This window comes from Eleginops maclovinus, chromosome 9 (genome assembly GCF_036324505.1).
Source record: "Eleginops maclovinus isolate JMC-PN-2008 ecotype Puerto Natales chromosome 9, JC_Emac_rtc_rv5, whole genome shotgun sequence".
Classification (NCBI taxonomy): domain Eukaryota; kingdom Metazoa; phylum Chordata; class Actinopteri; order Perciformes; family Eleginopidae; genus Eleginops; species Eleginops maclovinus.
The window spans coordinates 6162809-6306987 of NC_086357.1; the positions used below are offsets into that span (position 1 = coordinate 6162809).

Below are 144179 nucleotides of genomic sequence, written 5' to 3' on the forward strand. Positions count from 1 at the left end.
ATGGCAAAAAATGTAACGCAAAATGTTTCCTCTGTTCGAAGACGATTGAGGAGACAGCGGGGACTACCTCGAATTTCAACCTGCTGTCTTTCTCTCTTACACTTACTGTCTCTCTCTCTTACACCTGCTGTCTCTCTCTCTCTTCCACTTACTGTCTTTCTCTTACACTTACTGTCTCACTCTGTCACCTGCTGTCTCTCTCTCTTACACTTACTGTCTCTCTCTCTTACACCTGCTGTCTCTCTCTCTTACACTTACTGTCTCTCTCTCTTACACCTGCTGTCTCTCTCTCTCTTACACTTACTGTCTTTCTCTTACACTTACTGTCTCACTCTGTCACCTGCTGTCTCTCTCTTACACTTACTGTCTCTTTCTCTTACACTTACTGTCTCACTCTGTCACCTGCTGTCTCTCTCTCTTACACTTACTGTCTCTCTCTCTTACACCTGCTGTCTCTCTCTCTTACACTTACTGTCTCTCTCTTACACCTGCTGTCTCTCTCTCTTACACTTACTGTCTCTCTCTCTTACACTTACTGTCTCTCTCTGTCACTTACTGTCTCTCTCTCTTACACTTACTGTCTCTCTCTGTCACTTACTGTCTCTCCGTCACTTACTGTCTCTCTGTCACTTACTGTCTCTCTTACACTTACTGTCTCTCTCTGTCACTTGCTGTCTCTCTCTTACACTTACTGTCTCTCTCTCTTACACTTACTGTCTCTCTCTCTTACACTTACTGTCTCTCTCTCTTACACTTACTGTCTCTCTCTGTCACTTGCTGTCTCTCTCTTACACTTACTGTCTCTCTTACACTTACTGTCTCTCTCTGTCACTTGCTGTCTCTCTCTTACACTTACTGTCTCTCTCTCTTACACTTACTGTCTCTCTCTCTTACACTTACTGTCTCTCTCTGTCACTTGCTGTCTCTCTCTTACACTTACTGTCTCTCTTACACTTACTGTCTCTCTCTGGCACTTGCTGTCTCTCTCTTACACTTACTGTCTCTCTCTCTTACACTTACTGTCTCTCTCTCTTACACTTACTGTCTCTCTCTCTTACACTTGCTGTCTCTCTCTTACACTTACTGTCTCTCTCTGTCACTTACTGTCTCACTCTGTCACCTGCTGTCTCTCTCTCTTACACTAACTGTCTCTCTCTTACACTAACTGTCTCTCTCTCTTACACTTACTGTCTCTCTCTCTTACACTTACTCTCTCAATCTGTCACCTGCTGTCTCTCTCTCTTACACTTACTGTCTCTCTCTTACACTAACTGTCTCTCTCTCTTACACTAACTGTCTCTCTCTCTTACACTTACTGTCTCTCTCTGTTACTTGCTGTCTCTCTCTGTCACTTGCTGTCTCTCTCTCTTACATGGATAAACTAGTTGCATGTTAAATTGGCGCGTTCAATACTTGTTTTCCTGCTGTATTTGTGTTAAAAGCACATTAAATAAAGCACATTAGAGTTTTGCATTTCTTTGAGTGTTATGTTTTTCAAGTTTAACAACATCTGGACTTGATCAATAGGGACTCCACTCGGACTCGACTTGGACATTCTTTTAATGACTCAGACTTGATCACTGGAGACTTGAACCTGGACTTGGACACGACTTGACTTGACTACAACACTGCCTCCCACTGAGCACATACGTCAGCAGCTTGCTCTGCAGCCGATTACACAGCTACAAATTATTATTCATAAATATGTCATTCACAAATCAAAATTGTCGACTCAAAACCCTACTTTAATCGTTTTGTAATTGAACTTGAACAATATGGCACTTTAAAGGGGTCATATCATGCTACTTTTTAGGTTCATGTATGTATTTTGTTGCTAAAAGTGGTACTTTATTCACAGGCAGTAGCTCCACTAAAGCATGTAAATAAAGTACCACTTTTCTCTCTCTGAAGAGCTCATGCCCCACCTTTGCAAAAGCGCAGTCTGCTCTGATTGGTTAGCTGGCGACTATGCTGTGATTGGTCAACCTATTAGAGATTTGTCGGAAAAGGTCCCGCCCCTGATAAAAACTGTCGCTTGTGCCGTACCAGTTTATTACAAATAAATAATAATGGATTATCAGTCATCATTTCAAAGTGAACCATAGACATCGGATCAACCTTCAGCAGCGTTTTGATGCCCTTTGAACACAACTTTTTCATCACAAACAGCAAAGACTGTTTATAGCTATGGCTCTGTAAAGTGAAGGGGTTTCTTGCTCTTTCTTGGCTGCTAGTTCAGTGAGTTTTGGTCATACAGTGATGAGACTTATATCAATGAAATCTGTTTAATCTCAGGTTTCATATATGTGGTGTTGTGCAGATAGCATGAAGTAGAAAAATCGCTGTTGCTCACTCAGTTGCTATTTAGCGTTAGCTTGTTTTCGTTAAGTGCTGATTTAGATGCTTGGTTTTGGAGTTTTGTTTTGTTTAGGCAAAAATGGTTAATATGGTCTGGTAGCTGAGTTTCTTCCCGTTAAGTGGGTGTGCCACATTAATAGGTTGTTAAATGTTAACATGCCCTGAGACGCTGCTTCTTACAGGTTGCTGCGGCTGCCCCCGATCGGTGTTCATTGTGAATGAAAAACCATCGCCGTATGCGAAATGACGAGAACACAACCATAATTTGGGTTTTTGCTCCGGGGGAATAATGGTGAAAATAAATGCAAGCCACTTGTTCTTCACATCTTCTTCCTTATGGCAAACAAAGAACATTTTGGTTCGCAGTGAAAGTGGCAGCTTCTCCTCGCCATGGTTCCTCCACTGGGGTCGGCTTTACCTTAGTGGTGTTGGAGCGGCTCGCACTGCTGTTGGCTAGAATTCAGTTCCGTATAACGGTGAGGTCAGTGTGATACCGAACTGAACCAGGAAGTAAAGAAAGGAATCCCATCAAGGCGTTTCAGGGAGGGGTATGGGACAGAGAATCTCCCTCTAGCCTGCACTTTTGGATTTTAGCTTTTTGCAGACCTAATACATCCACACAAACACAAATAACACACTACAGGAAAGGGAAAACCCCAAAAAGCATAACATGGCCCCTTTAATAGACATCATGAAAAGCAGAAACAATGGCACAAAGCTTTAACATTTGATTTGATTTCTTAAAGGATGAATTTGGGACTCCATGGTGCGTAAAACATGTACGTGCTTGTTTTCTATGGCAATTGTGTTAAAGCGGTTTGTTGTAAACAAAGGAGTAAGCTGGTACTGTTCTGAAGAGTTCTCTACAAGGTAGAAGTTGGGCTATAAAGTATTTATTTATTGAAACACCTCATAGTATATAGCCAAACTTATGTGAACAGCCCTGTTTTTTGTTTAATAGCGTGACTACACTGAAAAGCTAGAGGGCTTTTAATTTAAAACGGATACAGGAAGTGAAAAAAACCTTATCAGGTCAGACAGGAGCAGATCAGACAACAAGGAGGCTTCAAAGTACTGAAAACTGATCAAATGTACTTGTCAAACACAGAACCATAACATGTAGTTTAAACCTTCATGCTGCTTTAACCGGTAAAAATGAAATATTCTGAGCATATTACAGTGGTTACGGCGGTATGTATTCCCTGTATCTTTTCCCTCTAGTTTCTGTGCCCAGGGGTGCGGCGTTGCTGCAACGAGGTTCAGACGAGGTGCACCTGGAGGAGGAAGAGGTTAAAAGCTCCAGTTTATAGAAGGGAGAGGCCTCTGTGCGTGGGGACTGCTGTTGCTCGGTCTCTCATCCTAGGATGCATCTTTGAACATTTCACGTTCATGTTGATTGTAATAATTCCTAAGGATTTGATGACTTTAAAGGTGTCTGATGTGTTGTATTTTGGGTCAGTGGTGGAATTGTGTTAGCCCCATAGGGCCACATTTAGGGTGGGGCGTAACACATTACATTACATGTCACTTGTGAGACGCTTTTATCCAACGCGACTTGCATACATTCTATACTGTGGACAATCCCCACAGGAGGAACTTTGGGGTGAGGTGTCTCGCCCAGGGACACAACAACAGGCTGACTAAGTGGGGCTTGAACCAGCCTCCAATATTGAAAGGCTAAAATGAACATTAAAAGTAATGTTGTCTAAACATAGAGTAAATGAATATACCTGTCATGATCCTTACTTTGTTGTTTCCTGTTTTTATTTGGAATGTTTTCCCCTCTTGTGCCTCTTGTGTCATGTTTAGTTTCACTTCCTGTCTTAGTTTCCCTCCTGTGGCTGATTGTGTCATGGTGTTCACCTGTTGCCCCTGTGTTTCTCCTCCCTTCTCCAGCTGTGTCTTGTCTTGTGATTCCCCTTGTGTATTTAGTCTTGGTTCCCCTTTTGTCTCTTGACCGGTCGTCGTCTGTCCCGAGAGTCTGTTCCCTGTGGCATGTCCTGTTCTCCCTCCCTTGTCCTTCTGCGTCTCTTGGTTTGTCACAGTTTATTTGTTACTTTTCTGTTTTTCGTACCCTGCCTTTTTTGTTTGGTTAACTGCTTTTGTTTAATTAAATATACTGAGCATATTAAAAGCATAAAATGAACACTAAAAATAGGGTAAATGAATATACCTAACACTAAAGGATACAAAATAAAATAAAATACTTGTGTGTATTTCACATAATGGAATAGTTTTAAATAGACATGATTTTAGTATGTGCAACCGATGTACATATTAGAATCATGTGAATCCAACAGCTTTTTTTTCCAGTGCACTGCTTTTGAAAAATGTGTCATCTGTTATTTAATTAATCAATTTATGTTTTGTTATTTAAATTGACATACTGTATTTGGTTTATGCACATTTTGGGTTGACGCTTTTTGGTAACGGGACTGTGTTGTGATGTGTTTGTTTTGTGATGTATGGATTACAATTTTGACTCAAAAACAGTCATTAATAAGTAGATTGATGTGCCTTCATTAGCTAGGGCACCGGGCTATCCCTTCGTCTGTTTAAATGAACCTTTTTATTTTTGACTGAGAAATAACAGAAGAAAAGTATCAGTATTCATGGTGGTCATATTCTGTCTTTATTCAAACTAGTCCTGGGAGGCAGGCCTTTTATCTGCTGCTGGTGTCATCTCAAACTAAGAGCGTGGATATGTTTTCCGTACAGGGCCCTGAATGCTGGCTGCCGCCCTGTATCGCCTCAGCCCAGCCTGCTGGAACAGCTTTGCGTGGCAGCCGGTCCTGACTGATTGGGCTGCTTGTTAGTCTGTCTTTGATCATTATGCAGAGCAATGTCACCGCCTTAAGTGTCATCAATTATAATTTGGCTAGTTTCACTTTGATCTTAACAAATATTATGCCAGTTTTTAAGCCGTTGTCTGGCCGTACACTGCAGACTTCCTGCTTCCTCTTTTAAATACAAGCTCTGTAATGAATAATTTACCTGAGTGGATTTTCTCCTGCATGTTCTCTCTTCCAAAGCCCAGACCACACAACTCACAGCCAGACAGTTTAGCATGAAAGACAGCGTGAGCAGGTAACATATAAATAGCTCTTCATGTCCCTTGATGGTGGCATCTACATCTGTCCGGTCCATATGGCACTGTTAGACAGCCCAAAGTCCAATTTCCAGAGTCAATACTCAGTATGAATATTCTGATTAGCTACAGAGAGACGCATCCGCTTATACTTATACGTGCTCCGTACACTCAAAGCCCCAGGAAGTCAGCAGGTGAAGAAAAGGTTTGTCATGGCTAAACAGGGGAACTGCAACTTCCGTCAGTCCATGACATCATTGGGCTGAAAAATACTTTTCTCATTGATTTACATTGGGGAGGGACATATGTTAATCAGCGGATATATCTTCTTGATCTAAAAGCCAGTACAGACACTTAAATAGCCTTTTAAATCATTAGGTCATAAAAGTTTATAAATGTGACGTAGCAGATTGGAGACAGATCTAAGGAAATTGAAATTTTGCCTGCTCTATGAGCCCAGATTCATGGATGTATAAAGAGAGCTGGATACAGCATTAGAGGCAGGCTCCCGTTCATTCCTTTAAAAGCATATCGGTGGGGCATGAAGCCAAAATGGCCTGAATGTCGAGGTACTAAAGTACCCGTACCTGGGCCCTTCGTACTTCAATTACCCCTAAACCCCGCCTCCAATCCGCAGAGTAACGATCAATCTCGCCTCAGTCAAATGAATGGGGAAGGAAATATTTATTTATTTATTTACAGTCTTGTTCCCAATGTAGGTCAATGGGGAAATGTGTTTTTGGGCTCAATGACTTCCCGGACAGAATCAAAGGTGTAGTAACAACGTTTGGCTACTACGAAAAATAGCTTGAATGTCCAACGTATTTCCAGAGGGCTTGCCCAGAGCCCCTTATGTTCTCGAAATTGTTGATCTTCAGAGTCAGGCCATTTTGGCTTCCTGCGTATGGGCGGTTCTAGAGGTCGGCCAACAGGGGCCAGTGCACCTGTAACACAGAGCGTGGACCCCCCTGTGGCCCCCCTTCAAAAGAATAATTCTATGATAATGCAAAATATGAAGTTACTGTGCTGTAACCTGGGCCAAAGTTAACATGTTTTTTTTTATTTTCACTAATGTAATTTGATAAATTGAAACAATTGTGACTAAAACAAATATTAAGAAATACGATAAAACAGAGTTTGGCTGCATAAATAATGTATTTATTACCCAAAATGTATTTTAATGATCTGTATCTTGGGCCAAAGTAACTAAATAAATCAGTCATTGACACAACTCTGTTACTAAATCAAACACCAACAATGTCATTTTATGATTTTTATGCGCTCTGACTTTATACTAAACAAAATATATTAAAATCTCCTTCCTGCATTAAATGTGCCCCTCCCATTAAACTATTTGCCCAATCAAGGCCCCCCCCAGTAATAATAGTCTAGAACCGCCACTATTCCTGCGCCACTGAGCTACTTTCAGGAATGAACAGATGTCCAATGCTGTATCCAGTTCTCTTTATACATCTGAGGTTACACTACTGTCTTTCAACTGCAAGCTGTTTGCAAAATATCACTTAAGTTGATTTTAAAAAGATATATGTGCACAGCATGGATTGATGTCTGCAAACAAGTCATGCAGTCACACTGAATAATGGAACGCTGGTTAGAAGAAATTGTAGCTTTTCAGTTTTGTTTTTCAGCCACTGGCATTGATTTCCGCATCAGGTGCAGAGGAAAAATAAATACATTACAATAGTTAAATTTTTTCCATTTAGTTTCCTAACCAGGCAGATGTTTCCATTCTCCGTGCTGTTCCCATGTTGTGTATGGGTAGGACATGCAGAGGCTCCAGGCTCGGAGAATACTGCTCAGTACCTGAGATATATCTGCTTCACTGGTTGTGGGAGGTTCTGACTCTCAACTGTGGTGCTCTCCCTTTATCAGCTTAACATCATCCTGCTTGTAGTTGTTTATTTTCTGGTAGTTTGAATTTGCCTTCCTGGTTAGTTTGTTTGATGTTTAAGTTTATAGCTCAAGCTAAAGTAGTTGCTCTGCTCTAATCACATACATGTGTGTCTCTCACCCTGTTTCTTTTCTTGGTTTACTTCTTAACCCTAAAGCTTTGTTAATTTGTGTTCCTGTGCTGCTTTTGCTTATCTACACATCTTCTCTGAATCAGCCTCGTTTGACTTCACACCATTCAGCTCCCCTCCTGATCACAGTGTTTTCCTGCTGTTTTTGATTGTCTGATCTGGCCTTATTAGTTTCACCTGTCCCCATTTAGCCCTGCAGCCACCTAAGGGGGCATAGTATGAAGCAAGATTAGTGGATGAGCAATGTATCATTAGTTAGTGTCACTGATTTAGCAACACTTTATTTACATTTTAAATTATTCGCCAATTGTTCTAGCGAGGTCTCAAGGTGCTGCAGATGAGGAATTAAGTGTTTGTCTCCAATGCACCTCGTGTATCCCGCCTTCCTTATTTTTTCTGAAATAAGGTATACAAAGAAACAATGGTAGGGTTTTATTTGTTTCCATAACTCTAAGTTAGTTAATGTATGGATAACAGATATTGCAATGGAGATACATTTTAATTTATTTAGGTGTTCAACATTAATCATTCATGCTGTTTCTCAATATGGATGAGTCATAGCTCTACCCAGGCTACCGAGCTTTTGTAAGCAACGTGTTCACATCACAGATGATTTGGACATTAATGAAAATGAATTTGCTTTCAACCAATGAAAGAAAATTCATTTCCTTTTGGTGCCCTTACAGAACATGAGTGCAGTCAATGGCAGCAATTACATTTGTCAAACCGGACATTGCTGCAAATTTTACTTTCCGGTTAACCCACCTTGGAAGGAAAGTTTGCGATCTTATTACGCCCATGGTCACCTATACTAAATCAGTGAAGCATCCATTACTAACTGCATAAAAAAAAGCATGGCAAACTGGAAAAAACTCAAAGAAATGTTTCACAGTGTGAAATGGAAGTTCTTCTCAGGGAAGTGGATACGAGGAAAACAACATTGTTATGTGGAAACAGTATGGGCTTAACAAAGGTCAGAAAGGCTTTAGAGCGGCAGTATGTGATAGATGCCATTAACACTGCAGCCTCAAAACATCAGGCTGAAATTAAAACGAAATTGGCTGAGTGTTGTTGCCGCAGGGGGGGGGCACCAGAGATTATCCCCCCCCCCCGAGAGGAAAAAGCAAAAACAGATGTTCAGAATACACTTTATGAAACCAGGTTACCCAATTTCTATTCCCATGTTGGAAATTACTGTAAACCGAATACATTTAAGTTGTTCTTACAGATTTGCTTGATGTACAAATTGGTCTGTATTCAGAAAAACATATCATTACTTTACAAAACCATTTACGTTTAGTTGTCGGTGGTTGGGGAATGGGTTATAGATATTGCAGAGAAGATACATTGCAATTTATGTAGGTGTTTTTATAGGTTCTCCCTTAAACCTACTAGATTTACATGGAACTTATTCTGCAGGTCGTGGTCCGACCCTGGGGCCTAATTTATAAAACTGCATAATATTCATGTGAAAGTGTTCGGTCTTTCGCGTTTCCCTTTAAAAATCCCAATCTACTTGAAATGTGGCGCACCTTTGCAAGCTTCCTGTTACACCCATGGTTGCTTATAGGCAGTGAATTGTCCATTTAAACTGTCTGCATGTAAAACACTTTTAAAGTTGTATGAAATTGAAGTAAAATAAAACAGTTGGGTGGACACAGGAGAGGCATAACAAATGCCTCAAAAGCATTAGTGGCTGCATGTGCTCAACGATGAAGTTACTCAAAATAAAAGGAAGTGGTCTGAAAAAAATGTGAAGGCCAAAACCGCCAGTTTGTGCCAGGGAGAAAAGGGGACACCGCAGTTCAACTCCCAGACGAGAAACTGACCTATGTTATTGGTGAATCCCTCCTGAGTTGGGTAGCGATGGAGGCAGAGGGTAGACAGATGTTCAAAATGCTTTCAAATGTCTATTACTATGTTCGAAATTAAAGTAAACCAAATGCATTCAATTTGTGCTTGTGCATATTCAATCATTAAAATGACTAAAACTATTTTCATTTAAAAGGCAAATTGTTCCAGCTTGGTCTCGAGGTCCTGCAGCACCTAAAACAACGTGTGTCCAGCCCTGGAGTCTCCAGTGCACCATCTGCATCCTGCCTTCAAGCAGCGGCCATGTCCTGACAGACGCAAAGTAAAACAAACGACTCGATTACCGAGGTTGCAAATGAGTTGAAATGAGCTGGGAAAGTACAGTTGTCAAGTTAGACATAACAAGTTGTCCAAGATTGCATCCAGTGATAGATGTATAACTTTTTCTACATTACACGATGAGTACATTTCTGCCAGCATTTCTTTTTTACTTAAAGCAAACATGTTGCCTGAAACACTAAGGTTGATTGTCAAATGACTCACCAAACGCCCCCTTTTATGATAACACACACAGATATTAAGGAAGAAAGTCTTTGTTAACAAAGTTTGTGTAGTTTTTCATTAACGTGACACCAAAAAGTATCACATTTCCTATGCATGTTCATTTATATTTATATATTCATGTTCTTTTAATATGAAGTATAAGCTTTTATCACCTTTGAGGTAAAAGATGTTAGAGAGGTGGAAGTCCTTCAGGGAGAATTCACTACCTTTTTAAATGGGTTGTTTTCCTGCAGCACTACATTATCTTTTTAATTTGCTCTGGGTGATAATGTTTGGTTTAAAGGTAAAATGGGAAGAAGGTAAAAATAAACCATGCCAAAGGGTAAAAAATGTGTTTCGTGCAGGGACTTACTCTACCGCAAATCATTTGCAGGAACACTTACATGATTTTTATACTCATGTTTGTGTTTGCAGACTTTTGACTGATCCTAAAGGTCAAGCCTTCATTGATCATATCGATTTATGAACACTTACCTGTGGGCTCTTAGTACTGATCGTAAGAATGGAACATGGAAGCAGTTCACTTTTTTGCCTTTAATCGGATAGGACAGTGGAGAGTGACCGGAAAATGGGAGAGAGAGTCGGGGTGGGATCCGGAAAAGACCACGGGTTGGGAATCGAACCCTGGTCGCCGGCGTATGGTGCAGGTGCCCCAGCAAGTTGCGCCACGGCCGGGGGAAGCAGTTCACCTTTACATGGTGATAGGCTTACCCTTAGAGACGATAGGAAGCTTAAAGTAAAACCACAACTCCTTTATGTCCAAAGCAGGACACGCCACCATGCCGTCTGAGACATGGAACTCAGTTTCCTAAGATCCACGGTTTCCAAAAACCTACTTCACTTCATGAACCTGCAACTGCTGATACTCTCAAACCTTCCCTTGGGCATGATGGAAAGTAACTGCTTGTTAATGTAGCCAATGACCCATGATTTCAACTGTTCAATAAAACCCACAAAGTAGCTGCAGGTTCCTTATTCGTCCTCATCTCTGGAGGAACAACTCTATTTCTGGTTGCCACAGCTCCAGAAAGAGAGTTGTATGTTATTTATGTTTCATTTAAATTTTATTATCTTTGCTTTTTGAGGATGAATGCAATTTAATTACACACACACTATTTCTTAATAAACGTCTTTCATTTAAGAGGCCTTGTGTTGAAAGGTGCTTTATAAATAAACTTGCATTGTTATGCGCATCATTTGTATAATATCTCAAAGCCTTAATATGTTTACTTAGCCATGTATATGCTGCTACTCATTTTAAGCCATGGTTAAGTTCTTATTTGTCTTTATTTTCATTTTATTACCAATGTGCACCTTTTCTCTATACAGTATTTAACATGTTAGCTTGCTCTTTATTATTGTTTGCCTTTTTTTTTACCTACTATGTTCCTTGCGGTAACGCTGTAAATGTCCCTGCTGCGGGACAAATAAAGGAATTCTGATTCTGATCTGCAGCAGCTCTTAAAATGGTTTGGCTTATTGAAAGCTAATTCACTTGCAGGATTCTTTGTATCTAAGGGGGTTGATTGCACTTATTGGAAGTTGCTTAGGATAGAAGCCTCAGATAAAGGAAATGTAATGTCTTCTAACTTGCATATCTTACTCACAGAAAGACTGAATAAGCAGAAGTGTTATACTCACTTATTTATTTAAATAATATCAAGGTCTGATTCTTACTTGGTAATGTTTCTCTCTATTTACTGGCTTTCACAGCTTTGCTAAGCCTGGGAAATGTTGTTATTAAGAACATTTTTGTCAATGTTGTTAGACACACCAACAGTATGACTTTCAACTTCTGTTGAACTGAGAACATCCTGATACTGCCTCCCTAAATTCCAGAATGCTCCTTTCATTATCGCCAAGCTTGACTCCCCCCTTTCTCCTCTCTGTGTTTAAATATGCAAAGATTGACCTTTCGTGCTAAAAAATAAAATATGTCAATGACAGCTGAAGGATGTAATTCTTATCTGTTAAATGGTGCCACATTTGTGAGGAACATGCATTTGTGGGATGATTAGCAGAGCTGAGTATGTGGGTTGCGCCCATGTAATTCGCTAAATCTTCTCTGCCAATGCGAAACAGCTTTTTTTTTGCTGTTGCTATTGACTCTGGCTTCTGGTGCCCTGAATGTTGACACCTGTGAGCATGGGCCCTGCCACGCAGCAAATCTCTGGTCTCATAGGGCTGCCAGGAGGCCTGCCATGACTGACCTTCACCGCCAGGCTTGATGCGACAGTTTCAGCAACATGTGCACTGAAAACTCAACATGTTGAGGAAAATGTTCAGCAATGAGTCCTGATTCTGCTTATGGCACTTGGATCATAGGGTCAACGTGCAGAGAAGACAAGGAAAACAATTCACTGATTGCTGCACTTATAGAGTAACATCTTTTGTTGGAGGCAGTGTGATGGTGCGGGATGGCATCTCCCTCACTGGAAGAACAAGGCTGGTCATCATTGGAGGCAATCTCAATGCAAAGAGATATCAAGATGAAATTCTGCAACCAGTGGCTTTCCCACATCTCTACAGAGTTGGACCAAACTCTATCCTACAAGATGATAACGCTCGCCCCCTCAAAACAAGGTTTATCAGAGACTACCTCCAAAATGTGGGAGTGAAGAGATAATGGCCTGCTTGCAGTCCTGACCTCAACCCCAATGAACACTTGTAGGATCAGCTTGTTCGTGCAGACGTTGGCTGACTTGCAACAAGTGCTGGTTGAAAAATGGGAGGCCTTTCCACAGCAGTTTGTGACGAGGCTGGGGACCAGCATGAGGAGGAGGTACCAGGCTGTGGTGGCTGTGAATGGATCTTTCACACGCTACTGAGGCTGCTGTTTGTTAATGAGTAAATTGTTAAATTGCCAATATGTCTTATTTCATTAGACTTCAATGATCCAAATCCCGAAACAACACCAAAATAGTCAACAGCAAAAAAAGCAGTTTGGCCTTAGCAGAGGAGATTTGACAAATTCTTCATGGGCGCAACCCACATACATGCTCGTCCCTCAAATGCATGTTCCTCACAATTGTTGCACCATTTAAAAAGAAAACGAACAGGCTTTACAACGGTATAAGATGTATTGCCAAGAAGCAATGTTACAACAATGAAATAATCTGCCAAAAACAAATGCCCTTACTTTGTGTGCTTAGGTACAGTATGTCAGTGTAGTGTTAGTTATGTTTTGTAAGGGAGTATTTCCAAAACATCTATGAATATATGTGTGAATGATCGTTGATAAGTGAGCAGCGAAGTTTGCTTGTACAGAACATACATAACCACCCTGCCAGGAGATATAATCCACTATAGCTAGTCAGATACTTCACATTCAGATACTGTCACACAGTGCTGAGAAACGTGCCCTGCAGCACACAATCTGCATCAGAAGCTCTTGAGAAACAAGACAGTGTTGGCAGCAGTGCACTTTCGAACTTTGTTCCATGGCACAGGCTGTGAGTTACTGCTTTACACTTCATAAATATGGAGAACAGTTAGCAAAATGGGCCCCTAGGTAAAACTGCAGTTAACCTATTAAAGTGCGAGTTGTTTTGTTGTGAAGGACAACCGGAAGTGCCCTAAAAAATGGCAAAACGTGCACTTGTTGGTAGGGTGCGTTGTTATGCATTCACCTTCTGCTTGCAAAAAATGTTGAAAGAGATGGTCTGTTTCAAAGAAGTTTCTCCTTGACAATGCTTTTCATTATTAACTGAGTTTCCCCAGCCAGCCTTTTGTTTACTCATTGGCAGTCAGTCCATAAAGACATGTCTGATGATTATGAAGAAAATGGGTCATTTTAAGCCAGTTAGAGAACAGGAGAGGTTTACATGCTTTAACGTGGCAAACCATGGCATCCAGTATAAATGTTAACAGCCAGATTTAGAACATGTGCTGACTTGGCTCAAAAAATCAATGCACATTTAACATCTATGGTTCAGAGCATAAATATAGCAGAAAACAACTATTTCCTTTGTAAGGATATAGTTAGTGGACATGTCTACCTGAACAGAGTATGAAATCTATCTGCCTTTTTGTGGTGTAATCTTAAATCTATAAATGGATGCAGTGTCCGTGGCGTCACCAAGGGGCAGACTGGCCATCATGTAACAGCCGGTAGTCCGAGGCGCCTGATGGCCAGCACGCATACAATTATAAGAATGTTTTTTACTTCAAACATCATCATTTAAGTTGCAGACTGAGAGGCGACTGCATTAAGCAAACATTTGGTTTATACTCCCCATGTAAAGATATCTTTGATAATATTATGAGTTCAGATTAAGGCGTTAATGGTCCTGCTGACCAAACATCTCCTTTGTCATAAAATATGAAGTAATCATCCTACATCTGATGTGTGTAGAATTTGGACTGTAGCAGCAGCTGTGGCTTTTAGCAGATCTGGGTAAGGTAAACAGTGGCTAGATGTGCGTAAGCGGCACTGCGCTCTGCTAGCTGGAGACACTTCTTATAGGCTTCCGGTCTATCATTGTTTATTCACATGCTGCAGAGAGGTCATGACCTGAAAAAGCTTTTAGGACTATAAATTAGTTGTAGGCAGCTAATGTTTAAAAACACATTGGCAAAGAATTGTCTGTTAATTGACATTGGTTACATTACAATTAAATCAGCCCCAACCGTGCGTCATCATTGTTGTGGGCTTGGCTGGGCTGTGTCAGAATCCAAGGCCGTTGTTCACTCCCAGTCAATCCCTGACGTCACCCATAGGTTTCAGTAGAGCTGCTGTGTCCAAAAGTGGACTCCACTAGCCGTCGCCCTCTTGGCAGTGACGTTAAGTAGTAGCAAAAAAAAAGTTCAGGCATGCCTAGTTGCTGAAACAACACCACCTAGCTTGAAGCTACTGAGCTAGTTAGGGCTAACAAGCTAGGATAAGATGCCAAGCAGTGCTGCTCTGCCAGCCTGCTTTATGCAAACCCTGCGCTACTGTTGCTCCCGGATGTTAATAAGACATGTAACATGTGATGGTATGCATTGATCATTTGCCACTACAGGTGTCTTCATAAAAGTGATTTCTCAGCCCTTTGTGTGCTAAGGTCTAACATTGAGCTCTGTATACCAACTCCCTGAAGTAAAACTCTTTATGTTTTGTAATTTATGTACATTTCCACATGCAGAAAACCACCAAATTCACGGATGTTGGCTGAAGAAGGCAGCTAGGGGGGAGTCAACCCCCTACAAGCAAGAGCTTTTTATCACATTCACTTAATGCCAGAGGCTGGAAGTAAGTGGGTGTCTGCTGAGCAATACCACACATTGTTAATGCTTCTATCACAATCACACTCATCTAATAAGACAAAGCACACTCGGCTGCAGCCTTTTTTCCACAGATCTATATTAGAAGTATGTGTAATGTGTTTGAGGCCCAATTACAGTATTCAACACCAATTTCTTCTTTTCTTTCCTTAAGCAGGTGAAGGAAAAGGGTGGGGGTGGGGGCCTAACAATATATTAGCGCCTGCATGATTCCATTTCCACCTTGGTGTGGATGAGGAAGACTGAGATAATTAAAGAGGTTTTGCTTTACTGTTAAGGGCTAACCCATCAAGACAACCACTTTCCTGTCTACCTTTAGCTGTTCTATCCAATGAAGGCAACACTGTATTAAAGACAAAAAATATCTTTAAAGAACAGTGTAACTGAACTCACTATATTTCCACAATCTAGCCTCACAGGAAATCGGTCCGACGTGCTACCAAGAACCCGGACACAGCTCTCACTTTGGGAGTACAGAGATTGGATGGCCCTGAGTAGAGACCCCCCTCACCCCATACACCCACAGCACTTCCCACAATATATCTCTGGGAAAGGCGCACTCTGCTCTTTTCCCAGCGCACTCTGCTCTGATTGGTTAGCTGGTGACTCTGCTGTGATTGGTCAACCGCTTAGAAATGTGTTGAACATGTCATGTCATGTAAAATGGTTAATATGGTCTGGTAGCTGAGTTTCTTCCCGTTAAGTGGGTATGCCAAATTAATAGGTAGTTAAATGTTAACATGCCCTGAGACGCTGTTTCTTACAGGTTGCTGCGTCTGGGTTTAAGAGGTTAGCGTGTTGTGAATGAAAAACCATCGCCGTATTTCTGCACAATTTAAGTAAAGTCAGTGGGCATACAGCCTGAAAGCTTGGTAGCGTAGCATTGGTAGCGTTAGCTTGCAACTTTGCTGAGGTTAGCAGTGTGCTTGCGGCTCAACTACCACAACAGCTCCACAATTCAGTGAAATGTCGAGAACACAGCCATAATTTGGGTTGTTGCTCCGGGGGGACTAATGGTAAAAATAAATGCGAGCCAATTGTTCTTCACATCTTCTTCCTTCTGGCAAACAAAGAAATGTTTTGGTTCGCAGCGAAAGTGGCAGCGTCTCCTCGCCATCGCTCCTCCGCTCGGGTCGGCTTTCCCTTAGTGTTGTTGAAGCTCTAGCGACTCGCACTGCTATTGGCTAGAATTCAGTTCCGTATCACGGTGACATCAGTGTGATACGGAACTGAACCAGGAAGTAAAGAAAGGAATCCAATCGAGGCATTTCAGGCTCATGGAGGGATATGGGAGAGAATCTCTCTCAAGCCTAGACTTTGGGATTTTAGCTTTTGCAGACCTATTACATGCACACAAACATAAATAACACACTACAGGAAAGGGAAAATCACAAAAAGCATAATATGGCCCCTTTAATAAGCACCGTAACTTAAAACGCATTTCTCCGTCATGATCGGTTGTTTCCGTGAATGGACGATTGCTGTGGCAAATGTTGTGGGACAGCATTTTCTCCTTTCCTTTCGTAAAGGAAGGTCCAGTGTTTCCCAAGCTAAAAGAGGTTATAAAGGAAGTTTCAAAGCTCCTTTCCTATCATCTAGACTTCTAGAGAATTTGAAGAGCTCTTATCATGGTGGCCACTGAGGTACTTCCCGGGTCATTTCGCTCCGTTAGGAACCTTCCTAAGCTTAACAGACTATTCGACCATACCCATAGTCTTCCCAAGAAACTGACAATTTCCTGTGTGACTAAATAAACCTGTTCTACCATCACACACCACCAGGGCTCCCACAAACATACAAGCTATACACAGACCAGAACAAACAGCTTAAAACAATCCAGGGACATAAAACAAGAGTGAATTGTTTTATAAACCAGCAAAAATGAAATTGAAATAACCCATTATAACCACAGACACAAGGTGTTCATGTCAAGAAGCTGTCCTTCCAGTAACAAATGTTACCCCCAACCACACACCCCTTCAAAACAAAAGCCCTATAGGCCTACTGTATCCTTACCAGAAGTGCAGGAAGAAGGATGTTTTTTTCCCAAATTAAAAGCCCTAGAATTTCATTGTATCAAAACGAGAAGCTCAGGATAAACTTTTTTCTAAATAAAATCCTCTCCCACGGACACAAACATACACACGACTACTAACTACTTCTACTGCTATTTGTACTTACATACAGTATACTACTACGTACATTTAATATCTAACTCCTTCAAACTACTTTCAGCTAGAGAAACCAATCAACTTAAATCATTCAGTTATTTAAGGACATTGAGGCTATACATTTTGTTTATACCTTTTTATACTTTTCTTTCAAATATTAATCGCTATTTTTCCTACTCTGTCAGTTTTATATACTATCTAGGTTTTTTTTTTTTTAGCTAAAAGCAGCTACAAACACCATTCAGCTATCCTAATATTCAGCTTTTTCTGCATTTTCAGCAAAGTTCAGCAACAAATTTGCGCGGCTACAGCATTCACACGCATTTTCAGCAGGAAATGCATTTTCAAGTTAATGGTAAACTTGCACTTTCAAAAATGTTTGTCATTTTGACTTGATTATTTTGTTGAACCCAAGAAAAAAGTGAAACTTAAAGGGTTTGGCTCATTTGAAACTAGTGATTTCACTGGGTGTAGGAGTGATGTGTGAGAATGGGATGGATGGATTGATGGGATTTTGAATGATAAGAAGGCTGCGACCTTATCCCACAATCTTGCCAAGTATGGCTTTAAACTATGTTGTGATGTGAGTGAAAGTGTGTGTGTGTGTGTGTGTGTGTGTGTGTGTGTGTGTGTGTGTGTGTGTGTGTGTGTGTGTGTGTGTGTGTGTGTGTGTGTGTGACTGTATTGAAGTAAGCATCAGTCACAGTGTGTGTTTAGTATCAGGCGTGCAGCCAGCACGCTGAAGTGGAAAGCTTTCAGGCTGGTCACTAAGTGGGGTTGCAGCCCAGCACTGATCACTGCACTCCTCCATCCTCCACTCCACTCTGCTCGTCTCATCTCTCTCTTCCTCTACGCTGCCTCGCTCCTTTCTCTCTGTGACCTAGCACCCCCTTTTTCTTTCTGCTGCTGTTCCCTATTGCCTATCTGAACATCTCTCCCTTTACTGTGTTTTCTCTTTATCTCTAACATCCTCTCCCCCATCTCTCAAGTCCTTTCCATTACTTCAGCCTTCACTCTCTTAAAGCCTTTTTCTTTCCCTCAGGCGTCCCTTTCTCTTCACATCTATTTTTTCTTGATTGCTCCACATCTGTTTCCCCCCTGTTTCTACAGTCTCTAATGTCTCTCTTGTCACCCTGTATGCATCCTTTCAGCTGCTAAAAGCTAATTTTTCCATACAATGCAAGTAACAGTTGTATACTGTATGTGCTTTGTACGTGATATGGTAGTGTGCATACAAGAAAAAGGCAGGTATTCTCCTATATTACATTTAATACACGGCTTAGTTGTATATTTGTCTCAAATTGCTCTATTCGGACAATCCAGAGTGCTGTTAATTTTTGCTAACAGATCGCTGCTGAGGAGAATAACCTGCTGTTAAGGAGGATCAAGGGACTATCATATCAATTCGCTTAAAGAAGTCCGGTCAATTTGTCATCAGCTGTGGACAAGAAACATTCATTTCCTCCACCTGATGGAATACTTTTTAAATGTTCACTTTTGTGGGGAGCACGAAACTTTGGATTTGTGATTGCTAAACTACAGAAAAGGGAAATTGCACAAGAGATGGAAAGATGTTAAAAGACGGATGCTGGAGGTTCGAGAAATAAACAGAAAAAGACGGACCAGAAGTACAATAACTGTAAAAGCATTTGAGTTCTAGTAGTGTTTTATGACCGGTTAATGGAAACTAAAATGTCAACAGTCATGGACAGTTGCAGAAAACCTCGATCAGTGATTTTACGTTGCTGTTGTCGAAGTTTCAGATTTTGGTAGCCTAAGCAGTTATGACCCACAACTCTCATGTGCAGAGCCAAATGAACAAAGAATACTGACCAAAAAACGATAATAGTTGGCAGGTGGTTAAGGAAAAGGGTCACTACCTAGGAGTACAGTGATAAAGGTAGAAGTGGAGAGGTATTATGGGAGGCAGAAATACGATCTGTGACACAAAACTGTGTAGATATTTCTTCCTTAGTGTTCCCTTAAAGGTCCCCTATTATGCAAAATGCACTTTTTTATGACTTTTATACATAAATATGTGTAAGTAGACTCACAAAGTGTCAGAAAATACAACCCTCGCTCTTTCACAGAGGAGAGAGAGCTGCCAGACACTGCAGAGGGACGTGGCCAGCTTCAGATCAGATCAAATTTAAAGCGACAGTCACACAATCAGCACTTCAGGAACAGGGCTGAAATAGAGGGGGATGAGGCATGGTACAATGGGAGATCTGTTTGGTATTTTGAGCAAAAAACTTCACAGACAAGTTTTGTATAGATATTGCCCTACAATATATTGTTCAAATATAGCATAATAGGAGACCTTTAACACTTTCTTTACTGTTTCAAATGATTAGCAGAGTAGAAATGAACCTCAGTTTGAAATTGCTTCTAATAATGGATACTGTGAATTAATGTCAAGGTAATACCTGACACCTGAGGGTATTCGAGGTGTTACTTGAATCAGTACATCGGTATGTGCTCGAAGTTAGTTGCTGCTTCTGTGAACCTGTGTCACAACTTTCTCAAACTGCAGCACGCGTTTTAGTTTTAAAACAGCCTCTTATTTGGTTCCAATCTTGTTTTTGAGTCTACAGGTACTGTCGAATAAGATATGTTCTTTTCTCGGACTTCAGGTTTCATAGTTGTCCTCTCTCTTTTCTCTCTCGTGTGTCTCCTTGATAACTCGTCGCTCTCATGCGGACTCTTAGCTGCCATCTTGAGTTACTGTAGACCCCAATCTCAGCTGATGGGTTGTGTGTGTGTGTGTGTGTGTGTGTGTGTGTGTGTGTGTGTGTGTGTGTATGTGTGAGTTCCAAGCCAAAGACTCTACCGCTACAGGCAGACCGTAATGAATTGCCCTCAAGCAAGGAAATGAACTCCCATGCATCTAAGTCATTGTTTTACGATCACCCATTGTGATAATGACATAAACATTGGCTGCCTACTTATCAGCAACAGTTTTATTTCAAAAAGCTGACAATTAAGCATGTTTGATGTTTTGTGCTGTATATTTTGGGTTATATATTTTTTTCTAACCCCAGTCTCCAATGATTTATCTTTTATATAGGTTTTTGGGGCAGGATTCCTCTAACATTGTCCAGAAGTGCCAAATATAAATGAATGTAACATTGGTGCAGGTGTGACGGTTGCCCCATCATTTGAATTCGCTTTGCACCAAATGTATCACAATTCACCAATGAATATGTTTAACCAACTTCTTCTACAAGAGGGTTAGGGTTAGAACCCGAGAATTCCAACTAAGCTCACATCCTAAACCGATCACTGTGAGCAGCTGGTCTCAAGCTGGCCAATCAGTTCCATTCAATTCACAAAATGGGAAATGGGAACCACAGTGCATGTCACGGCAATCTTCGGAATTAAAGGTCTCCTATCATGCTATATTTGAACAATATATTGTAGGGAATATCTATACAAAACATGTCTGTGAAGTTTTTTGCTCAAAATACCAAACAGATCTCCCATTGTAGCATGCCTCATCCCCCTCTATTTCAGCCCTGTTCCTGAAGTGCTGATTCTGTGACTGTTGCTTTAAATCTGAGCTGAGCTGAAGCTGGCCACGCCCCTTTGCAGCATCATGCAGCTCTCTGTCTGAAGAGAGAAGTTTCTAAAGGAGAAACTGAGCTAAACGCTGCCATGAGTAAACCCCATATTATGATCCAAACCACATCAAGCATTATTTCTGAAACACTTCTCAGTGTTTAGCACTAGAACAGAGACATTATATATATTATATACACAACAACTCTAAGTCCCTCCTGCAGACACCCTGCTGAACACACAGACGCACAGAGGTGCTGCGGAGGGGATTCAGCTCGCGACTGTATATGGGGGACGATAGGTTGAGACGTGTCATGTGGGCGGGACGTTGCCAGGAGTTCATGTAAAGCCAGCCCACATTTCCGATATGATGTCATAACCGAAGCAATTCTGGATCAGCTCGTTTGTAACCCCGTTTTTAAAGATGTGGGTTAGGAGGAAAAGAGAGAAAGGGTTGTATTTTCTGACACTTTGTGAGTCTACTTACACACCGGGGACATATAGTTATGTATAAAAGACAGCAAAAAGTGCGTTTTGCATTTCGGACTGTTCTGGTCATCTTTCAGAGGTTTGGCATCCGATATGAATACCGGACAGAAGCGCTCGACCGGAAGCAGAGGAGTGTTGATTTTCTAAATTAAAGTTAATAAATGACATTGGTCCTTGAACAACTGAGTTGACGCTTATACCTGTCGGCAACGTAATATAATGCACCATCGAGAGTATCCTGACTGGCTGCATCACCGCCTGGTATGGCAGTTGCACCGCCCTCAACCGTAAGACTCTACAGAGGGTGGTGAAAACTGCTCAGCACATCACCAGGACGGAGCTGCCATCCATGGAGGACCTTTACACCCAGCGCTGTAGGAAGAAAGCCGGTAGGATATTAAAGGACCCCAATCACCCCAGCAACAGTCTGTTCTGTCTGCTGCCGTCTGGCAGACGGTACCGCAGCATCCGGACCAAGACCACCAGACTCAGAGACAGTTTTATACCACAGGCTATAAGACTACTGAACTCCTGAGCTGTGTGAATGTCTACTCACATCTGTTTATAGTACACCTATCTATATATATATATATATTATACACATCTGCCATACATATCTGTTATACGTAATATATGTATCTGTCCATACCTCCTCATTCAACAGTGTAAAGTATGTAAATACTCTCAATGTATTCCACATATGTATATATTTCACATCCTTAAATCTTTATTGTTGTTATTGTAAATATTCTTCTCTCTTTTTGCACTGTTTTATTTATCTTATTCGCACCATGTATGTTGAGTTGTTGGAGGAGCATGGGATATAAGATTTTCATTGCCAACATATACGTTGTATATGCTGTGTATATGACCAATAAATCCTTGAAACCTAATGAATATTTGGAAGCTCATGTCAAACATGTGATGCAGGATCTTTCAGATCTACAGACCCAATGACAAATATACAATCATCCGGACATAGGTACAAAAGTTAATGTTGTGCTATTTGAATGCTAACAAAATGTGGGCTCAATGGACCTATCCACCATAATATGTACACACAAACATTTGATATTTCAAAACGTATTCCCTGTGGTCAGTGTTACTGTAGTTCAGTATTATCAGTAGAGCTTCAATCCAACACTTTCTTGCTAAAAATGTTAGCTACCTCTCTGTCGTTTCCATGTTGTAAAGGTATAACATGTAATCCTATGTTTTATTTAGGGCTGTCAGTCGATTACAATATTTAATCGCGATTAATCTCAAATTAATCGCACATTATTTATCCGTTCTAAATGTACCTTAAAAAGGATATTTTTCTAGTTTTTGTAGGTGGATAAATATAATTGCTTTATAATTAATCTTAAATTATGTTTATAATAAATAAACAATGTATCTTTATTATAAACATAATGTTTAATTATAAATAATGTAATTATATTTATTCAAGACAGTAAACATCAATGTTATTGCAACAATCTGCGACGAAGTGATGAATCTTTTTTACAGTGGCGTCTCTCCAAGGCTCCTAAGATGGTCGTTTTGACTCTAGCAGAGCCTCATCCTCCACAATGTTTACTGACCTACAGTCTGTAGGTCAGTAAACTGTTAGCTATTATGTTGTCCTCTGTGGGGTCTCTGAATCAGCGCTATGCTTGGTCGTTAAATGTGCAAATGTTGCTCTGCTTCGTTAGCTGTATAAGTTAGTCAACGGGTTGCAGTTGCATGTATCCTCCAAAAATGGACAAATTGCTATTGATGACCTATCTGGATTTGCAAATCTCACAAGGCCTGCTTTATTTAAACTCCCCTATAGACTGCCTACTCTTGCTGCTTCACAATTTTCCTCCACCCTAGCGCTTCCTCTACATGCTGTGTCTGACCAAATCCATGTCATTTCTATTGTCACTGATGCCAGCTGCAATTTATACCCACAAGCATTTTCGGCTGCTTTCCCTACCTCATGCTTTCCACAAACTTACATATTTTTTAAAATGATATATTGTTGGATGGTATTAATGTGAAAGGTTAAGTCAGTAATTAGCTACTAACAACAATGCATTTTTGTAATAACACATTTACTTTTAAGTATACATGAGTGATAAGAGTATTGAAAATAGCAGGCCAACAGCTTTATGGTTTGAAAAGTTCTTCACTTTATGAAATGGCTGAAGTATGTAAAGGTAGCTGGACTGAAAAAACCCGCAGTGCCGTTTATGCATGGCTGTCCACTGTTGAACTTCATTTAAATTGGCGAAAATTGCCGCAGGCTGCTACAGTATACCACACAGACCTCTACACACATCAGACTGCTCGATTGTTAATCCATATTCTGAGTTTCCATGGTGACGTAGTGTCACTAGGGCGCATCATAGCCTGTCTCCCACTTATTTTCCACTACAATTGCTGTTGTCTAACTGTGTCATATAAGAGAGAAGATATACAATTATTTTCATAAAATACTGCCAGTTTGATGTATAGAAACCTTTCTCACCAACGTTTTTTTTCTTTCTTTTTTCTCGATATTATGTCTTTGTGGAGTTGTTTGTTCCGTCTCTGCTTTGCACGGAAAATAGTAGTTTGCTCTGCGCAAATAGTGCTGACAACAGTGGAATTGAGCACATGAAAAACACGGCCCTATACTAACTGCAAATATTCCCGGAATGTTGTTCCTGCAACGGAATCTCATTCTGTTACAAGATCCGGACCTCCTCCTCAACACTTTTAGAACAACACATTCTAACAGATTCAGAAGAGGTGGCCGGAGGCAGACAGAGTTTGATGCAAAATAACTTTACTTCTGCACATGTCTCCCGGCCGCATTCTGCTACATTGCCCGACACTTTACCTTTTCAAGTGAGAGGGGAGTTTTGCTTTTGTTAATCCCTGTCTTAACTTCATACCCCTTTAGACACTGAGAAGAACAGTTTGTGAGGCCTTGTTTTTAACCCAATTCACACACATTTTGATCTTAACATGAATTACCATAATCATCTCATTCTGATGATTAACTCTTCACTAGAGATTAATCTGAGCTTGACTTTAAGTAGCACGATAACTCACTTGACTGGAATAGAAACACACTTGACTTGAATATTACTTCCTCTAACCTGAGGCCTGACACGACTGGACGAGGAAACGAACAAGACGAACTGACAGTGGACAGGGGGAGACAGGACTATTTATACATGAGGTGAGTGGGAACAGGTGGAAACAATCAGGGGCGGGGCAGACGCTGAAGATGGGCCTGAAATGAGAAACAAGGTAAATACAAAATATAACAGGAAATGGAAAACGAGACTCAACATGAAACACGGGGGCTTGACTAGACATGACAAACATCCTTTGTATTGGTTGTTACACGTTATTGTACAAGCCAACCTCCACTGGTGCTCCATGATGTCTATTACGCACGGTGAGTGGGAGAATTGTAATGCCACTGAAATGTCTTCACAAGTTGGCCTAGTTCTTTAGAGAGCCTTGTGGGGTTAAAGTGCTAAATGGTTAACTATCCTTAAGAGAGGAGAAGAACAATTTGCCTCCGGGCATGGTGCATTTATCTGTCAGGGGATTCAGTCCGTCTAGTCTCTGTGTGCTTGCCAAAAGCCAAACATCACATGTTGGCCAAAGAGTAAGAGCTCATTCGAAACCAAGAAATGAAAAGTTATTTTTAGAGAGTCTACACTTTGCTTTGATGGTGGGTTTAATATACTGTATTCAAGCAGTTAGCATCACATCCAGTCAAGAAGCCTTGCCATAGAAAGCTGTACTTAACATCTTGTATAGTCTGTGTTTTCTGTAAATGGCCAGAGCACTTAAAGTTGATCTGACACTGAATAGCTTCTAATGGGGTCTGGGGTATTGCTGCACCGTTAAACCTTCATCCTCAGATCGCTCTGCAAGCAGCTCTTATCCTTAGGAAAACCCTCATTCGAAAGCCTTCAGTTTGAAGCAGAACAAATAAAATGTTAAGGTCAGCCTGTGTTGGCCTCCCAGGCTGCACTGACATGTTCTCACAGCTGTTAACGGTCGCTCATTTATGACATGCCATCATTTGATACCAATTAACAAAAGTTCTCTTGCAGATATTTCTTTGAAAGCAGTCGTACAAACTGTGGATAAACAGCCAAAATAATTTTGCAACTTTGCTTGATGACTTGGAAGTGTTAAAACTGTTCAATTAAGATGATTCAATAGTTTTTATGAAATTCAGATCCTCAGAATCTTGTTTAAAAATATGTTCCCTCCAGTTCAGTTTATTGTCAATATACACTCCCAAGTACTTATAGTCGATGTCACCACTGAACCCCCCGAATGGGAAAATGGGGTCACCGATGCCTTTGTCCTCCTCCAATCAATAACAATCTCCATAGTCTTTGCAGATTGAGCTGTGAAAAAGCAAGCTTTCTGTGGGCCCCCAGTGTTGCGGACCAGTCTCTCTGACACACAATGTTTTAAGTGCACATACTGTGGTCTGCCTCTCGGTAGTTAATTATCCAGGTCTTGAGGGGGGCATCCCAAGCCCCCAGGAAGTGCGCTAGACGTTAAAGCACATTTTCAAGTTGTGTGTCATAAGTAAAAGAGCTTTAAATTGTAGTTCCACACACCAGAGGGGCACAGTTACTGTAAGTGATGGTACCAACCAAGGCCAGATTAGTATCTCCAGGGGCCCCTGGGCACTGAGATGTCATGGGCCCCCCAACTCCGCCCCAAGACAAACGTGCGCGCACACGTAACAGCATGTGTAAAGTTGAGTGCATAGATAGGGAGTCCCAGGGGTGTAGTGCTATTTTTAAGTACCGGAACACACTTATGACTTACGAGTATCCAAAGAATACACAATATGAAATGTAAACACCAAAAGGGAAATATGGTGTGCAAATGCACTTAGTATCCTAGCAAATGTTCATAGTGGCCAAACTACTACAACTTCAACATCTGTGTCAGTCCGTGACATCATTGGGCCCAAAAACACTTGTTCTTAGACTTTATTTGAGAAAAAGACGTGTAGCTATCAGCGGATAATGCTTTTTCAGCTAAATCAATTTCCCAGTACAACAATACCTTTCACTGTATCCACTTCACTTTATACATCCATGGGGCATTTACCTTCATCGTTGCTAGCTTTCACCACGTAGTGTTCGCTGGATGGTGTTGACTGGTCTATCAACTTTAAAAAATCTCATAAATCAAGCCACATTCTGTTCCACACGTTCTGCAGTTCAAAGGTATGAATACTCATTTGGTACCTGACAAGAGGAGATATTATCAAAGATGCTTGGGCACAAAGCTTTCTCTATGGCAGCTTCATTGAGAAGGAGGCATCCAGCCAGCAGCTTCATCCTCCGCCTGCATGATCAATCACCAGCACCATGTCTCAAAAAGTCTCAACAGGTATATTAACACATTGGCACGTCATGGCAAGTTTTCTTATACTTTAAAAAGATTGTTTTACTCTGTTAACCTCGTTTACAGGACTTAAACTGTGTTCAACCCTTTACTTTTTGCTTTCCTATGGCTTTTTAGATTCATTTTAATGATCTACAATTAAAAAATCTATGATTTTCTTAAAGAAAACTAATCTATGAAAGGTTTTTTGGTTATGATTTGTTATCATCATTAGAGGTAGGCTACTTCTACCTCAACATTTTCCAAGACAATGTTAATCGAAAAAGTTAATTTAGGGAAATGGAAAGTCATATTTTAAAAATCATGTAATTTCTCAAAAACAATAGGTCATTTTAGGTCTCGCTCTAGACTCAGTGAGCGGTCCCTCTGGCAGCAGCATCACTCCCTTCTTCACTGAGTGGATGCGGTAAGGGGTGAGTTACTATGGTGATGGGCATCGATGTCACCATAGTAATTTTATCAGGTTTATGGAGGTACTCTTTTCTGACAGACCAACAATTCGTGTGTAGACTGTAAATGTAAAACACCTGCCACAAATGCAAAAAATATATATTTAAGTAATAATAAAAAAGGCCAATATAAAATTGATTTCCAAATCTCCAAACAAATATCACCAATAGAAGGAAAGATCTGTAAATACATCACATTTAATTACAAGTAAATTAATTGTGAATATCTTTCTCACGTTTTTTGGATCCAGTTTTTATTTATGGATCGAAAATGCATTTGTGGATCTCAGGTTTAGTCGGGATTTGCATTTGACACACGGGTCTGGGCACATAACACCAATTTGATAAAACAACCTATTTCGTTGCCACCGCCTATTAAAAATACTATTTGTTCAAATGTTCTGGAAAATAGCTTGCAGAAAGAAATGGAATAAATGAGAACATTTTGCACAAGAGAACATCTCGAGAACAATTCATGGATTCACACTTAGCGGGTGTATTTCTGGGCACTCAAGTGGTGCAATTTGGACACGTGACACATTTAATAGGAGTAAACTCTGAGTGGAACGAGCAGAAATCCATCAAGCTTTGCAGCAACAGTACACAGGCAAAGCAAATTCTCCAAAAAAAAACAACGATTTATGCCAAAAATAATTTCCCTGTGATACTAAAACGACCCAAAAACGTGGATGCGCCAAACAGAAACTTGACATGACAAAGATAAACGCAGTTTGTGTGTGGGGGAGAAACTTAGGGATTTTAGCCTTTGTAGAATTTTAATCTGCACAATCTTATATAACACACAACAGGAAAGGGAAACCCTCCCAGAATGCTGAGTATGGCCTCTATAATGCTGCTACCATTTTTTCCTTGCAGTGGCTCTACCACATGCCGCTCTGAATCCTGCAGATACACCCTGTACAGCATCAGGAGGATACGTCCCCTACTGACACAGAGGGAGGGGCAGGTCCTGGTCGAGGCTCTTGTCATCTCACGCCTTGACTACTGTACCTCGCTCCTGGCTGCTCTAGTTGCAAATGCCATCTGACCTCTACAGCTAATTCAGAATGCTTCAGCCTGACTGGTCTTCAACCTCCCCAAGTTCTCCCACACTACACCTCTGCTTTGCTCCCCTCACTGACTGCTAGTGGCTGCCAGAATATGCTTCAAGACACTGGTACTGGCCTACTATACTGTAAAAGGATCCGTCCCATCCTTCATTCAAGACATAGTCAGACAAGTCAAACCCAACTTTAGCATGTGCACTTGCTACTACAATTGCCTTGCTACTCCCTCACTGCAAAGTGGAACCAGGTACACCTCAACAAAAACATGTCTTTTTGCTATCCTGGCTCCCAAATGGTGGAATGAGCTTCCCACTGATATCAGGACAGCGGAGAGTCCACATACATTCCGTCGCAAACTGAAGACCCACCTGTTACGCTTATACCATGGCGAATAGAGCGGGTTTAGAGTAAATATGTCAGAACTGTTCTTGTTGTCCTTAGTTTGAATCTTTATGATATATTGCACTTATTGTAAGTTGCTTTGGATAAAAGTGTCAGCTAAATGTTGTGTAATGTGCCAAAAAAAAGTAAGCCAACATCACTATTGTAATATGTTGGGTCGTTATATATCACCAGTTAATTATTTTTCTGAAAACCAAAAAGAAAAAACAGCAGCTCTCCAGATATGATAGATACTTCCAAACGGGTGCCAACTCATTATGTGGGTTAAATTGAGACTCCAAATTTGATTTCACAATGTGATTAACATTTGGCTGTAGGAGTGTGTGTAACATGTTTAATCATGTATCAGAGGAGGTTTTTCTGGGTTTTGTTAAATGATGTTAGAGAACCATCTGTGCTGTTATTAAACGATGGCTGAGGGTGATTACTGTGCAAACAAAGAGTTCATTCTGACAACAAAATGTAATTGATCCATCTCCACAAAAATGACATCATAAAGCCTGTTTGCTAAAGTTTATGCTTGTTTTATTTACCCCTTAGCCTATCAAGTACAATGTGTCGGATGGCTAGCCAGTAGAAGTGCAAGGGTTACATAAAGATGTCATACGTGACTTTTTTACTTTATTTTTGTGTCTAAAACATAGAAAAATTTAAAATGTTGTGTCATAAGTCACTGATCTTTAAATTTGATTCCACACACCAGAGGGGCACATTTAAGGGATGGTACCAACTGAGCATATGACATGTTGCTCTGAACAGAAAACAGCAGGAAATTGAAGCTGACAACAAAAATGAAGACTCAACCGTTTGATGAGTAGATCTGCAGAAATGTGCGAGAACTGAGGATGTCATGACTTTTGTGGGAGCAGCAAGTGCAACTGGGCAGTTTCAGATCAATTCAAAATCCAGTTTCACCTGTGAAAACAGAATGCTGGAAACAGAAAGGAGCGGAAAAATGTGCATGACCGGATTTTTTGCAAACTTCAAAAATGACGTCCATTTTAGCTGAGCTTTTAAATCTCGTCGTGATGTCTAAGTGGGGACACTTGAGCAATTTTCTCATGCTTGTCAAAGCTCCTTCAGAGCCACTAGAGACATGGATGTGTAAAAATAACGTAGAAGGCCCACCATCACAGCCGGACTTCTGTTGAATCTATTTAGCGACTACTACAATACATTTTTATTTCAGATTAGCTTACTTCCATTATTATTTAAAAAAAAAGATTTGGTTTTGGATAAAGATTATGGCTATGATTGTGGTCGTCTAACAATCAGGAAGTTGGGCGTTTGATCCCAGCCCTTGCAGTCAACATGTCCATGTATCCTTAGGCAAGATACTCTACCCCTAGATGCTTCTAATGGCTTGGTCAAAGGTGTGTGAGTGTGTGCGAATGTTAGTCCCCTCTGCAGGTTACACATTGTACGGCCCATACTGACTTGTAAAAAGTGCTTTGAGGGGTCGTAATGTCTAGAAAAAGCAGTATATAAATGCACTCCATTTGGTTTGAGCTAAATTAAGTACAAATACAAAGTGAATATAAAATATAATGGTAAGAACACAAAGAAAACCACACATTATTGGTTTTACATGTGACACAAATTCCTCTCTTTTGCTCAGATTAACTGATTTAACCTCCTTGTGCAAATCTTTAACCAGCACATTTCCCCCCCCAAATATTTAGTTTTAGATGGATGGCTTTGGACACATTTCTTGAAATAATAATACATTTGTTCAATCTTGTATTAGAACAAGTTTATTAGTTATTTAAAAGGTTAGCTTTGGAGTCCTTATTGAGCAAGGTTTGATGTTTTTATCTCATTCCAGCTCACGGAAATCTGAGCTGTTGCAGGAGACAGTAAATAATACAAGAATGGCACAAACTACTTTGGGATTTGGTCCATTTGGTAGATAATATAACACTGACAATTTCTCAGACATAAAATAAAGGATTCAATTTTATAGGACTGAAAACAGCTTCATGTTTTTCTAAGAGATGGAGAGGCAGCTCAGTCTCAATGATGTCACCCAAAGGTTTTTGAAGAGCTGCGGCTCTGAGTGTTACCATCTTTGCAGTGACGCCACCGCACAGCAACATCAAATCCATATGCCATTCTTGGGTGGAGCTGAAGCGGGCCAAGGTGGCACAAACAGCTACAGTAGTCAGCAACCTGACACCACCTTCCTGTCACTCAAAGCGGCCTTCCTCTAATAATTTGTAAATCAATATAATTAAAACAGGTGAGTTAAAGTAAAATACCCCCTTCATAGAGTTGTCTTAAATTGAGACCACATTTTTTTTTGCACCAAGCTGTACACATGTTTATTTCTGCTGCTTTTTACCAAGGGGACAGTCTATTATCTTCCTTTGGAGACAGCCTCTGGTGGTCATTTGAGGGAGTGCAGGTGTTGGCTCTCCTGCAGCTCCTCCCTGGAAGATGCCACTCTACACCCAGCGGTGCTGGAGGAAGGCCAACTGGATGATCAGAGATCAAATCACCCAGACACAAACTGTTGTGCCTGCTGCTGTCCGCCAGACGGTATTTAGTGCTTTATCTCACAGGCGAAGCACTGACAGCACATCTCTATACCACAGATATATATTAATCTAATTGAATGATGCTATACTTATTCTTACATTTTAACATCTACCTTGAGTCTTAGATTATTATATTTACTGATCATTGTTAAAGGGAGCCTGACATCTGAGAGTTCTGAAAAACTTGATACCTGAAACAAAAGCTTGGAACATTAAAAGTGTATGGCTGAATTATAAAAAAGTGCCCATACTTGATTAACCTAATCTGCTGACATCTCATTTTAGCTTCTGTGTTTTTACAGAGAATAAAGACGGGCTTTCGGTCCATCTGTTACCCTGGATACATGTTTGGAAGGCATCCCTGCAAAGCTGGTGTAAGGAGAAAGGATTACAGCTACCTAAAGCTCCTTCAGTTTAAACATTGGCATCTGAGAACTGTATTAAAGGCGTATTCCAACTTTTCAATACTGGATTTCTATACAGTCAAGGACAGATTAAAGAATCTATTTTTGTTAGATGCTGTGACTTAACTGAATGAGACCCTTTTTAAATATGTTTCTTCCTATCAAATCAAATACTTATAGCCTTTAAAATTTGCCCTGAGTTTATAATGCAAGTTTATGTCAAATAGTCAAAGATCAACCCTTAATCAAGATGAGCCTAATTACATCACCAGCGTTATTTCCTGCAGTCATGGCAGATAGTTTCCAAAAGAGAGTTTTATCTGAGACAGCCGCCCTTCTTCTGTGGTACTTCCTCTCTGGTCAGGCTCAGTGGTTAAACACGGACAGATAGTTTCTGATAATAATATGTATTATTTTTGTAGGCCGATGCGGAAGTAAGCTTCGCAAAGGAGTAAAGGTTTGACAACCTTTACTTAACTAGACCATTGGACAGGAAGTGGTAAACCTCTCACTAATTTACGGGTTTCATTCCTGCACCACTTGCTTTATCACTTAATCTACCTCCTTTAAAGAAGCTGCTGTGTTGCTTGAATTATACGACGTTTGAGTCCCAGCAGCCTTAATATAATGTAATTCCAGAAACCAAGTGGAACCATCCCCATCTGTGTATCCGTGCTCAGTGCTCCTGCTGTCCGTCAGAGGGCGGCAGTGAGCGCGGGGGGCGGCCGCCAGAGAGAACCGCGGAGCCGGGCAGAGCAGCAGACACCGAGCGGAGCTGGTGGAGGGAACAGGGTTGCCTCGTGCCGCAGGGCTTTACCGGGAATTAAATTATCTGCCGTCCGGCGGACTCTGTCGGTTCCGGAAGGAGGAATTATAACCCAACAAAATGCATCTTTTGGGGATTTGGATGCTGATGGCTGCTGTGCAGGTAAACTATAATTTTACACCGAGTCAGCTCCATTGGCGGAGGCTGCAGCATACAGCAGACTGAGAGATGCCCGTTAGATAGACACAGAGTGGAAAGGGAGGACAATGCATCTGCGTATGCTTGCTTCATGTTTAGCTTATTTCGAAGTATTTACTTAACAGGGTTGAATAAAAGCCGAGAAAACCGCCTTTATTTCACACTGTAAAATGCATCTGATCCCAGACCTGCTGCGATGCACAGAGACATTTGTCAAACAAACAGGAGGAGCGCAGTGGCAGTGTATCCGGATGGATCCTTTGCACGATTAAACATGAGTTTCAGATCAAATGCGTGTGTATAGCAGAGAAAAAGAGAGATACACAGAGGGGGGCATAAATAAGCGTTTAAACACCACCCACCCTGGGGTGACAGTTTATCATCTATCACACAATCCCTGTTTCTGTCTGATATCAGCTGCCTGCCTTTAGTTGGGCTCTAATCCAGTGAGTGAATCTAGCCCCCGATACAATTTCTTGTGGTCAGCATACGCCGATATCCATTCAAAACGATGGCAGTTTTATGTGTCCTCTTATAAATACATTTGGCATCCATTCTGTCTATGCTCTTCAGTCTATACAGCCCATACAGAAATGTTGGCCCTAAAGCCTGTGTCTTGGCCTGTGGTTATGAACCCTTAGTGAAAGTGCATTTTGTGTGATTGAGATAAATTGTTGCACCATAACACCGTTTTCCCAGTATCTCAAAGCATGGTTGGGCATTTGGCAAGATTAATTGTGACTATTTTGAATAGTTTTGCTGACAGGGGGGTTACATTGCAAAGTGATGTTGTTTTATGCACCTGCTATTCAGACTATAACTCTTGACGAAACATAGAGGAACATTTTTGCTGAACACAACAAACGTGACTAAAGATTATGTTTGTTCTAAGAATTGGTTAGTAGCAATTTTAACAAAGATGTTTTAGTATTAAATTAGCAAAAACAAATCTACTATTTTTATTGTATGCATTTGTGAGCCTCAAAGGCTCGCAAATGCACCTCAAACAAGATTTAATGAGGACATAAAAAGAGGTGACTGTGGGGACAAATCAATAGGGAGGGCCGTGCTGTGCCAAGGGGCCAAAGGTCAGATCCTAAAATAATCCTATCATCAATGCCTAACCTCCAAAACTCCAGGGTCAGCACTCTCAAGGGCTTGCCTTACATCCCTTCCATATATTTGATTTTATTGCTTGAATATAATAATAATAATAATAATAATAATAATAACACAAGCTGTGTTCAATATAGCACACAACACAGGATAAACATAAAACAAGTCACTCAATTCAGATAACTCAATTCAACATTTTAACATTTTTTGCTTGATTTCAAGGAATACAACTAAGTAAAAAAGGTACCATAAAATGAAATAATAAGCCAAAAAATCCCACGTAACCAACCCAGTGAAAGTAAGAACGACATAAGACAAATGTATAAATAAAATCAAATATTAATACCAAATGAATAAATAAAACAATATAAGAATATAAAGAATAATAAAGATTAATAGACCAATTAAAGGGGGATGTTAGTAATTAAAATCGAAATAATTTGGGGGTCTTCACAGACCATTAACTTTGAAAACCAGAATAAGGACTTTAAAATCAATTCTAAAAGATACGGAAAGCCAATGAAAGAGTAATGTGCTCTCTTTTTATTGTTTTTTCTTAAAAGCCTGGCAGTGGAGTATTGAATTAGCTGTAGTTTCTTTGTAGTTTTAGCTGTAGTTTTTGAGGATGGGCTTTGAAATTATACCTGAAAGCACTTTGCCGTATGCTTCTGTATGTTAACAGGTATGGTGAATGAATTCTACATATCTATGCATCTCATCGAGTCAAATCACTAGTGACAGAATATTGTTTAAATTGGCAGAGATAACAATCCCCTGTTTCCCAGAGCCTGTAGTTAAATCAAGGATGGATACTGGAAGTAGATTACGGTTCGATTTTGACTATCCTTCCTTCTGATCACAGCCCCAGTCTGCTGATCTCTTTCTCAAAGGTGGGGGGGTGAATACAAACTGTTGTAAATCCTGTACCTGATAATAAAAAGTATGCATATCTATTTCTGCCAGTTATTCTGCTTTTAAAATGTTCTTTTAGTGGTTTCTTATGATCATATCAGATGACCATAAAAAATAAAATCAAATAAAAAAGTTAACATTGGGACAATTGTAGTCCTATTCTTTCAGCAGCAACCCCTATAAAACAAACTTGGGAGCAAATACAAAATAATTATAACGAACATAATTAAAAATCTGTACTTTGTTTCTTATAATAACCCGCTGCCGAAGTTAAAAAAGAAAAGCTGCAGCTGTAGGAATATGGCTAAAAATACCATAATTTCCCTAAAAAGATAAATAAAGAATTTTATATTCTATACTTATAAATATATCTACTATGTAAATATTTCGGTTGAACACCACAATATCCAATAGACAAGTTAGAGCCGCCAAAACGGTATAATTACTCAAACAATATGAACATTGTTTCAAATAGACCGTCAGACGGCATAGACAGCTTTGTCTTTACGGAGTGAGAGAGGGGAAATAAAACACGTAACTCAGGATTTATTTGTTGTGTGAGGTGCAATATATGACTCAGCAGCTTTAAGACAAGAAGAAACTTTTATTTTCTGCTTCGCTCTAATGCATTATTTTCCCTGGAAAGTGGGCGGGGCGGTCATTTTGGTTAGAAGTGAGGTTAGCGCCTCATACTATATTTGTGTAGAAAAAACCCTAAACAGTGTTGCCAAGCAGTGGAGAACATACCAGCCATTGAGGATAACGTTAGCTGGCAGATTTTCTCATGGAGAGATCAAATGGTCATGTATTGCTTATCATTCACAATAATCTTTACAATATCCTGTGTTGTATACAGTGCCATTAGTTTGAGATTAAGAGAGCATCTGTGGAGTTTCTCCTCGTGTGTGCAACCTGGTAACTTTCTAAATGGGTTTGGATTTAAACTCCGGTAGTCTGAGCCTGGCTTAACTCACTGCTTGCATTATGGATAACATTATTATGGTTGGGAAGAAAGTCTGTTTGCTTGCCATTCAAAGATTAGGCGATCAGCAAACACTAAATCTCCAACAATTTTGAAAATGGAAAAATAGTTGTAGTAATGTGTTTGGATGGAACAGGCAATCTGAACTTGTGATTGGCTTTTTCCAGCGGCGCCCAACCTCCCAACTCTGCCTCCTTTTTGATTTCAACACACACTGGCTGCTTTCTATAAACAATACACTTTTTTATTGAAATACCCAACGTGCAGGACTTTTACTTGATTCATGACGTTATTTCAGGCGACTGCTGATGGTAGTGATGATTGTGGAATACCATATGTTACCAATATTGAATTAACACGCTCCTAGAAGATTTCTTTATGATCTTATTAGCAAGATTCATACAGAGAAGTGACAAACACGGCAGAATTCACACAAGTTGTTTTTGTGTTCATCCACACACTGAACGGTGTAGAATCTGCTATTAGCATTAGCAATGAAGTCAAATGTGTGGATTTTAAAGGATGCAAAGTTCTTGAGGATGGTGGATGGAAGGTTTTACCCTGACACCAGTGACGAAATAGGGTCAGATAATAAGTTGCTCTGTTTCTGTGCATAAAATAAACTAATCACATCGAGGTGCGATTACATTTTAGTGTGTGACTCTATGACATGGCTTTTTTTTTTAAATGCTAAAGCTAGTGTGTGAGAGGGGCCTTCTGCTGCCTGTTAATGGTTTTAGTCACACAGGTTATTTGTCACTTCCTGTAGAGTTAACTGGGTGTGCTCAGTGTGAGTGTTTTCAGTATGGCTGCTGTTTTTAACTGGAATATGTCATATGAGCTAACCAGAGCTAAAATATGTCGTGGTGTGTGGCATGTGGTTACAAAAAATGGCATGTACAAACAACACGAGTTATGTACTTTTACTGGTTTCTTATTATCATATCAGACTATTGTTTTAATAAATAAAGTGATCATTTGGACAAATCTATTCTTGTTCGTTCAGCTGCAACCCCTAACAACAAACATGAGGGCCGAATAATAAAATAAATAGAAAAAAACTCAATGGAAAATGGTACTTTATGTCTTAGAGTGACCAACAGCCTCAAGGGATAAAAAAGTGTTTTATATTCTATACCATACAATACATACATTCATATTAATACAACCACTTGCTCCTCCTTGGTGAAATATGCAGCTGTGGCTAGAATACTGCAAACTCTGCCCCTTTTATGCTCTCGTAGCCAGACTCAGAAACCCTTGGTTGACTTATTGAGTTGATAACCACCATCATTCCAGAGCACAGTTGTCAGGTTTAGTGAAGCCAGATAACACACAGGCTCTGTTGAACTATCTTTGTAGTACAGACTGTGGGGATATGTGTGATTCAAGTGGAGCCTTGCCTCTTTGAGGTCAGGTTGGACTTTAAAAACACTGTATTCAGTATCTATAAATATTTCAAAAAGTAAAGGCCTTGTAACAGAACCACTGCGGTTGGAATAACTGTATCATCCATTTTGTGACATCAAGACATCATAAACATCATAAACATGCTGAGGAAAGAACATGTGTCTACTATATCATTGTCATTCCATTCCATTGTGTTATCAATAATCTGCATATTAATAAAACCCATCTACATAATTAGTATTACATATTAAATTAATGTCGAACGGTAACATGTTCTAATCCAATGAATTAAAACATCGTTTTATGATTAATTGAGTAGGGCATATTTTGCTGATGTTTAAAATTATATTGTATTTTCTGCCTCTACTGTGCCATGTCTCCATGCTTTAATGTTCAAAAAGCTCTTTATTGTTCTCATACTGCCTGTGCTGTAGCACCTCTTTTCACCCTCTGTCTGAAACCAGAGCCCAGTCTGTTCTGATTGGTTAGCTGGCCGACTCTGTTGTGATTGGTCAACCACTAAGCGTTGTCCCGCCCCTTATCCTTTTGCATATAATGTATTGGAGTTCTAGCAAATTGGAGTGCAAGTGTTACATAGTGATGTCACTATGTTACAGAAGGTAGTCTAATGGAGGCGTTTCAGGCGGGGGGGAGATTGTTTTGTTTCGAAGCTGAACAATGGATGATTAATGCTTACCTTTTACAGTCAGTTCTTATGTTTTATTATGATTGGATTGCATCCCCCCCCCCCCCCCCCCCCCCCCATTGCCTTGTCATGACCTCTGGCTCCTCTCTCTGTTTTATTCCCCCACTTCACTATTTGCCTGCCCTCCAAATGTCCCCACTGAAACCTGTGCAGTGTCAGAACACACTCTCCCTGTGTGTTTTCTTCTTGCATCTTATGGGGGAGGAGATGAAGGCAAATTACCCCCCATACCCCCTCTTCCAAGCATGTCAAGATGGCCAGCAAGATGTGAGGCTTTAAAGTTTTTAGGTTAAGTGGAAGCAAATCCCAGCAGCCGTCTTGGCTTCATTACTTTAATCACAACCCCCCCCCCCCACACACACACACACACACACTGACACACACAAAGGCACTACCCAACTGCACAGATGTCTATTTATATACCTTTTATTATGACACCAGATAAGATTAGATAGACTTCTTTCATCCCAAATAGGACATTTTTTTTGTCAAATACTTTTAAAATATAATAAACTACAAGTAGAATAAAATAAAAGATAGTACACAAACAGTAATGTATACATATCAACAGTAGAATTTAAATAAATTAAATAATAATAAATGACTGTATAATCTAAAACAACAGAGAAATATGGACATTGGAATCCATAAACATTACAAAAGTAGAAAAGTAGCTGAATTTATATTAAACTATACATTTAATTTAATTTAAGGACAATATGTAAAATATGTGCAAAATGTTAAGGGTTATACAAAGGGAGAAACAACAGAAACAATGCTGCTCTGCAAAGCGGAAGATAGAGTATTGTGTTTGGTGTGCGAAGGACAGTGTGTTTGTGTGTGTGTGTGTGTGTGGGGGGGGGGGGTATGTTTGGCCTGGGCTCAAACAACAGCAGAGACAGAAGTCTAGACGCTAATTATCATCAAAATAAATTGACCCAGTTGTCTGCTGGTCATTAATAATGCTCTCTTGGTTCGGGCTGGTGCTGAAGTCCATTTGTTTCCCCTTTGACGCACAACAGTCTGCTCCTGCTTCATTGTTTGGACCAAACTAAATCAGCTGCCTGTGCCTGTTGCTTCTCTCCTGTTCCCCCTGATCATATTCTGCCAACAGAACACAACAAATCTAGAGCGGTTCATATGGCTCAATCCCACCCTGGTTATGATTTGCAAAATGTAATAGCTTAATCTTTTAAGGAATGAGTTTATATGAAGGTAGAGCTGTGCGATTTTGGAAAAAAATACGAATCGCGGTTACTTTGGCAGATTTTTTAATTACGATTTGTAGGGATTGATCATATTTGAATCTCATTATCATTTAAAGACATGTTCATGGTGTGATTTTTAAGGAAGATTTGTACCAAACAAAGATATTTTATTCAGTCCATAGAATATAATTTGTCACCCGGGACATCTTTGCAGCACATATACTTTATTCAGAACAATATCCAGGGGTTTTTGTAGAAGAATATTGTATGTATATGAGATATATTTATCACTTCTCGCATGAACATAACGCCTGTATACAAGATTGCTCCACAGACGTAAACAACAACCAGGCGTCTGACCTCCATAAAAACAAAACTGCCTATGCCATATGACGATTGATTATTATATTTTTGGAGTAATTATACCGTTTGTGACAAAAACAAATATAGTTTTCTGGCATCACGTTAACATTTTACGGGGATGATCTGCATTTTGGTATGGGGGTCCTCCGTCAGAGCAGAGCAGAGCCGTTGTTACCCGGTTTAGACAAAACCCTGAAATCAACAAACAGTACGCCTATAAAAATATAAGTCCCAGTCCATGTTGCCGTTTTAACTATAAGTTCATAGATACTGATGGAATACTGTCATGGCATACAGGACAAAAAACTTCAAATGGTTGTGAGTGTATCAAGATCTGAAATTCATACAAAAATAAGAAGATTTCTTTTTATTTCTTACATATCTCTGTTCTTTCTCTTTTTCAGGTTGTGGTTCTGGGTGGGGAGGCCGAGCGGCTGTTGTCAAGCAAGCCGGGGTCGTTGCCATGCAGGAGGGGCTTTACTCAGGAGGAATACATCATCCAAACAGACCAAGAGCTGGCAAAGGGACAGGCTGTCTTCAACGGTCAGTACACACACACACACACACACACACACACACACACACACACACACACACACACACACACACACACACACACACACACACACACACACACACACACACACACACACACACACACACACACACACACACACGGCTCCAGTAATAATCCCCAGCCGTTGGGTGGGGGTTGTTTCAGAGTCCTGCTGATATTTGAACCATAACGGAGGACCTTTGTTAAGACGGAGCGCTGAATGCTGTCCACTCTGATAACTGCACTTTAATTGTTATGATGAGTGTGATTCACATATTCATCCTATTCTTCTTGTTCATTGATCAATGTACTCTCAAAGGGTTAGAATGTAATGATACATAAAAGAGTAATAGTAAATAGAGTAAACTTTTGCTTTGGAAATACTAAGCCTGGTACAAAAGTCATGCAGTGGCTTTAATAACACTAAGGCCAAGTTAAGACATCAGGGAATCCCCTTTTTTCTCAAAGTCTGATATTTAAGACAAACACTCAAAGATGTTTGTGTCCAGCCATCGTCTACTGTGCCTATGTATGTAAAAACTAAAGCTCTGGATCTAAGTCGAAGAAAAAAACGTAGCTTCAGGGCTCCAAACTACCAACATTTAGTTGGGTTTGGATACAATTTGCTGTCCAGACTTTGCAAAACTAATCTGGATTTACCTGAGACTTGGACCAGACCTGAGACTTGGAACAGACCTGAGTGCAAGCATAAGAAAATGTTGGCTTGCATCATTATAATAACGGACTTCCTCCTACGGAGCATAAAGTTTGAGAAGTTAATTATTTAGCCTAACAGTTAAATGGTAAATGACTGCAGGGTCATGAACCTTCCTGTTTGTGGAAATTGACTCAACCTACTGATCCATGATCCCCCCCACAAGCATAAACATGTTGGGCTCCTTGGGTCCAGCGTGGGAAATAGTTTAGTATTGGGGTCAGATACATTACTCCGGTTCAATAAATGAAGTAATGCTGTTCTCTTTGTTCTTTTTGCGCACATTTAATTTGACTAGCAATGTGTGGAAGCATTTTTCCACTTGAAAATCTTTACAAAGTGAAGGGTTGATGCCAAATAAAATGCACTTACCTCATTGTATTGTTTCCATAACAAAGCTGAAGTCACCCTATAAGTTACCCTTTAATTGCCAGTACTGCAGTAATGAGGATATCAGAGTGGCACGCCCAGTATTTTTAAGTCTGGCCCATATGTGTAATACCAAAGAATATTAAAGAAATGGTCCGCTCAAATATATATTTTTAATATCAAACTCTTCAGCTCTTTGTAGGCTTGAAATGTGTGTATTTACAGCCCTCTTACTTACAAGCTGTGAGTAATGTTCCTTAATGTATTTCTTTAGTTTAACCATCATATCCGTCATCTGTGATAGAAGCATTGTCATCAACATTTTTTTCACGAGAAATACTACTATGTTGCCAAAAAAGGTTGAGACGGGGCAACAAACACGAGTGGTGAGACAGATTTTTAAACAAACCACCAGAGTATATTTAAATATATTCATATTCAGTTTGAAAACATGCCTGCAGGCGTTCAGAAACACATCTGGGTCAAACTCTCCTCTGCAGTAATATGTTAACGTGGGTCAGGGCCTGTGGTTTATCCGACCAAACCCCGATCAATCAGCATAATATGTCTCTGTGCTGTGAGTCAGAGGCTGCAGTGATCAGTATCATTGACCGGGCCTCCAGGCGTCAGCAGCACACTGATCAATACACAGTGTGTATTGGCATAGGGATTTTAGAGTGGAGTGTGTGAGCTGAGGGTCCACACGACGGCAGCTGGTTTGGATTTATTTGTTTTAAAAAAACTCTGGATTTTTTTTTACCCTGTGGCCTTAGTCAGTGTTATTAATGCATACATTAACACAATTAAAAGGTTAAAAAAGGAGGGGATTTAGGACTATGTAAAAATGTTTTTTTACATTTAAATAAAAATGTATTTTTTGAAATTCCATATTATTTCATATTATTATTAATTTGTTTTAGTGCATTTTATAATAGTTTTTTAAGTAGAGACTGCAATAGAAAAATTACAAATTATAATCACAAATATAATATATGCAATATATAAGAAATGTAATTGGAAATGCTGTGCTGTTTTAAAAAGAGAAACAGAAATGTAAATGATTTAACGGTATCTCAGAATGCAGTATGGGGAATGCCTCACATGGTGTGCGTTATAGTAGTAATGTAGTGTATATGGATACATAACAAACATTACATACACACATTGTCGTTGTTCATAGTCTTCAAAGAAACCTTCCTTTACTAATTCAAACAGTTCTCTTGGATATAGTTTAAAACGTGTTCTACATATGGCAATGACTTTTCCGACTAAAACATGTTCCCTACTGTCATGTTTTTTCAACCTTGTGTGTACATGAGTCTACACTGAGAGATTTGTGCTGAGTCAATGTCCACACAGCTGTCTGCTTATTCTCTCCATACAGGAAGTATGTTTGTTATTGGTCTCCTGAACTGTAGAGATGTGTACATGTAGTGCCAAGCTGCTGTTTAATAGAACAGAAGAAGCCCGTGGTCGTACAGGGTAGCTCCCACTGTGAACATGTGAAACTTCGTGAATATGAAGCAGGTTTTGCTGTCGGGAGAAATCAAGGTCAGAAAGTGACTTATCTCTCCTGGAAATAAAATCACTTTCTTATGTTTTCATTTTCATTCTGGAGGAATGTGTGAAACAGAGCTGATCAGCCAAACAGGCTTTTTCTTACCACATCAAAGTACCAGGCAAAAACCCAAGTAAAACAGCGCTGAGGAAGTGTGTGTGAGTGTGTGATCACATGTCTGTGTGCTTCATTGGACTTGTATGAGAAGTGTAACAAGGCAACAGTGACTGAAGCTGACAGAGCGGCTAGGGAAACAAGAGGAGAGCGCCTCAATGTGCCACTTTGGGATGCTTGGTGTGTCTGCGCATGGTTGGGAGGGTTACTGTAAAAATGTATTCCATTACAGTAAGTACTAGTTAACTGTAAAATAAGATAATCAGTAACCTGATCTGAGCAGCAAAATATAAAACTAATGTAACTTAATTACTTTCTGTTACTTTTGGATTACCTCAAGATCAAATGCAACAAAGAAAGAAACAAAATATGCCTTTTTTCATTACCTCCTTTCCTCCTCGACCGATCCCCCAGACACTCTGTCTATCTGTCTCTCTGTAATGATCTATCTCCCCCTCCATCCTCTCATTAATAATTCAGCCTTCCTCTGCTCCAATTAAATAATTAACAGAGCCCAGAGCCATCAAATTGTAACCCAGCAAAGACCCCCTGCTCGGGTCCTCCAATGATCTTCCAACGAGCCCCAGCTACAGAAAGAGCAACACTATCAAAACACAGGCTGAAAATAAAACAATTTCATTTGACAACATGTACTAGAAAAAAAGTTAGGTTTCTGAACTGTGCAATAATTGATAAGTACTGCTAAGAACCGCAGGCGCTCATTCCTTGTAGGGATGTAAACCTTTGGAAAAAGAACTAAGTGTGATTGTTTTTGACTGATATATCAATTGCTTTGTGATTCAAGACGTTATAGGGAATAATACATTTTTTTAAAGCATTATTCACATTTTAATTGAAAAATAAAAATGAGGATCATTTTTTATATACTGTATATTTATTAAGTACCAGACTTCTTTGCAGCACCACAATACCTCATTCAGATATTGTCACACCTTAAACAAATCTTCTGCTTCTCGCAATTTTAAACACACTTGGACTTCCAGTGTGTTTAAATCAATAGGCGTTCCAGCAAGGTATATCAAGCTTACCATACACAGTGTAACCTGTGTGTACTGTAGTTTATTGGTTGTGGGTGCTGAAACCAAGATGTGTTTGTGCTTAAACAAGAACATGTGTGTTTATCATGGCAATGACTATATTGCATAATCCATTCTGTGGCAGGAAGTGACACCAGTGATGGGATTGAAACAGGTATACTGCCCATCCCTAATTTACACACACACACAGACGCACAAACACACACACGTAACAGAATACATGTAACAGGATTTCATAATCAGGATACAAAAAAGGTTGCTGTACTCCCTAATAGTTACATAAAGAAATATCTAATCAAATTGCAGGAACATAAAAAAAAAAGGATTACTAGAAAGATTATAATCGTACAATAAAACCAAAATAGAGCAGATTGTGTTGTAAAAGGGGCACATTTTATTTCTTCTTTGTAAGCTGTACTGTTCTGTAGACTATAACTTTAAGTTGATCCACCTCCTTATGTTGTGGTTCGGTAGGTGAACCCTTATATTCATAAAATAGTTTTCAGCCCTGTTCCTGAAGTGCTGATTCTGTGACTGTAGCTTAAATTTGACCTGACCTGAAGCTGGCCACGCCCCTTTGGGGCTTCATGCAGCTCTCTCTCCTCTGTGGAAGTTTTCTACCGGGAGATACTCAGCTAAATGCTGCTGTAATTAAATGCCATATTATGTTCCAAACCACATCACTGCTTTCTCCTCTCATCAAGGTTTAAGAGCACAACCTGAATGAACTCAAAGAAGCCAGTATGTTTCTCAGGATAGCTCAAATGGAGAGTAGGGGTGTTGCAATTAATCGTTTCTACGATGCATCGCAGATGTGAGCGATTCTGCATCGATGCAGTGACAAGACATAATCAATTATAGCGTGGTAACGTTGCTTCTTGATTTTTAAAGTCTTGGCTTTCAGACTATTAAAATATTGCTGAATTCAAATTATAAATACTTAAAAATTGCTTGACCTAAAAAAACAACAACAAGAAAAAACCCTTATTATTCACTTAAACAGATGTTAATCTCTGATTGAGATATGACGAGTCTAACTTAATCTCATAAATTCATGGGATTTATGTAACAGTAAGACAGAATGTAAGTGTGCACCCACATGCAGTGTTTTTGTTTCAATATGCTGTTGTAAATACTCATGTTGTCTGCTGTGTTCAGACTAAAGTAATGTTTGCGATGCCACATTAAGGACATTCGTGTCCTTTTGAGTTGAAGGCAGGAACTCCTGCAGGCACCTCCTATTCATCGACCACTGCCAATAGAGCCACGGTTCCCTCTTAGGTTGCCTCCAACTCATCCTAAAAATGGAATACATATTCAATGTGTGATTGCAATTTTTCAAATCATCAAGTTTATAAAAAGGCTTATGATGTCAAATTAAACATTCTTAAAAACTGGTTCCATATTCTTTCATGCAAGTACAGAAAAAATATAAAAAAGGCAAATTTGTGAGCTTATGTAAAAAGATGCCGTGATTTAAAAGCTGAATGTTACTGACAGTAGGAAGATCCTTCATTGAGCATTAGGAAGCAATGTCTTTAGAGCCAATTATGGACAGGAGGAATTATAAGACACAATAACTCTTTACATGGAGATATGTACAGACGTGGACAAAAGTGTTGGTACCCTTCCGTTAAAAAAAGAAAAACCCACAACGGTCACTGAAATAACTTAAACTGACAAAAATAGTAATAAATAAAAATGTATTGAAAAATAACGAATGAAAATCAGACATTGCTTTTGAATTGTGGTTCAACAGAATCATTTTAAAAAACAAAATAATGAAACCGGCCTGGACTAAAATGATGGCACCCCTAGAAAAGACTGGAAATAATTTGACCACAGAGTCATGTTAAACTAAGGTGTGTCCTGTAATTAGCATCAGAGGTGTCTTCAGACTTGTAATCAGTCAATCTGCCTTTTTAAATGGTGAAAAGTAGTCACTGTGCTGTTTAGTATCATGGTGTGTACCACACTGAACATGGAGCACTGAAAGCTAACGAGAGAGTTGTCTCAGGATATTAGAAAGAACATTATAGACAAGCCTGTTAAAGGTAAAGGCTATAAGACCATTTCCAAGCAGCTTGATGTTCCTGTGACTACAGTTGCACATATTATTCAGAAGTTTAAGGTCCATGGGACTGTAGCTAACCTCCCTGGACGTGGCCGCAAGAGGAAAATTGATGACAAATTGAAGGTTCAAGGATTTATTGGTCATGAGCACAGCATATAAAGCGTATATGTTGGCAATGAAAATCTTATATCCCATGCTCCTCCAACAACTCAACATACATGGTGCAAATAAGATAAATAAAATAGTGCAAAAAGAGAGAAGAATATTTACAATAACAACAATAAAGATTTGAGGATGTGAAATATATACATATGTGGAATACATTGAGAGTATTTAAATACTTTACACTGTTGAATGAGGAGGTATGGACAGATGCATATATTACGTATAACAGATGTATATGGCAGATATGTATAATATATAGATATGTGTACTATTAACAGATATGTATGGCAGATGTGTATAATATATATATATATATATATATATATATATATATTATACTATATATACTATATACAGACGTGAGTAGACATTCACAGAGCTCAGGAGTTCAGCAGTCTTATAGCCTGTGTTATTTATGCGTTAATGTTTTCAATATAATAGGGTATATTATTTTGTTCTAATCAGTAGGCCTACCCACTAGTTTTTCATCAGAATTGATTATACAATAAGTAGGTGCTACCAAGGAACCGAGTTGCAAATGTTAAACTCTTACTGCATATGATATGATGAACAATACACAAGTATCTGCCATGTTAAGTAATGTTTATTCTGGGAAACATTGTGCCATTAAACTTCCTAGATGTACCTATTTCCTCAGGAAAAGGTTAACACTTTCAGTCACAGACAACACAAGCACAGGCCACTTGCGACCATCACAAATACAAACCATAGGCATAGACAGAATCAAACCATCCAAGATCCAAGATGCTTCATAGAAAAGGATGATCTCCAAAACATCAGCGAGAAAACTTTTAGAGAAGTCACCACAGTTCAGCATGTTGAACCCTGAGTCCACACAACAGTACAGAACAATTCTGTCAACCTGAATGTCCCAGTTCCAAATGTTACATAACTAGTTATTTTCAGGACGTGAACATGACATTTAGATGACTCGTGGTCCTTCATGGCTTCCAATTTCAGGTTTTCTTGTCCCCACGATGAAGTTGTTTGACCTGTGAGCGTCCGATGCGTACTGACGACAGGCTGAGCAGTACATGGTGTCGCTCGTTTCCTCGTACACCAGTCTGTCATGATCTGTTGTTCGCCATCTCACATTAAAAAAGTGCTTAGCCTTTTTTTCGGTGGTAGGTCTACTATCCCCCCCCCTCCTGTACACTCTCCTCTGCGGGTCTTTTCACCCCGGTGATGTAACGCCACATTTTTGGTTTAAACTAGCAGCTATCCTGTGATGGCCGCAGGTTTAGGTAGCCTCCTGCAACATTCTTTATCTCTCCGCAACAATTAGTTCCACTTTGATTTAAGCGCGGAGTAATAATTGTGGATAAGGAGTCGGAGTGTCATTCTCACGCCGCTTCGGCCCAATCAGAAGCACACCATTTGACCGGATCTGACTGTATGGTTGTGGAAAGCGCAGCTGTCATGCGTATGACCCATGTATGATAGGCGAATTCGATCGGATATGACTGAAAAGTATTACCCGCCACAGTGGCTGGTAAAGTGACACAATATACAAATCCACCCGCATATGGCGTGTGGCGGGTGCTAATTTCAATCCCTGGTCCAGGTGGGCGAGGGCAGTGTGGAGGGTGAGGGAGATGGCATCATCCGTGGACCTGTTTGCCCTGTAGGCAAACTGCAGGGGGTCCAGTGAGTCAGGGAGGGAGGAGGTGATACAAGTTTGACTAACCGCTCAAAGCACTTCATGATGATGGAGGTGAGTGCAACTGGGCGGTAGTCATTGAGGCAGATGGGTTTTGTCTTTTTGGGGACAGGGACAATGATGGACTCTTTAAAGCATGTGGGGACTACAGACTGGAGCAGTGACCTATTGAAAATGTCTGTGAATCTGCCAGCTGAACTGCACACACCTTGAGAGCACGGCCAGGGATGCCATCAGGTCCAGGAGCCCTGTGTGTGTTGATCCTTTTCAGAGATCTACCCACATCTGCACTGGTTAAAACCAGTGAGCAGGGATCCTGGGCCTTCTGTGCCTCCACAGCCGGGGGCTTCTCAAAGCGTGCATAAAATGTGTTCAGTTCATCTGGGAGAGATGCAGACACTTCCTCAGCACCACTCGTTGTCCTTTTGTAGTCTGTTATTGTTTTTAGTCCAGACCACATATTTCTGGCGTTGGAGCCCTTGTAGTTCGACTCCACCTTGTCCCTGTATTGTCTTTTCGCACTGCTAATAGCTCTCCGGAGTGCATACCTGGAATTCCTGTACTCATCCAAATCACCGCCGCTGTGCGCGATGGCCCGTGCGCGATGGCCCGTGCTTTAAGTTTAGCTCGGACCTCGCCGTTTATCCAGGGCTTCTCATTTGGGAATGTCCGTACAGTAATCCACGGCACGACGTCATCGATGCATTTGCCGATGTAGCAAATGACCGCGTCAGTGTGTGTGTTTATATCGTCCTCCTCAAACACACACCACTCCGTGATGCCAAAGCAGTGGCGGAGAGCAGAGTCAGACTGCTCCGACCAACGCTGCACTGTCTCCGTGAAAAGCAAAACATTACAGGTCTTAATGTCCCGTTGAAATGCCACCCTGCTACGGAGTTCGTCCAGCTTATTATCCAGGGATTGGACATTTGCCAGAAGTAAACTCGGTAGAGGAGGTCTGTTTTCACGTTTCCTCAGCCTGACCAGGACCCCGGCCCGGGATCCTCGCCGTCTTTTCCTCCTGAGCTCCACAGGTAGAGCTCCAGCAGGTAAACACAGAGGCTCTCCATTGTTTGCAGGTCGTGGTGGATTATTGCTGTCCACCAGCGACCTGATGTTTGAAAGTTGTTCTCTATCATATTGTATGATAGGGCTCGCGGTTTGCATGTTTCAAAAAAGTTAAAACAACCAACAAAGTAAAACAATAAAAACACTAAAATGTGGAGTTGGTGAGGAGCTCGAGACACGACAGCCATCCTCGGCGCCATTTTCTACAAATATACTAATAATATATGAAGAGACGGATAATACGAATGTTAACCAAAGCACCCCGAACAACTTCCGAAGAGATTAGAGCTGAACTCCAAGGTCAAGGTACGTCATTGTCAGATCGCACCATCCGCCGCTGTTTGAGCCAAAGTGGACTTAATGGAAGACGAACGAGGAGGACACCACTGTTGAAAGTAAATCATAAAAAAGCGAGACTGGAATTTGCCACAATGCATGTTGACAAGCCACAAAGCTTCTGGGAGAATGTCCTTTGGACAGATGAGACAAAACTGGAACTTTTTGGCAAGTCACATCAGCTCTATGTTTACAGATGCAAAAATGAAGCATACAAAGAAAAGAACACTACACCTACTGTGAAACATGGAGGAGGCTCGGTTATGTTCTGGGGCTGCTTTGCTGTATCTGGCACAGGGTGTGTTGAGTCTGTGCAGGGTATCATGAAATCTCAAGACTATCAAGGCATTCTGGAGCGAGATGTGCTGCCCAGTGTCAGAAAGCTTGGTCTTAGTCACAGGTCATGGGCCCTCCAACAGGATAATGACCCAAAACACACAGCTAAAAACACCCAAGAACGGCTCAGTACAAAATATTGGACTATTCTGATGAGACCTTCTATGAGCCCTGATCTAAACCCTATTGAACATCTGTGGAAGGAGCTGAAACATGCAGTCCGGAGAACGCACCCTTCAAACCTGAGAAAGCTGCAGTTTGTTAACGAGGACTGGGCCAAAATACCTGTCGACAGGTGCAGAAGTCTCATTGAGAGTTAGAAAAATCGCTTGATTGCAGCGATTGACTAAAAAGGTTGTGCAAGAAAATATTAACTTAAGGGTACCTTCATTTTTGTCCAGGCCAGTTTCATTATTTAGTTTTTTTAAATGATTCTGTTGGACCACAATTCAAAAGCAATGTCTGATTTTCCTTTGTTATTTTTCAATACATTTTTATTTATTATTACTTTTGTCAGTTTTAAGTTATTTCTGTGACCGTTGTGGGTTTTTCTTTCTTTAACGGAATTGTACCAACAATTTTGTCCACGTCTGTACATGTAAGCATTGCATCAGGATAGACATGCAAGCATGCAAGCCATTCATAAATCATAGAGAATGATGTATGATTTTTTTGTGGAATTTTAGAGCCTACAATACTGATTCAGAGATATTTATTGTCGGTGTGACACATCTTTACATGCAATTTTTAATACTTGAGAATAAATGATTACAATGGAATGTGTTGTTGTTTCCTAGCATAGTGAAATCTATATCTATGTAGCACTACACAGCTCTTAGGGCAGTCAACAGGGCACACTAGTAGAAGGCAGTGACAAAATGTTTTGTTCTTCAGTGATTTATACAAAATATATCACGTTTCGAGCTATGGAAATTGTAAAAGGCAATACAAAAATACCTTGCAAGTTTTAAAGGCTTCTGATGAGTCCTTCTTGAGGTACAGGGGTAGGCCAGCCAGGGCTGCGGTCCTGCTCACAGTCATGTTGTTCTTGTCCTGTTGCACAAACAAAAGCCAAGATATGAATTGGAAGCGGTTTGTGTTCACATTTAATATTAAAGTGTTTTAAGGTTTTCAAACAATGTTTACCTGTTCATTATACACCATCAACAGCTCTGTTGCCTGTTGTCCTCTTTTTGTAAAGCTTCAGCAGCTGAGGCCTATATTTGTCTAGTGCAGCAAAGAAGGAACTTGGCAGATTTACATTTGTGGTCCTTTGGAATTCACTGTAGAGCTGCAATAAAAGCAAAAGCACAAGTTAACAAAATATAAATTGACATCATTTATTTTCAGCACAGTAAGCCATGTACGATTGTAGATGATAGACATACTGTATTTAACTGCTGTATTAAACAGTGCTACAACAATGACTGAAAACATGTGTGCGTCTATTTGGGAGATGGTACTGACTTGGACTTCATAAAATACTGCAGGCCATCTGTCTTTTAGTTCTGCAATGGGAGGAACGGCATTGACGATTTATTCCCCTCTGAGTGCAAAGGTTTGCTGCATTTTTTCATGGATGGATGAGAATCATGTTTCTTTCGATCAATGTCTCCACCATCTCGAGCCTCTGTGCTTCCAGTGGGTCCTTCGTTTCCTCGTGTGGATAATTGGGAAGAAAGTTGATCTCCCCTCTTCTGGGTCTTTTGATGCTGCACCTTCTGGATTGACTCTGCTGCGCTTGCATTCACAGCCATATCCTTTATGCCAGCCCTGCTCAGTTTGGTCCTGTAGTTGTTTTTCACCTCTAATATGGGGGCATTTACAGTCTCAGGACGAAAGAGCAAAATAAGCCTCTCAGCGTTGATATCATCAAGGATGACCCTTAGTTTCAAGACATCAGTTTCTTCCATTACACAGTGTTAGGTAAACCTGTAAAAAACTAAAAGACTGAGCTACTTAAGATGGTGCAAACAATTTTTTTGAAAACTTTGTGTTTCCCTTCATACCACATTGTCCAGAGATGCACCAGAGGACCAAAGCACTTTCTAAGATGAGGATAATGCTCAATGTAATGATGCTTTGGTCGTAAACATAGGTTGAGGAAGACTTCCTGATGTAGCTGCCTGCGATCTAAAATGTTACAGGCCATGAACTGAATGGTATCGACTGAGAAAGTTTGTCGGATGGCAAGCTCAACTATATCTTTTAACTCCATTAACATCTCCCAAACCTTGTCACCTTCTGGGATCCTGGAGCCAATCAGAACAGGTATCAGTCAGCAGAGTGTGGTTCTCATGCCCATTTCCACCAATTGTTACTCGACTGGCAAAATACTGAGGAATTGGGTGAGGGCAGTTAACCTTATCTGAATGTTGGAAGGGAAAACACAGTATTGACCTATTGAGCTCTTCTGAAGTTCTTCTGAAGTGAAATATTTATTTGCAATCAAACCTTTCGACAATGTGCCAACTCCACAGGAACCACACCTTCAAAGAGGTCATGCAGGATGTCTGGAGGAAAACCTGTGATAGGGTGGAAATAATAGAAATGGTCAGAGAGCACAGAACTTCCTTTTAACCCATAAGTCTTGTCATTGTTCTGTTTTTATAGTACACACACACATACATATATATATATATTATACACATCTGCCATACATATCTGTTTATAGTACACATATCTATATATTATACATATCTGCCATATACATCTGCTATACATAATATATGCATCTGTCCATACCTCCTCATTCAACAGTGTAAAGTGTTTAAATACTTTCAATGTATTCCACATATGTATATATTTCACATCCTCAAATCTTTATTGTTGATATTGTAAATATTCTTCTCTTTTTGCACTATTTTATTTATCTTATTTGCACCATGTATGTGGAGTTGTTGGAGGAGCACGCGACATAAGATTTTCATTGCCAACATATACGCTGTATCTGCTGTGCATATGACAAATAAAACCTTGAAACCTTGAAACCTTGAAACCATTTCTTGGGCCGTGATTAAACGCCATATTATGTCCCAAACCATATCAAGCATTATTTCTGAAACAGTATCGAGCTCAAATGTTTCTCTCTCGCGGGTTTACAAGGACTGTACCTTTTATACCCGGATTCTTTACACATATTCTCTTCAGTATAGCATTAGCTCTGAGTGTTAGCAGTGCTTGCTAATGTAAATACAGACCATAATTCTTCCAAAACACGTCATTATTTCTGATACAGCATATAGCTTGACATGTTCTTCTTCAGTGTTTAGCACTAGAACAGAGACATTATATGTATTATATCTACAACAACTCTAAGTCCCTCCTGCAGACATCCTGCTGAATACACAGACACACAGAGGTGCTGCGGAGGGGATTCAGCTCGCCGACTTTTTATTGGGAACGATAGGTTGGGACATGTCACGTGGGTGGGACGTTGCGAGGAGTTCAATGTAAAGCCAGCCCACATTTTACTTATAACATCATAAGGACATAAAATCTGGATCAGCTCGTTTGTACCCCCGTTTTTAGAGATGTGGGTAAGGAGGAAAAGAGAGGGTTGTATTTTCTGACACATTTATGTATAAAAGACAGCAAAAAGTGCATTTTGCATAATAGGGGACCTTTAATGTTATTTTTAACTTGTGTGTGTTTGCATGTGTGTCCATTTTTACTACTGGATTTTGTGCATACGTGTGTGCGGTATGTGTGCGTGTGTGTCCTGTACTTCCTGTGGAGCGCAGCAGGGCTCACTGCTCTGACCTTTGCATTTTCCCATCCATCGTTCCTATTAAGGAAGTTTTAGTTAGCGATAGCTCTGCTGGTCAGCCGTGGAAGCCCCGCCAGCACACACTGAGCACATTTATCTCCCCCATATCCTCCCTCTAAATCCCACTCTCTTTTCTTGTTTTTCCTCCCTTTGCTTTTCCCGATTCTTTCTCTTCTCTTTCTATGCAGGGGGATTGCCCTACTTTATTCTAGCCTCATAAATCACTGTCTCCCCTCGCAGCCAGATTCAGGAAGGGCTTCGAGATAGAAAATGAGAGCGCTCTCTGTATCTGAATCAGTCCCACCCGTCTTTTTTCCTCTGACTTTGACTACTGCTCTTGCATTGTTTTTTCTTGAATAGGCATATTAGAGTCAAAGCAATGGGATGTTTATTGCTGTCCTTATGCTTACAGTCTAATGTACCGGTAGTGTTTTTTTAACTTACATTTTGTTATAGAAAGTACTCAATTTGTACCACTCCAGGGTATAAATTATTCATGTTATGTTAAATATAGCTTTGACTTTCCCCTACACCAGCACCACTTTCACATTTCAATATCTTAACACATAGTTGGTGGGCAGCATGACTGAAAGCCATCATAAATATTATGGATATTCGGTTGATTTATAGATAAAATAACCAGATGGACACTATATCCGATCGATAGGTACTTCATCAAACTGATGCTGTAAATCCAATGTAATAAAATAGTCCATCTCATTGGTTTCTGACATTGCCTGCAACGGCCTTAAATATATTACATGGATAGCAAGTTCAGTAGAAAAGGAATAAATCTTCTTCATTTGACAGATTACTGTTATATACCGTGGTATTTCCCTACCTTACTGCCTTCGGGGATTAAGTTGAGCACTATTTGGAGGTAAATGTTTCAACTTTGTGCAAAGGTTATACAACAATCTGAGGACTATAGTTCCAGTATGATGAAGCCACTGATTACGATGACCCTCATCAGGTCAAAGTTTTGAATACATGCGATCTTTACTGTATTCTCGAATCAATCTTCCCTGTTATAAAAGTGGGCTATCACCAGATTTTGTGTTAGTCATTATATTGTTCTGATTATAAGGATGTCACAATACCAGAAATTTTGTTGCCGATTACAATAATAGTGACATTTCTCAATTATCAATACCAATTAGATAACACGGTAAAAGCCTAAAAGAAAACAACAGTAAACACAAGTTGAACAGGTCGTAAATACATACAACAGATTTATTTTTTCACGATTATTGCAAAAAACCTTTTTTTTTGCTAATGACGTTGTCTTTAGAGATGTGGTTCTTTTTCAACTAAGCCATCTTTTTGGTCATTCGGTGATTGCAAAGTGATCATTACACCATATTTGATATACTGAACCTCTTTGAGTAGTATTGTTACATTATGTAAACCATTTTCAATCTTGGTTTTAAATTCTAATTAACCTTGCATCAAATCTGGCACCTCATTTTTGCGTCAGGTACTCCAGGAAGAAAGTGATTTTTAGCCGTGCACTCACTGGAAAATCCCTCCGGATCAAAGAGTCATTTAGATTACTAAATGTAGTAGAGCGGGCCGATGACAGGGAGGTGGGAGGCTGCTGTCAGCACCAATCAGGAGCCTTTTATTTCACTACCAGTGGTCAGTAAGGAAGGAGGAGGGAGCCTTCTGTCACAGCCAATCAGGGTTCATTCAAGCCATTACTGGCTAAAAGCAATCTGTCGTCTCCCATCATCATCATCAATTATAATCGGTCATGGCAACCAGAAGGGTGTTTATGTATAAGTGGAATAATGGTGGTGAAAAACAAGAAACTTTAAAATGTTAGCTTACCAACCAACATCCATCAGACATGGAGTTTTCCAAACCACACTATTGCAGATTGGTTGTATATAAATGAAGACCTGGATGAACATATATATTTTATATGTTGCACATGTAATACGTCAACTGAAATTGAAAGATTTTATAGGAATAATAAATGTAAACCAGGAGGACTATTTTTCTTCCATTTGTTCCCTGGCTGTTGAAAATCCAATCTGACATCCTTTATCTTGTTTCGTGCTCATCACCACTGTTGCTTATTCATTTGCATGTGTTTGTCTCAGCCAAAATGTGGAGATGGAGCCACAATAAATCTCTTCTGCCAAAGCATGATGAAATTACCAAGAGCGGGTCTAAATGAGTTAAATGCCATTCTGATTTCCCTGGCTGTTAAAAACCGCAGTGTGAGGAGTGAGTCAGAGGTCAGGCGAGGTTGGTGAAGCAGAATATGTGTGTGTGGTGGAGCTGGAGGAGTGTGTGCATATCTGTGTGTGTGGGGAGGAGCTTGAGGAGTGTCTGCATGTGTGTGTGTGTGTGAACAACAAATTTTTGAAGGAGTTGTTCTCTGTATAATCAGTAACATCAGTACACCTCTGTCAGATGGACTTTGGTGAACTATGGTGAACTATGGTGAACTACCACGAACAAATGAGACCAAAGTGCAGGTTTCTCCTGAAGCATGTTTTATTCCCGCCCACTGGAAGAGGATAAACCTGTTGGAAGTTGCCATCTGTCTTTTTTAGTCCCACCATCTGCTGCTACAAAAGTCTATGAAGGCTTTTATGCCTCACGCTCAGTCCAACACACCTTTAGTTTCACCGCCTTTTCAAGTGCGTCTGCCGTGAAGCTCTGTCCTGCTGGTGGGAGGAGGCCGTTGGATAATTTCCTTCCTCTTGTGTGTAAAGAGTTACCTTAAACATTGTTGAAAGGCAGAAATTGTAGAGGTTTGAGAACTTTTAAAGCTTTAAAGGGTATATATTTTTTTACTTTTTAACCTGGTTGATTTACTTTTTTCTGACCCATTTTGTTTGATTGAGGTCATGGTTTTCAAATTTGCAAATGTCTTGTCAAAATGAGTTAGATTCATAATACATAATCTTTGGATTTCATTAACATGAACTGTATATACATAAGAAATATTGTAAAAGTCTTGTAAACTTTGGAAATGCGCTACTCATAATTTAACGTGAGCAATATCCAGTGACTATGTATGGTGTGAAAGGGGTTACAGAGGGGACACCCGCAGAGCTCTTTAGCCTTTTGCAGCTCAGACATCATTAGCTGGTGAAAAAAGTGGAACATTAAACAGCTTAAGAGCCAGGTTTGTTCTTCGAGAGATAGTGGAGACCAAAGCGTTAAAAGCAGAGGCCCTAAATTCACGAGTAGGACACAAACATGACATATGTTGCTCTGTTTCTGCTGAATGGATTAATGCTATAGAAAAAAATATATAGAAAAAATATGCTGCTTAATTTATATCACTGTTATAAATGCCTGTATCAAAAAATATAATCATTGTGGGATTCACAGTAGAGACGAATGTGTTATTTCTGCACGTCCAATTTTTCACAGACATGTCAACAACCCACGTCCTATGCTTTTCCTCCATGAGACTAAACTACATCTCTGCTTGCCACTGCCATGCTTTGGCAGATTTCCTCAATGATGACCGCATTTTTTCCTGTTGTTGCGGATCAGATCATTCTCGCCGCTTTTTCAAATTCTATTCATCATTACTTGCATAAGAAGACTGAAAAGCCACTTAGAGACAGCTCTGGACCACAGACTAACCACGCTGTGTAGACAGAGAGAGGACTACTTTCTCTAAAAACTGTCTGTGTACTTACGTGTGTGTGTGTGTGTGTGTGTGTGTGTGTGTGTGTGTGTGTGTGGAGGAGGAGATTTCGGCTCTGCTTCTCATTATAACGTCTCTGTGATAAACTGACAAAACCCAGGCAGTGCCACTCTCAGCTCCACAGATATGGCTGGAATGTGTGCACTCTGGATTGTGTGTGTGTGTGTGTGTGTGTACTCCCATGGGTGTTCTTCCAGTTGTGGTTCTTCATGTTACACTAAATCCTGTCCTCCCATTCATCTCTCTCTGCCTCCTTCCCATCTCCCTCTCCATCTCTGTCTCTCAGCCATTTTCTGGTAAATGAATGATGGCTGCATGCCTGACCACACATCTGACTAATGAATGTGTGTGTGAGTGAGTGTATGTGCATGGGTGTGTGCATGTAGGAGTGGTGGAGCTGTTTGCAGAAAGGATTGAGTCTCCCACCGCTCGAACATTTTAGTGGAATAACAGGATTTAGTAGAACTTCCGAACATTGAGTGATGACCGACTGGTGTGTGTTCTGAATTCAAATAGCATACAGCAGTACAGTATACTGCAGCATCTGTTAACACTGACACTAAGGCTACGTGCTATTACGTTTTAGCTTACAGGCGGTGTTGGTCTTTGGTCCATGGCGTTGGTTTGGTATTGAACATTTTCGTGATTTTTTGTGCATTCATGTCTATCGATGAATATCCCTTTATCCTTTTAACTCAATTTTATATACAGTAGTTCACCGGCCCAGAGGTTAGCACCGTAAGGACTTCCTAGCCAAAAAGCCAATGGGATTTTAACATCGGCATTTGAATCATAGCAGTTTGTGGCAAACAAACATTATGATACCTAAACATTCAGCAGGATAGTTTCAACATATATTCTTTTATTAAAAGTTCAAGTAGAAAGCTTCAGGCTGTAAACAAACTACAACACTGTTGTCTGGCTTCATGTCGTCGCTGCTAAGCTAAAGGCAGCTAATGTTCATCGTGACGCCGTTTAGCAGTCTCGTTTACTCACATGTTAGCAAGCACTGTTTTTATACATACATAGAAGCTTCAGACATTCACCTGTGGCGTATTTACTGATGTATTTTATATTGTTCAACAAAACATTGGGCAGCTTACCAAAAACAATTGATTTCAAGACGAGGGAACAGTAAGTGCTAACTCATTTGTGGGTTTCAGGATTTAACCCTGCACCATAATACCGTCAATGCAGAAAAAAACATTAAACAATTATATAAATATAAAGTCATATCACCTGCCCTTACCTATAGTCAGACAACTGCTCATTATCAATCCAGTGTTTTTATGTTTTATTTGGTCTTACATAGGCTAAAAGTTCAAGTATTCTACTGTTTCAGATGGAAAAAGGGCTCTTTAAACCACTTTAATGTACAAAAGTATTGTTTTTTGGGGGGGTTTTGCTTCAGAAAACTCTTACTATGGCTGTATAAAGAGGTATTGGCTGCAGTAATTGACTCACTTGAAGGTACTGATCATTCAGCATTATGACTTTATATGGTGGATTGCGTCGGAAAGAATTGATTAGACTTTTATTTTTTCGATTGCTGTGCTGATTGACCGTGTTACCCGTGTGTGTGTGTGTGTGTGTGTGTGTGTGTGTGTGTGTGTGTGTGTGTATGCTCCGGGGTGTAAGGGAGTGTGTTTCTGTCTAATAGTAGGGTAATGTAATCAGTGGGACCTGTCACAGTCTATTAGGGCTCTCCTGCCACCGTTCAAGTCCCTGTCCTGCTTCACAAACACACACTCCTCTATCATTTTGGTCGACATGGCATCTGAGCTACATGTTGTAAAATCAATATGTGCTCCAGTGTGGGAATTGTCAGTGTCATACTGATTTGTCTGCACCTCTAAATATAACAGTAGGAATATCTTATCCACTTCAATACGCACTGCTTTGATTGGATGTGATGCAATACTTAGACATGCTGGAGGTTAAAGTGCTGCAAGTTTCAAATACCCAAATGTTTTGTTCCAGTGTCCAATGCGGAGAGCTGGGCTCCCATCTGTGTGTGTTGGGGGGGGGGGGGCCTTGCTCAGGGAGGATTATAGGGTGAGTAGGAGTGGGTTGGTGGGGGTCGTTGTTGATGTTAAGATGATGCAATTTCAAAACCAGCGTTCATACGTCCATAATCTAACTGTATGCTATATGGCTGGAAACAGACCGCACCCACATTGTTTGTCAGAAGTTTGTATGTGTGTGTGTGTGTATGTGTATGTGTATGTGTGTGTGTGTGTGTGTGTGTGTGTGTGTGTGTGTGTGTGTGTGGCAGATCAATCAGGACAGGGTGACAGCTGTCCTTCTGAGGATTAGGCTGTGTGTGTCTATAGAGCGCACTGTGCATGTCCTGACTTTAGTCCGCTCCACATATACACTCACTATAGCTACAGACTGACTCTAATCTTAGCCTCCAGATTTGGGTCATAATTACTCACATGCACTCACTCAGATGTTGACCCTAAACACTCTGAGCCTTACAGTCTCAAGTACACTCACAAAGTGTGACTCACAACCTGCCATTAAAGCAGAACTATAGCGCCATGGATAGAAAAAGCCTTGGATGAAATCATAAAGTAGTGAGGTGGAGAGTTAAATGCATGTTCTGGTGATGGCGGGTGGCTGTAAAGATGAGGTTAACTCTGTATTCATAGCATTGAGTCAGAGTCTTCCTGCTCTCCTCTCCTGCTTCTGGAGATGTATTTCCTTTAGATTACTGTCCAAATAGCCATGACGATGAATATGTGGCGTTCGCTGTCACAGCTTGCATTTTTCTAGCAGTGGTGTAACAGTTAGCCATAGAGTAAAAAGATGGATTTATCCTAACACATTTTAAAGAAGACATATTATGCACATTTTCATCTTTGTATTTTGTGCCTCTGCTGGGACATGTCTCCATGCTTTAATGTTCAAAAAGCTCTTTATTTTTCCCATACTGCCTGTGCTGCAGGACCACTTTTCACCCTCTGTCTGAAACCAGAGCCCAGTCAACTCTGATTGGTTAGCTGGCTGGCTCTGTTGTGATTGGTTGTGATTGGTCCTTAGCCAATCACAAACAAAGCATTGGAGCATTAGCCAATAGGAACACACTGGTTACATAGTGATGTCCAGGGTTTTCCTAGAAAAATATAGTATGAGGGTGCATACTTTCGGCCCGCCCACTTTCTGTCAAAAATACTGCATTAGAGCAAAGCGGAAAATTATAGTTTCTTCATGTCTTAAAGCTGTATAAGAAACTAAACAATCACAGTTTCAGTGTAAGCCTGCTGCCTGCCACTTGTCCACCTGCAGACCCACCGGACACCCATCCCCTATTTATTCAGAGCTCCGTAAAAACAAAGCTGTCTTTGCCGCCTGAGGCTCTATTTGAGTCGATTAAGTAAAAGAGCGCAGCGCCTCTGTTACCAGGTTGGGATTTCAGCCTTTGCAGACCATTTGCTTGCATAAAAACCTATATAACACACTACAGGAAAGATAAAAAACCCAAACCAAAGCATAATAGGGCCCCTCTAAAGGAAGAAAGGTCTACCTTCTGCTCTTCAATACAGCTTGCATGTTCTACCAGCTGTGTTAAAGTTAGCTAAAGAGTAAAAAGATGCCTCAGGAACTAAATGTACTAGTCATTCCAAACAAAGCCTCCATGACGTGTTTATCATCTCAGAACCCCTGAGCATTGTCTTACTCAAACTGGATTTTTTATCTGTTCTCATTTGTATCCCACGTGGGCTAAACATATTTTGTCTAAAGCTGTTGCAGAAGTTGAGCCTAAAGCCTTTGCCGGCTCAGTGCTGAATTGGTTGTGCGCAAGTTAACTTATTTTTTGTTGAGGGTGACTGAGCTCCATCTCAGTCAGACATTGGGGGCAGATATTAAAACTGAAGACAGAGTGTCACATTAACATTTGGAGATAAATCTGCTTTACAAGACTACAAGATTTACTTTGATTTAAACCATGCCAGCAGAAATTACACACTTTAAATCAGATTGGAGGAATTCTGTAATAAAACGACATGAGTAAAACACAAATTATATTTGTGATTCTTATTTACTTTGGGATTAACTTCATTTAAGTTTTTCATATGACTAATAAATGTGGTTTGAAAACTGTCCAAAACAATGTCCGATTAGATTTGATATGAAAAAGCATGGATTATGATGGATCACGCAAATGTAAAGAATATAAATAAAAGTGATGTAAACAAAAAAAGTATTCCAATTTAGTAGAGTGTTTGCGTTTATTCTAAGTGAACTTCCAAAATGAACTTTACCCCACCTCCAACCCTATAAACAGTTATTTTTTACCTCCATTTTTGCATCATATAACCTAATGCAAGGTTGCATAAAAGTCTCTACCTGCAACATTTCCCAGCAGCGCTGCCCCTGGAGAGGTCTGTTGCACGTAGATATGTGTGACAAGTGTAAATGGCTCCTCCTGTACTGGATAAAAGGTTTTTTTTCCGCATAAAGCTTCTCTTAGTCCAGAGATTGGTGCTCTTTATACGGGGCCATGTAGAAATTCAGGCGGTGGCTGTGGATGATTTTGCAGGGAGCAGAGGATCAGCAGGAGGGCACAGACCTGTGAATGGCTTCATTATCTGGGACGAGATGGATTCATTCACAGCCAGCAGCCCTGCAGGGAGGAGAGCCCCACCGGTAGACAGGGGGGGAACAAAGCAGGCAAACGTGTGTGTTTGCAGTAGGTGATAATTGGGAGTAGTCTCATGTTTGCTCAAGCTCAGATCTAAAAGTGGAGATCTTCACTGTCTCATTGGCTTTTAGATCCCAGTTCCCCCCCGGCTGTCTGTGTGTCTCTCTCTCTCTCCATTCTTTCATTTTTCTTTTTTTTTTGCCTTATTGCTCTCCTTTCTTTTGCTCTCCGGTGTAATAATCTTTGTCTCTGTGATGGGGGCTACAGAGAATTGTGTGCCGAATTTTAACTGGTATTTGGCTTGAAGCAGGGTCCTGCAAAAAGGGAATAAGACTGGCTGCTGTACAGTATGCATGCAATGTTACCAGGATTAACAGGTCAAATCACTCATAATTTTGTCAGTTAAAAGTTTCAGAATTCACACATTATGCTCATTTTCAGGTTCATATTTGTATTTTGTCTCTCTTCTGTGATACGTCTCCATGCATTAATGTTCAAAAAGCTCTTTATTTTTCTGTTACTGCCTGTGCTGCAGCACCTCTTTTCCCCCTCTGTCTGAAACCAGAGCCCAGCCTGCTCTGATTGGTTAGCTGGCTGGCTCTGTTGTGATTGGTCAACCCATTAGAGATGTCCTGCCCCTTAGCCTATCAATGACAATGAGTTGGAGTGCGACCCAATAGAAGCGCGAGTGTTACATAGTGTGTCGTTATGGAAGTAAACAATGGAGTCCAATGGAGGTGTTTCAAGCAGGGGGGAGAGTGTGGTAGAGAAACTCCCTCTGGAGGGAACTTGGGGATTTTAGAACTTGCAGACCATTTACATGCACAGAAACCTATACAACACACTAAAGGAAATGGAAAACCCTTCTTAATAGGGCCCCTTTCAATTTAAACAATAAAGCCTCTATACATATCACTGAGACAGAATGAATTAAGTAATAATCAACAATGAAATGAATACCACTTATACCGTTTATAAGCCAATAAATATAAAATGTCATTATCGGGCAGCCCTGGCTTACAGACACATTCTGTCAGGAACCAAATAATACTGAGATGTGATACTCCGCACTACATACTACTTGTATTATGTTACCCATTTTAATTTATTGTTTCTGCGAATCTTTCCGACATGGATGAAAGTCAATACTTACCAGAAGAGTAGGGAAAAATTGTTAAAAAGTGAATTGGTACCTCTTCAAGTAACAGTTCACGCTCTTTTCTTTGGTCTGTTCGAGGCTATGAATCGGAAACATTCCAGTTCCCATGCCTACTCCCTGCTGCTGCCCCAAATATATAGGGTATACTTGTGTGTTTGTTCTGTGGTTTATTATGACGAGCCATTGTGGCTGTTTGTATCATAGATAATGAATGGATAAAAGTCTTAGCAGTGCCTACTGGGGAAGGCCTTGTCACATCCACTCAGAACTTTGTTGTTTAGGGACTCGGGGCCTTTAACTAAATAACTGCGGTCTCTCCAAGCATCTCATGTCTAACACCTAGTTGATACAAATAAAAAACATCATACCAGACAGTATTTCACAGGTATTATCGACCGTCAGAGTAGTGGCCCATCTCTGCTGTGCCGTTATACATGGACAGTTTGTAGAATGGCTCTATTAAAAATGAATTGGAAAAATACTTTGCGAGCGTAGGACCAGTGGCCAGTCTAATTTCTCCAGAGGCTATTTTGTGGTTCCGTACTGGCGCTGCTACAATTAGATAAAGCAGTATAATGAAGTAAATCTCATTTATCTGTGAGAGACCAGCAGGACAATCAGCAGTTGTCGCAGATCTTCGCTACAGATATCGATTCTCTGTCCAGCACTGTAGGGGAAACAGATGAGGCTCTCCTTAAACCACTTCACTGTGTACTCTGGCTGCCAGCTCACTAGCACTCACTCTGTGTGTGTGTGTGTGTGCGCGTGTGTGTGTGATAGGGTTAAATTGAAAATCCACTGTGGAAGCAGATTTATATCTCATTCATAAAGCAGATTTATATCACAATCATAAAGCAGATTTATATCTCGGAGCGAGTCAGCGATTTGCAGAGATTGTGTTAATTTATGTTGATGCACCAACATGAAGCAGAAAGATACACTGCACACCCTTAGAAAAAACTATAATCTGATGATTAATCACATGTTCAAAATACTAGCATTTACTTGTATTTTCTGGGGGGAGATAAAGCAATTATGTGTGGTGTTGTAATAAGCGTGACAAACTGGTGAGATAAATCAGAGGGCCTTTTCCTTTATAATAACAAGATTTCTGAATTATTGACATGAAGTTTGATCATTTTTATATATGCTCGTATGGTAGTATTGTTGCTGCTACCATACTGCGAGCACCATCTGTGAGGTAGGCAGCAGGCTTACACTTAAAACAAGATAACTGAATTAGATTGTTTCTTTTACTCTACTTTTTTCTGTAGACGAAGTAGAGAAACCGTAACTCTGGATGTATTTGTTGTTTGAGGAGCAATATATGACTCAGCAGCCCTAAGACATGAAGAAACTATTATTTTCCCCGTAAAGTGGGCGGGGCCATAATTTGGGCCGGAAGTGATGTTAGCGCCTTCATACTTTATTTTCTAGAAAAACCCCTGACATACATAGGATAGCAGATAAAAGGTCGTTCAAGGGCTTCCGACTGTATCCAAAATGTTAGCGTATGATACACATGTTGTCAAATGTTACAGTTACATTAAAACAGAAATACCAATTATACAAGTAAGATGTGCAAATTCAGATAACATTTCATCAACATGTAACGACATTGTCACCAAAAAAGGATTGACACAGATCATGTGCTGCTGCTACCAATTGAGGAAGTAATTAGTACCACCATTACTATGATGCTAACAGATGATGGAGCCCTAAAATCATACAGAGGCAAACCTTGCTTTAACTTACTAAATAAAGTAAGTTAACCCTCAATGTTCCACAATCATGTGGTGGTTGTCCCGATCCATAGAGACCAGCCAGCATATAGACATTTCAAGGTTTGCATAATATTATAAGCAGAAGGCATTTATGGTTAGTCATAAAAGTCTGACAACATTTAAAAAACATCTGATTGTCAAAGTCATTTCCCTGTTTAACGCGATAACACATTAAAACATGTGCCAATATGATAAAAAAAGCCCCTCTTCTTCTTTTCATAGACACAAATGAAACATCAGCAGTCTTGACTGTTCTCTAAAATGATTTAAGTGTATGAATAAAAAAACAAGCTGGTTTATTTCCTTAGCTGAGCTGGATTGCAGCCATGTGTCAAGTGTGTTTGCCCTGCAACATACTGTATATAGCAGTGCATTAGTGCTGCTGGCTGCTGAGCATGAAGGCCGGGCGTGTAAGCGAGTGGACAGATGTGTGAACAGCAGCGGTGATAGAGGTGGAGCTGCGGCCTTGCTCTTATCCATCTATCTTCACATGGTAATAGCCTGACACTGTGTGAAATGCAGATATAGACTGTACAGCTGACTGCCAGCTCAGCATCCCCTCCGCCTGTGTGTGTGTTTATTAGCAACATATTGGCCTTTCAGGGCCGCACTGATTGATTTTGCATGCTTCCCAGTGTTATCTCTTTCAGGAGGTGGGCACAGGCTTCCGCTCACTAAGGGACTTTCTGAACAGGGGACAGTTGCTAGGTGATAGCGGGGAAAATTGCCAGGGGTGAACCGTAATGGCGATAAAAAACCCTGTGCATTCCACTAGTGAGGGAGAATTGTTTTTGACTGAGATGTCTTAAGTTTAGGGTGGGGGAACACTACATACTTAATCTTTTAGGTCATTTATTTTGGATATCTTGGAATATAATGACCTTCCCTGGTGTTCCAATACTATTTTAGTAAAAATAAATAAGGCAAATTCCAATGAGACTTCAAGGAAAAGCAAAGATGTTTGTACAGCTGAAACTTTTACCTTAGTAGGGAAAAACATATAATTGGAAGGATAGAGTGAGTGCTGGCCTGGCAGCTGTTGTATCTTATTTAATGTAGAAATAAACAAGTGTTCTAGCTTTAGGAGCCGTTAGTGTTGGGCGTGGCTTTTATCATGTTGCAGTTACTCTACAAAGCATCTTGAAACTCCTGTCCTGCTGATACTGTTGGCAGGTGTGTATGCTCAGAGATTTGTTGGCGACTTGCTAGCTAATCATATTTGACATGTATAAAAACACAGCTCTTCTTCTGCCTAGCAGTGTGTTTGTGCTCTTCTAGGCTCACACACATACTGTGGCTGATAGGTAGTGCGGTGATCTTCCAATTGGAAGGTTGTGTGTTCTTTCCTGGCCCTTGCAGTCAACATGTCAATGTATCCTTGGGAAAGATACTTAACCCTGAGTGGATCCAGATGGCATGGCCAATGTGAATGTTGGCTTCCTCAAGCAAGCGGCACATTGCTCTGTATGGATGAATCAGACTTGTAGAATGTAAAGTGCTTTAAGGGGTCGTAAAGACTAAATTATACACTAAATACAATCCAATTACCATTTACATTCCAGTGCTGATTCTGTGTGGACTCACACATTACATCCATATCAGTCTGTTGGGCTTTGACTACAAATGATAAGAGTAATCTCAGTGGTGCTTTTGCAGGTTGCATATAGAAGTTACCATATTGACTTTTCTCTGAGTTAAATATTCTCCTCATATGGTGTTGTTTTAATATGTGGAATATATCCTTCAGAACAAAACTTTGTTTTTGCCCTAAATGATGCTAACGCTTAATTTTCCCCACATGTGAGAATCTTCTATATGCATATGCATCCATGTGATATGAAAACAGCTCCTCGTGTGGGGAAACTCTGCTTGTTGATGATGGTATGATATGCCTGATTGCATTATTGAAGTACAATAACTACGACGAGGGCCAACGCAGTCGTTGAAATGACATTTTGTTCTTCTCTTCGAACCATACTGGCTCTGGCAACATCTTAATTTAATTTAAATTCATGAAATATTATCATCTCCTTACTCCCTGTCTGCTGGGGTTGGGTTGACAGAGCGAAAGAGAAGTTGGCCTCTGGCTTTGCTCCTAGACACAGTTTATCTAGCAACACCCAGCTGTCACCACAATACTCACACACACACACAGATACACACACATGCTTGCATTAAGAATACCAAGTTCAGCAGTGTGTGTGAGTATTTAGCAGACAGAAAATAGTTTAAGAAGAATCACTTGAGAGGCTTTAATCCTGTTTGTTTCTCTTTGTTGACTTTTAACCTTTGTTGGATTTTGTTTGTGTATGTGGTTCATTCGTGTGTTTCTTTATGTAGATGTATGTCTTTCTACCTGCTAGTATGTTAAGCCACACAACACTGCTGCACCATGTAACAGGAGTGTTTAAAATGTTTCCACTAATGCCTTGATATTGAGATTAAAATATGGACTGGTCTCCCAAATGTTTGATGACTTGTGTGTTTTGTTCGCAGATTAGACAGGATAAATCCCTCAGGTCAAAGTCTACGGTTTAATCACACTGGATCAACACTGTTTGCTTTACTCTCATGGCCGTAGTTGATGTTTGTCACTCTGTGTGGACAGTCCAACAGCACAATGTTTATCCTATTCTCACAGCTCATAAAGCCAAACAACAAATGTGTACTTATAAGGCAGTATTTCAACATTTATGTTTCCCTCAGGATTCATTATATTTTAGTAACCTCCTTTATTTTTCAATAGTTCAAAACCAATTATCTATTTAATGTTCAAAACTACTGTGACATGTTTCAATTCTTTAATGTTCAAAAAGTCTTTATTTTTCTCATACTGACTCTTTTCACCCTCTGTCTGAAACCAGAGCCCAGTCAGCTCTGATTGGATGGCTGGGTTGCTCTTTTGTTCTTGGTCAACTGCTTAGAGATGTCCCGCCCCTGAGCTAATAACGTAGAATGTGTTGGTGCTCTAGCCAATAAATGACTTTAAATCCCAACATAGAGAGCCTGCTACTTCCAGTATTTCCTTAAACCCTATTGTTGTTATTTTTATATATAATAAAAGGTATTTGAAATTTACAAGCCCAGCTGCACACGTTTCTTAAGAAGAGACAGGAAAGGTAATGGTGCATTCATTATTGCATCATAGTCCAACTTCATCATGAAGAAGAACAAGAATCACAAGCATGCACCACAAACAACCAACACAAAACAGTCATGCAGTGGAGAGAAAGACGGACTCCTTCTAGCTACTGGCATCAGGCTGCCTCTTCAGAGCCATCTGGCCAAAATTTCCTTCCATTCCCACTGTAACATCTTAAACAATGCTAAACAGACCTGCACATCCGGTCTCATTTACTTATGATATTGTTTGTGTTTCAATGTACTGTATTGCAAGTATCTCATGGGTTTATGTTCTATGTCAGCCCCTAACTTAAAACTATTACCATCAAAATGTGATGCACAATAGATCGCCTCTGCCGTTTAGTAAAAAAGAATGTTTTTCGATGCAACATCCCGATAATGTATAACGTTGGATGACAAAGTAGCATCGCCCTCTTGCCTTTAATTATTTAATTGTGCTACTATATATTGCTCTGATAACGTTTTTTCAACATTACAACAAATCAGAAGGTGCTTACTTATACATTTTCAATGAATGAGCTTAGAGGGTCATTAGAGGGAGGAGAGCAATCCACGTATCAAAATACAAGAATAAAACTCACCGGCAGCAATGTCCAATGTGCGTCCGGCTTATCTGCTCAAAGAAGTTAGCCTTTCGGTTTTTGTTGCAATAATGTCTTTCTGAAAGACACGGCCAAAACCAAGCTATTCCTCTAATGTCTTCATTGACTTCACCAATGATTTTTTTCTGGAAAGATAAAATATTTGAACTGGAAGCCCTCGGAGCAGCCGCAAAAAGATGCCAGAAGCAACAAAAAAAAGACACCCTCTGGATCAAGTGGATCAAAAAAAGCCAGACTGAGTCGCATTGACAGACCGGGCCTTAATTGCCATGGATCATTTCAACTCAACTTGTTAGTGCTTAGCTTCTTCTTTTTTTTAAAAAAAGCATTTTTTGGGGAACCAGTGCCTTTATATAGTGCAGTTGAGAAGTAGGGAGACAGAGGGGAAGACGCGCAGCAAAGGGACTCCACCGCATGGGGATCAAACCCCAGTATACGGCTGCCAGCTCTACCCACTGAGCTTCTACTTGGCATCTTGTTGTTAGCACATAGAGAATAGCTGACCTCCTGTAAAACCACAAACTATGACTCACACAAACGATTGTTTCTGGTATATCAAAAATAAAATGTCTAATTATAAATATGTAATCACATTAGGTCATAGTGACTAGAGTTTCTTACCATTTTTTGCTCAGATGTGTTTTCCTATAAAACATCTGACCAGTGAAAAGTTGGCAGTGCTGTGGGAGCAGTGACACACCCCGAGGCGCTGCCAACCTGACACACTGGTACATTAGTGCAATGTTCTCTCCAACACTGTGAGGAAAACACTGTGCTCATATCACTTGTTTTTATCTATTGCCCTGTCCTGTTTTTCTATCCCATCTTCCCCTTTATGATATAAGGCCTGTAGTGTATAGTGTGTAGTGTGTGTGTGTGTGTGTGTGTGCGTGCGTGCGTGCGTGTGTGTGTGTGTGTGTGTTTGTGTGTCCACTACTATGAGCCCTATTTCCCCCAGTGAGGATATTGATCAGATCCCGGTGTAGTATTGATCAGCTGCTCTTGTGTGGCACATTCAGGTTTAGCTTTCTTGGAAAACACGCCTCCACCAGCAGTCTCACTCTGTCAGACCCATTTATGTGATTACATTCGTTTATCTCACTGCCTTTCCTCTGCCAATACTTTGTTTCCCCAAAAAATATTTACATAAAAAATTCATTAGCCTTTCATGAATCACAAAGTACAGCTAAGGCAATGCTTTAACTTTGCAGATATTTAGTTATCCAACCAGAGTATTCGACTCATATTATTGGATTGGAGCTAGAGAAAGCGTTAAAGGATGACGACAGTGGCCATCATCCTATGGGATGGTTGTACACAAGGTAGTGGCAATCGATATAAAAGATTTTGAAATGTTTTACTGGATATCCATTATCATAAGTGGTGTCAATCGATTATAAAAATGTTATTGTGTCAATCAAGATAATGATTTGCGATTAATCATGATAAATAAATACACGTGGTGTTGTAGTAAAGAAATGCAAGACAAACTGTAAAATAAATCAGTGGATTCTTTACTTTGTTAGAACATGGATTCTGAATTATTGTCATGAAGTCCGACAACTTTACAACATTTAACTAAATCATTGACTGTGATTGTCCTCTCAATTCCCCTAGTATAAGCTTCTACAGTATTTATTTTGGTGCCGCTACATAGTCCAAGAATCGCCCTTCCTACAGTGGTGATCCTGTCCGCACTCTCCCTATCCTGTGCAACTGCAAGAAACTAGATAGTGCATGCTTTAACAAAAAACCTCTCCTCCATTTTCATCAGACCAATAGTAAACAAGTGTAGTTGCCATTTTTCATGGAATAGTTGTGATGCTACACTGAGGTAGTGATGGATTACTGATGTCAATGTGTCTTCAGTCAGTGTAATACATGTAGCTTGCGACAACTTATCTGAATCCTTTGCCTTTTCACTGCCGTGCAATTCATGGTAGACATCTGCACTTGAATTACGTGAGGAAATTTGGGTCAAACTTGGTAATGTGAATAATATGTATTAATTAGTGTTTTAATGTGTTAAGGTCTACACATTTAACGCAGTGTTGACAGCCCTCATTATCATCTTCTGGGGACCAAGTTGCATGAAAATCCATCCAGTAGTTTATGAGATGTTTCAAGACGGATATTTGGACTGACGAATAGAATAACACTGCGTTCCCTACAGCAAGCGCAACATGTCTGAAGACTTTATAGTTGAATGTTTGTGTGCAAAAAAGATTCAATTAGTTTAGCTAATAGGATAGAACAAAGTTAAACTTAATCATCTCACTGTTTGCCCCATCAGCTGCAGTTACGCTCTGATCTGTGCACGCCGCTGAGTGTGTTGGTGTAGAAATGTCAGTGCATGTTGTTATGCTGAGCTATCTGAATATGAGAGGATGAACTGGGAACCACCCACTGCTGCCCAGCAACTCTCAAAGCCCCATGCTTAGTTCTGACCCAATTCCTCTATATTGCGAAGTGAAAAAGGGGGAGGAGGTGGGTAGTCAAAGAAGACAACTCCAACATCATGTAGCAGCATTAGTGTTTTTGAACATGACCATGGATAATGTATGAGCATTTACACAGAGCTGGTGAAGTATCAGAGAGAGTGGAGGATGTTTCAGCGCAATAGAGGGGTAGTGGACTTGAGAATCACTTTTGAGTTTCATTGGTGCGGCTCACTTTTGTATTTCAGGTGCACCAATAAATCTTCCCTTCCTAAAATAAATGCAATGCATCATGTTGTTGGTCGGATCACGACGTGATGTTGGTGTTTCTTCTTCATGGCCATCACAACTATGTTAAGCAGCACACAATGATCAGGCTGCTTGATGTGCTTGACATAATAATAAGGGCCACTCATTTTGAGCCTTTTTATATTATAAATTCTGAGGCTCTGGGGAAAGATGTCCAAGTCTAAGACAATAAAGATAATAACCTTAATAATTTTTATTTATGGAAAACATTTTTTTTTTTTTAAGTTACAAAGTTATGGCAAGTCATGAATCATCATGTTTTAAAAATAACTGAACAATTTGGTTGCTAAAACCAATAAAAAACAAAAATTCAAAATATGAAACTTATTTTAAAGAAATATTAGCCAGCTTTAAAAGAAAATTAAACTGAGATAAAACTAGAAATGTCAAATGATAGCACTGATGTCTTGGTGATGTCATCGTGGATATTTCAGCTTGCACTTGAATAACCTTTGATAACAAAAACCTCTCCACGCAGGGCAAAGGATATATAGATATGATTAACCAGATAGAAGGGGTCTATTGAAAAGAATCCAGTGACTTGCATTGTAGGAAGTGCAGGATCCAGTGATTGAGAGATTTAGACCTACTAGTATTAGAAAATCACGATACATTCACCTCTGCTGCTTCGATTAAAACCGTCCTTTTCAAAATATTTCACCTTTACGTCCCCCACCACCGCAATATGGTGTTTTCTCATGGCTTTGGCGCATTGATGTGCCAATTCTGGGTCTTATTTATCCTTCAACAAATTCAAGTTTACTCAAACAACCAATTGCCTGGTGCTAATTTGCTGAAGATAATGTTGTCCGCCAGATGATAGGAATGAATTTATCACCACCATTGGGCCAACAGTAAAGAAACTCTAACTAGCATGAAATGTATGGAGCAGATTCATGTTGGCCTGAGGAGGAACCCTTTCCAATTTTACATAAAAGGATATTTCCTGTAAGCCAAACTGTCAAGTCTATTGACAATAGAAGGAAAAGATTTCTATGTAATCACCCTAACTAAATATTTAATTCAAGTTAAGTTGTTTCATCAAACACCTTTTGTGTAAAGACTATTTCAGTGTCACGACAGATTCTAAGGCTTTAGTTCTTTTTCTATTTGTCAAATCAAGCAGCTTGGAAATAAGCCTATTCAATTGGAGCTCAAAATAAAAAGTACTATTCTTACATTCGCAGTTGTCAAGCAAATTAAACGGCAAACTGCCAGTTTTAAATAAAAATCGGATAAAATATATTTTTTCTACATAATCCTGACTAAGGGATACTTTGACCCCTACAGCTACTACCATGTAGTCACATAGGTTATGAGACCGCTAATACAAAGTTGTCCTTATCCATTATTTAATCCAATCTGAGGCACTTTGTTCAGATGGATAAGATACGTTCTGAGAGATTGTTACTGCTTCATATTTTGTCAGCGGTTCTCAACCTCAAAATGCCTCAAAGTGACTTCCATCTTGTCAAGGCATGTATGCGTTCAAAAGCCAAGTCAGAAAATAATTGTTCCTTTACAGCTTGTTTGATTTGATTCATGATCACAGGAGGGCTGGAGGCTGAAAGTATTTAGAAGATACAGACACGATGTGAATTTATAAGGAAGTAGATCTTTCCATCTTATACATTGTGTCAAAGAAAGCTCAGGGCTCAGGGCTGCTTTGAAAGAACACATTAAGATATCTGTGATCTATCGTTTGTTGAGTTTGTTTGAACAGAAAATGTTCTGTAAAGATGTTCCAAGAGGAATAAAACTCCATCAAGTCATTTCTTTGGTTAAAAATGACCCTATTCTGCTTTGGGGGGTTTCCCTTTCCTGTAGGGTGTTGTATAGGTTTTTTTGTAAGTAAATGGTCTGCATAGGCTAACATCTCAAAGTTCCCTCCAGGTAGTTTCTCTCCCACAAACTCAACAGCAGTGTTATCTTTTTTTAAGCACAGACCATGTGAAAGAATCAGAAATGAAGAAAGAGCTTTCCGCCTAGGTATTTATTTCATATTTCGTGAACATGTTAGAGATGCATTTTGCATTTGTTTCATCAGGTTGTCGATTAGCACCACAAATCACAGAGAACTCATGGGATTCATATGATAACAAGCTGCTCATACATTATTGTGTTGAAACAATTTGATTTACACTGTACACGTTGTACTCAGATACGATACAAATAAGGAAAGCAGGAATATGGAGAGTCAAGACACACACACACACACACACACACACACAGACACACACACACACACACACACACACACACACACACACACACACACACACACACACACACACACACACACACACACACACACACACACACACACACACACACACTTCAGGGAATCTCTGCAGTGCTTAGTGGTTAGTTTTCCGCAGTCACCCCCTCTTAGTTTCCCTCTCTCTGTCTGTCCCTCTTCCTGTCTGTCCTTTCTCATAAGTGCTATTTCCATCCAGCCGTCAAGCACATTTCAAATGGACTTTCACAACCCTACTAAAAATAAACTGTGAATAAAGTGTGTTTCTACCAGCCGAGGAAAGGTGAATAAATTGGCATTCTGAATGTGGGAAGGCAGCCATTAAAAGACATCAAATATGTATTAGTGAGTATTTAGTGTCGAAATAAATATGGATATTTTATCGTTATGTTTTACAACTAGTGCAGACTAGGGTTGGGTTACAACCTGTGCCATTTGTACCTCGTCCCCTTGTAGGCAAAATATCTAGTTGCTAAGCTCTGCTTGCGACAAATCTGTATCTAAACGAGTCAGAGGCATTTCGATCGTCCTAAAACCCAGAAAAAAAGTTACAATTTTTGCTCTTCTCTCCGTGAAGTCAACATTTTTTTTAACGTTTTTCCGGTTGGATGCCTGAAATAGGGTATGTAGTTAACACAAGCTAAAAAGATTAGACATTTTGTTCTATGACAAACAATTCATCAGAAAATACCCGACTACAGAATGTCCGAAGCCTCTGTCTCATAACAACAGCAGTAAGTAACAAGTGACTAAATGAGACTGCTAAACGTCATCATGTTGAACATTAGTCTCTTTAAGCTTAGCGGTGGTGGCGTGGAATCATTCGATGTAGTTAGCTGTTAGCCTAAAGTTAGCTTATTACTTTATCCTCTTAAACAAAATGTCTATCATAAATGTGTGCTTGCCACGGATTGTATTTTTTCCAACATTCAACATTTCTTTAAAAATAACCAAATGCTTTTTTTCGTTCGAGGGAAGCCTTGCTTCATCACTGAACCACTCTATTAGCATCCATGCTGTTCTCGTGATATACAAAAACTTGACTTGCTACTAACTTATATGGCAGCTTTAAAAAAAAAAAGGCAAACAAATGGATGTTGCTCAAGGTAAATTAACTCACATGTAGTATACAGGGGAATCGCTTACATCCATTCTATATTTTCCCTCATTCTATATGAGGGAAAACTCTGCTAGTTTATGATGATATGCCAGAATGCATTATTGAAGTACAATGACCATGATGAGCGCCAACGCAGTCGAGGAAATTATATTTTCTTTCTTCCTATATGACCATGCTGGCCCTGGAGTCATCTTAATTTAATTGAAATTCATGAAACATTTTCCTCTTCAGGACTCTCTGTCTGCTGGATTGGGTTAGATGATACAGGCTTTAATGATTTATGCACAGTGCACAAGTTCAGCTTCACAAAGCCAGCATTAGGCTGTTCGTTAGGAAAGAATGTGCATTATTGTTCAGGTTATGTTCACAGACCTCTGCTTTTTATCTGGCACTTTTATCCACTGTGTTAAGGAAGAAAATCTACAAATAAAATCTGTCAGTTAATACTTATATCATTAAGCTTCTCATCGTAACCGTCTGGAACTGGGAATTCCGTTATAGATGAGCTGTGTCTACTTCCACATGTCATAGTCTACATGTGGCATCAATATGCTGTCAAAACATTAACTCAAAATAGACTTACAATTGCAGTATTTTTTCAGCCATAAAAAAATATATTACAAATCTTTCATAACTTTGGTTACTTTCAACTATAAAGGCTTTAGCTAAATTCAGCATAAATACATACACTATAGTTAAAGGAGCCAGATGTGCTAATGCTACTAACGCTTACCCTACTGCTTGGACCGTTTATTAGTTATTTTAATTATCCATTCAATGTCAAAGTCATTTATAAAGCCAACAATTGTTGGTTTTGTTTGTTTTGTATTCCTGTAAATGTAGTGTATTCGTTTTAAGATGGACAAAACAAGCCATTTATAGATGTCCCATGGGCTCTGGGAACTTAGCTGTGTCCTGGAATCAACTGTACTGCAGAGTTTTTCTGAGGCTGAGTTGAAAATGTAAGCATCAAAACATTTCACATTTCTGTGGAAATCTATTCCTCATTTCCATCCTGCCTTTCGTGCTGTGATCCTCCGTCTGTCCCCGCACTGAGAAGGAAGCTGTTCTGGAGGCACTGGCTTGGTGTTAATGTGCCGACTGTGATGAGCTGACATTTGCCGTTGACAGCTTTGTTCTGCATGAGTGTGCTGTGTCTGCTCAAATCACACTACGGACAAACTTGCAATGATTTCTGGTAATGCAGTCACAGGGCCGCGCACCTCCCCCCCTCAGGCATCACAAAGCTGTTTCCTCTCTGAAGTAGGCTAAACTTGGCGAACAAATAGAGAGGAGAAAATTGCAGGGATAGAAAAGCCTGCAATTGCTGCTGAAAGCTGCTCCTGTTCCTGCCCATTTATGGTTTTACCTTGGCAAATCCCATCTTCAGCTTTGGGGTTTATGGGCAGAATACACTCTCTGGCCAGGTCTATCGATCTTTCCTCTAAGTCCTGTTTTACATCACTTCTTTCTTTTGTTACTCCAGCATCTACTCTTTTTTTCCCTCAACCTGTTATAAGCCTCTGTAAATTTCCTCTCCAACTGTTTTAAGTGAAAAAACCTGCTCTGTTTGACAGCTTCACATCCAATCTGTATCTTTTTTGCGATGATGGTTAAATAATTAACAGCCAGATAAAATCAAAGAGTATTTCAAAATGACATCATCATGTAGCAACATTCCCCTGTCCATACAACTAGGTTCACAGGGAGTGGTTTCTGGCCCTTTGGGATAGATCAGCTTTTTTTATGATTGGTTGAAATATTCAAAGAAAATCATCCAGAAATCAACACAAAACAAGTGTGTCGTCTTTAAGAAAAATAAATGACCATATGAACATGACCCCGCTGGTGAGTGTTTTCCTTACCAAAGCATCACACCGCTGATTGGTGGTTTTTTCCCCTCATGCTGATGTATTTTTCCCTCTCTTTTTTCTCTTAGTGAGCTTTATGGACTGCGGTAGAGCGAAGGTGTGGATGGAGGTTGGAGATTCGTCTGATTTCGGGGTGAACGGGGACGGTGTTGTCTTTGCCCTGCGCCGCCTCAGTCTAGTGGGGAAGGAAAAAGCGGAGGTGATCTATGCTCGAGACCTACAGTCCAAACAGGTGTGGAAGACCAGAGCACACCTCCACCTCCATCCACAGGGCAACAGCACGGGACCTGTGCAGGTAAAACAGAAGCAATGTTTGCATGTCAACCCTCTTATAGATATCACAAAGCCCAGAAATGTCTTTATTTGACCCTGTTGAGCTGCATTTTTTGTATTTCTAATCGCTTCTTAACCATCAAACATGATACATGTATCCAACTTAACTGTTTGCTAAACAAAGACCTTCTTCTCGTAAGAGTGCTGTTTGTCTGATAATAAATTGTAACCATGAGGCAGACCTAATTCAGTTTGACACAATATTCCAGCAGCCGGGCGCATAGAAACTAAAAGAAGCTTCACCAACTTTGCATTTAACCCTTGCAACACAAAGGGCTTGTACAAGCTGTATGCAGATGTACTATGGAGCAAAGCGAGGCAAAGTGTAGGGTTCAGCGCAATTAGCAACAGGAGATAAAGCATGAAATATTTTTTATCAAGTAATGAAAAAAAGCCTCTTTCTTTAGATGCATAAAAGGCAGTTTGAAGTTGCTGAAATGGCCTGGAAAGTAAAATCACCATTAGCTACTTTACATTTACCTTTCATTTGGCTGACGCTTGTATCCATGAACCTTAAGGAAGCATAGAAGCTTATATTTCTTCATGTAGGCCTACATTCTGGTCAGTAAATGATGCTGGTAATGCACTCAATGCAGGATTCAATGGGACAGGAATATTTTAAGGTATCATTTTGCAACATATATTCTGGTTTTGGACAATGATGAAACAAAAAGCAAAATACCAAGAATAGAACCCTGGGGGACTCCAACTACTGTATATACTATGCAAGTCCCTACAGTATATAACAAGTTATTAATAGATGTAAGAATGTATGTAAGAATAAATGTAACACATGTGAACTCTGACCCAGACCTGCTCACCATGACCACACGAGTTTTGTTTTGAGGTCTACCTCCCCTGCTAGCTTCAGCTTAGCACAGCTGTTATCTGATTATTTGTGCGATTGATTGCGACTGTCAGCTGCAATCGAGGTCAAAGTAGAAAAAAACTAGAAACACCACGGCAGCTTTAGCCATTTACAGCATGGGAGTGACAGAAGCACTACTTGCATCAGTCATGTCTGGGTTTTTTTCTTTTTGTGTCTAGCCATGTAGTGGTGTACTGTTATTGTCCCTAACTTCTACCACTATGAGCACCAGCAATATTATTATTATTAATAAACTGTTGACTAAAGATGTAGCCTTAAAACCCCAAAAATGATGATGGACACCTTTTTCAACATTTTACAAATTAAACAATTATAAGATTATTTAAAAATATAATGAATAGATTCATCAACAATTAAATGTCTTAATTTAGTCATTCATGAAGCTTGTTTATAGGCTAACAATACACAGTATCATATTGATGGAAGAACACTGCTCATCCAATGCTTGTTCTCCTTTGTTACTGTGTCTCAGTGAATATACAGAGCACAAACAGATCTCATCATTAACACATGGTACCTGAATCACAGTGTGGGGATGTGTGAAGCACAATCTTTCCACAGTGTGAGCACTATGGGCCTCAGCAATGTTGAATGAAGTGTACACATATTATAGCAGCGCTCCAGCTCAGCAGGCGTCCTAGGTTGACCAAGTGCTGATTGCAGAGACAAAGTGAGTCAAACAGCCATCTGTTGGTTTGTTTCATGTACCACCGCGATAATAAGGCCCTCTGCATGTATTTAGACCAGACACTGGCCTTGATTGGCTGTTCTTCGAAACAAAGCCCAGAAATAGCCGGCTGCCATACGCTTTAGCTGCTATCAGGGAGGAGGAGAATCAGCTGTCAACAATCCTTCATGAGGAGAATCTCAGAGAGCAGCCATGGCAGTCAGCAAGCTCAATATGTCAGTCAATTTAGTATGTGCCTGACAGATTAAATCAGAATACAACATCTTAGTGATGATAGTCTTCATTCTCTACATTGCCACTAAATTCTTTGTTCTAACCCTAACCTAAATATGTAATTCTCCAATATGTATTAACCTGAACTGCAGTGGAAAAAGGCTTTTATTACTAAGTTAATAGACCGGCCTTTGCGTCTTATTCCCCTTCTGATAGGGTGAAGTATAGTTTATTATAAATGAGTTTGAAGCCCTCTTGATGTCTCAGTTGCTTCAGTGAATTTGCAAACTTAAAACTACCTTCATTTAACATGTTGTTTTCATGTACCCTTCCATAGTATTATTACAAAAAGTGTCACATCCTACTTCTCTTGTACTTCATAACATCGCTCGTATGTAATGACTTGTTTTTTTGTTTGTCTGTTTTACAATGTGTTTTATAAATGCATAAGCTGCAGGTAATCTTTTGGCAGGGGGGCCATTAAAAGCTTTTTTTTGCCTTATTATCCACTGTGGATCCTGCAGTGTAGACACACACACACACACACACACACACACACACACACACACACACACTTACACACACACACACACACTCACACTGATATGTGGTGGTCATTTATCAGACGAACTATAATGAGAGCATTAATCCAAGCTACTGGAACGAGGTCAGAAATACCCTGAGTCACCAAGCCTCCCCTGTAGCCCTGCTGTGTGTGTATGTGTGTGCGCAGCCCAGTACACAACACTTGTTTACTGTCTCTGCAGGTAAAGCTTGATGATGCAACACTGACTCAGCGGGTACCAGAGATCTTGTTTCCATGGCGCAGCATGGTTGTCAGGGGTGATGGCACTCTGAGGCGGGTTAAGAGGGACTGGGTCATTCCGCCTATCAACGTCCCTGAGAACTCACGAGGACAGTTCCCTGAGGACCTCGTCAGGGTAAGACAAACACACATACACACTCACAAACACACAGAAGCCGGCCTGTCTAACCGTAGCAGTGAGGACTCTTCGCTGACGAGCCCTGTAGCAAGGAAAGAAGAAAACAACAGTTACATAGCACATTCATATTAAAGGAAATACTATGTGCTTCACAAACAAGCAAAGAAAATGAAACGCACAGACACATACAACTGTAATTAAACAGTGAAATGCAATATAAATAGACAACCACAACAAATGTCGTTGGTCTGTTTTTGAATGTTAACAGCGAGGCGGACCTAATGCGGACTGACAATATTTCAGTAGCTGGGAGCATAGAAACAAAAATAAGCTTCACCAACTTTGCATTTAACCCATGCAACACAAGAGGCCCATACCGGATGACCTTCAAAGTCTGGCGTCAGGGATGTTCTATGGAGAAATGCGAGGCACAGTGGAGAACACAATGCAATAAGCAACTGGAGATAAAAGCATAGACTAGCTTTCATCCAGCTCTGACAAAAGCCTCTTACTTTAGATGCGTTATAAGGCCTAACAAGTAAGGTAATTCTTAGCTGCTCTTCGTGCATCTTATGGACAAATATATCATTTTGCTCAGTTTGTTATGCTGTTAATGCACTCAATTCTGGCTTCAATGAGAGAGTGATTTGTAACTGCGTAATCATGCAATTTATTTTTATTTTTCGGACAATGACGGCATAAAGCATAGGACCAAGAATTGAGCCCTGGAGGAATCCTTTTAAATAATGTCTAAGTCTCTAGATGTAAAGTATATCAAATCTGTAAAAGTTCCTGATGTTGTATCTTTAGGTCGAATATAACACATGCAGACCCTGACCCAGACATGCATCTCGATTCTCAGACCATTCTTTGTGAAAGCGACAGCAGCACCAGACATTTTTACTTTCTTATCTTACTTGCTTCCAGCCATGTAGTTGGGGCTGATACATTACACATGAAATACCTTTGTGATACTCGAGAAAGGAATCTCATTGTGGTCCTTGGTGAGCGGCATATGTAAGAAAATATTCAACCAGCTGTCCAAGATTTTGACTGCATGTCACAGTGCTTATTTGGCAAATAGAGCTGGCTCAGGTGTCATCACCTGACCGCACTGTGGAACCTAAGATGCTGCTGAAAGCTCTTAAAGCTAGTAAGTAGACTTTATAGAGGTTTTTGGCCATTTTAAAGCTTTCATCAACAATGGACTCTGATGTTGAGCATGGTTCACTTCTAAGTTATATGGGTGCCCAAATAAATCAAACACTCCGCTTACATTATGTTAAATACATGTCTCCAAAAGCTAAGTAAACATACTCCCATCAGTTGTCTATCTTCTGGGAAGCAGTCTCCACTGTGGGCACTTTATTTTTGAGCTTACGGCTAAAAGCTAGCTATCGAGCTAAGGCTAACACTCTATTGCTCCATCCATCCTCAATCTATTGCTTTGTAATGAAAATACAAATTATAAATTGCAATTTATTTTTTATTGCATGGGATTTGATGGCAAATTTGACTTAACACTCATAGCCTGTCCTTTATATTACATGTCGCTCATTTTTTATCTATCCAAAGTGTTAATGAGGACAAAGTGGATAAGCTCATGACACTCCTCTGAATTGGTTTTCTATGTGGTTCATTTGTGAATGTTAAGTGCTCCTGTTAGCATGAGCACAGTACTATGTTGAGGAATATGTCCACATATATTCTTCCCCATCCATTTCTATATAGTCCTACAAATAACATTGCTGTTTTTTCCGTGGATTAAATGGCGTTGCTGTTAAACCTGTATTTCTGTGTTTTGTTAACATGCTTGAGTTGATGTTGAGCGTTGTCTGAGCTGCCTTTCTCCTCTTGGTTTTGATCATATGGACAGCGAGCAGGATATGGTGCACCACGCATCACAGTTTACTTTGACTTCAGCTCCAATCAGATTTCCTGTAGTTATGTAGCAGCAGCCTCAAGCATTCGCTGAGTGTTGCTTGTACAATCCTAAAATCATACTGACATACAAGACACATCCAGGCCACAATCATAAAGTTTAGTTTCATTTGTATATTTAATTTTTTAACATTAAACAGACACTTATTCTAACTGGGAGGGAAAGTGTCCCACACAACTCTGACAGCAGTCTTAGCAGGGACTTTTACCATGATTGTACTATCGTAACCACATTCATTGTTCCAACTCTATCCTGTGTAGGAAATTAATTGTATCCTCTCCTGCTGTTCTCCTGTTTGCCTGTGTTTCAGATTCGCTCAGACAGAGATAATAATCGGATGCTGCGTTACAGTGTGACGGGCCCCGGGGCCGACCAGCCTCCGACCGGCATCTACATCATCAACCCAATCTCAGGCCAGCTGTCTGTCACCAAGCCCCTGGACAGAGAGCACATCTCCAACTTCCATGTAAGAACTTTCCCACACATCTAAGGTCAACAGTGAGGGAAAAATTGGTTCCCTTTTTATTTAAAGACACCACAGCATTATAGCTTCACGCAACTGCTTTTTTTTACCTAAAGAAAATGTCAACATTTAGGGAAATCGCTTTTCCTAAAGTTAAATGACAAGATTGATTCCATCCATATTAGAGGAGCCACAATGTTGTTAGCCTGGCATGGAACAAAGACTGAAAGTAGCTAGCCTGGCTCAGTCCAAAGTAAAGGAAATAACCCGCCCAACATCTTCCTTTAGTTAGTTAGCTAGCTAGTTAGTTATTTAGCTAGTTAGTTATTTAGCTAGTTAGTTAGCATGCTAGCTTGAAGGGTAAAAAAAAGGAATTTGAATGTCAAATCACCAAAAATCAGTATAACACCAACTGTAACTTATACAGACTATTTACTTTTTAATATGATCTACTTAAGTTGATGTTAATCTGCTTCTCCACCCTCTACCCTCGTTTTTAGTGTCATCCTTGCTGTCATTCTATCTGGATTTATTCTCTCTCATGCACAGAGATGAAGAGGAAATTCTTTAAAAACGACTTGTGGTGTTTGCTCACTATATCTAATACAGTCACACACACCTCTGAGAGCAGAGTCTAACCTTTTGATCTGGAGGAATGCACACACACAACTCACAAGGGGAGGTGGAAATCTAGAGTCGCAGCAGGGTGATTTGCATTTAAGCTGTCTGATGAATATTCATGTGATTGGATGTAGTTGTCAGAGCTAGGAGCTGGGATTGGCTGCATGTTTATTCATGAGGGAGCCTTTGGCTCCATGAGAGCCTTATACAGATGCTACGTAGGCTGAGAAAGAATGACTTAGCAAGTGTCCAAGGCCAATCAATAGCTATTTTCAGCAACTTTGACCACTTATTGCTCAAAACATTCAAATCAAAGGCCTGCTGTATTCATTGGGAACATCCAAGACAGTTATGAATAGATTATTGATTTTGAAAGCAACATGTTCATGTTCTTAACATGTTTTCTTCTGTTTCAACCTAACAGTCTCAAACGTCTTTCATAACGATGATATTCAAATTCGAAATTTGAGTGCTGCACACGTTTTTTGCATGTCAATTCATTTTGTAATAATGATTTGTTCGCAGATACAGTTTAATAGACACTAATATACTAGTAATAAAACTTGTTTGTTAATACATTTCGTTTTACTCCAGCCTGTTCTAAAGTCCAAGAACTCTGCGTCAAATCATTTTTGTTGTTATTCAGTCTTTGAAAGACAAAATATTCACTGCATCCCAAAAATCAGTTTGCTCTCCAGCTTGCGTCACACAAAGCGCGGCACGCACTGCAAAGTATAATTCATTTGAAGAAGTTTATTTATTGAGATTAAAGAAAAACTCATTAAAACCCATGAATCAATTATTCAAATGAAGGATTTAGTTTTGAGGATTTTTTTAAAGGTTGATAACACGATGACAAGACATTCAAAGCTTTATTTCGAAAAAGCACAAAAGGAGCTCCGAACAAAAAAAGACCTCCAGTTGTCCCAAATAGTTTTCATTACATTAGTGATTTCTCTTTTGCAGTAATTTTGAATTGAATGAAATGATAATACAATGGTGCTGATTTTAAAGGCTTAAGATTTTTCATCAAAACTTTGCTAAGCTATTGTGCGTATGACAAGTTAAGCCTTTGAAGGATCACAATAAATAGAGCTTCCATACTCAAACGTAGTACATGATAGGACTGCGTCTTATATAGTATTTTGAGTCTATATATTCCAATATTTTTACCCACAATACTCACAATAGATATTCTTTGCATTACTCTGAAATGTTAAAATATTCAGTTACCAGAGGACGACTCCCACTTGATGGTCCTGCATTTATCACCAGCAGGTCAAAATAGTTTGCTTTGTGAGCCAATACCTGCACAGTTAGTGACATTCCCATCAGTAACTGTGCTAATTATGCTACAGTCAGTAAGCCTATAGTAAATGATAAGTATTAGACATTCATAAGCATTGTTAGCATAACCTCACAGTTGTGCTGGTACCGTATTTGTACTTATGTTATAGATCTCGATTGATGGAATCTCATCCTCATTCAAGTGATATGTTTTTTTATGTGTGTGTGTGCGTACAGTTGCGAGCCCACGCTGTGGACCTGAATGGGAATCAGGTGGAGAACCCCATCGACATCGTCATTAACGTCATTGACCAGAACGATAACAGACCAGAGTTCACACACACCATCTTCAACGGCACTGTACCGGAGGGATCCAAGCCTGGTACACACACACACACACACACACACATACACACACACACACACACACACACACTCTTGTGCCTCCTTCCCTGATATATCTGTGTTGACTTGCTGCATGTTTCCCTGCAGGATCCTTTGTGATGACAGTGACATCCGTGGACAAGGATGATCCAAAAACTGCTAATGGGATGCTTCGATATAAGATCCTCTCCCAGAATCCCCAGAGCCCCTCCACCAACATGTTCACCATTAACAACAAGACCGGTGACATCATCACTGTGGCAGCAGGCCTCGATCGGGAGGTGTGTGTGTGTGTGTGTGTGTGTGTGTGTGTGTGTGTGTGTGTGTGTGTGTGTGTGTGTGTGTGTGTGTGTGTGTGTGTGTGTGTGTGTGTGTGTGTGTGTGTGTGTGTGTGTGTGTGTGTGTGTGTGTGTGTGTGTGTGTGTGTGTGTGTTGTTGGGTGGAGCAGCTGCTTCTCAGCCTGAGTCTGTGTGTCCCTGCAGATAACACAGCTCGAGTTTTTGGTTAATTTATATTCAGTCATATTCTGGCATCAGCTGATCCTAATCTCCAATTTAGTACATGTTCACATGCTGACACACTTTGAAACACGTCGGGTGTGTATATATTCATCAAACATTGTTCCCACTTATCTACAAGCAGTCATTTCCTCGTATTTTTGATTATTTACACCTTAAGTCATCTCACTATTGTTTGCTTGAGATTTCAACTACATGCCAAGGTCTTATTCTGCAGATAGAGTTTGAGAGTTGTCGTGGATATCAATCAGTTGTTGTCATGGTAGCTACTTTGGGAATTTGGCTACATGACAGCAGTTGGACATAAATTGGTTTTGGTTGGTAAGCTCAACATTTCATGCCTTTTTTAAAGTAAGGATTGTAACCAAACAGAGCACAGAATAATTTGGAAAGTATTATGAAGTATTATGTCATGCAGCCAAAATTGACCTAACTAGCAACCATATGGATGTACCGTGAGGAGCTTTTTAAAGTCTTCTTCAAAGTAAAAGAAAAAATGTCAACCTAAGATTTGATTTCCCTGTATTATGGTTTAAGATGTGTTCACTTTGCTCAAAAGTCTAAGACTCATTGGTAGAGTGTAATGTAGATTTCTTTCCATAGAACATGCAGAACCTGTCATTAGCTATCTGAACACTATTGTTAAGCAGTATGAAGCAGTAATTGGGCTTTGGCAGAAAGACATTTCACTATTGTCAAATCTCTTTAATTAGATTGATATATAACTATAATGAGCACTATAATACTCAAAATGTTTAATATGTTAAACTAAAAATAATAATATTATGATAAAGAAAGCAGAAAGAGTCTAATGCCCAGCTGTTATCTCTTTTTGTTTCCAGAAAGTCACCCAGTACACGCTGATCGTCCAGGCGACAGACATGGAGGGGAACCCCACCTACGGCCTGTCCAACACTGCCACCACTGTCATCAGGGTCACCGATGTCAACGACAACCCCCCTGAGTTCACCACAGATACAGTGGGTCCAAACACGCCATCAACACTGTTATTCACTGAAAGATTCTGAGGTTTTATTAGCAGTGGCAGATGGCAAAAAAGTCAAAAGCCAATGAAACGTCCAATGTGTTTATCCTCCTCAGTAAAGGTGTAAAAAGAAGAAGAATTGTTTGCGTGAAACAAAAGCAGTTAGTTCTCTAATAAGATACTTTGGTCACGTAACTTAAAAGTCATTCTACTAAGGATTCAATGTATGTGTTTGTGTCTGTCTTCCAGTTCTTTGGGGAAGTTCATGAGAACCGGGTAAATGTGATCGTGGCTAATCTGACAGTGACAGATAAGGACCAGCCTCATACATCAGCCTGGGGTGCTGTGTACCGCATTATCACCGGAGACCCCACCGGGCGGTTCTCCATCCCCACTGACCCCACCACCAACGAAGGCCTGCTCACTGTGGTCAAGGTGAGATTTTACCTCCACACAAACACTGACACACACATCCCTGAATGAGCAAACACTGAGGAGTCACTGTTATCTGTTCTGTGGTGGGTTTTTTTTTCTTGCTGTGATTCACGAGGGCAGAGGCCACGTGCTAACTGAAAATGCCTCCTAAAACTGTGTCTAATTTCAGGTATTTCCCCTTTGTGCAAAGCCATGTTGTGCACTGCGAACACTTATGCAATGTCGAATCACACATGGCTGCTGTGCCCTTACAGCCCTTACAATTGACAATCGCTCCTATTAGCTAGCTAGCCAAATCATTACAGACTGCTCATAACCCTATAATTTATTTTTACACAAGAATAGTAGTATGTTACTTAAAAATTGAACAAATCCTGCATCTCTTGGCCAGGCCACCCTTGAAAATGAGATCACGATCTCAATGGGTCTTTTACCTGGTTAAATAAAGGTTAAAAAAAATATATCTATAACTCTTATTATATATTGCTGTGTCTACCGGAGCAACCGCAACCGTAGCTGGTGGCGTAACTTCCCTAGACGGTGGTTGGTAAGAGTGAGAAGTGTCTAGCTTTCCACACTACATTTGTTGACCCTTATGAGTTCATTTTTGCCATATTTCGGCTTGAGACATGTTAAGAATATTCTTTGTTTGAGGACCAAGAGTTGGCCTTAAATATACCAAGAAGCTTCTCTGTAAAGTACAACAATATTTATTTATGTAACGGCACGATAAGTCTACAAAGGAAACACAGCTGTGGTCCTCCCCCACACCACAGATCCACAGTTCACGTTGAAGTAGTTAGCTGTCTACCGCGGCGTGGCGAAAAGGCCTCGATGACCTTCTGTTTACATCACGCGTTTCTATTGGCCCCTTGTCGTCCCATGGGCATATCCCTGTCTCTTACTTAGTCTTTTTCCAATGGCTGACATGGACACGTTCTGTTTCACCCTCTTATGAAGTCACCGTCGCCATCTGAAGATGTGTGACTTTACGATACCAAGTCCGGTCCCTCGGGGAACAGTGAATTATATCATTTAATGTTCCATTTCAATATATCGATTATTCTTACAGATGCACTTATGCACTCAAAACAGCAAGCATAAGTACAGAAGTATGCAATTTGAGAAGCATAAGAAATGTTTCACCCAAAAAATGAAAACAATTGTATCAGTGACTCATCTCTTGCAACTTTGAATTCAGGAAAAACTTTATTTAGCTGGAACAGTTGTAATGAAATGAATCTTTGTTAACATGTTCAATAAATTGACTTATAAAAAATAAGTAAATTTGGACCCCCTTCATCGACAGCAGTACATGGAATACCTCTGTTTACAAAACAACACAACAATCGTGGATTATAGTCTAGACCCTTGAGGTGCATGAGAGTTTGTAAAAGGCTGTTTTGATATAGGTTGGCACCCATTTACTTTGGTCATCAAGACTTTCCTTTTTTAAGCATGCAGGAAAACAATGTTTTCTTTAAGATTGAAATACTAAAGGTTAGCATCTGATATACACATGACTTTTTGGGAGAACAATCCCTTTGATCTTTCAGTTGTGTTTGATGTGGTGGTACCAGTGGTTACTGGTGGTGTTTTATAACTACAGTTGGAAAGACACCCACCACTGGGGGCTGTGTCATGAGTAGGGTTGGGCACCGAAACGCGGTGCCAATAGGGCACCGGTTCCGACATAAACGGTAGTAACGAGACCGAATCAGAACGAACATTTCGGTGCCTCATTTCGGTGCCAGACTTTTTTTTTACACTGCCCCCTGGTGTTCCGGCGTCAACTTGAGGTTGTTGAACCTGACGTCAGTGCCGCTTCTCAGCACACTCAATAACGATGCCGAAAGTAAAACGCTCCAAGGTTTGGCTTCACTTCACATTTAGATGCAGATTCTGCGACATGCAAGGCCAAGCACTTCCACGGCAGCAGCCAGTGTCGGACAAATAGAAGAGAGTCCCAGGCTGGGACTCTCTATATTGGTTTATCTATTACTATATGTTACTTGTATTTATATTGTTTAAATATTTGAGTTAATACTGTGTTCAATTTAGCCCTGGAAATAAAAGGGTATTGTTTTTTGACGTGTGTGCGTTTTCGTTTTTTTAAGTACCGGTTCGAGAACCATTTCGGCACCGGAACCGTTTCAAAAATACCGAGTAGGCACCGGTATCGGATAAAACCCAACCGATGCCCAACCCTAGTCATGAGTGTCTGTGGGTCATCTGAACAACAACAATGGGCGTTCCAGTTGACAGCAAAGTGTCACATTGCATTAAAGGTCTCCTATCATGCTATATTTGAACATTTTATTGTAGGGAATATCTATACAAAACATGTCTGTGAAGTGTTTTACTCAAAATATCAAATAGATCTCCCATTGTAGCAGACCTCATACCCCTCTATTTCAGCCCTGTTCCTGAAGTGCTGATTCTCTGACTGTTGCTTTAAATTTGAGCTGAGCTGAAGCTGGCCACGCCCCTTTGGAGCCTCATGATCTCTCCTCTGAAGAGAGAAGTTTCTAACGGAGAAACTCAGCTAAACGCTGCCGTGATTAAACGCCATATTATGTTCCAAACCACATCAAGCATTATTTCTGAAACACTTCTCAGGGTTTACCACTAGAGCAGAGACATTATATGTATTATATTACAACAACTCTAAGTCCCTCCTGCAGACATCCTGCTGAACACACAGACACACAGAGGTGCTGCGGAGGGGATTCAGCTTGCGACTGTATATGGGGGACTATAGGTTGGGACGTGTCACGTGGGCAGGAAGTTGCCAGGAATTCAATGTAAAGCCAGCCCACATTTCGGTTATGACGTCATGCCCAAAGCAAATCTGGATCAGCTCTTTTGTACCCCCGTATTTAGAGATGTGGGTAAGGAGGAAAAGAGAGGGTTGTATTTTCTGACACTTTGTGAGTCTCCTTACACACCGGGGACACATTTATGTATAAAAGACAGCAAAAAGTGCATTTTGCATAATAGGGGACCTTTAAGAGAGGACAAAGAAAGAAGACAATCACTGACTGTTTATCATCACATGGACTGATGGCTGTTGTTCACAGTTAGGGTTTTGGAGATGTGCTGCCTCTCACTGGCAACAGTATGAGCCTGTTAGCTTCAGCGCCGCTTCCATTTTTCAATTGAAATAACTAGAAAATATTCTATTTGTTTGACACACCAAACCCTAACCTCTGAGGTTACGTTTCCTGTGATAGCTTCATAATACAAAAACATCCTGGGGTTTGCAAGTTTTATACTATTAATGGGAATCAGCAGTGGTGGTAAATGTATTGTTTGCAGCAGCAGCAACTTCTTACAGGACGATGATGTAGGAGAGTGAATAGTAAATCTAAGCATACATCATAAACATATATCAGTGAGATCATTTACATCTTATAGGGGAGTGGCAGAGCCCTCCAGTAACAATGAACACTACTATACAGACAAACAAACAAACAAACAATAACCTACAATAACAATTTTCCTCTAATGATATTAAAGAAAAACAGCATTGATATGACATGGAGCATTTCTATATTTTCAGAAATATGGTTATTCTTTTTTGGTAAGGGATAGGGATAGGCTTAATATGCAGGTAAGCAGGTGCTAATAACATGTTATAATGTTGTGTATGTGTTTTGAATAACATACGTAACCTAGAAGTCTCAACTTTCTACATTTTTCAACCACATTTAGCCGTGTTTTAATATAGACGTTATGCCTTATTATGACCTGCAAATCAACTTCATAGTTATATTTATCTTAACATTCAGGTTAAGTTGTCCTTGGGGGGGGGAGTCAAATCCCCCAGCAGACTTGAAAATGAACCATGGAGTGGAGAGAAGTAATTGGGCGAAAGATGTGAGGATCAGATCATAGACAGTAATTGGTGCCAGACCATGAATCTTTAGAAACCAATAGTAGAGACTCAGAATGAATTCCAAATTTGAAGGGAGGCTACAGGGAGATATCATCTCTATAAACTGTACAACTAACTAAACATGAGACAAGGCTGAGTGACAGATAATATCAGAGACATTAAACTCTACAGTTCCCCACCAGAGAGAACCCCATTTCATTTAGCTTATGATTCAAAATGGAAAAAGTTAAAACTGAGAACAGAGTTTGCTTGTATAGAAAGAAATGATTGTCAGCTTTTGATTTTATACTGATTTAAACTCCAAGGCTTGTAAATATTACATGATAAATTACATGGAAAATCTTATTTTCAAGTTAGCTTCAGATGAGTCTACAGTAAGACATTTGTATCAATTTGAAGTGTTGAAGTTCTTTTTTGACCTTGGATATTGGAATTTGACAAAATAATATTGTATACATGGTCTGCTTTTGGTTTTGGGGCATTACACAAGGTTAGGGAATGTACCTGAATTCTGTTGCAGTTCCAGGGAAGCTTTAATCACCTCAGGCACTAGTGTGCTCTTCTGAAAGGTCTTAATTCAAATGTATATGTATTTTTTCACACCTATCGGAGCTCTCTGTTCATGTTTAGTAAAAACTCTGAATGCAACTGTGAAGCACGTTTGTACGATTTGAAGACTAAATATCCAAAATGCTTCAGGAAGCCTTTAAAGAAGCGTGCATTTGCAATAACTCCAACTAGGCCAGCCCGTGCAACCACACATTGATGCATTTACACAATCAGATACACAGACACTTGACCTCCATGGGAACTTCCAATATTATAGAGCAAAAATAATGGCAGGCAAAGAGTGGGGAACGCTGTGTGAGCGGTTGGCCACTAAAAACACAGAGTGTGTGAATTATGCTTAAGGATACCCTTGTAGATTGTTTCATGTTAGCATCATCTAATCCTTGCTTTCTCCTTTTCAGCCTATCGATTTCGAGCTGACCCGCTCCTTCATGCTGACGGTGGAGGCAGAGAATGAGGTCCCGCTGGCCCGTGGCATGCATCTGCCTCGTCAGTCCACGGCAACCGTCTCCGTACGAATCCTGGACATCAACGAGAGTCCAGAGTTCAGCCCCAACCCGAAGTCCATCAAACTAGAGGAGGGTCTGCCTTCAGGGTCACTGCTTACCACTTTCACAGCTCAAGACCCCGACCGCTTCCTGAGACAAACTATCCGGTAAGTCCACCGACGGGGGCTCTGACTTTAAAAGCTTTCATTTGAGTTAGATAGTAAATTATACAGGGTTTCAGCTGTAGGTAAAAATAGAATTGTATTGACTTAAAGAGTATAATTCAAATGTGTAATGTAATTACATTTGTAATGCATTCATTTAATTTAACTATAGTGCAGGGTTAAGTAAGGTCCGGAATGGATCTTTTACTACCTTTTGATAAGAGGAGCCTTTGAATATCTGTAGCCTCTTCTTATTTTAAATTAGCCTTGCATTAATTAAAATAAATTCTGAAGTCACAGTCAAGACCGTTATCGACAAAAAATGCTTGAAAGGAAATTTGATTTTCTATTATGTGTATAGTGCCAACTCTGACTCAGTCACCATATTGTTTGTCTATTCACACAGTGCACATCTTCATGTAGCTGGAACACTGTGATTACATAAAGGTCAGAATTAGCATAAAGCCTTTTCTGTGACCGCAAGACTTGTCATAGCCCATTCTTGACTTTTATTAGGAAATCATTTGCAGTGGCCGAATCTCAAATCTTCATTACCTTTGTACATTTGTTTAAGTAGGATGTCAAAACCAGTGGGACCTGGAACTTCTTTTGAAATGAATAAAGTGTGACAAAGTTCTAAATCAGAGAATACAAATGTTTCAGATAAAGGATCAAAGTTCTTGAGCTCAGTGTTAAATGAGAGCAGTTATTGTATCTACCTGCTGAAATGTCACATCCACTACTAATGATCATATCAAGAGCCCAGTGTTTGTTCAGAGTTGTCATGCCCAAACCATCATCATTGATAATAATTTTACACGATAATGAGCCCTCTAGGGTTTCAATATCTACTTTTCACCAGTGTGGCTGATTGATATTGAACATAACTATGTCTTTCATTTTTGTAAAGCACTTTGAATTGCCTTGTGTTGAAAGGTGCTTTATAAATAAACGTGCCTTGCCTTGCCTCGCCTTAACTGGCTAACTAGATTTGTATTTTAAATGTAACACTGCTTTTCAATAATCTAATCAATTCTGTTGGTGGATTAATTGTGTCTTTATTATAGAACATACAGTATAAAACAATAATAATTATACTCTGCACTGTATCCATCTTTACTTATTTTTTGTCTTGCTATTTGACTTCAACCCTGCTAAGGATAAAGGGGTATCAACAAATGTTGGTCAGTTGGTTGGTTGGTGAGTGATTAGGTTGATTAGTTGTTGGATTATTTATTGGTTAGTTGGTTGGCTGGCTGGTTGGCTGATTAATAGGTAGGTTGGTTGGTTGGTTGGTTGGTTGGTTGGTTGGTTGGTTGGTTGGTAAGATTGGTTCACTGGTTAATGGGTTTAGTGGTTGGTTGATTAATTGGTTGGCTGGCTGATTGGCTGGTTGGCTAATTTATATCTTGAATGGTGGGTAGATAGGTTGGTTGGTTAGTCAATGGGTTGATTTGATTTGTGGATTATTCCTAAATGTGTCTGGTTGGTTGGTTGATTATCAGTCAGATTGGTTGGTTGGTTTGATCTGGGTTTATTGGTGGATTATTCAGTAGTTTGTCTGCTTGGTTGGTTTGGTGGTTGGCTGATTGGCTGGTATATGGGTATTTGGGTGGGTTAGGTAATCTGTTCATTGGTTGGGGGATGATTTGGTGGTTTGTGTGGTTCGTCAGGCAAGTTTGAGATGAGTTTAAGCAAGATGTTTGGAAAAGTTGTCAACCTGACACTCTCAGAAGCAATTGCTCTATGAAGTCAGTCAGTGCTTCGACAAAATGTAATGGTCAACTGCTGGTGTTGGTTCCAACCACGCTGACATTCATTGCAACGGAATGATTCAGTTCCTGTTGGAGGGGTTTTTAAGCAAAGGCACCGTGAGAATAACTAGCAAGGCGAAGGCAACATGAGTTAGTGTTTGCTATTGACAGCTCAGGTTCTGCAGGGTATGCACATCATTTAATCCTATAATGATCCTTAAAGCTGATTTCAGTGTGTGGAAGTTTCCCTCTCTTAATGAGCAGGACCTTTTTGTTTTCTTTGTTGAGATATCGCTTCAGTGACCATATTAAATTATGCAAATTAATTTGCAGCAGGGTAAAGTTTTACTACCTCATTTAGCGATGGCAGCATGCTGTTTTCTGTGGCAGCCCCATTCTGAAATAAACGCTGATAAAAGATGCCTAGACTTTTCTTTCTACAAACATCTTGATAGGAGGAAATGTATATCTTTCCTGCCACTGCGGCACTTAACCACCAACAACCAGACTGAGTGCAGAGCCTGCAGGACGGCTGCTTTTTTGTCCCCGGCCTTCTTTTATTTTACATCCCACTATTTGTTTCTAAATGTGGAGCTCAAGTCTTTGTAGCCTAGCAACAGCCAATGGTGGACGCACACTGTGATCACCAAAAATTGCACACACTAAAAGAGAGTATTGTGCACTGTGGTGCGCATCAGAGGGAGCGTTTGGGTTTGATTTGTTCATTTGTGTCGCTGTTGTCGGGGCAGCTCCATTTATTCATAACTGTGCCTTTCAACTCTTTATCTCACCTATTCAAAATAAAACGAAGTGACAATCTTTCCTTTTTATGAATGGTTTATTGTGGCATATTGACAGATGTGTTGTGAAATTTTACAGTTTATTCATAATAAATTCACAACTGTGCCTCATTTTAAGCTATTTCAGATGTGGAAGTATGAGTAAATTATGTTAACATCTTTCATCAGCAGGTCAAGGGGATTTGCGAAGCTCTATTCTGCTCACATTTATTAACCAACAATCATATTTGTATGTAAGTTAAAGTTAGAAACATTTCCAGTGAGAATAAATGGATGAATTGTGGCTGCCTCGTGAGAGTTCTGCAGCCTCCATATATCAGCTTCCCAGTAGCTGCTTGGCCCAGGGCCAGCGACGCAGATAAAGAAGCCTCTCTGTGCTGCTTCCTCATGCCGTCTCTCACCCTCTGCATCCAGGTACTCCAAGATGTCCGACCCTGCGAACTGGCTGGAGATTGACCCTGTTAACGGTCGGATTTCCACCATCGCCATCCTCGACCGAGAGTCTCCCTACGTCAAGAACAACCTGTACAACGTTACCTTCATGGCCTCTGATAATGGTGAGACTACAATGTCCTGCAGTAATCCCCCCCACACACACACACACACACACACACACACACAGTTGGACTTTGTTCTCTCTGCTTCAATAATTTCAGTGGTGTTTGTTTCACTGTCTAGCCTCTGTAGATGAGAGCAGTGTTACTTGGAAGCTGTAGCTTGTGAAGCTATAAGCTCATCATCACTACAAACACAATGCCTGGGTGATTAATCACTTTCTTCCAATCTAATGTTTCTATAATGATTTAATCTTTCAACAATTATGGAAAGAAGACACTCATGATAAAAAGATTATTGTGCCGCATTTGCAATGAAACTCTTGTGTGGTTGTGTGTTGTGCACCCCTTTTCCTTCACAGCGGTGCACTTCCATCCCTCCCCAGTGTTTCAGATTATTTAATTTGTCCTGTCACAGTTTTATAAATAACAGAAAATAAATAATAAATGCTGCTTTCCAATCTCACCATTAACCAGCAATGCAACTAAAAGTGGAAAGGTACAATGCTAGCTATTCAGAAATATAATAAATAAGTGCACTATTTTATTACTTTTTATTACACAAGTATATAATAGATATTTAATTCCAAGCATTTGGCTTTTACTTTTGTAGTATTTAGTTGCTTTATCTGCTTAAAAAGTTCACTGCTGTGAACATGACATGACTTTGAAAACAGCTAGCATATCTAAATGCTGCTGGGAAATGTAGTATCAGCATACTATTGTCAAATACTGGGCATCAGGAAAAGTCTAGGAAACATTTCAAATTATTTACATGAAGTTATTTATGTGTTCAAACAAAGTTAAATGGCACCGAGATCTGCTTCGGTATTCAGAATTGCTCAGAAATCTTTGAGAAAAGAATCTGGGTCCAAAAGGAAGAAACTCATATTTAATATTTTTGGATTCGTTGCAGAAACAAGTCAGAATCAGGTTCTCTGACTACATGCGGCAGTACCATTCTATAATTATTGTTTTCTTTTTGTTGCATACTTATTTTGTCTACATAGTTCGATTATGTCAGATGTGCACGGACAGAAAATAGCCTTCCGCATGGGACCTGGCTTCGACCCATGCCATTTGGTGTGTCTAAAGGTGTGATGTCACTCCTGGAAACGGGCCCCCATGGCAAATGTGTCCTATAGGAGAATCTTTAAAAGTAGAGATCTGTTTTTTCACCCAGCGTCCTTTTTGGCCGGAAATTGCAACCAGATTAATAAGAATGTTCAATGATAAACTTCAGTATTTGTATTTATGAACTTAACTTAATTACGATTCACCATTAAGGTTTTTGAAATAGTTTAAATATATATGAAGTATTGCAGAGTAACAGCATGATGTCACAACACTGTAGTTGGACAACACTGCTGTGTCATACAAACATCCCAGTTAAATACAACATTTTAGGCTTGGTTTCCAACTTATCATGACTCAAGCCTAAAGTAAAGCTCTTATTTCACATAATGGGAAGAGGAAGACTTCTTCTCTAGACAACAGATTTGGCTGTCTACCTTTAATTAAATTTCAATTCTTTATTCCCACAATGAAATGTCTTGATCGGGGAGGATTTCACAGACACAGTACACTCATTGATTTTTAATTGAGCTGTTTCCCTGCCTGTTGATTACATCATTCCCAAGGTCCTGCTCTTGTCCTGGTCACAATTGTGCTTTATAGCCATGGGAAAGAGGATTCTCTGTTTAGAGTGGAAAATTGTTCAAGAGGAATGTCATTCAGCGGCTCCCTCCATCCACTCGGCACCCTCTCCATACAGAGACCCCGCTGTGCCTAAGACTGTCTTAGCACATTTCTGTCCAGCACACACACACACTTGCTGATTAAAAAAAAAACACACTGAGGACAAACACACGCAGGCTTGTGCTAAAGGTTACAAGTCTGCAGTTTCTCAGTCGTGACCATATGAGCACCGGTTACCAACTATTACTGAGCATGCTTCACTTTATGCTGTGTGAACAATACAGAGAATGTGCATTCACTTCCATGTGATGTAGTATCCTCGTCACTGCAATATGCAAGCTGAAAGAATGTGCATACTCTAAAGTCAGCTCCATGCATTCATTTCCCCTAACTACATTCTTGATTATTCTGCATATGCTGAATCCAAAAATCAACTGAGAATGATTGAGAGTGCTGTATAACTCTGACATAAGGCATACTGAAACTAAACATTCCCTTACAGGATAAATATGGTGATAATCTGTTTGTCACTGTCAACAAATCAGTGGTAGGACTGGTAGGTTTTCCTACAAAATATAATATGAGGGCGCTAACATCACTTCTGGCCAAAATTCTTCATGTCTGAAATCTGCTGAGTCACATAGAAAAAAAGAAAAGGACAGAAAAAGAAACAATCTAATTCAGAAATCACAGTTTCAGTGTAAGCCTGCTGCCTGCCACTTGTCCACTGGCAGACCCACCGGACATCCATCCCCTCTTTATTCAGAGCTCCGTAAAAACAAAGATGTCTATGCCATATGACGCTCTATTTGACACCATTTTCATGTTTTTGTAGTAATTATACCGTTTTTGACGAAATATTGTTTTCTGGCATCACGTTAAAATGTTACGATGAAAATTGGCATTTTGTGGTTGAATTAAAACGTCTTTTTTAGATGAGGAATTCTTTTTATTTTGAACACTATTTTATTTCAACATGTTACATTTTCAGACATTATCACATCAATCATTAAAAAATAAACCCCATTTTTGTTCATTGGCTATGATAAGCATCTTTTCCCTTATAATAGAGAAAAACTAAATCCAACAACTTCAGGGACAGGTAAATGGGCAGGAGATGTATTCTCAAAGTCAATCATCATTTTCTTTATTGAACTTATTTTTCGGGTATATTTATATTTCTTTAAAACATTATTTTAAATTTTTTCATTTTGAATTACATTTTATTGATCGAGTTTTTTGCTTTTAAAATAGTGTTTTTGTTGTTGTTGAAAAAACAACAACATTGTATTGTATTGTATCCGTATGTGTAAACCTACCTTTACGGAAAAACAGGATTCTGATCTTTTACATTACATTAGATACAGGTCTAAGGTGGCAATCCTTCACTTGAACTGACTAACATCACTGATGGCCTCTGCAGAGACCACAGATTGTAATAAGCTTATAACTGGTTTCACAAATATTGTGCATTGTCAGTGTTTAATACTGAAGCTGTTCATTCTGTATTTCCAGGTATCCCGCCTGCCAGTGGCACAGGCACCCTTCAGATGTACCTGATCGACATAAATGACAACCCCCCACATGTATTCCCGCCTGAGGTGGAAATGTGTGAGAAGCCTCATCCCAACGCTATCAACATCACAGCCAGTGACCCCGACTTGGCCCCTAACGCTGGACCCTTCGCCTTCGAGCTTGCCAATCGTCCATCAGATGTACGCCGCAACTGGACGCTGCACCGCATCAACGGTCAGTATAGGACAATATGTCTTCATGAAAAGCTTGGGAACAATGAATTTCATGGACTTAAGAGCTAACTTGTATTCAAGACCAACCATTTTTTTTTTAAAGTTAAGTTAAAAGTTAAATCTGAGGCTGTTGGACTTGCTGGGGAAAAGTTGCATTTTGTTGAAGTAGCTATTTAGTTGTGGTTTCCCTTTCTATACCTGTTTCTATGTTAGTGAGTAGGGGGAAATATTCAGAACAGAACTGAGCAGATATCACCAAATTATTTTTGCAATTAAAGGAAACCCCAGTTTATCCAGTTACAACCAGGGCCCTCCAAGTTTAATTGATTTGAAGGGTATGAGGATACAAATGATCAAGTCTGTAAGTTAGCCAGGAACAAAAAAACAACCGTGCCAATGATTTTCTCCATCTGTCCAACCTTCCATCATGTAGGCGAGTACGCCCAGCTCAGACTGAGGATTGGCACTCTGGCTAGCGGGATCTACGAGGTTCCCATCCTGATCACAGACTCTGGAAACCTGCCATTGTTCAACACGTCCTACCTGAGGGTCAAGGTCTGCCAGTGCGATCACCATGGAGACTGTGTGGACATGGAGCGAATCATCGCCGCTGGACTTGGCACCGGTGCCATCATCGCCATCCTCATCTGTATCATCATACTGTTAGGTGAGCCTCCAACATGCATAACATATGAATAATACATGTTTATAATTGTAAAGCTGACATCTTCGGTGACTATCTTACATTACAAAACATACTTGGTGTAGCAGGTACAGTGCATCAGTGGCTCAGTCTGTAGGGAATTGACTTGGGAACCAAAGTGTCAAAGTTTTTGACCAAAATGTGGATTGGTAGCTGGACAGGTGCCAGTACGCCAACTGGGAAATGCTGATATGCCCTTGAGCAAGAAACCAAACCCCCAAATGCTCCCCAGCCCCTAACCCTAACCCTGACCAAAGGCACCAAACCCCAACTGCTCCATGGCGGCAAATCATTGGATGGCAGCCTCTTGGCACCTCTCCACTAATAGATATGTATAGGTATGTATTTTTCGCCTATAAGAACAAACCTTATATTGACATTAAAGTGTTTCTTTATCCTAATCTTAGTCTATATCTACAGTCTCTGCGTCAGGCTGGAACATGCTCTACACAGTAAAGTGCGAACCCACTGGCCTGGAGCCTGGTTGTAAATGTACAAAGAGGTGTACGAGAAAAAAAAGGACCACTGTAGCCACAAAATTGAACACAAAGATGATTCAGAGTCAACAACTATGATGGCCCTACACCCACTCTTTGATGAAGTGAACTCACCTGCACACTGTAGTCAGACTCAATTATGCCCCTTCTTAAAAGTGGAGGATGTAAATAAAGACGAGGCCAAACTGTCAGTAAAAGGAACTGTCGTAACTGTCCAAAACATTGTTTAGAATCATCACCTCAAAAATACAATCCAACCCTAAAGTTGTTAACATCTATATGACAATATATAATGTCTCTCTGATTTTGTAAACAGCTTGTTCAACGTCAGGTAGGTTAGCAGGTTGAAATTTGTTCAGTGGCAAATGAAGTCAATATGGCTCATTCCCATGTGAGTCAATGGGAAAATGTATTTTTGGGCCCAATGACATCTCGGACTGACAGATAAGATATAGTAACACCTTTTGTCCACTACGAAGATGTGTCTTGAATTCTGGCGCACTTCCTGGGGGCTTGGTTGATGCCGACTTGCCGGTCGAGGGTTCAGTTACCCACTCCCAGTCCCCACCAGTTGGTTATGAACAGCACTTAATGTGTTTGCTGCTCCACACGAACGAGCAATGGCAGTTGACGTGGGAAAGGGGAGGGTGTGAACTCAGTGAGAACCCTAACACAGCCTGTAGGCTCCTTACGGCAAAATCTTGTCCCAGAATACCTTAGTATAGCTGCGGGAAAGAAAAGGAATACTTTTACTCATCCATTGTTGGCAGTTGTTATTAAAGGCAAGTAAATCAGCACCTTTGGTCCATTTTGTAGCTGCTGCCAGCACCTAGCATCAGTCACTGAGTGTTTGGTTAAGCATAGGTTTGCCATGGCAAAGGTCCCAGCTCTAATCCCAAGTGTGAATGTCGGGCCGGTTGCAGTTTTTCATGAAGTGTGTGCCTGTTAACAAGTCGCACTTGATGTGTTTGGACACTGGGCAGAGCCTTTTAGAGCTGCTTCCTCACTGTAATGATTCAAGGTGACATCGGGGTGGACAAACAGAGAAACTCAGCTCCTTCTGAGTGCTCATTTGGGAAAATAATAAATGATTATGTCCAAGTAATCATGCACTGGGGTTTACTGCATCAGGCATTCGATTTAAAGTGCATCAGCAGGACTGTTTAACAAAGGAAACCAAATGAAATGTGGTATCAATAGCTCAATTTCACTATTACAAATGTACTGCAGTGGGCTTCACAATCTGTACAGCAGACAGCACCCTGTGTCCTTAGAGATTTGATGAGTGGTAAGTACAAAAGAAGTACAGCCTCAGCCGGATGCACGCAAGGATTGCATCACATACTTAAAACAAGGAAAAGCTCTCAGGATGGAGCTCTGACTCATACAGGCTTTTTTTTTTCTTTTTTAGATCAAATCAAAGATGTTTGATAAGGCTATAGCAATAAAAGCACCTTTAGTAACTGAACTTTAAAAAAAATAACGGACCCAGTGCCAGAGCTCTGCCGGCTGTGCTGGCAGAAATATGATCAGTGTTACACTCAGGAAGGAAAATTTAGGATAGTGATGAAATCCAACTGTGCTAAAGGGGTCAAGTGTAGCGTTAAATGGAATTGCTGAATACAGATGAAGTGTCAGTTAAAAAGTGAGTGCCTAAAGAAGTTGAAGTATGCGTTGAAATTGTACAGGCTATGTATAGTACTACTTCAAAATGAAAGAGAAGGTATACAGTGGCACTTGACGTGTTACTTCTGATCAGAAACATTTTTCATGTTCCGTTCCTACCTGAAATTGCTAGAAAAGATTATTCAATTTTTCAAGGTTTTAAAAAGATTAAAACATTTTTCTGAGTGATTCATTGGTATGAATGTTGCAGTGTTTAAAACCCTCTTCTTTGTTTGGTCCACATTTATTGAAAGCTATAGAGCAGCATGTTTCTTTAATAAATGATTTTCTGAGACTTTTCTATTCAAACATTTGACTGTTGCTATGGCACCACTATCAGCAGGTGTGTTAAATGTTGGACACTTTAGTTCATGGAGAGTTTGAAGAAAGAGGAGGAGGAACAGAGACAACCGAAGCCCTCAGACCAGGCTCATTTGGGGGCTGTTATGGTGTCTGGCACAAGCTGTTATTTTAGAAAGATTGGATGAGTTAATTGTTGACTCTCAAACATCCTCCCCTTTTGGTTTCACTGAAAAGTGTGACTAATGGTGATGAGTCATTCCTCAAATCAACCTCTAGGGATTGTATCGGTATTACTAAGGTTTTAACTCTGTGTCCATTAGATACAACGGTTACCGAACACATGCACAGCTTCTATCATAAATCACGTTATTACCATCAAAGATTCATTTGATTCATTACATTCACCAGTTGTCTTGAAGAGCTGTGTGCTTCCGTTCTATAAAATACACAATCCCATACCATCAGATGTAAGTTGTTGTTTAGCTTCAACTATGTTTGTCTACATACATGTTGAGGACATACAATTGGCATTGCAGTTGTGATACATATTTAGCATTAATCATTGTAGAGCATATTCTTAAAACTTGCTGAATAAAATATTGGTCTACAAATATCAGCAACATTGTGATTTAGTAAGTGGGATGTGTTTCAGGTGTTCAAAAGTTGAACAATGTAGAGATATGTTTGCCATTACAAATCGAAATGTTATATCTTGTGGTGTTTAAGAGCACCCTTTTTGACTTGAGATCACTAAAAGGAGGAGTTGAGTCAAGGTGGGATTTTCAAACCTCAGCCAGTTTTTATTTTATTTTTTATTTTTTTTTACCTGAAGTGGAGTGGTGTTCAAGATAAATAGCAAAAGAAAAGAACGAATGAACATTATCCTCTTTCAATTCTTCAGGTTAATCTTGAAAAATGCAATGGCCGTCCACCAATGAATCTGTCTCATCCATTCAGCATAATGTCCGGTCCGCTACACATTCTCCTGCTTTTTAAATATTAACTTACAAAGAGATTTTAAAATGCTTTTTTTGATGTGATAATAATTGTATTACTTACTACATATGACTAACTGAAGCGACAATGATACAACTTAAAGAACGGCTGCACTGATCAAGGTTTTCTGTAACCATTCAAGACTGTTGACATTTTCTTTTTCATTAACCAGTCTTTAATCACTCCCAGAGCCCATGCTGTGTTTCTGTTAGCTACTTCCTGTCTGTCTTCTTCTCTGTCTCAAACTTTTTTCCTTCTCTTTTTTCTTGTTCTTCTTTTTCTTTTTTCTTTGCTAGGGTCAATTTAGAAGTATCCTAAAGAGTTTTTTTTATTGATGAAAACAAATGTGTTTTTGATGACATTCAACTGACAGGACTTCTTTCTGCGGATTGATATGACTGCACGTGGTCTCTTGATCAGAGCTTCCTTAGCAACTTAGGATTCTACTATCGAGAAATAACAGACCTCTGTAAGTCCAAATTGACCAATCAGAATGTAGAGTCAGGTGACTTGCTGAGTAATGGCCACAATTTGAGCAGTTTGCTATTAATAATCTAAACCCAGATGAAGATTCTGGCCTCTGAAAAAGCCCCAAGATGTTGACGTGCACAGAACATATTTGGCTTGTTGACTTGCTAGTGGAGCTGTGGGATGTTTGGTTTTGTTCTTTCTCAGGCTCCTTTGGAAGCCTGTCAAGACCCAGCGTGTGGTCGATTGTGTTGAGTAAGAGTGACATTAAACACTGTGCTTGGCTTGTCTTGCAGTGCTGGTGCTGATGTTTGTGATGTGGATGAAGAGGAGGGATAAGGAGCGCCAGGCCAAGCAGCTCCTCATCGACCCAGAGGACGATGTCCGCGACAACATCCTGAAATATGACGAGGAGGGAGGGGGAGAGGAGGACCAGGTACACACACACACACACACACACACACACACACATACACACACTAAAAATGTTTTAAAATAGCAGTTTTTGGGGGTTTCCCTTAATGCCAGCGAGGTTTGTTACAGGAATTGTCGTCAAGCTGCTCTTACTGTACTCAAACACTCATATTCTCAGTAACAATCCAAACAGTAAATACACATAATGTTGCCACACAGACACACACTCTTGCCTCTGAACAGTTTTAAATCATCTGTCCTGCGGCTAAGATTAAGTGTACTACAAAAGAGGACCTAGAAACAGGATTAATTGCTTTCTGTTGGAGAACAATTTCCTGTGTCCCTCCTCTCAACTCCTCGGCTGGTGCCAAGCACATAAGCTGCTTCACACGGGAAAAATGCTTAACCCTCATATCTCCAGCAGACTAGACGACACGCTTTACTTTTCACAGCAGCAGCTTGTTACGGTGGATGTAAAAAGGAAAGGAGTTACACAGTATATTTTTATCCATACACAGCTGTTCCTGCAAGTACAGACACCCTTAACCTCTATGAATATAATTTCAACCATCGGAGTCTGTAATTCATAAACAAAGTTACACAAAATAGCCTTTTAAGGGGTAAGAGTATTACTTAGGTAGCTTGGAATTGAATAACCTTTTGGAACTCAAATGGGTCACCCCTTTTGTTGGTTAAACTTAGAATAAACATTATCAACATTCTATAGTGTTTCTTCAATTTGTAAGGTAGGATTTAATGAACCTGTCTCATTAAATCCTATAATTGAATGTAAGAACTGAAGATTTTTTCAAACGTAGTCAAATTTGTATTGGCACTCTTTTCCAAATGACAGTTAATGGAAGAGGGTAAACATTCATAAAGGCGACCTGTTGTGAACAACTTTAAATGTATTGTTACAAATACAATAAAGGCTGAACTAAGTGATTATATGGCCACATAATGTTATTACCTTCCTGAGTCTTTAATTTCCAAATAATGCTATAAATAATGAAACTCCACTTCCAGAAAGTAGAGGCTGACTTTGGATATCCATCCATCCAGCTGTTAATAAGCTGTCATACTGTAACGCAGTGCAGACTCATTAAATAAGTACTTTTGTCTTATCATACACAATTAACAATAAAATAATTGAATTAATATAATAGCATAACTTTGTGGAAGGAAATACTTTTCAAAACGCAGCAACACACACTCAAACATAAGAATAATGTTGATAGTTTACAGGCTAAACATGCACAACTCCTGGTATAAAGCAGTTATTTAGATCAATTCTTTAAAGAAGTAAAGAGTCCTAACCAAAAGGACATAATTCTATCAGGTCTTTGTAAGTATAGAAATACAAGAAGACACACGCAGCATTTATTTTCTCTGCAGGGCCCTCAGCGTCTCTTGTGAGAAAAGTATTTTGTCGGGCTCCATTGTTGTGAACAAAGCCCAAGGTCAGTCTCCAGCAGGCTGTTAATGTCCTGAAAAGGCTGCTTTAGTCGATATCCCTGGAGACCAGAGAGCAAGAAAAAGGTTCCTGGATGGTTGCTGCAATGACTCAGACACTACCATTCAACAAGAACAGATCAGAGGCCGTGACACACACACTTCCCCTCGGCAGGCTCACTCTGCTGATGTGTGAGAGAAAGGGAAAGAGGCACTGTGGTGTAAGTAGATGCTAAATAAAAAGCATTTGAGGGGGTTTACTTCTTTCTTAGAACGGAAGGTGTGGGAGAAATTATAATTGTTGCATCGGAGGGGGATAAGTAGGTATTGTCTTTGTTCCATGTCGTCCTAGTAATGTTTTGTGTTAAGAGCTTCGTGCCGTCCTGTGATTTTTACAGCCATCTATACAATGGTTTATTAGGATTTGGAAATGTATCTTTATTTTTATTTGAGCTTGAATTTTGAATTACCAGCAGCCCAATGTCTTTTCAATTTGAAATGTGTGAAGTTGAATTAATGGTTTAGGACAGTGCGGGGTCACAATGCATAATACTCACTTTTTTAGTAACAGTATAAGTTATATTGGTATACATACTGTAAGGACTAAAAATGTAGTCCAGTCTTTTGCAGATTGTCATTAATCAAGTAATTATCTAACTTATAATCAGTAACATGTAGAAATAAAAGCCACAATTTACTAAATCCTGCCAAACCATTAATTGTCTTTACATCATTGCATAATTGCATCAGGGCTTGTCATATTTGTGGCAATTCAGAGTTTAAAGTGGATTCCTATTTGGCTACAGTATGGTCCCCACCATTACGTATTTTATGCATTTAATTATATGATGTTTTCAATGATAGCTGTACACTGTTGGATTTTGAGTGAAAGTCCCTATCACCAGCAAATTACCACACAGATTTAAGTAGAGTAAAACAACTCATCCACCTGAAAATACAGTAGGTCAGATCTGTGCAGTGACATAAGTATAATGAAGGTCATCTGAACTTTCCTTTTAAGATTTTCACTATGCTGTGGTCTAGGTTAGGGGAAGCGTCAAAGCTGCATGGAGAGATTTCTGGCTTTCACTGGTTTGTTCCACCAGCTTTAGAGAAAAAATCATCTGTAAATGATAGGATCTTGTCTCTTTTTTTTTTGCCTTTACTTTTCACCAAACACACAGGAAGTGTGGTTGAGACAAATAAATGAAATGCAATAGGAAGTCATGTAGAATAATGTGGGATTCTATTCAGTTGTTTCCAATTATTGTGTCAATCCACTGAAATGTAGTATTGCCCTACCATCATGTCTCTTCTTTGTGACTAAGTAGGCTACCTAGCTGAATTGACTCTGCTTCAGCTGTACTAGCCTAAGCTAATATTGAAGCTAAAATGGTGAACTTCACATTGAACAGATGTTTAACCCTCAGAATGCTAACAGTGTCATTGTAAATACAGTGGGGCAAAAAAGTATTTAGTCAGCCACCAATTGTGCAAGTTCTCCCATTTAAAAAGATGAGAGAGGCCTGTAATTTTCATCATAGGTACACTTCAACTATGAGAGACAGAATGAGAAAAAAAAATCCAGGAAATCACATTGTAGGATTTTTAATGAATTAATTGGTAAATTCTTCTGTAAAATAAGTATTTGGTCACCTACAAACAAGCAAGATTTCTGGCTCTCACAGACCTGTAACTTCTTCTTTAAGAGGCTCCTCTGTCCTCCACCCGTTACCTGTATTAATGGCACCTTTTTGAACTCGTTATCAGTATAAAAGACACCTGTCCACAACCTCAAACAGTCACACTCCAAACTCCACTATGGCCAAGACCAAAGAGCTGTCAAAGGAGACCAGAGACAAAATTGTAGACCTGCACCAGGCTGGGAAAACTGAATCTGCAATAGGTAAGCAGCTTGGTGTGAAGAAATCAACTGTGGGAGCAATTATTAGAAAATGGAAGACATACAAGACCACTGCTAATCTCCCTCAATCTGGGGCTCCACGCAAGATCTCACCCCGTGGGGTCAAAATGATCACAAGAACGGTGAGGAAAAATCCCAGAACCACACGGGGGGACCTAGTGAATGACCTGCAGAGAGCTGGGACCAAAGTAACAGAGGCTACCATCAGTAACACACTACGCCGCCAGAGACTTAAATCCTGCAGTTCCAGACGTGTCCCCCTGCTTAAGCCAGTACATGTCCAGGCCCGTCTGAAGTTTGCTAGAGGGCATTTGGATGATCCAGAAGAGGATTGGGAGAATGTCATATGGTCAGATGAAATCAAAATAGAACTTTTTGGTAAAAACTCAACTCGTCGTGTTTGGAGGAGAAAGAATGCAGAGTTGCATCCAAAGAACACCATACCTACTGTGAAGCATGGGGGTGGAAACATCATGCTTTGGGGCTGTTTCTCTGCAAAGGGACCAGGACGACTGATCCGTGTAAAGGAAAGAATGAATGGGGCCATGTATCGTGAGATTTTGAGTGAAAACCTCCTTCCATCAGCAAGGGCACTGAAGATGAAGCGTGGCTGGGTCTTTCAGCATGACAATGATCCCAAACACACCGCCAGGGCAACGAAGGAGTGGCTTCGTAAGAAGCATTTCAAGGTCCTGGAGTGGCCTAGCCAGTCTCCAGATCTCAACCCCATAGAAAATCTTTGGAGGGAGTTGAAAGTCCGTGTTGCCCAGCGACAGCCCCATAACATCACTGCTTTAGAGGAGATCTGCATGGAGGAATGGGCCAAAATACCAGCAACAGTGTGTGAAAACCTGGTGAAGACTTACAGAAAACGTTTGACCTCTGTCATTGCCAACAAAGGGTATATAACAAAGTATTGAGATGAACTTTTGTTATTGACCAAATACTTATTTTCCACAATCATTTGAAAATAAATTCATTAAAAATCCTACAATGTGATTTCCTGGATTTTTTTTCTCATTCTGTCTCTCATAGTTGAGGTATACCTATGATGAAAATTACAGGCCTCTCTCATCTTTTTAAATGGGAGAACTTGCACAATTGGTGGCTGACTAAATACTTTTTTGCCCCACTGTATGTTAGCATAATTTCAGTATCATTGTAAATATGTAATTATACTTTCAGTGTCATTGTAAATATGTTAGCATAATTTCAGTATCATTGTAAATATGTAAGCATACTTTCAGTGTCATTATGAGCCTGTCAAGATGCTAACAGTGTCATTGTGAAAACATTTTGATTCTAACAGTCTCATTGTTTGCATGTTAGCATACAAACAGTGTCATTATGTGCCTGATAGCATGCTAACAGTTTCACTGTGAGCATGGAAGCAGGCTGATATTAGCATTAAGCCCACTGCAGCCTCACATTATTAAACCATGCTGCAGACTCTTGTTGCTAGTATGCTTCACCTTGAAGGGGTATTTACCATCAATCAGTCGTTTTTCATCGTGATTCCTTTGCTTTTCAGTCCAGCTACGCTGACTAATAAACAGAAAGGCAAGAAAGATGTCCTCATAATTAATTGAGGGGCTGTATATAATTGGTAACTTATCTGATGTGGCTGTATAAATAAAATGACCTTAACTTGCTGACTGTAATAGCAACATGTAAATGATTGGTTTTGTGTGTGTTTAGGACTACGACCTGAGTCAGCTTCAGCAGCCTGATGCCCTGGAGCCAGAGTGTATCAAGGTGGGGATCAGACGAATGGATGAGAGGCCCCTCCACCATGACCACCAGTACCCTATCCGCTCTGCTGCCCCCCACCCAGGAGATATTGGAGGGTTCATCCACGAGGTACAGACCAAACCGGCTGTGTTTGTGTTGGACCAATAATAATTCAAACCTATGTGGTGATATATTTGTGTAAAACGTTGTTCTGAATAGGCAAGAGGATGGTGTCCATCCTCAATAACCGAGTTACAATCTGGTGGCCCAGATTACATTGTGGTGTTGGCACATACACTTCTTAGGACAGAAAGTGATGAATCACTAACAGAGTGAAAAGCAAACTGTCTGCTCGGCAGCAGTAAGCAAACTGGATTTTCCAACATTAGAACTTTTGCTTCTCTCATCTCTTGTTCTATCCTTTGGTATAAAGCATCAAAGACTGGCTGGGATGTGTGCAGTTTACCTCATCACCTTTCAGGATTTAGTGATATTGAAGTTCAAACTGATTTTTCAAACCAAACCCCTTGTAGCTATTCAGAGCTTCCAGCATGGGAACTAACCCACTTTAACAGTCAAAGACTTAATTCTAATTGAAACAGAATGCAATGCCTTATCCACAGGCATAGAAGTCTTCATGCAAATTGATTCAGATTTAAAGACATACTGGTACAGGTTCAGTCGTGTTGTCCTGGTATTAAATAAAACAGTATCAGTGTCGTATCAGTGATGTATATGTGGTTGGAAGGAGCGTGCACACTAACAGAAGACACTAGTTTGTTTAACAAACACACATGAGGGAGTGAGAGGCAGAGAAACGCTGAGCACACCGTCTGTAATTCTTAATTAGCTTTGCCAGCGGTCAGGATTAGCCTGGCACAGCCGGGCTACCTGGCTGGAGGTAAATCCTTTGAGTTTAGTTAATCCAACAGTCACCAGCTCCTTAAAGGGACAGTGTGTCACTGTGCTTCATTCTTCTTACTTTATAGTTGACATTCAATACTATCGCTAGTGTTGTTGGTTCCCATTGCACAGACCACAGTCAAGTAAACATGTTGTGCCGGAACAGGAAATGACATCTTAACGCAGGAATGCTGCTATCATTTTTCTAGGAAGGGCATGAGAGTGTGTTCATTTGGACTGTCAGAACTTGGCTGTTGTTAAATTATGGGCAGCCAAAATCTGATATCTGTTGGCATTGTTTGATCTTTAAATGTTAGTTTTAATGCTCTGGGCACAGATTCCTTAAAGAAAGAAATATATCCAACATTATTCAGTACAAAGCAGGGGTCATTAAGGAGCATTCACTTTTTGGTAAGACATGTGATCACACCAAGTCTGAAGCCAGGTGTGAAGCCTCTACCTGGTTCTCATCTCTTTTCAACAGCTCTTAGTAGTTTTGATGCAGTACATTGTGGAGATCAGAATAAGAGCGGACAATCTTTGCTCAAAGATTATTGGACATTTAATTTCATTTAATAATATCTTATATGTTATCTTTGGTTTCACAATCTTACTTATTTTGCTTATGTAAATATTAAAATTTGATCATTTATTGCAATTTTTATTCCATTCTAAAATAACATTTCTAATCTCCACCTGGTATAAATGAAGTATTTCTCATTCTGGTTCTAATCTAAAAAAAAACTCCACACATCTGTCCAGTTCATGGTACTGTTGGCGAGTATGTGGGAAAGTAGAAAATTGGCCAAACTGACATAATTATGTCTAAAATTCCAGTAATACTCCCACATGGGTTCAGCCTGTATTAGAATATGTGTCAGTGCTATTCAACAGCGCTGTTCAAGGCTTGTGTAAAGCATTACACTCAGATGGATTAACACGACTGAACTCTTCCTTTAACAGGCCTGATGACTGTCATCACATCTTGATTAGTGGGTCATTTCAAGCATGAACACTTATTATTATACATGCAGCCGATGCATGTCACTCTCTGTGTGCTTGCTGCTTCCATATTATGTGTGTGTGTGTGTGTGTGTGTGTGTGTGTGTGTGTGTGTGTGTGTGTGTGTGTGTGTGTGTGTGTGTGTGTGTGTGTGTGTGTGTGTGTGTGTGTGTGTGTGTGTGTGTGTGTGTCTTTTGGTAGGGCTGCATAAAGACATCTGCCAAGCAGAGCTATGAATAATGAGCGGGAGCTGTCAGACATGGCAGGCTGATCTAGACAGCTTAATCCTGCAGACATGACAAGCTGATGCTCCTCGTCCCGCGTTAATTCCCTCCTCCCACTGAGTGACAGGAGTGTCTTCACTCTGACAACAGACGCGACCCACAAAACATTTCCATTTACCATTTTGAGCTCAGACTAGACGAATAAAACACACAGAGCAAGAATTTTAAGATTTCTTTTTGTCTTTGAAACAACTCAAAGCGCAAATACATCAGTAGTCAGACCATTCACGCACATTTTCTGTCAGTTATACACTGTACACTGGTGGCAGAGCATTCCTTACTAGGTGCCACCTACACAGGGCCAGGTATCGAACCCCTGACCTACCCAAGCCATAGCTGCTGTGTATTGTCCTATAGTAATAGTGTGTGTGTGTGTGTGTGTGTGTGTGTGTGTGTGTGTGTGTGTGTGTGTGTGTGTGTGTGTGTGTGTGTGTGTGTGTGTGTGTGTGTGTGTGTGTGTGTGTGTGTGTGTGTGTGTGTGTGTGTTGGTAGTGGTTTTCTGCTGTAATCTGGTGAATCTCCTCCTGGAGAGGCAGCATGTGACCCAAATCCTCCTCTCTTTCACAGTATGCTCCTCCATAATCCTCCTTCTCCCCAGAACTCCCTACCATCCATCTAACCCCTTCACACACACGCACACACACACACACACACACACACACTCGCGCACACACAAACACACACACACACACACACACATAAATTAACACAACCTCTTTGCTTAACACTCAATCACTCTTATTTATAATTACACGTAGGCATTCGTCATATTCTACGCTTTTAGCATTTATATCTATGCAGTGTATGATTCGCTCTGCAGTTAAATTGACAAAACCCTGTTTGGCATGGACTGTCTATGCCACTGTGTTGAGTTTCTTCCTGGATGTCAAACAATAGCCACTGAAACTGATCTGATCATGTTTGTGTTGGATTTAATAGATGTGGCATGGATAAAAAAGGCCCTATTATACTTATTTGTGTTTTTCCCTGTCCTGTAGTGTGTTATATAGCTAACCAATCAGAGCAGACTGGGCTCTGGTTTCAGACAGAGGGTGAAAAGAGGTGCTGCAGCACAGACAGTATGAGAAGAATAAAGAGCTTTTTGAACATTAAAGCATGGAGACATGTCACAAAATACAAATATGAACCTGAAAAAAAGAGCATTATATGTCCTTTCTAAATGCAGAAGTTTAAACCAGCCTGTTCTGATCTCAGCGCTGCACACTCGTGCTTGTGCAGGGTGGCAGTAAGGGGACCGTAAAGGTTACAGAGACTGGCTTCTGATTGGAGGGTTGACATTTTCAGTTTCTTTGAGAAGTGAACCGCTTTCAGATGTTCAGATGGGTCAGGCAAGGTTTCAGGGTTTAACATAAGTCTTACTCTGCTCTGCTTTAGAATGAAAGCATGAACACAGGTTTCTATAAAACCCTGAGCTTTACTATACAGTTCCTATAGAAATATGATAGGATTACTGTAATCCTGCACTAGATATCGTCAGACTCTTGTAGCTCGCTCGACCATAAATTCTGCTTTTCTCAGACATACTCTTAGAGTGCTGGATCTGGCGCTGTCATGTGGAAAATCTTCTGCAGTGTCCATTTTTTTAATCGGGTGGCCTGCCTGGCAAATATTTGATACAATGTCCTCTGGTTTAGAAGTGATGAGGATGGAACTCACAGGATAACATAAGTCTGCTTTGAATGATCTACCCCACATCAAACGCAGCATGTGTGAAGCTTTCATCTGCAGCACTTTGAACAGCTGGTGATGTGTAGTCACCGTTAACCAACAGCAGACTAAGTACCTTCAAAATGTGTGGATTTACTGTAGAAAACCCTTCTCTGATCAATTTTGAGCCTTATTCTCCAAACTAGGTAGTAAAATATTTGCATATAGTTGCATATAAGTCGTAATCGGATTACTTTTAAACATTTTTTAAAAAAGGTATTACTAGCAGGATAACAGTGTCTAAATTACAAATACGCGACCACCAGTGTGTGTGAGCTTTACTGTGTGTATCAAACTAAAACAGAGCATTTTCTGTCAGCTCAGATTTCATTTCTGCTTTTTTAAACTGTAGTATGTGCTCATGTGTTTCATTGTTGGTGTATCGGCTACTGTAGGTTTTCCCCTACATAAAATCTCTGGGCAGAGGACACATTTTTGATGTTGAATATCTGGTTTCTTTTTTTCTAATGTCACATTGTTCTGTTATCTTACTTTGAAGTTAAAGCCATCATATTAATATTCCTTATCTCTTTTATTTATCTGTTTTGCATTTGATATTGAGTCAATCAGATGAAAACAGTAACAAATGTTCCCATTTGTTACAGCTCGGCTCATATGCTGCAAAGAAATGGGACACCAGACGAGTTTACGGCCATATTTATTTACAATATAAAAATACTTAGCAAACCTAAAACCAATGTGAAATTCAGTCATCAGGTGTGTATGCATGCATGGGTGTGGGATATTGGGTGCCAAAACAGCAGCTGTGTTCTAAAAAGAGTGAAGGCCACAGTGTGGGATGGTGTGGGGCTTTTTATCCGAGCCACCCAGGTGTGGCTCATCAGGCTAATGACTTGAACACCTGTGTCCCAAATGAGAGCCAGCATGCAGGGAACACACACAGAAAGGGAACTATTTATTATAATGGAATGCATTTTTCAGTAACCCTCCCAACCCTGTTGTTTCTCTCCAGGGCCTGAAGGCGGCAGACAACGACCCCACCGCCCCCCCATACGACTCCCTGCTGGTGTTTGACTACGAAGGCAGCGGCTCCACCGCCGGCTCCCTCAGCTCCCTGCACTCTTCCTCAAGCTGCAGCGATCAGGACTATGACTACCTCGGCGACTGGGGGCCCCGCTTCCGCAAACTGGCCGACCTCTACGGCGGAGGGGATGATTAGCACCTTAAACAACCACCCTCCATACCCCATCCTAAGCTCAGGTTTGGTGGGTGGGGTTAAACGAGAGAGGATAATGGGTGAACATGAGTTATGGATCTGCACTTCTGTATTACCAAGAGACAGCTTGCTGACGAAGGTGGACGACACTAGGGACCATTCTGACTCCCGGCTGAGCAAGGCCTGGCACCGGATAGCATTCAGGCTAACGGACGTTATAATGTTAGCCCCTGAGCTAACGAAATGTGAGCAGCCAGATGAGTGCGCCCAGAGGGATGCTGTCTCTAAAGAGCTACAACAGCCATGCTACAGACGCTCACTTAACACTTGAATCTCACAGTACAGGAGCACTGGGGTCAAATGTGCCTTTTTGTACATTTTTTCTTTTTCGATTGTGTTCAGTCTCGACTCTGCTTTAAAGCTCCCAATGTTTTGCGAAGGCAGCTGGAGGAGCAATTTGCCATGATAATGACCGTGTGTGTGTTTGAATTGCACCTCGTTACTTGTATGTATGTGAGAGTGTGTGTGAGTCATTTCCACAGAGACACACTGGATGAACACTATAAAAGGTTATGTTATGGGACAATGGAGGATCCTGCCAGCAAAAAACATGGCTCTACTGTACAGCTCTGGGTGTGTAGCTCTCAATGAAATATATATATTCTTCACCAATTAGTTACATACTCACGATTCCTTTCCAATCACTGAAGCTTATCTTGGCTGTTGTCATTCCAAATATAAGGCGATGGAACAACTTTCCACCTTTTCTTGCCAGCATAAACAGCTCTGGAATGAATGTGACTGACTGCCCGTGTTATCAAAGCCGCCCAAGATCAGAATATTTAATATCCTCTCTGCGTCCCCCACACTGATTTTTCTCCTCCAACATCATGTCTAAGCTTTGATGGAAGTGCTCTCAAGAATGCCTCCGCTGTTTTTGTATCACTCTTCTCAGATAATCCTGCACATTTAGTTGCACAACATATTAGGTTATTTTCCGACCCTGGGAGGTTAATACAAACAGAAAAGGGTATTTTTAGTGCAGTTTAAATATTATGGTTAATTCCTTGCTGCCCTTTCAGAAATGGGACATTTAAATGGAATGTATTTTAGCCTATTTGCCAGATTACAAAGTAGAAAAGCAAAGTGATGCAAGATAAAGTGATGAAATATGATTTCCATTTATGTTGTGCAGATAAAAGAAAGCAAAACCAGCAACACAGAGTCAAGGCTAAAAGCAAAGAAAACTTAATTAAAAACATTTAAACCAATTTTCATGTGGAGAAAAGATAAGATCAATGGAATGAGAAAAATATTAAGAGAGAAAATGAATTGAGGTATGAGTTGTATTACCAGATTGTTATGTTCGTCTGAAGAACAGGTGCGGAACAGAATATAAATGACTAAGACCAGAATGTGAAACAACCCATGAGCTAAACTAGCTAAACTGGGGCTTTATTATTTGGAGCCATCTGGAGATTTTTTTTTTGCGAGAAGGTTGTTTTGACAATTTCCTTCCAGATTCTGCATGGGTATTCATATTCCCTGGAGCATAAAAACAAAGATGAATCATTCAAGTTTTATTAAGTTGAATTACATGTATATCGTATGTGATGTACTGTGCAAATAACAGCTGAACATGTGCTTCTAAGTCTGTCAGTATGAACCCTGAATTTTCTCTCTAGCATGTTATGGCTGTCGCTATCACATCAACACAAATCCATTTAAGGTTGACACGCCAACGCACAAAGTTGCACACATTGTAAGGTAATCCCACAGAACAACTTAAAGTAACAATATCCCAGAGCAGCTGTGTCATGATCTACACGGCTTTGACACCAAATGGAAGGTTTGTTTACATTGAACTCTCAGTCAATACTCGGGAGGAAGAAACAAGCAAACGACTCCATCTCCAGCTCTATATTACAAAATGTAAACAACACATGACTGCCAAAGGCTACGGCTGTAACAAAAACAGAAGGAACTCATCATTATTATATCTGCACTGGTCTTCAAAGTATTTGATCAGGGAAAAGGGGATAGCAACCTATCCAGGTACGTTCCTTCTATGTCATGGCCATGCCCCTTTTTGGCTGCTAACCAAATATCTGGTAACATTTGACTAATAGTAAATACAGATTTTGAGAACTTCCACCAGTCAGATAATAAATAATTAGGATAACAAGCACCATTTTATCTACACAGAACCCAAATATGATGATGAGGAAGGCAATTATACATTGTCATTGGGGGATTGTTGATAGGCATTAATATGGTAAAATGAATAGACTGTCAGTCTGCCACTGGACGAGTGGCAGGCAGCATGTACACTTGGGATTTGCTTAACTTGTCAGTATTTCACACTGAAATGCAGCATCTAAATTCACTACTTTGACTTTTAACATTACAACGGTTTACTTTGACGTTGACCTCATTAGCATAATTTAGACGATTTTCCCACAGACGTACAGGCTTCAGGCCTCTCTGTGGAGGCCTGAAGCCTGATATCGTTAACCATCGTTTTTTTCTAAGTTAAAGTGAAGGAAATTGTTCTTTGGGATTTTGAGGCAGACTTTGGTGGAACCCAGAGCCGTACAGAAGAGCTGCATATTTGTTTGCCAGTTTGGTGTTCCAAAGCTTGTGAGAAGACGTGTACAGTAATGCTAGACTTTAGATAGAACTTCTGTTTTTTGTTTTGCTTTTATCACAATGTAACTTATGCAGCTGATCGCTAATAAAGGGAGACTTCAGTCCTTGTTTTTGTAGCAAAAATTCTTCTTACTCTGCTGTGGTGGATTAAATACAAAAAAGGCAATGTTACTTTTGTCTGCTGATGGTTTGCCTTAGTGTTCTCTGGTACTCTCAAAATGGCTACTCACTGTAACCTGAAATATGTACAGATTGTATTTTTTTCTCTTGTTGTTCTTTTGGCTGTTGTCTCGGAAAATGACATGCTAATATCCTGAATCCTTGTATATGTGTAATTTGGATTACAAATTAAAACGTTTTTGCATGTTTTTATCTTTTTATTATGAGAAAACAGTATTTTTCGGATCTTTTGCAAATGAGTTCAACCCCAGTCACACACACAACACCATTCAGTAATCTAACCCCCTCACCTCTTCGTTAGCGGTGTGGGACAAGGGGTGTTCATATGAGATAAAAATTCAAAAGTACATATCTGGAATCTAGTTTTGTAATTCTCATAAGCGAGAATAACACACAGCCTTCTTTTAAGGGTTAAAGCAGCATTCATTGAATTGTGGCCACTTGGGAGCAGCAGAACACACTGTACACCACATTGACATATTATCCACCAACTCCTGAGAGGCGCCACCAGAGACCACGTTGATGAGAGCTGTGAGACTCAACCAGAACAGTGCAATCAGGTTCATCCACAAAATGTTGTTGAACTGAAAAGTTGGTGATAATTCTCTGTAGGTTTAGCACTAGTGACTTTTCAAATCACACAATGTCATTTGATCCATTGTGAATGTTAAAATATAAATGCAGCTTTAAAAACCTTTAAATGTGTTCATACTTCTATCATCAAGTAAATAAAATGGTAGCTATTGGAGAAGTATCTTTCAGTATCTCAAGTATTTCAAACATAAGGGCAACTTAAAAATGTTGTTCACACAAGCTAAAGAGATTTAAACCTAATGTTCTTCAACGTAATATATGTCAGTAAATACCCCATTTTTGTAAGTTGAAAATGGCGGTTGCTAACAAGTGACTAATGAAACGACTAAATGTTACGCTAACATAAGCCGCCATTAGCTTAGCAGTGGTGATATGCAGCCATGTGACTGAGATGCTGTTTGTCTCTATCCTAGCTTCTTACTTTGGCTATTGTGTTTATGCTTTGACATTAAAAAAAGAGCTGTTGAGATTATCCTGCTGAACACAACCTGTAAAGTATGATAGATGTGTGTTTGCCGCAAAGCTTATTTTCAACATTATTTCCGAATCAAATGGAAAAGTTCTATTGCTATTTGTCGAGGGAGCCCTTATAATGCTAACTCTCAGGTCTGCCTACAAAAATATGTAATTACTGCAACACTCTATTTGGATCTGCCTGTGGCATCATCATCATCATCATCATCATCATCATCATCATCATCATCATCATCATCATCATTATCATCTTCTCTACACACCTACAAAGTCAGTATCTGATGTACAGGTCAGAAACCTTTAGGCAGTTCATATTATGAGTGCATGGCAAGCAAAACTATGAGTCATCATGGTAACATTCAGACAAACCTTGCCAAAAACAATTTTGGATGCTAACTTGCTTTTTTGTTGTACTCTGGTGATTTTGTGCAGCTGAAAGAATCATATATTTAACAAAACACCGTAGGAACAGTCTAAAATGGACCAAGTGAACACTTGATGATAGAGATGACAAAGACGGGCACCAGCAAAAGATCAGGTTATCAAAAGTCAACATTCCTTAAAGAAGACTTGAATCATAACTTCTTTCCCGTTTCAAAGGCATGAATACACCATTCATATGACTTTAAAGTGTTTATCATTTGTTCTCAGAACCCTTAAATCCATTATAATTTATTACAATGAACCAGAAAGGCAAAACTGTTCAGTATTGTAAAGTTGGTAAATAACTTATTTACCAGTGTTTTTGCTCTCAAGTGGTCATTATAAACCGGTAAGTCTTTTCAACTAGAACAAAAAAAGAAGCTGCGTGTACATATATTAAGCAATGCTTGCACTCTGATGCAATAGTTATTTTTCTGGACATGTTTGCAATTACAGAAATATAAAAGTCGACTTTATATATTTACAAATGACCGGAAAAGCCTCTGAAAGCAGGGCTTACTCAATATTATTAAATAGCCATATACTACACTATATAAAGCACCACCAAAGTAACTCAAATATCTTCCCTTATTATTTATTAAAGAATAGGTACTCTTTTCCCAAATCTATCTTAAAACAGCTTCCCATTAACAGATATCCATTGGGGGTGGGGGCAAAATCCAGAGACCTCATTTTGAGCAAAAATACAATTTAATTTAGTTTAGTTGCAGCTAATATAAGGCTTCAGCAGTCTGAGTCACTTTACATCCATCTTGATCTACTGGATTTGCATAAGCAACCACTGAAGCCTCAAATTAGCTCGGTTGAATGTTGGAATACATTTTCACACAGAATGAGAACTTTGGATTGTGTCCCCATCACTTACTTGAATTTGCTAATATGAAAAGTGACTGTGGCTCAAGGGATATAGCGCACTGATTGGCCAATCCTAGGGCAAGATACTGACCCTAAATGGCTCCCATCAGCATGTCTAAAGTGTTGCCATGAGCTAAATAAAAATGGTATATATAAAAACTAAACCTACAAAAAATTAATACACCAAACGATAATTTGATTACCTCTATGAAAACAACTGTCAACTGATTCTAACTCAATTCTTTAATTGTGATTGGTGCAATGATTCAGCTTGACACAACTAAGCCCCGCCCCCTTCATACCACTGAGAACAGCTCAGAGAATTGAGAAATACCTGAAATAATCAAAACGTGGTGACTTTGGTAGAAGATGGTGTGGTTATGGATCATTCTCCCTGTTCAAAGCTGATCCACTGTTTGCATTGCTTTCAGGTGTAACTGTGTTTGTATGTGATGGCACACCATAGAGCGGCACCTACTACTGGTTTTAGAAAATGGATGAATTCACCCTAGGCCAACTTTGACCATAAACTGGCCTCATATCATTATTTTTATATAAGTGATTGCATGAGTGACTCGATCACAATATGTACATAAGATTATGAGAGCATTTTCTGATTGGGTTATACGAGGTCTCGTGCTAAAAACTTGCACAGTGTCTTCTTTCTCTATGGCAGCTTTAAATCCTCTTTTTCCTACTCTGGACTTTTATCTCCGATCCAATTTGACACACAAAGAGTGTCTTTGGTTTCCCGGCCTGAGGGCAAGTCAGCAGTATCTTCGCCCAGCAGACAGCCATCCACACAGGCACAATAACAGCAGAGCGGGCAGAAAAAACAGGAAGAACCCAGACCCTCTCCTGAGATCACATTCGGTCTGCTGCCCTGCTCTGTGTGTGTGTGTTTGTCTGTGTGCAGATGTATTTCAGAAACACAAAGGTCCAAAGCTGAAGTGCTGACTGCTGCTGAAGGAAACAATACGTGTTCGATTCTCACACTAATATGTATGGTGGCCTACAGGTGCAAACACGCTACAACGTCCCAAAACACTGCTATTAGGTGAAACGTGCTGCAGCTTCAGAAAGAATGCAAATGGAAAAAACATTGCAAGAGGCTCAAAACACAAAGGTTGACACAGGTTTTGCAATATCGGAAGGAAACATGGGATCAAATTGTTAATGTAAGCCAATAAAATCATTTTTCTTTACAGCAATTCCAGTTGGCCAACTTTATTATCTCAAAATGTCAACAAGTGGTCCGGTCCCAGTTGTGTGCATCACTTTTTAGTGTCCCCTATTTCATTGTGTTTTTGCAGCGTCTTGTATAAGCAGCGTTTTGTTTATGTAGTGCTTTTAGTAAAAGAAGCGCATGTGTTGTCAAGTTGGTGAAGATGTTCTTTGAATTGCATGTCTTTTGGCACATTTGCTTTTACATTTGCAGCATCTCCTAATGGAAATTATTTTGACTGTTGGCCAATGTAAATAATGACTGAGAATGGGTGGCACCTGCTCAAAAAAAGTGTTTTAGGAAAGTGAAGGATCTCTTTGAGGGCATTACAACACAGGAAATCAGCAGGACCACATGCTTGGCAGAATATCTCTAACTACCTAAATTAACAGTGCGTACAAATGGGGAACTGGGCAGTATAACAGCAAGTTTATGAAAACAGTTAAATACCCAGTCAGATTATTACCTGTGTTTAATGGTGTGAGAAATGTTAAACAGGCCATTAAGTCAGATTATACATTTGTGTTATATTCTGGTTGTGCATCTGCTGAAAGTATTTTTTCCACCTAAATGTGGTTGTACTGCATGAGTTAAAAAACCTTTATTCCTGCCACAGTAGGGGCATTTAAATTGTTAAAGCTGAGGCACAGAGCAGATCTAAGGCAAAAATATAATTACTAGACAAACATATTACATAAAGAGGCAAGCACACATCAATAAAATAAACCAACTAAATGAACATCCCTGGTCAAATTGATGGTAGCAGCATTTTAAAAGTATGTGAAGTAGCAGCCAGAGATAACATTAGTACTTTGTAAAAAAGTTGACTTTGCAAATAGTATTGTTATTTCTCAACAATAGTGTTGTAGGAGTAGGAAAGTAGTGAAAAACAGTAATGTTGCACATAACAGTGGTAGTGAAGATGAATCCTTGCCCATTTTCAAAATAAAAGTAGTACTTACGTTCTTACATATTTCACTTCACTACACTTGCTGGGTTTGAGATGTGTTCAACAAAGAGCATCTTTGTACTATGAGTTTTTATTCGGTTCAGCCTACTCTGACTTTGTTCACTAAAACAGCTGCATGGTGAATATAAAATAAATCGTCAATGGGCCTTTCTCACAGAAATATTAAAAGCCCAGATATAACTCGTAAAATGTAGGTTCATCATTAACAGACAGAGTTGAGGTTTCTTAATGGATTCCAAAATGCTGGAATCGTACCATGAATTATAGACTAATTGAATTTAAGATGTTAGACTCAGATTTAATACATAAATATATACCTTAATTAAAAACACACAACATGTTATACTCAATTATGGATTTGTAACTTAATATTGTGACCCAGTCAAAATAATTTCACCATAAATGCTGTTAAACACATTAGGACTACATGCAGCCTATTTTAAACAGGACATATTATGCTCATTTTCTTATGTGTATGTGTGTGACATGTTTCCATGTTTTAATGTTCAACAAGTGCTTTATTTTTCTCATACTGCCTGTGCTTGTCCGCTCTGATTGGTTAGCTGGCTGGCTCTGTTGTGATTTGGTCAGCATCTTGTCCCACCCCTTAGCCTATCACGTACACGGGTTGGAGTGCTAGCCAATAGAAGCACAAGTGTTACATAGTGATGTGTCCATGTTATGGCAGCAAAACAACTGTGTGGGAGTTTGGGATTTTAGGCTTTGCAGACGATTTACATGCACACTGAAAAAAAAAGGCTGTTGGATTCACATGATTTTAATATGTACATCGGCTGCACATATAAAAATCATGTCTACTTAAAACTATTCCATTATGTGAAATACACACAATTATTTTATGTCAAAGGACATTGACATTGAACATGACATTTTTATGTTCATTTGAATATTTCCTTTAATGTTAGGTATATTCATTTACCGTATGTTTAACCAACATAACTTTTTAGTGTTCATCTTATGCTTTGAATATGCTAAGTATATTCAATTTGTACCTGTTAAAGCAACATGATTTCTTTATTTAAGCTTCACTGAAAAAACTCTGTTGGATTTACATAAAAAAACATGTACATCGGTTGCACATATAAAAATAGTGTTTACTTTAAACTATTCCCTCGTGTTAAATACACACAATTATTTTATGTTAAAGAAACACTACATTTTCTGATTATTTGAATATTTCCTTTAATGTTAGGTATATTCATTTACTCTATGTTTAACCAACATAACTTTTAAATGTTCATTTAAGCCGTTAATATTGCGGTCAGCATGTTGTTGTGTCCCTGGGCGAGACACCTCACCCCAAAGTTCCTCCTGTGGGGATTGTCCACAGTATAGAATGTATGCAAGTCGCGTTGGATAAAAGCGTCTCACAAGTGACATGTAATGTAATGTGTTACGCCCCACCCTAAATGTGGCCCTATGGGGCTAACACAATTCCACCACTGACCCAAAATACAACACATCAGACACCTTTAAAGTCATCAAATCCTTAGGAATTATTACAATCAACATGAACGTGAAATGTTCAAAGATGCATCCTAGGATGAGAGACCGAGCAACAGCAGTCCCCACGCACAGAGGCCTCTCCCTTCTATAAACTGGAGCTTTTAACCTCTTCCTCCTCCAGGTGCACCTCGTCTTAACCTCGTTGCAGCAACGCCGCACACCTGGGCACAGAAAGAGGGAAAAGAAACAGGGAATACATCCCGCTGTAACCACTGTAATATGCTCAGAATATTTCATTTTTACCGGTTAAAGCAACATGAAGGTTTAAACTACATGTTATGGATCTGTGTTTGACAAGTACATTTGATCAGTTTTCAGTACTTTGAAGCCTCAGTTGTCTGATCTGCTCCTGTCTGACCTGATAAGGTTTTTTTCACTTCCTGTATCCGTTTTAAATTAAAAGCCCTCTAGCTTTTCAGTGTAGTCACGCTATTAAACAAAAAACAGGGCTGTTCACATAAGTTTGGCTATATACTATGAGGTGTTTCAATAAATACATATTTTATAGCCCAACTTCTACCTTGTAGAGAACTCTTCAGAACAGTACCAGCTTACTCCTTTGTTTACAACAAACCGCTTTAACACAATTGCCATAGAAAACAAGCACGTACATGTTTTACGCACCATGGAGTCCCAAATTCATCCTTTAAGAAATCAAATCAAATGTGTTTTTAAGTTGATTTTCATTATGTCCATTAAAGGGGCCAAATTGATCAAGTTCAATAGCAAAACGATTAAAGTAGGGTTTTGAGTCGACCATTTAGATTTGTGAATGACATATTTTCCAATAATACTTTATAGCTGGATAATCGGCTGCTGAGGAAGCTGCTGAAGTATGTGCTCAGTGGGCGGAGTTACAGAGATAAACAGAACTTTTTTTCATATTTCTTAACATGGCTGAGACTTATAGAATGGACCTCCCTCAAGATTAAAATGGTTCTACATGATTGGTTGATGTTTAGATGGAAAGATGAATAAGTTGTGTCTCATATATGAACCGCATATTTGTAAATTGGACAACCCCCCCTTTTTTTCAGTGCACAAAAACCATATAACACTAGCAGAAATTAAAAACTAAAAAAACATCATAGGGCCTAAAATATGTGTGACAAATGAAAAATCTGACAGTCATACGGACACATGCTGTGCTCACACTGTACCAATAAACCACTTTTTATCCGGTGATTTCTAATCTTAGGTCATGTGTCGACAGATGAGCCATCACCATGACAACAGAGCAGGATGCAGTCACTTATAAAACAAATGGTTTTATAAAAAGGTAAACAAGACCTTCTTACATCCCCATGACATGGCTTGGTATCCAGCTGTAGAGAAAAAGTTCTATCATAGTAGACAAAAAGAAGTGTCTGTGTGTGTGTGTGTGTGTGTGTGTGTGTGTGTGTGTGTGTGTGTGTGTGTGTGTGTGTGTGTGTGTGTGTGTGTGTGTGGGTGTGGGTGCATGTGTGTGAGTTTGACTGATATGGGTTGTTGGAGACAGATGCTAATATTTTTTAATAGCGAGTAAAACAGCTGGTACATTATGTTTTTTCTAATGATATTCAATATCTTTTGTCTGAACAAGCAGAAATTGTATATTTTAATATGTAAGCATCGCCTGTAGTAATACTCGGGTTATTAAGTGACAAATGAGCTGTGTCCTACTGCTGCTTCTTCTCTAAGTTATATACTGGTTTTAACTGAATTACAGGATTATTTCTTTGTTTCATAATAACAGAGATATGTGGGCTCTGCTATTGTCCTTGTCATGTTGAAATAATCAGTGTGATTCCTTGTTCTCACTGCATAGCCACAAAGCCGGCAGTGGGACGTACAGCATATGTTGTCATCTGCCTGTGAGGGTCTGACCGTACCAACCAACCATGTGTCTGCCTGAATATGACTAAATACAATATAAAACATCAAAGTAGTAAATCTCTTCTGGTGTAATTTATTTAAGAAAAGCTTATCTTTTTCCAAGTCTATCTTTAAACAGTTCTGACAAGCACAATCACTGTCGCTGTACTGGCCATTCAAAATGTCAAAAGATATCTGAGTAAGACAGGGGAGGCTTCGTTTGAGCTAAAGTACATTTTAATTTTAAGTTGAAGCTAATATGAGGCTTTTGCAGTCTGAGTTTTTTGGCATGAACATCCATCTTCTTCCACGTGATCTGTAACCACTGATGCCTCAAATTAACTGAGTTAAACTTTAGAATACACTTTTATTCAGGTGAAGGACTCTGGATTGTGTCCCCTTTAGTAACTTAACATCGTTAAGTGAGGAAATGATTTTGCTGACCGCAAAGCTGCCAGTGGGACGTAAATGTCTGCCCATGAGGATTCGACAGTTCACGCCAACTGCATATGTTAACATGTCACCCATGCAAACAGCTGCTCCATGAGGAGCACATCTGTCGCAAAAGCCCTAACCATGCAACAGAACAGCGGCCATTGGGACTGTGACAACTACAGCATGGTTAATGCTTATCATCATCATGGTCATTGCGGGGCTGAAGTCGAGAAATCTGTGCGCATGCCACATCTAGGTTCCCAGTAATCATATTCTGGGACTTAATGATCCTAGGTATTGATCGTGAGATCTTCTGTATAGCACTATGACATCATCACTGTTGGTTGATAATTGACTCATGCTCTGATAAAGTACATCTGCTAGCTACTGCTCGCAGATTCCCCTGTATCAGTAGCTAGGGTGGCTAACCAGGATTTGAGTTGCACTGCGCCAGTTTTCATCACGGTTTCACGTGGTGGATGGATGAACCATTACCTGCTTGTTACAGCTAGTTTCAAAATAATACACTAAAAGGGCTTACATTCACGTTCACAGGGGTCACATTCACTACATCGTCGGGGACCGCCCATAAGTAATTGCTACATCTTTATGCCTTGCCAAAGGGCAACCCAAGTTTAGTTGGGCACTGTTTATTAGTTATTTGTGTTACACTTTTAAGAATGAATTTTATTCCTGTAGGAACAGTAACCGAAACACATGAATATCAGTCCTTAGCGTCTGTGCTGCTCTGCATCACTGTACCTTCTGACCTCTCACTCCACTAGTGACTGGCGTCAGCTATTGATACCTTATGCACACAGCGCCTCCTGCTGACCAGGTACTCCAACCATGTAAAATGTAACCAGACCAGCAAGAAAATTAATGAAATCACACAGAAAATATCAATAGTCATTTCAAGCTGTTGTAAAGTCCTTAACTGTTTTTAATTAGTCCGACTTTTAAATGGGGGGCAAGATATTTTGATCAAGTCTTTTTAATGTTCATGTCTCTGAAAACACTTTTGATGTCTCTGCAAACACTCAGTGTATGAGGGGCCACCTGGGAAATAATGAATACTTCTGTCTTACACACACTATCATAGTCTCCCATATACACCACTATACTCATACACACACACTACTATAATCCTTTTACATGTCTGTATGAGTGTATAGTCGTGTATGTGAGAGAGTATATAGTCGGGTATGTGAGAGTTTAGTAGTGTGTGTGTGAGAGTATAGCATTGTATGTGAGAGAGTAAAGTCATGTCTGTGAGAGAGTATATAGTTGAATATGTGATAATGTATAGTTGTTTATGCGAGAGAATATAGTATTGTGTGTGAGAGAGTATAGGGGTGTATGTGAGAGAGTATAGTAGTGTGTGTGAGAAAGTTTTATTGAAACGGAAGGGAGTTTGATTACTCAGTTCCTGATTGGTTGACAAAGAAGAAGCGGTATTTGACGCCCAAAATCCTGCGCTGTCGTTACAATAGTTTGGCTGTAGTGGAGCTGTAATGGACAGAGAGAAGCTAACTGAAGCTGTGGGTCTTCTCAATAATATTTTAGGAAATGGTGAGCTATTGTAAACGATGTCTCAACAATTTAATCAAGTCCAACAGAGCTCTGATTCGGAGATGCAGAGATTATTCAGGGGTGGAACTGCAAATCCAGTCAGACCTGGCTCTAGCACTAGCGCTCGCGCTTCTAGTTCTAGCTTAATGGAACCCGGAGGACCCCGTTACCAGACGAGACAGCATTTCAGTGGATGGTTGTCGAAATCCAGGAAGAGGTGAGTTGAATAAAAAAATATCCAAGGACTTTTTTATTAATGTCATCCTATCTGCAGTGTCCCCCCAAATTCATGTTAGCATGGTCGTGATGTTAGCACTGACTAAGTACCGTAAATCCCCAAATTGTGACCGGGGTATTTTATTAACTTATGCTGCGCAAAGCACAGGCCTGTATTTGGGGCAGGTTTTTATTCGAGGCAGGCCTTTATTTCTTATTAGGCTTCTGGTTTAGATAACGGCAAGATGTACGCTTTGGTTATGGATTGAATTTACTTTTGGACTGTTTGATTATACTGCTAAATGTTAGGAGTTATGGGCAATGAAATCTGGGGGGTATTTGATGGTTCTAGTGCTCATGGACTGATAGCCCTACTGGTAGGCAATATTAGGCTTGTATTTGGGGGCCAACCTTTATTTCTCCGATTCGACCACGCCCCCGGCTATTATCCCATTCCCGGCTTCAAATAGAATCCCGGTCACAATTTGAGGATTTACGGTAGCCTAGTGCTAGTGGCTACCCACATATTACACAGGCTAGCCATTTTCCATTGAAAACTCAGCAAGATGTAGCACTAGTGCTAGTTAATATGATCAAGCACTCTTAGTTTGAGTAAATTGGAGTAAGCTGTGTGAAATAATTTCATAAATCAGGTTTCAGAATTAAATCTGCTGTTTTACATGAGAGAGACGACACAGTGTCTGTTAGGCCCTTTGAATAACCAGTGTGTGATACACAATACTATACAAATAAATTTGACTTTGACTTTGACTAGGAGAAAAAGCTAGCAGCTAGCAGCAGCAGTTATGGAAGCATATTGGTACCCAGTGCTGCTAGGCTCTTGTAATTCAAATTCAAACACAGTGTAATTTGCTATTCAAAGCTTATTAGTAGTTCTGTATTTATTGGATTTCGCCTATCTTTGGGTATGGAGGCATCAGAGTAGGCTGTTTACAGCAAAGCTAGCGTTAAATGAGAAAGAGCTAGCTCTGGCATTTGCTGGGTAGCTAGCTGCTGAGTGGCAAGCATCTGACTGGGTGATGATGTTTCTCTGTGAAAAGAAGATTGACATTAAGATGAATCGTGATGCAAGCTTCTCTCTTATGCGTCTTTATTCATTTATACAGTACGCACAATTTCATTTCAGATTAGGTTGGTGATTGCAGAACATATTGCCTACCAAGTCTACCAATATATTTCCAGTGAAGTCATGTCGAGGATGCTACTTTGGCTTTTGGATTACTGGAACAGTACACAGAAAAAGATGACAAGTAGATAAGCTGGACAGTCTAGGGAGAAAATGGCATAATGTTGTGCTCTATCAGTTATTTTACTGTACATGACTTACTTACTGAACCTGGAAGGTTTCAGTGTTTGTTTTTAATATTTAATACAATCAGTCATTGTAAGTCGATTTGTTTGGTAAATGCTAAATGTAATGCTTTCTTTTTGTAGACCTGCTGCCCCAAACCACCCTACCTTCCTAAAGGATGTGATATTTTTACCAAACTCATCTTGGGACCAAGTGTGTAAACATAAAACACGGAGAAAACTACATGATAGAGGGTTCATATTGAATGCATTCGAAATGCACAAGGCACTGTTACGGGAATTTCAATATAATGCAAACCATAAGCTATTCCATTGATGTGTTTTAGCAAACTCATTTTCATAATTGTCAACTCATATTTGATGGCTTGTGGGAAGAAGCTGGTTGCTCCAAACTTGAGTGGTCAAGAACTTAGTTGCCTTATGATACACAAGATCTTCAAGTCCAAGGCTGTATTTGTGAGGCCATCAAACGATCTCCCATGTAAGGTTTGGTATTTAAAACCAACGTCGAACAGTGTCAGATACACAGCAAAAAGTGATTTCAAGAAAGGGAAATTTACTTATTTTGGGGAAATTAATCTGTTTTCTTTTCTAGTTTTAAGCATTGATAGAAAAAACATGTTGTTAGTGGACAAAAGTCAAGCTTGTTTTTAGAACATATATCTTCCTTTTTCTAGGCAGGAATTTGCAACTTATTTTGAGTTCAAATGATCTAGAAATGAGCTCACATTTTGTGCAACATCTGAGCTACCAGGTTGTCTCCTTATTTTAAGACATATACATTCTTGATTTAAGAACAATATTTTCTTAAATCAAGAACACAGTGAGCAATGTCCAACAAACATCTTCTCATGACTGAAACAATGTTGAGCAATTAACCTACATCAAACGTGGTTTGGTGTTGGGCTTGTATCTACTGATCACTTTGCTGCAACATCTCTTGGATGTTGATCATACCTCCTATCACAGAACCATGCTCATTTCCAAATGAAATAGGCAAATCTGTATCTCTTTTGCAACCAAAGTTTTTTCCTTATTGTAAGCAATAATATTTCAAGAACAATGCATTTCTTCTTAATTCAAACTTGAAACAAGAAAAATAATCCCTAAAATTAGGTTAAAATCATGCATTTCAAGCCAGAAAATCTGCCAATGGGGTAGGCATTTTTTTCTTGGTAAGAATTCTCAAAGTTAATAAGAAACTCTTGCCATCTGCATTCTTAAAACTAGGCAAAGCTTTGACTCAAAATAAGCCCATATAGCTCATATTCAGTAACTGGAACTCTACTAGAGTAGACAATAAGTCTTGATTCAAAAAACTGTAAATAAGTATGTTTGAAATAGCTTACGATGCTTACACTGAGAAATTATCTGTATTGAGTAGAACATAATAAGTAAAACTAACTTGAAATGAGACAATATGGGCTACCATGACTGCAGTTCAGAAGCTTTTATTGCTGAATTTTAGGCTGTTTTACTTCTCACCACAGAACATTCCTTAGGCAAACATGCCACACAAGACAAACTTTCAATATGATCTTTACATCAATGATTTTCTTAAATCACTTTTAAACCAACATGTGAATAGAAAAACTCCTTTGCTTGCATTTCAACATGGCTCAAGCTTTCAACATGGCTCATTTGCACAAAAAAAAAAACAATAAAACAATCTCCATGTTTAATTAGGCTGGGGGGGGGGGGGGTAAAGAGAGAGGAAGGAGATAGAGAAAGGGAGAGAGAGAGAAAGATAGAGAGCAAGACAGTTCACCCCGTTCATTCTAAGAAGGCCTTCCACTCTCCAATGGCCTTCCAGTGTGCAGATGGTTTTTGCATAGGTGAGGTGGAAAACGTAGTAGCAGCCCATGAGGTAAAGCAGCGTTTCATGAAATTTCTCTCGTGGAACCTTGCACAATGTTGTAGCTCCACTGGCGAGAAGGCAGTATTTTGTGGCAATAAATAAATTCCTCTTCTTGGTCACTTCTCTCCTCTCTTCTAATGCGATATCCAAATGCGTATGTTAGAACAAGCGTCAAACCAAACAGGTGGAATGTGCCAAGTGGGGGAAGCTGGGTAATCCAAATAAATGTCAAATGTATGTGGCATTCCTCCTTGATATTGATTTCACTTTATTGTATTGGCACTGTAAGTTCAGGTATGTTAGATACATGCATTATTTATTATTTGACCATGGACAATGACATTAATTTTGATAACACATTTGTTTGGATTCATCCATTCTCCCGCTTGCGTCACTACTCACTATGGCTTGGCGGTGTGTTATGTGCTATGTGTTCGTGGCTCCAACGCTCAAATCTTTATTGAGCCACATTAATGACACCCACAGTCGAGAATTTCGTGTAGTTTGTGGGATTGATGGCTGTGCCAAAGAATATCGTGTCTACAATTCATTTTGGTACCACATTAAACGATGTCATGGGGAACACCTGAAGGCAAGCAGCAGGGCTGCTAGCAGACGAGCATGCCAGGCAGGCATAATCACTCTTAACTGCATATACTGTACTTACTCTATATATCGCACTTGTTTCTCTTTGCACTTCTATCTATCTATAATGTTGTTTTTGTTGTTTTCATTCATGTAAATACACTCGTTTGATACCTTAGAACATGTATGCATGCTTTTTTTTTAATACATTTTGGAGTTATAGCCCCCCCTGGAGAAAACTCCACCAGCCGCCACTGAGTTGTATTAGTTTCATCAGCTACCTTTGTACAGTAGTTTTGTTAACTTTGATCACCCCCTCTTTTCACATTCTTTTCATATGCTCTTCTTTGTCTTTCCCTCCTTTTATAAAGATTTTTCTACATGCTAGGTTGAATGTTTTTTGGTGTTCTTCGGTGTATTTCTTTTTCAGAGCAAGACGGACCCTTACAACTTGGGGGTATCCTGGCCTTTGCGACGGGAGCAAATGCAATTCCACCCCTGGGCTTCTCCCCACGACCTTCAATGGATTTTCTCCATGAGCCGCCCCTCAGACAAGGCTGTCATTTACCCACCACAAATGCCTGCGGTTGCCAATCCTGAAAAATTTTAGGATTTCAAGGAAAGTATGGAATTCGCATTAAAAATGACTCCGTTTTTTTGGTCAGGAATGATTTCTGAGAACTCCTGCACATGCATTCTTAAAATCTGTGGCCTGTCGAATTGGATTAAACTGATGAGACATCGTTGTCAATAACTCACCATTTCCTAATACATTATTAAAGGTCCCCTATTATACCACCAGGTATGAGTGTGATTAGCCATTGCAAGCTGTTTCACAATTAGGAATGTCCACCTAGATGTATGCTGACTAAATCTAGGTGGACATTCCCACGTCCGATGTCACTAGATCGTAGTCGCATGGCAATTGTGAAACGGCTTGCAATGGCTAATCACAGTCACACCTGGTGGTATAATAGGGGACCTTTAATGTCTTGTTTAAACAATTGAAAATGGAGTAATCATTAAGGACACCATTTACTTATTTTATTTTTCAATGTTGTGAAGCATAAATTGTCACTGGCCTTTCATTATCCTCCCAATAGTGTCCTAATTGCCTTGACACTTGTTCATTGCCAATGAACTTGCTCACTAATGGAGTTCACCAGGCCCAAAAATAATTGTATGCCATGGTTACCGTCATCGGTTAGTGGGTCAGTTTCTAGAATTCAGTTCATGTCTGTTTAATTGAAAATAAAGTGATTTACTGGAACAACAACATTGTTTGAAGTCTCAAAATGTACTGGGGGTCTTTATTAATGTCAGAGTGGTCACTCCCAACTAAAATGTTCTGCATTGCACTGTTAAGAACACCTCTCAGCCACAGTTGAAGAGGCGTTTGTGATCCCTGTGTAGATAATCCGTGGTTGTTCCACTGATTTCTGAATTCTGCAGTTGCCCTTTGAACTCTTGGCAAGTAGATGTTGTGTAGACAAAATAAGTGAGGTTCATTGGTAGAATCAGTATGCCCTCATTTTCCATGAAGGAGAAGAGATCGCTGTAGTAGAAAGAGACAACTCTGTTTAACTCTGCCCACAACCGCTCAATCCTCTGGTTGTGAACACTGCGTCCAGCGTTGACACTACCTCTATTTAATACGACGGAGTATTAGGGCCACATATGAAGAAAAAAAATATTTTTGCCGTGACGAGATTAAAGTCGACACGGCGACTTTAAAGTCAACATGTCGACATTAAACTCGAAATGTCGAGAATAAAGTTGAAATATTATGTCGAGTTTAATCTCGACATGTCGAGATTAAACTCGAAATGTCGAGAATAAAGTTGAAATATTATGTCGAGTTTAATCTCGACATGTCGAGAATAATCTCGACTTTATGTCAATTGACACTGAAAACTATTCAGAGAGAAAGCAACCGCTCCACAGGTGCAGTTTGAGTCACGCATGGTTGGCCTATCGGTGGAACATCTTTATGTGAAGGTAAGTCACACGTGCTGCTCCATGTCTATGTGCTGCTCTGTATTTTCACTGGAAGCGGTAGTTTACAAGATCAATGACGTAAAGTCTCTTTCTTTTACCAACCGCGCAGTTTTTGGACTTGAAAGAATGTCAGTCAGCGTGACAGCTTTTCTACGAGGCCGGGGTGTCCCCCAAGAAGCCCTCTCACTAATGGAAGAGGAGAAGGTAAGTTGTGATCCCTGATATAGGAATGAGGAGTTGTCGTCATAGTTGTTGAGCCCCGCCATGTTGGCAGGATGCCGGTGTATATTTCTATGAGAGGCAGCTAGCTAGCCTCATTAACATGCTAGCGAGACCTATCATGGCTAGCTTGCCCATAGACATAGAATAGCGTCTGCTGCCAACATGGCCGAATCGGCACGTGACTCCTCATTCCTAATAAAGACAAAATGCCGCAACTTCATCTTTGGTCGAAAAATAGTAATTGTCATTTTTGGGATATTGATAAGGGGGTATCGTAAAAGTTACCGTAGCCTGCTTAATTTAGCTAGCTAGGACGACGTAGCCTAGTATAGGCTACTTGGCTAGCCAACACATAGTAAACTACTCCGTATTAAACAAAGCATTTCATAGCATATCAGCCATACGCTATCGTAAATAATGTTTTTATTTTCGCATAAAGTTCATAAATCACTCAGTGCCAGTCGTTGCATCGAGTGTGGACTTCTAATGTAATGCCATGCATCTCCCATGAGCCTAGCTTGATCACACATTGGCAGAGCTCAACAACAGTTCACAATTAAATTACGTATCCTACCCTTCTTGTAACCCTGATAAATCCATTGCATTGAACGTCATCTGAGATGTTTAAAGACGTTTTCTGAGTATTAAGCTGGCTGGCGTTCCACTGAAGCATCCACGAATAGTCCTCTTTTAGTCAAGGCTATTACTTCCATTAATTCGATGCAAAGCGTCGGTGAAACATGGTAAAAAGTAAAATGGTTGCAAATCGTTATCCACCCATGTAGACCCTATAACTTTTTGTTTGATTAATAGGCCTATGTCTTAACCATTAGGCTAGGTTAATCCATCATCTGTGCATCTGGAGCATAATTTAACTCCTTGATTCACCTGGTGAAATGATGAATGATATGTATTTCTGTAGTACAGTAACCTCGACACAATTTGGACTTGTAGCCCAATGGGATTTTGGGTGTGAATTCATGTTTTTATTTTCTTTGATTTCAATTAAAATGCAAATTCATAATGTTTAAAATTTGACTTTAAAATATTAGTAATGTTAAAACAATGTTTACCTGTCCTGGGAATTATTAAGTTAGTTAAAACGTTTTCTTTAATGAGAAGCGGCATTGGGGCGCTACACTTAAATAGGCCTGAATGTGTAGCCTATGACCATTATCTCACGCTCACATGCTACACATGCTTTGTCCTCACTTTCTCAGATGTAGAATTATGCTATTATTATTAAATGAGAGTTCAGCAGATAGCACTGGTGTCCATGACTTTTGTAGTCTACATATAACCCTAGTTTAATTACTTGCATGTCAATATGTGGCTGCCTTTTTCAAGACCCATCAGTGCATTTCTTCATCAAGAGATGAAGAAGAACTTGTGAACCGCAAAAGTTCAAATTCAAGCACTCCTGTCTAATTGAAAGGAGAGCTGCATTTGTAACATAGTAGCTTTTTTTTACCACAAGGGTTTAGTAGCTTGTATGTACACCTTTCTAGGCTAGTAATTTGATAATGGGCCTACATGGATTTACAAAGTCTGAGACTGTGGGCCTCTCCTCACTCAAAGCTTGGGAACAGGTGCTCCCCATAGTTTACTTGCTGAGGTTTGCTCAATTCCATGAATTATATTTTAGTTTGTAGACAGCAAATACTAAGTGTCCCTGTGAATTGCTTGTTGAAGTCACTATATTGCATTTTTGTATTTCAAGGGAACATGCATGAAAATACTGAAGTGATGTGATATTTTACCCTTATCATTGTTGTTCTTTGCTCCACAGATTGACAAAGACGTTGTCATGCTTATGGATGATGCAGCTTTGGCCAAATATATTCCTTCATATGGAGACAGAATTGCACTTTTTAATTTTTGCAAAAATCAAGCCCCTCTCTCAAAGCGAAAAATGGGTCTATTTGAAAAGCTCAGGAAGAAAATGAAGCTAAAGACAGAATCCAAAGAAACAGACGAGGAAGCCAGCAACAGTGAAAAGGAAACCAAAGACGATGGGAAGATGCCTACAACATCCAGACCGGTAAAAAGGACAACTAAACGCAGCGTGGAGATAGGTTGGATCAACAAAGAGGATGGTGAAGCTAAACAGGTTAGAGCAAAACAAGGAGGGGGCACTAGAAAGGTTGTGATGGACATCAGTGGTGGATACAATGAAATCCTGAAAGAGGGGAAAAACCTTTTTTTCCCTAATGGCATTTCAAATAAAGGCCCCGAATCAGACTTTACATTTGATGTGTGGGATTTCAAACAAAACCCTTTCACTGATCATGTCTCAATTGCTGCAATATAAGACACTGTCAAACTAGCCAAGCTGCGTTTCTATATTGCCACTCGGCCTAAACCACACTCAGATGAAGACGCCTCTACCTATGATTCAGAAGGCAAATGTGAGGGCCAAAATGAAATTATTGAAGTTTCAGACAGCGAATCCCCGTCTCTGGTGTCCAGTTGCTCAGAAGAAGACCAGGTTAGTCGTCCTCACCCAGGTACCACAGATGGTTCAACTGCTAATCACTCAGTCAACACAGACATCCCAGTGCTGTCAGAGATCAGTTTTCTTCTACCAGAAGTATTACAGGAGGATGTTCTTCTGCAAAGCTATGTCTTAGTATCAGATAACCCATATATCTCTGATCCCGAAATTACATTTGGCCCACAACCAGATGCTGAATTCGATTTGAATGACACACTGATTTATGAAGTCGAAACACCTGACCACACAACTCAAGCAAAAACAATAACTATCCACTATTCAAATTCCCTCAATGACATGATTCAAGCATTTTCTGACCCAGACACTCTGACCAGACCACTGGTAGTGAAGAGAATTCTTCCAGATAAAAAAGAGGAAGCTGGCGTTGGGTCAGGAGTTCTAAGAGATGTCCTAAGTGCTTTTTGGCTAGATTTCTATGATCGTTGCACACTGGGAACAACAATTAAAGTACCCTTTATCAGACATGATTTCAATGCTGAAACCTGGAAAGCCATCGGCAGAATTTTTGTGAGAGGATACCAAGATTGCCACTACCTTCCTATCAAGCTTGCATCTGCTTTTGTGGAGGAGATGCTATTTGGAGCTGTGTACAGTGACCTGACAGAAAGCTTTCTGCAGTTTGTCAGCGGTCAAGACCGAGATCCTCAAGCAAGCTTTACAGGATTTCTCGTCTGTTGAAATGGATGACCTTGTGGAGACTCTTGACAACTATGAATGCAGAAGAAGAATCTCAGCCGACAATCTTCCAACAATCCTGACAGAAATTGCCCACAAAGAACTTGTGCAAAAGCCGATGTTTGTTATTGATTGTTGGAGGGAAATCACAACTCCAAACATCTCTCTGAATTATGAGAAGCTAACACAGATGTATGCTGATCTTAAAGCAACAACTAAGAAGGTGTTGAAGCTGTTGAAGTTCCCAGCAGATATGACAGCAAAGCAAAAAGAGGTGGAACATCATCTGCGAAGGTATATCAGAGAACTAGATGAAGAAGAACTCTCTAAGTTTCTGAGATTCTGCACAGGATCCAATCTGATTGTGTCTGACTGTCTCACTGTTGAGTTTACAGTGATGTCTGATTTCACAAGACGGCCAGTTGCTCGGACATGTGGAATGTTCCTAGAGCTATCTGACTCCTATGAAAGTTTCCCAGTCTTTCGTGCTGAATTCAATGACGTCCTCAAGAGCAATGTCTGGGTGATGGACATAGTGTAGCCCAATATGTGGCCCCTCAGACAAGATTGTGCCTATGCTATTTCCAAAATGTACATAAGGACCACGGGTTATTCTTCACTGACACAAAAAAGAAGCAGTGCTATTGTTCTTCCACTTTCAAAGCCATTTAAAGGTAGTTTGTCTTCAAGTCCCCTGTTTTCATAGAGTATCTAACAGGTCAATACATTGTGCAGTTATCTGATGTTATGATATTTCTCAAATTCTCTGTATAGGCCACTTCAAATACAGTTTTTGTGAACTATTTTATTTACAATATTTGCTTTTTTACATTTGATGTACTGCTTTGAAGATGATATATTTTTGTATTGAAATGTTTTGATAAGCTACAGTTTCTCACAAGTACAGTATGTTGTGTTCATGAACTATGTTACTTGTTTACATTTGAGGTGCTGCTTTGAAGATGATGTATTTTTGTATTGAAAAGTTTTAATGAGCTAGAGTTTCTCACAAGTAGTGTTGTTCATGACTGTTACAGTAATTGCACATGTCCATTTGAGTTACTGCATTTGAATAAGCTACATTTTCTCTGAGATATGTGTTGACCAAAATGGATTTTGAGGTAGCCAAACAAACACAGGATTTGCTTTTTTATTTTTGTGATTTTATAGAAATGTATAATTTTGTACCAATTTGTCTTTTCTATTCACCACAGGCATATACGCACTTTTATTAATTGGTGATCAAGTTATTACAAATGCTCATGTGTAGTCATGTTCATGATTTCATATTAAAGTTCATCAATTTCATCTGAGTTGTTTTTTTTATCTGTACCTTAAGTTAATGGGTATGAGGTGTTGATATCAGGAGGAGACAATGCTAGTACAAAATTGTAGTTCCTTTATTTCCTATTCCAGCAGCTGCTCTGTGCTGAATGGGTGGTAGGTCAACAAGTTAATAATTTCACAGTCAAAACTGATACAAAGGGCAAGATTCACTCAACGGTTAGGGTTAGGCAGTTACTGATTTTACAATACTATACTTGAGGGGGTTTGTTTTTGTTTAATTTGTTCTAAAAATTCATATGGCATGCATTAAATAAAGGATATAATAAAACTGAGACTGTTCTCTGGTGGATGCCATTTCTCATAATATAACAAAGCCTATCAACAACCCTCCATGGTGCAGAAATTATGACCCACCCTTAAATATTCAAATGTATTTCTGTTCTCAATGAAGTGTACAGTTCAGCAGCGGAAAATGCATCTCTTGGAGCATCCCATCCATTTTCCTGCATTAGAAAACAGCAGAGCTCAAATACAGTCTCATCGCATGGGTATTGCCTTTTGGGGGTGCAGTCCTCCTTACAAAGGGCCAGCTCTTCCATGTCAATTGTCTTGAGATGGTCCTCACCACCATAAATCTGTGGGAGAGTGTACATCAAAATAGGGCGACCTCCAGTCACACCCTGGCCTGCCTTTACTGTCAACTTGTGTGAATTCCAGGTTTGCACGACTTCATCCAGTTCAGCCTGCATTAAAACAAAATATATGAAAAAACAAACTTGAAGCAAAAAGAAGTTGAGATGAAAATAAGATATAACAACATGAAGGAGACCCAAAAGCTGCCAAATTATAGGCGCAGCAACTGCATAGGCAGCAATCAGAAAGAGCTGACGCACGCACGCACGCACACACACACACACACACACACAAACAAACACAAGAGAGCCAATCAGCATTAGTTTATATGTTGCCCACGTCACAGTATTGTTGTAGCGTTGTTGTGTTGTGGGGGGTTGGTGGAATTGTGTGGGCAAAGTGTTCGTGCTCACCTGAACAAGATTTAAGAAGCAGAATTGGATCAGACTCTTGTCCAAGAAATCACCCGAGAAGTGCCCGTAGCGCAGAAGGGTTCGGAAGAGGTCGATCCAAAACTGTATGCCCTGTCTTCTCAAGATCCCCCACCAGGATTCAATCCGCTGGTTTGCAGTGCTGCGGCCATAAAGGAAACTTTGGTCTCTCGCAAAAGAGTCTGAGTGATTCCTGCGCAGGAAGATGAGCATGTTTTCGACGTGTCCATTTTCCGTCCCTCTGTCAGCACGCATACGCTCCGGGCATCCTCCCAAGCGTGCAGCGGATGACACGAAATAGTCGGCAATAACCCTGGGGTCATTGTTAGTGGTGTATGCCTCCAGCCAAACAATATAGCGACTAAAACCGTCAATGCAACCACTGATGGCAATGGTTTCAAGGTTTCAAGGTTTCAAGGTTTTAAATGCCGTATGGCTTCAGTTTATCGTACCCATCCATATGCCAGAGTGCATTCGGACCTTTGCTACGATATTGCCTGCGCCTCAGACGCCGGGCACGCCTTTGCTCCACACCCTCAGGATCCAGCAATTTAATCAATTGTCTTACTGTATTTTGCGGCACAACATAACCTTTATGTATTGCACGGAGGTGCAACCATCTGTATCCTTGCGTCTGCCCAGTTCCAGCCAGCTCAGTTTGCAAGAACGCGGCCACTTCTTCCAGGTTTGTATGATTCCTCCTCCTGAACAGACGAAGTTTTCTGCACAACCTTTTCAGCGTTCTTACACTAATCACCACACTGTGGTTCTGCGCTAAAACAGCGAGGATCTCTTTATTGTTAAATCCAATTCGGAAGTATAATTTGACCAAATGATCTACACAAGCCATTTCGGATTCAGTGCAGGACCTGTGGGAGCGGTTGCTATGTCTCCCAACTAATTTCAACTATATTCTCGTCATTTCGAGTTTTATCTCGACACGTCGAGATTAAAATCGACATAATATTTCAACTTTATTCTCGACATGACATTTCAACTTTATTCTCGACATTTCGAGTTTAATGTCGACATGTCGACTTTAATCTCGTCACGGCAAAAATATTTTTTTTCTTCATATGTGGCCCTAATACTCCGTCGTAATTTAACCCTCTTCTTTCCAGCATATACCGGGCAACCCCGTTGTTCTCCATGCCATGATCACAGTGTACTCTCAAGGGAAGGCCAAAATTCTCTACACCTATACGAAACAGTGCCAGTACACTTGATGCTCTATTGTTATTTAGGCACTGCAAGTATATGATGGTCCTACTCAAGCCGTCAACACATCCATGATACACCATTCTCCATCGGTTATAAAGAGATCCTAACAGTTCGTAAATGTAGTGTTTTTTTTTTAAAACAAAGAAAATAATTACCATAATTGTCGACGGAAGGCCTGACCAATTGGGTCAAGATGTTGCAGGCAGCGTCTCACACGCCAGCGCTGTATTCTAAGGTTGCGTGTTTGAAGTCCCGCACGGACATACCTTTCCCCTGAATATGGAGTGGTTTGAAGGATCTCTCTGATGACGTCACACAAGGCCTCATCAGACATTGCTGTATAGCTGAAGGGACCAATTTGTAGCTGCTGTCTGTGACGGTACAGTGTCCTCCTGCTGATTCCAAAGCATACATCTATTCGTTCCCAATTCATGCCAAAGGCCAAACAGGAGGCAATTTGTTGATGATGTATATTGTATGGAGGGCGACCAGGATGACCAGTTCTGATAGTTGGTACTCCTAAGGTCAACATGTTCCTTCCCACTGACCTTGAGTTTTGATAGGAATTTATGATGTATTGGAAACATGCATGGAGTGCCTCCAGGGCACCAAAGCTTCCCTGATTGTCACCCTCTTCAAACTGCTGGTTAATCGAGAGCAAGAAAGAGATTGTCCGAGTATAATTAATCTTTCCAAAATGACACTGTCATGTCCCAAATTGTCAGTTTCCCTCCCAATTCTCTGAACACACCGCAGTGTATTAGTGAAAAAGATAGCAATGTTTTTCTCTTTACCATTTACTTCCACAAACAAAAACTGACCTTGAAAAAGAAAGTAAATAAGAAGAAATAACCCCGACATCTTTTTGTCCATCAAGGTTGTTTTTGTCCTTAGTTTCTGCTGCTTGATATAAATGTTCCTTGTTACTCTGAGTTGGTGCTAGCTGTACTTTCAAAGCAGCAAGCCTATAGATAATGATAACTCAAAATGGCCCCTTTAGCCAATGAGGAAGTGAGAATTTAAACTCTCTTCCTGATTGATCAAACCAACTTCCTTTTCAACTATACTCTCTCACACACAACTATACACTCACTCACACACAACTATACTTTCTCTCTCACATACCAAACTATATACTCTCTCACTTACAATGCTATTCTCTCACACACATGCTACTAAACTCTCTCACACACTATTATACTATGTCACATACACTACTATACTCTCTCACATACACTACTATACTCTCTCACATACACTACTATACACTCTCATACATACATGTAAAGGGAGTATAATAGTGAGTGTGTATGAGTATAGTGGCGTATATGCAAGATTATGATACTGTGTGTAAGACCAAGTATGAATTATTTCCCAGGCGGCCCCTATTACTGTGCCACACTCCCCCCCACCACTTTTAATGTCTCCCGACATTACAACCAAAGTTCTACCAAGGTCCCCATAATTGTCTCTGCTCATTATACTGAGTCTCTATCACTTCACAGTGTCTTGCGATCAATGATGGCTGCCCTAGTGTCTCATAGCTCAATACGACGGGTGGCTGTCTGAGTCTGTTTGGGTGTGCTCTTACCATTTGAGACGGTTCTTCTCCCGACCCACCACTCTCAGGAACCACAGAAGCAGCTGGAGCCAGTTCATGTTGCTCAGCCAGTTGTGACACATCAGCAACCTCTTCACTCTGTAGTGGCAAATCCTCTTCACCCTGCAGTGGCACATCCTCTTCACCCTGCAGTGGCACATCCTCTTCGCTCTGAAGTGGCACATACTCTTCCGAAGGTGGGGACCCTGTTGAGGCTGGAAAGGTTCTGCCTCAGGATTCAGCGCTGCTTGCCTCTCTCTGCCGGACCTGAAATGCCACTGGTAGATGCCGCCGCCATAGTCATCCTCTGACCCGCTGTCTGATGCTGGCTGCTGCTGCTGAGCGTGGCGTGGTGTCCTCTTCCTCTTTGCGGGTCTCTGGACGTTTCTGTGCTGCAGCGGAGTCTGTGCTGATGGCAGCTCAAGGAGTAAGTTGTCACATGGCAGTAGCAGGTTTCTATGGACCACTCTTTCCCTCCCAATACCGTTCTCTGGGCTGATCTGGTAAACTGGGCTGTCATTGCCCTTCCTTTCTTTCACTCTGAAGACCTGGTCCTCCCAGTAGGACTGGATCTTTCTTGTACCTCCTTTTGGAGTGAGATTTCTGATAAGGACCCGATCACCTGGTTGGAGGTCTCTGCCTAGCACTTTCTTGTCCTAGTTGGCTTTTCCATGGGCTGCTCCTTTATCTGCATTTCTGGCAGCGATAAGGTAGGCCTCCTGCATTCTCTCTTTCCAGTGACTCACATAGTCCCCATAACTTCCAAGGGCATTATCTCTTTCAATGTTGAACAGCAGGTCGATTGGCAGGCGTGGAGAGCGTCCAAAGATGAGGTAATAAGGTGTCTAGCCCGTGCTCTCATTCTTTGTGCAGTTGTACGCATGGATGACCTTCGCCAGCGACTCCTTCCAATCCTCTTCCTCCAGGGTGCGCAGCATGGAGAGCAGAATTCGGTTGAATCTCTCCACCTGTCCGTTACACTGAGGGTGACACGGTGTCGTGTGTGAGCCCTGGATGCGAGAGAGTTCTTTCAGCCTTGCCATCAGTCTGTTCTCAAACTCCCCTCCCATATCATGGTGCAGCTTGCAGGGGAAACCGAACTTCAGAGCAAAATCGTTGAAGAGCTTGTTAGCCACAGTCGTCGCTGATTTGTTCTGTGTAGCGTAGGCCTGTGCGAACCTAGTAAAGTGATCCATAACCACTAATATGTACTCGTAGCCATGTTTGCACTTGTTCAGGTGGAGAAAGTTGATTGAAACTAGCTCGAATGGATATGTGGTCTGGATCGGAGTCAGGGGCGCACGGGTCTGCATACTTCGTTTCTTCTTCTTTACACACTCACAGACTTTGGTCACAAAATGTTCTACATCCTGGTGCATTTGCGGCCAGTAGAGCCTCTCTCGGACCAGGTCAAGTGTCCTCTCGACCCCCAAGTGACCCAGGACTTGGTGCAGTTCTTTGAAGATCAGTGGCTGGTAGGACTTGGGGGCCGCAAGCTGTTCTCGTCGGAAGGTCCTGCGGCGCAGGACTCCATTTTCATCCAAGCCGATTTTTAGCCACTGTTTTAGCAATGTAGCGACTGCTGGCTGCTCTGCTTTGATCTCAGCTCTACTTGGTCTGTGTTTGCAGCTCTTGTACCAGATGACTCGTAACAGTACTTCAACCTCTTCCTGAGCCTTACGGATCTGTGATGGGGTTAGAGGCTGGCCAGTCGTACTGCTACAGTCTCTTATAAGGCTCAAAGCACAGGTCTGGATGACTCCAACACCCTGGCACTGGTCTCTCTTTTCAACTTTTATGTTCTCCATGATTGCACTGACAGTCTCTCCACTGACCTCTCTCGTACAGCTGTTCATATAGCCCTTGATGCTGAGCGGCATCCGAGACAGTCCATTGGCGTCATTGTTGTTCATTCCTGGGCGATACCGTATTGTGAAGTGATAATCGGCCAGCTCCGCCACCCATCTGTGTCCTGCAGCATTGAGTTTTGCAGTTGTGCGTACATACGTCAACGGGTTATTGTCCGTATAGACCACAAACGACTGGGCGTGGTACAGGTAGTCCCGGAAATGTTCACAGATGGCCCACTTCAACGCTAAAAACTCAAGCTTCCCCGAGTGGTACCTTTTCTCTGGGTGACTGAGACTGCGAGAGCCATACATTACCACTCATCTTCCCCTGTTGCCGTTGGTACAGCACCGCACCCAACCCATCCTGGGAGGCGTCACAGTGAAGAGCGAAATGCTGGTCGAAGTCAGGGTACCCAAGGATGGGGGGTTTGATGAGGGCCTCGATCAACTGATTCAGCACTTCCTGGTGCTCTGTGGTCCACTGTATTGGTGTGCGAGAGGGTAAGTGACCTTTATTTGTCTTCCTCAGTTTCTTTTGTTTTCCAGGCGGTGGTTTTGGGTCGTGTTGTTCAGAATTGGGCGGGGCAAGGAGGTTGTACAATGGCTTGGCGGGCAAAGTTGGGGATGAAGGAGCGATAATAGGACAGGAAACCTAGCATCTGGAGTAGGTCCCCCACCGTTGCAGGCATTCTCTCCTTCGGAGCCATCACAGGCGCAATCTCTGCAGGGTCCATTGTGTAGCCCTCTCCTGTTACCATCGTTCCCAGGAACCTCACTTTTCGTTTGAACAGTTCACATTTCTTTGGGTGTCAACTTTACACCGTGTCCCTTGTAACGCTAGAGAACAAGGCGAACCTGTTCCAGATGTTCATCGAAACTACCACTGTGTACCAAGTTATCATCTAGGTATGGAAGGCAAACAGTGTCCCTCAGGCCAGCTAAACAGCGCTTCATGCTTCGTTGGAACTTGGCGGGTGCAGAGCTCAAGCCAAAGGGGATGCGTACCCATTCGTAGAGCCCCAAGGGTGTTATGAAGGCTGTTAAGGGACGGCTCTCTTCATCCAGGAGGCCCTGGTGGTACGCTTTACCCTGGTCCAATATAGAAAACCACGAGCTCCCACGTGTGTCCAGCATGTCCTGTATTCTTGGTATCGGATGGCGGTCAGGGACTGATTTGCAGTTTAGTTCTCTGTAATCACAACAGAGGCGTAGGCTGCCATCTTTCTTGCGGACAGCACAGATGATGAATAAGGGGATCGTGCAGGCATTATCCAGCCTCTGTTCAACAAATCCTGCAGGTACTCCTTCACTACTTTATGAAGGGGTCTTGGGACTGACATGTAAGTCTTCTGTACTGGACTGGTGTTGTGAAGTGTAATGTGCATCATTAAAGATGTAATACAGCCTACATCATCAACGTCACACGCAAAGCCTTCACATTCCTCTCTCAACATTGTCTTTGCCTCTTCGTGGTGGGCCTCAGGAAGATGGCTGAGGTCAACTGGCGGGTCCCATACCTTTGACCTCTAAGCTCTGGAGCCCTCTGGATGTGCTTTGCTCAGTGTCTCTTTTTGTTTGTTCTCTTTGGGCTGAAAGCCTGTTGAAGACACTGTCTTTACTGTCTCTAAATGTCCAATAACTTTATATTGATCCAGATAAATGGTGTGTTCAGTGGTGTTGGTAATGGGGACTGGTACGTATGTAACCTTTCTTTCAGGGATACGCACCAGTACTTCACTGAGGGACGCACCTTCAGGTGGGGGATTGAGCATGTCTGGTATCAACAGCATGTTCTGGCCTCGTGCTCGTGCATTCATATGTACTCTGACGTAGATAGTAGATACTTGGTTCACTGGCAAGAGCACTCTTTTCCCACTAGTGCGGGCCACACCGGTGTCTGGATCTGAACAACCTTGCATTAGCTTGACCACATTTTGAGTTGTTTTCAAAGTAATGGAGAATGCTTTACTTACTTTGTGTGCCAGCTGCTTTCTTTCTCCTTTTGTCTTCGTCTCCTTTTGTTTATCACAGCTTCAACAACGTTACAGCCTATGATGGGGTCATTGGCAACCGTGTAAACAGTTTTCACCTGCTCCCTCATTTCTGCACTTTTGACAACGTTTCAGTCTTTGTTTCACCACAGGGGGGTGATGGTTGGCCTCCAAGACCGTGAGCAACATCTGCTTCACTTCTGTGCGCAGCTGTTCCATCATCTGTTGTGTGCGCATAGTCTGCTCGGCTTTGGTTTCTTTACCTTTCACAGCTTTGACA

The 144179-nt window shown here is 40.2% G+C and overlaps 1 protein-coding gene across 1 annotated transcript; it reads left to right on the forward strand.

Moving 5' to 3' along the window:
- Positions 1-32390: 32390 nt before the first annotated feature.
- LOC134869998 (cadherin-2-like) lies at positions 32391-115721 on the forward strand. Its single transcript, XM_063891993.1, has 16 exons — positions 32391-32543; positions 39681-39819; positions 76152-76378; positions 78974-79147; positions 81403-81558; positions 83701-83845; positions 83956-84128; positions 85208-85345; positions 85600-85785; positions 90655-90908; positions 93874-94016; positions 97227-97460; positions 97893-98126; positions 102388-102527; positions 107580-107741; positions 112503-115721. The coding sequence occupies exons 1-16, from the start codon at positions 32502-32504 to the stop codon at positions 112707-112709; spliced, it is 2754 nt and encodes a 917-aa protein (XP_063748063.1). The 5' UTR covers positions 32391-32501; the 3' UTR covers positions 112710-115721.
- The last annotated feature ends 28458 nt before the right edge of the window (positions 115722-144179 follow it).

Coding starts and splice junctions, on each gene's coding strand:
- LOC134869998 (XM_063891993.1), top strand. CDS start 32,502: ATGCATCTTTTGGGGATTTGGATGCTGATGGCTGCTGTGCAG. Junction 76,379..78,973: donor ACAGCACGGGACCTGTGCAG/GTAAAACAGAAG, acceptor CTGTCTCTGCAG/GTAAAGCTTGATGATGCAAC. Junction 102,528..107,579: donor GAGGGGGAGAGGAGGACCAG/GTACACACACAC, acceptor GTGTGTGTTTAG/GACTACGACCTGAGTCAGCT.